The sequence below is a fragment of the Quercus suber genome, unplaced genomic scaffold (assembly GCF_002906115.3).
Source record: "Quercus suber isolate HL8 unplaced genomic scaffold, Cork oak 2.0 scaffold_15, whole genome shotgun sequence".
NCBI lineage: Eukaryota > Viridiplantae > Streptophyta > Magnoliopsida > Fagales > Fagaceae > Quercus > Quercus suber.
The window spans coordinates 1588361-1708592 of NW_027069480.1; the positions used below are offsets into that span (position 1 = coordinate 1588361).

General features: G+C 33.8%; 9 protein-coding genes, 1 long non-coding RNA gene and 1 pseudogene across 12 annotated transcripts; 6 read left to right on the forward strand and 5 right to left on the reverse strand.

The window, feature by feature from the left end:
- The first annotated feature begins 29617 nt into the window (after positions 1 to 29617).
- LOC111997835 (probable LRR receptor-like serine/threonine-protein kinase At4g29180) lies at positions 29618 to 37898 on the forward strand (annotated as a pseudogene).
- A 14826-nt stretch (positions 37899 to 52724) lies between these two features.
- LOC111997836 (cytochrome b561 and DOMON domain-containing protein At3g07570) lies at positions 52725 to 55920 on the reverse strand. Its single transcript, XM_065781996.1, has 4 exons — positions 55700 to 55920; positions 55183 to 55600; positions 54286 to 54569; positions 52725 to 53096 (listed from the first exon to the last, which is right to left on the reverse strand). The coding sequence occupies exons 1-4, from the start codon at positions 55883 to 55885 to the stop codon at positions 52866 to 52868; spliced, it is 1119 nt and encodes a 372-aa protein (XP_065638068.1). The 5' UTR covers positions 55886 to 55920; the 3' UTR covers positions 52725 to 52865.
- A 7959-nt stretch (positions 55921 to 63879) lies between these two features.
- Positions 63880 to 66609, forward strand: LOC111997837 (UDP-glycosyltransferase 74F2-like). Its single transcript, XM_065782281.1, has 2 exons — positions 63880 to 64279; positions 66350 to 66609. Exons 1-2 carry the CDS (start codon positions 63880 to 63882, stop codon positions 66607 to 66609), a joined length of 660 nt encoding a protein of 219 aa, XP_065638353.1.
- A 7815-nt stretch (positions 66610 to 74424) lies between these two features.
- Positions 74425 to 79851, forward strand: LOC112004441 (uncharacterized). The gene is made up of 4 exons (XM_024036690.2): positions 74425 to 74616; positions 75673 to 75797; positions 77010 to 79007; positions 79558 to 79851. Exons 1-3 carry the CDS (start codon positions 74425 to 74427, stop codon positions 78982 to 78984), a joined length of 2292 nt encoding a protein of 763 aa, XP_023892458.2. The 3' UTR covers positions 78985 to 79007; positions 79558 to 79851.
- A 10711-nt stretch (positions 79852 to 90562) lies between these two features.
- On the reverse strand, positions 90563 to 91057 carry LOC112004445 (uncharacterized). The gene has a single exon (XM_024036692.1). The coding sequence runs from the start codon at positions 91055 to 91057 to the stop codon at positions 90563 to 90565; it is 495 nt and encodes a 164-aa protein (XP_023892460.1).
- A 30-nt stretch (positions 91058 to 91087) lies between these two features.
- LOC112004444 (uncharacterized) lies at positions 91088 to 91906 on the reverse strand. Its single transcript, XM_024036691.2, has one exon. It carries the CDS (start codon positions 91904 to 91906, stop codon positions 91088 to 91090), a length of 819 nt encoding a protein of 272 aa, XP_023892459.2.
- A 740-nt stretch (positions 91907 to 92646) lies between these two features.
- On the reverse strand, positions 92647 to 93468 carry LOC136071239 (uncharacterized protein At4g02000-like). The gene is made up of 2 exons (XM_065782294.1): positions 93127 to 93468; positions 92647 to 92949 (listed from the first exon to the last, which is right to left on the reverse strand). Exons 1-2 carry the CDS (start codon positions 93466 to 93468, stop codon positions 92647 to 92649), a joined length of 645 nt encoding a protein of 214 aa, XP_065638366.1.
- Positions 93469 to 95728: 2260 nt separating this feature from the next.
- LOC112004443 (uncharacterized) lies at positions 95729 to 98723 on the reverse strand. Its single transcript, XR_010632296.1, has 5 exons — positions 98143 to 98723; positions 97985 to 98025; positions 97510 to 97615; positions 97257 to 97298; positions 95729 to 95925 (listed from the first exon to the last, which is right to left on the reverse strand). It is a non-coding gene; the product is annotated as an uncharacterized LOC112004443 (long non-coding RNA).
- A 2801-nt stretch (positions 98724 to 101524) lies between these two features.
- Positions 101525 to 108613, forward strand: LOC112024092 (MLO-like protein 13). Of its 2 annotated transcripts, none has more exons than XM_065781768.1 (14): positions 101525 to 101668; positions 102989 to 103046; positions 103369 to 103586; positions 105526 to 105642; positions 105817 to 105874; positions 105972 to 106078; positions 106556 to 106630; positions 106719 to 106807; positions 106897 to 106946; positions 107033 to 107073; positions 107187 to 107453; positions 107554 to 107621; positions 107727 to 107787; positions 107904 to 108613. In XM_065781768.1, exons 1-14 carry the CDS (start codon positions 101549 to 101551, stop codon positions 108081 to 108083), a joined length of 1509 nt encoding a protein of 502 aa, XP_065637840.1. In that variant the 5' UTR covers positions 101525 to 101548; the 3' UTR covers positions 108084 to 108613. The 2 variants fall into 2 exon arrangements, with proteins under 2 accessions (XP_065637840.1, XP_065637844.1); XM_065781772.1 differs by having other exon boundaries at positions 105981 to 106078.
- Positions 108614 to 109363: 750 nt separating this feature from the next.
- On the forward strand, positions 109364 to 115305 carry LOC112024084 (uncharacterized). Of its 2 annotated transcripts, XM_024056724.2 has the most exons (3): positions 109364 to 109504; positions 110366 to 113305; positions 113903 to 115305. In XM_024056724.2, exons 2-3 carry the CDS (start codon positions 112414 to 112416, stop codon positions 114322 to 114324), a joined length of 1314 nt encoding a protein of 437 aa, XP_023912492.1. In that variant the 5' UTR covers positions 109364 to 109504; positions 110366 to 112413; the 3' UTR covers positions 114325 to 115305. The 2 variants fall into 2 exon arrangements, 1 of the variants encoding a protein (XP_023912492.1); XR_010632309.1 differs by lacking the exons at positions 110366 to 113305; positions 113903 to 115305 and adding an exon at positions 109662 to 110214.
- On the forward strand, positions 114418 to 116040 carry LOC112024088 (uncharacterized). The gene is made up of 2 exons (XM_024056728.2): positions 114418 to 114975; positions 115324 to 116040. The coding sequence occupies exons 1-2, from the start codon at positions 114418 to 114420 to the stop codon at positions 116038 to 116040; spliced, it is 1275 nt and encodes a 424-aa protein (XP_023912496.2).
- The last annotated feature ends 4192 nt before the right edge of the window (positions 116041 to 120232 follow it).

Genomic DNA, 120232 nt, shown 5'->3' on the forward strand with positions numbered 1-120232 from the left:
CAAGAACATTTTTCTTCTCTTAGGGCTTCCCTTCTAATTTATACTAAATTATATACCCATTTTTAATTATATATATATATATATATAGAAACACATGACACAAAATTATATACCCATTTTAAAATCTAATTAGATTTTCTCTTAGTTTTGGTTTAAATATATCTATATATATATATATATATATATAACTAAAGCTATGAAAAAATCCAATTAAATTATATAGTTGAAGTCCAATTTTTCACCATATGTCTAAATTATTTCTTAATTTTGGTGCCAAACGTGGGATCATATCATAAATAGCTATTTAGGTAAGTATAGAGTGCGAAAACCAAAGAGTCCAAAATTAATAAACCGTAAAACAAAAAAAAAAAAAAAAAACAATCATGAACAATCTGCATTTTCTTCCAAATAATATTCTTACAAGGCTTTTTCAAGAGTTAGAAAAATATAAAAATATCTACCTAGCATGTATATAAAATAATGACCATAAATATTATTTAACTTATGTAAGATTTTTTTTTTCAAAAAAAAAAAAAAAACAAATTATTTAGGAATATTATGTGTTTAATTATATATTTTTAAGTGTATCTATGCATATGCATGAGTTACAAGCTAGTCTATATATATTAATAACCAAAGGCTAGAGAAAATCCAATTAGATTTTAGTTGAATTCTCAATTTTGCACCATGTGTTCTATTTAATTTTTAATTTTATGCCAAGTGAATTATTAAGTGTAAAAATTAAAGAGTCCAAATACAATTAGATTCTAACTTAGATTTCAATTAGTGTCCAATTTTCTGTCATGTGTCCATCCAGGTTTTAAAATTTTGTTGCAAGTGAATTATTGGGTGTGAAAATTGAAGAGTTTAAAACCAATTAAATTCTAAATCATATATATATATATATATATTGTAGGGACACAATTTGGATCCTAAGCCCAAGTAAGTGGATCTAGGCCCAATAAGTCAAATACAATGAATTTGTGGAGAGTGAGTTGGGAAACTGGACTTTAATGAGTCAGACAACGAGTAGAGTGGATCCAGATGACAAGAAAATGAAAATAAACTTATTTAATCTAAAAAAAATCATCCTCGACATAGTCCGAAGAGATCAATTCTTATATATAGATTCTCAAGTTTGATTACAAGTTTTCTCTTAATTGCTACAATGTTTTTCTTTTAATTTTCCAACATCTTTCTCTTAGGGCTTCCCTTCTAATTTATACTACATCTCTCCTTTCATCCCTTCCTTCCATGTGGATAACAGATTGCTTGTGTTGATCTTTATCCCATCAGCACCCTCTTGAAATCTTTGAGGGTAGCTGTAAGGTTGAAAAGCACTGTTCAGATATGACTTTCTCATTAATGCGGTTAGAGAGTTAGTTGTAGAGCATTCAATGCGGTGATAGCAGCTTTCTTTTAGATATTTCTAAGCTCTCATATCTCCTGTACATTCATAATGCATGCTCTTATCAATAGAACTTCCTGAAATGTCACCCTGAATGATAGGGTACATATTTTGACCTGTGCTTCGTTTAGCCAAGAAGATATTCCCCCTCTGCCTGCCTTCCCCAACCTTCTCATTTGTAAGTTACTTGTGGGGCTTAGAGTCTTACTTTCTCACTACTGTTTTTTTGTCCTCAGACTACCCAACATCCTCGGCCAAGGCTTAAGGCCCAATATATAATTCTGGGCCCCTTATCCCTACCATAGCTCCTCAAAACTCCGGTTTTCCCCTCTTATCTGAGGAGAAAAAATGGGGTTTTGACCTTGAAGGATTAAATCCATTTGTTTCTCTGATTTACACACATGAGAATATCACTTCGTGTTTCTCGTAACTGTTCCTGACGCTTTGAAGCCTGCAATGTCTCATTAAATGCTCCAGGCGACGCTTTGTTCCTTGTATCCTACAGTAAGATGTAGATCCTACGGTTGACATTTCTCCTTGAATTTTGAGTGGGATAACTCCCACTTAATTCCACTTCCTATATAAGGTGCCTAGAGGGTTTGATTCTCACTTCATAAATCTGCAAACTCTTAAGAATTTTCAAACTCAAACTCTTAAGATTTTTCAAACTCTCAAGCTTCCAAGAATTCCCCAATCTCCCAACTCACAAGAGGCTACTGAAGCATCACCTGTTCTTATTCTCGTAAATTTTCACACTCCTAGTTTCTTTTCTTCTCGGCCAGTCTCCTCGGCCTTCCAACTCTCACTTCCTTCCCAAGAACATTTCCCTCATTTCCTTTTAGCTTGTTTAGGTTGGTAGATTCAAACACCTAGTAGATTCTTCTGCCAGTATGCAGCCAAATATCACATTCCATAGGGAGTGCTCTGTGGTATTGTGCTCTAGATCAGGTGGTTAAGGATAGAAAAGAAAGGGAGGTTTTCATTCCTATGATCTCCTTCATAGAGGAAGGAATGACACTTCCCGTGGGTAGGGTAACCCAAGACTACCTAATTAACCATAGGTTGTGTCCTCACCAGTGCGCACCCAACCTATTTAGAGTTTTAGGTAGCGTCGATGCTCTCAATGAGCATATGGGTTTGGGACTCACCTGGCATGACATCGTCTATATGTACGAGTGTCACCTGCTCAGAGATGCATACCTTAAGTCTAGATCGTCCATTGTCAAGCTCGTCTCGTGTCTCCCTAAATCTAATAAGGGTATGAAGGACGATTTCTTGATAGCTTCAGAAGCATGGCACGATGGTCTTCACTACCCAGTCTGAGAGGGAGAGCCAGGTGAGGTACCTTAGGTTTAGGTCCCTTTTTTTTTTTTTCCTCTCTGAAACATGGGCATTAGCCCTGCAGCTTTACCATTCCTTTATTCTTTTTGTATTCTGTTCAATTCTGATGGTGATTTCACTATACTAACCATAGTTTTTCTCCTCGGACGTTTTTGCAAATAAAAAGCATGTTGCTCCCAGACTCAGCCTTGTTAACGTCGCGGGTCTCAACAAGGTACTAAGGTTCGAGATATTCGTGAGTGAAGACGAGCATCTGTGAGCCATCCATCTTATCTTGTACTTTGAGCCCCTGTCGGACAAATTTCAAGAAGTGGGCCACGCGATAAGAACAAGTGACCCTCGGCTAGCCCGAATTGACGCCTCAGTGCCTGATTTTCTAGCCCGAGAAGATCTCTCACTAGTTGAACTACCCCTCAACCATGCTCTCCCTGAAGCAGCAACCTCGAGGGAAGAGACTACTTCCTTATGTCTATCACTCAAGGAGGAAATAGACCAATTCTAACTCGAGGAAGAGAATGAGGAATAGTGAGCTCCTGTCATCCCCATATCAGACGCCGAGGACGAGTTTGATAGATTTTCAAGTGTTCGCACCCCAAGCCTCGTGGTAGTGTATGTAGTTGACAGCTCCGATAAGGAAGAAGAAGAAATGGCTCTAAACCCGAGGAAAGGTTTGAGGGACCTTATGGCTGGGAGGAACAAAGGGTCATCGTCCAAGGAAGTCCCTAAATCCCAAGCTCCTGCCAATCTCCTCCCTTCCCCTCCTCTTCCTACAATCACACTTGACCTGCTCCCCATCCCCAACCTGAAGAAGAAGAGGAAGAAGCAAGAAGTGGGGGAGGGTGAGATGGTCCCTCAGAAGAAGGCTAAACAGCAAAAGACTACTAAAAACAAACGGGCCTCCTCTATGGATAGTAAGGAGGACCCAAGTGGGGCCGAGGTGCACCAACAGCAATGCACTTGGGCTCCTCGGCTCGAGCTGGATGGCACTGCCATCCCATGAAACTTCTCCATCAGGGAGTTCCAGAGAGGGCACTCCACTTATGTTGCTGATGCCTTAGAGCAGCCCCTCCTCCTGCCCAAAGACATGAAGGCTCTAAGGCGTGTGAGATAGCCAGACCTTTTCATATCCTTGAAAATGGATCTTGCCATGGTAAGTTTGCCATCATATCTTTTAATTAAATGCTAAGGTTCCCTTTCCATTCTCTCTTCTTTTTTCTTTTTCTTTCTTTTTTACTTGGGATTCCTTTGTCATTTTTGTGCAGGTTATCCAGGAGCTTTTTGTAGCTAAGGAATGGGTCAAGGATGCTAGGAACGAGGCCAAGGTTGAGGCCAACCTCTACGCCGAGGCCAACAAGTCCTTAGGAGCCATGAAGTAAGAAAACTAGGAGCTGGCCACCAAGCTGACTGTTGAGGAAAGGGTGAGGAAGAGCACTGAGGCTGGGCTGAAGCATGTCCAGGACCAAGCTAAAGATCAGCGTAAAAAGCTCTATCTCACAGAGATAGAGCTAGCCATACAGAAGCAACTAGTCATGGACCTAGCCATACAGAAGCAACTAGTCCTGGACCTTAAAGCTGAGCTAGAGAAGGCCAAAGCCGCCGCTCGAATGGCTGAGGAAGTTGCGAAGGTCTCGAGGCAAGTGTCTTACAACCTTGGGGTAGAAGAAACCGAGACTTGATTGGCTGAGGAGCTGGCCAAGGTACGCAGAGATTACTGCAAAGAAACGTGGATAGAGGCCCTCAACCTTGCAAGGGTCCCTGCTGCCTTAGACTGGAGGTAGGCTGGGAGTGGGTACTATCCTCCTTAAATCCGCAAAGCCCCAGCTGCCCTCCCATCTCCATCTGCCTTCGCTTCAGAATCCTCTGAGCAGCCCGACTGCTCAGGCCCTTCTTCCGCCCCCTTTGAAAAAAAAATATATATATATATATATATATATTAAACAAACTTATTTTAACCACCCAAATAAAATTATTTAAAATCCTAACTTGAGAATCACAAGAATTTTAATTCAACAAAAATAAAAATAATACAAATTTTTTTTGTCAAAATGTTGTGGATGTAACATTATTTTTATTACAAGATCATGAGCCTTGTTGGAAAATTGCCTCAAATTTCAATTGTGACTTGGAAAGTCAATTAGGCTTTCTAGTTTATGAAGGAAAAATTAATTTGGGTTTCCTTATTATAGAAGGAAAGACCATTCCTTGGTGTGGAAGGAAATCTATTCCTTGTTAAAGAGGTAATGTATTCCTAGTTCAACAAAGAATAAACTCCTTGTTAAAGAGGTAATGTATTCCTAGTCCAAGAGGAAATAGCAAAAGAGTCTAATAAATAGACAATGCTACAAAGAATTTGATGGTTTTGGCCCAAGGGTTCTCCCTATGGGGAGAGGGAAAATAAAGCGTCAAATCAAAAGAGAGAAAATAGATTTTCACTTAGGAGGAACGCAAGAGGAAGGAGAGAGTAAGGTACTGCCGCCTTCGAGAAGACACAAAGAGAGTATGTGCAAGAACAAAGAAAGAGGAAACCACACAAGAATGAAAAAGAAAAGAGAGCAGCCAAGAGGGAGCCGCTTAGAGAGAGAGAAAAAAATAAATAAATAAATAAAGGAGAGAGCAAAGTTTTGCTGCCTTCAAAAGAGATAATTAGTGTGTGTGTGTGTGAGAGAGTAAAGAAAAAATAGGAAGGATTTTTCTTTAGCTGTGAGACATACCCAATCATTATTGTAATTGATTTCACAACAGGGAAATTATTCGGAATTTATCCTATGGTTTTTTCCCTTCAAGAGAAAGGGTTTTCTATGTCAATATTTGTGTTCTCGTGTGTGATTTTTATTTTGAATTGTTGATATTGTTAATAATATTATTTAGAACCCAACACTTGTGAGATCTCAAAGGATCCATGGCTCCATGAGAACACTCTTGTAAAAGAGTTTGAAGGATCACAAAGAGTAGTGGACAAGAGCCCAACAATGAAAGAAGAAAAGAAAAAGCCTTGAATAAGATGAGCATGACCCAAGAAAATGGTACAAATTTAAAGTTCCTCGAAAGGGATCCCAAAAACCCCCGGCCGAAAAAGGAAGCAAGCCCATGGAAAGGAAAGAAAGAGGAGACGCACAGATGGGTGTGAAGGCCCCTGCTGCTGGGCTGCTACCCTTTAAAGGAATAAAGTTGTGCATGTACCCTTACCATCAGCTATAGCTTTTTGTTTAGTGGATAAGCACTTAGTCCTAACAATTGCTATGGGTGAGACTGCCTACGGCCATTCGAGCTTCAGCACAAAAAATTTGTGTTCATTGAGTTAGGCTTAACTATAAATATTGAAAAAGGAACGTATCAAAAATAAATTTACCAATGGGAATTAAAATGGCAAATAAGATACTGTGTAACATCATCCCTACAGATAACCTCATCTCAATATACGGCACATTCAAAAGGGATAAATGTGTGATGTGGAAAGGTATCACATATTTATCAGTAAATAAGGTAAAAAAGATAAATACATAAATGAAGGTTGATGAACTTAGAGTATCCCTGAGTTAAAATCCAAAAATATGAACATCTAAAATTCAGTTTGCGAAGAAAAGCCAAAAAATCTGATGAGCTAACATAACTGACACCATGTTCCCACATGTATATAGGTAAGGATCAAAGAAAAAGAAAGAACTACTAATAATTAAGCTAATTAGCTATAGGTCAACTGGCACTACCGGAAATAAATTTTAATTTTTTTTTTTTGTCACCATCACAATTTAGTGCAGAGGGTTCATTGTTGAACAAACAAATAAAGCTTTTTAATACTTAAAAATATAAAATATAAAATCCACCGAATGCAAAGGTAGCAGATGAGACCAAAACAGTATTGGTCATGGTCTAATGCAAGGAAGTAGCATATGAATGCCTAAGTAAGAAATTGAAAACAGTATTGGTCATGGTCTAGTGTCTCAGAGAGAGATGGCCTAATGTCGGGAAGTACAGATTAGATATTGCATATTCGGAGTCAGTTCAGAGAGGATACTCTTCTCTTCATCATTGCTGATGGTAAGATGGAAATGTACTGTTCATCTTTCTTCCCCGCAGTTCTTGAAATTCTAGAATCAAACATACCAGTTCTCTGACACAATTAGAAATAGAAACTAAGAGTGAGTCTTATTATTGTGTCCCTTTGGTTTTCACACTTTGGTACTCCCTTTGGTTTTCATTCTTTGGTACAAAAACTAAGAATGAGTGTTATTATTGTGCATTTTTGGTTTTTTGGCACAAAAATTAAAAAGTTAAATGCGACACATGTCATAAAATTAGCCCATAATTGAAACCTAATTTGAAATCTAATTGGATTTTCTATTTGTTAGGTTCTAATGATTTTGAATTAAATGTTTAAAATTTGAACTTGTATGTGTTGGCAAACCGAGAACAAAAACTTGTCTAGAATAGGGTTAGACATTGCTCAAAGTTGTACAGGTCAAACTCAAGAATGCACAAGTTGTAGGAAAAAGAATTATTTTTCTGTGAAGCTCAACTGATCGAATGGTGAAGCTCGATCAATTGAAAATCCTAGAAAATTTTTTTTTTTGCAGAATTTTAAACAAGCCTAAACTTGTGAAAACGTTTAGGGTTTTAGTCCAACACTCCTATGTATAAAAGGAAAACCCTAGTTACGTTTTGAAAACTCTTGGAACACTTGTGAGTTACTCCTGTGAGATCTGAGAGGTTCTGTACCTTCTAACTCTACAAGCATCTGCCGAAACAAGATCTACAATCAAGTATTGGTGGAATCTAGTTGCTGCAAAGATCAACAAGCCATGATCTGAAACTTTTGAATGAGATCTCAAAGTCACAAGCGTGGGTACTTGTGTGGTGCAAATCCAAGAGAGAAGGAGCCCATGGATTTGGAGCTTGCCTGTGGTCATGTTAGTAAGTTACTATTAGAGTTAGTAATAGATTATGGGTTAAATCTAATTGTAAAAATATCAATTCTCTATAGTGGATTTGTTTTACCTTGAGGATAATTAGGTTAAATCCTCCCTAGGTTTTTACCTTGAAATTTTTGGCTTCATTGGTTTTTCTAGGTTATCATATCGTTGTGTTCTTTATTTTCCACTGCTATACATGATATGATCTTTCACTGCTTTAATCCAAATCTCATAATTAACCTAAGTAATCACTTGTCTAATATATTAGGCTAAACAATCTTTTTTAAGGGGTCTAAAAAAACAAACACTACTAAATTTGGCTTTAAATATGAATGTTCATATAGTGTGTAAAACACCCTTGAACGTTTAGACCCCCAATTCACAAATTACCAATTCAAGTTTAATATCACACAATGTACGTGCGGAAAATGAACTTAAGCTTATAACAGAATTGATAAACAATCTAAACCAAATAAAATCACATCCATAGCAAAAATTAAATTTCAAATATTAAGAGAAGAGAGATGCAAACACAAAGACAATACAACGATGTGTTATCGAAGAGGAAACCGAAACTCTCGGCATAAAACCTCTCCACCGCCCTCCAAGTGGTCAATAATCCACTAGAAAATGAAGTTGGGATACATGAACAGTAGAAAACCCTCCAAGCCTAATCTACCCAGTGTACCTAAACCCTCTAAGCTTCTTGCTCCCACGAGATTATGCCGAACCTTTGTCTTTTCTAGTTTACCGGATTCCGCTATAGCCCATAGCATCAACCAATAACTATTGGTTCCTTCCGAATTGCATCCCAAATGTGGGTATGGTGAGATAAGTATTTGGCTAATGAACATCTCAAGGATGTAATAATGGGTGAGAGTAGAGGAATTTGAAGAGTCACTATGTAAAGATTGTATATGAGTCAATCTTGTTTGTCTCTAGGGTTTCTCTCTCAAAATTCTCTATTGAAGCTCTCTATATTTCGTGGATATAAGGTTCTATATATACTGGTATGTGTTTGGAATGCGAAAAGTCATTTTTCCAAAACAAAGCTAGCTGGCAACTTGGCCACACAACTTGACTGAGTCACGAGTTCAAGCCATGAGCTAACTGAATGGCCAGTCTGGACTTTTTGTCCTGTTGTGCTACAGCTGGCATGACAGTTCAGTTCCCTGCATGCTTCACTCGTGTGCATCTTCTGACAACTTGCTAGTCGCGAGCCACCCGCGAGATCCAATCGCGAATCATTGCTTCACGACACAGTCTTGAACATCTCTTCACACTCTTTCACACACTACCCTTACAAGATTCCCACCTGAAAACGGAGTTTCTAAATGCTGAATTACAAGCAAATTTGGTTCGGAATAAAGCCAACAAGATGGTTGATTAAATTCAACCTTACAATCTCTCCCTTTGGCTATTCCATAACAAAACCCTACAACAAACTCTAGACTTAACATTTGATTTGGGAATAGTTGAAAAAAACTCACTCACAACTCACTCTAGAATCTGTGAAACTCTTGAACCATAAGAAGAAGTATCTCCTCAAACAAAACAACAACACAATCTGATCATTGTATGCAGAAATACTTGTAATGCATATGTAGCAAGCACAATGTGATCAAGTAAGACGAAATTAAGCAATAAAACATGGCTTGATCAAAAATAAACAATCACTATAAATAGTGACCACAATGCTCATTCACACAAGTAATGAACATCCAGATATACAAGCTAATAAGCTCAATTGCAAAGTATCATTTGCATGTCTAACACTCAACCAATGCAACAACTCAAGGTAATTGTACTAAGGATATAAAATCCAACAAAGGTGCAAGAGTGATGTACTTAAAGAAAATGCATAACATTTAACAGCAAGTATTAAAGCTACAAAGCATGGGTACAAAATGTACCATAAACAACTGAATAACATCTTATATAAACTTAAACCAATGAACCACAAGTTTCAAAAGTTTTAATAGAAATAACCATGAGTTTAAACTAAACTATTAACCAAAGTGTAGTAGACCCAAAATATAGACAACATTATCCAAAGCATCATACCAGCACCAACAACATAAACATAAAGTAAAAATTGAGGTAAAAATGCTAAATGTAAGTTTTATGCATGCTCCCCCTCAAACTGGTACTCCCCCTCAAGAGCTACCGTAAACATTTCCCCCGTTTTTGATTGGAATGACCAAAGGATCACTGCTGAGTGGAGAAGTTATCAAACTTTGCTGAAAGGATGTTCATTTGATCTTGAAGTGTAGCTAGCCTGTCAGATTGTTCATTCTGGACATCTCTGAGTTTATCAATCCTTTCTAGGATGATCTGGAATGCATCTGAAGGTACAGCTGATGAAGATGAAACTCTGCTCCTCTTGCCACGACCTCTTGAGCTTGAGGATTCTCTTGCAGCCTCTGTCTTAGTTTCCATTGGTTCACCTTCTTCTTCATCACCTGGGAGACGAACTGGTATCTTTGAGATGGTTTGTTTGTTGATGGTTGAGAGTGTATGCATGAGACTAATATCTTGAGGGATTTCAACACCTTTCAATCTAAAATGCCTCATAAGAAGGCTGGGAAAAATCAGTTTAGCCCTTGAAATTGTTCTAGTCTCATCCACAATTGTGTCAAAGATGTGAAAGCTGATGGCTATGAAGGTGTTCTCTTTGAGCTCCATGGGAAAGATAGCTCTAGCATTGTTGATTGTAGTTAGCTTCCTTACTGGGTACAAGTTGAACATTATGATGGTGGTTAGACACCTCATGACAGCTGGGGAAGGCATTAGTGTTAAGGCATCTCCCCTCTCTAACACCACCAATACGAGATTGGATAGTTTCTATGGATAGCATCCTATCCTTGTAATTGGTGAAGTCATGGTCATCTAAACCTTCAAGTCCTAGCACCTCATCTATATCACCTGCATCTATAGTGAATTCTTTTCCTCTTATCCAACAATTAATTTCATCCTTTTTTAGCATAGCATTTGCATAAAATTCCCTTATCAAAGGCTCACACACTCTAGGCAAGTCACTCAACAACTTATCCAACAAGGTTTCTCGGAACCATGTCTTGTCTAGCTCTCCGGATCCCGCAACAAGCTCCATGTTGCATCTGTCATCCTTGGCTTCTTCCAATACTTCCCAACAACACCAAAACCTCACTTGACACTCTGAAAGGGTGTGGTAAGTGTTTGGGCTATCAACCTCTCAATGGTATGGAAATGGAGAGGTAGGAGTTGAGGAAATTCTACAAGCAAATGTGTAGAGAATTATGGGTATAACAATCTCTAACTCTTAAGGTGTTTGGCTAGGGTTTTCTCTTAGAAGCACTCCTCAATATTTGTGGGTAATGTGGGTATATATAGTGTGGGTACAGAAAGTGTGTGTCAGAATGGATAGTCTGGCAGAACAGAATGTCTCGTGGGTGTCTCACGGGAAGGCCTTACCTGCGAGATACTCGCGAAACACAACTGTCTCCATCCTGGCCTGACTCTTCGCATTCCAACATGTGCAAATCATATGGGTCACTTCGCGGGATGCTTAGTCGCGAGCTACCTGCGAAAACTCTTCAATCTTCAATTGCTTGAGTCTTCACACACTCTCTCTCTCTATCACATAACCCTTACAATCAAATCCCACATTAAATACAGGGTTTAAAAGATTGAATAAAATTACAATCAAATTTGGTACGGAATATAAGCCAACAATCAAGACCAATTCCAAGCATTGGAACTCAGTTAAGTCCAATTCTATATAGAAATGTCATTCGAACATTCTGTCAAACACCTAACATGCAACAATGCAATCCAAGTATGAATAATGCATAAACACAGTGAAAACATGCCTCAATACATGCTAAAATTCCACAAGAGACTAACACAAATACAGAAATAACAAATGGGACACAATCCAATCAAAGATTTTGGAAAAAATTTCACAAAATAGAGAACCCTAACCCATTTTCAAAAAAATCCCCAATTTTTAAAACCCTAAGGTAAAATTTGCAAAATTTAAGGCAAAACGAAAGCAATGTTTAGAGAAACATACCTTGAAGTGTTTTCGCAGAGAAATAAGATTTCGGGTTGAGAAGGGTTCGAAGAGAGGCAGTGCGAGGGAAAGTTTAAGTGTTTGAAAAACTATTACATCTGCTACATAAAAACTGAAAACACGCGTTTTTCGCGGGTTAGGCTGTAGCGAGACAGTCGCGATGCAGTCGAGAGAATGTCCATTGAAGCTTAAAAGCTTTTGCGAGAAGCTTTAAGTCGCGAATTAGTCGCGAGATAGTCGCGATAGCTTCTGTCTGAATTTGAAGAAATTCCAGTTTTTGCTTAAAACTCATTTTGCGAGAAGTGTTTAGTGCCGAAATACTCACGAGACAGTAGCGAAAGTCTTTGTGTGAGATGACCAAAAATTTATTTCCCTTAAGCACTTTTCGCGGGAAGCTCTAAGTCGAGAGCTTCTCGCGAAACAACCTCTGAATCAATTTTTGAAGAAAAACACAAAAATGCATTTTGAACAAAAACTAAAGACACAAAAGTATAAAATCACTTTCAAAAACATATAAAACACTCAAAAATATTTTTGGATATGATCAGCAAGAGCTTGAGCATACACATCACATTTGAACATGTACAATCACACAAATGAGATAAGCATTAATTGAAGCAAAGTCTTGTGTGTTGTGGGTGAGTATCAAGTGTGAAATAGTCCTTAGACCAGAGTAAAGTTTCAATGATCAATTTAGTCAAGTCATACACAACTAGTACTAAGTCAAGTGGGCTATCTCAATTATAGAAATGAGCATATATGACCTTCCATAAATTGATTACAAAACTTAGAAGCTTTTCATTTTGGCTTCTATATAAATCATAACATTTGATCCAATTTGGATAATACATCTCTTTTTGAGATCGGTGCTTGATATTTTTGATATATCAACATTTAGAATTAGCCTTTGGCTTTTTGAGTACCATGCATTTCAAAACAAAAGTCGTTTTTCCTTTTTCCTAGTCAAGTACTAGTATGTGCAACAAGTTTTTGCAGCTCAATATCTCTTTTCATTTGGAAATTTACATTTAGTGAACTCTTTTGCAAAAACATAAAAATAAAGTGGGAAGAGATATAGACATAAGTCTATGCAAGTATCAAGATTATCAAGACTATTGTCTACTCATTCATGACAAACTTGAAGATCTATTTACAACAATCACACATAGTTTTCAAGATTTCTTTCGCACAAAAATAGGTGCATAGAGAACAAGTCAAGCTCGTAAATACATTATGCCATTAGTGCGAAGGTACTAGGCCAAACTCTCATGTGATAAACGCAACACAAGCGATCAAAATTTTTAAAGATTTTTTCAATTTTTAGGGTTTTTGAATTTTTGAGCACACCTAAAAACAAAACAAGTAAAAAAAAAATAAAAAAAAATAAAAAAATAAAAAGGTAAAGGAAACATGCTAAATACTGACATCAATGCATGATATGATGCATGAACAAATGTTCCTAAACATCGGAAGTATTAGTGCATGGACATGTTGTAATGCTTATGTATGAGTACCCCTTTTCATCCACACTGCACGTGCATTTGGGGTGATATCCTTATAGGATTGGGTATGAGAGTTAGGACTTTTAAACCTTCTAGAGAAACTTTCCAAACAAGTGGTGAATGCACCAATCATCTTCATTACGTCCATCATACCGGGATCACTATTTTGACCTCTTGGTGACTCAACAACCCAAGTCCTCTTGTCATTTTTGGTCCTTTTGACCTTTGATCAGTTACATTCTTCAATGCTCTAAGCTTATGAAAATTTGGTCTGGTGTGTCATTGAAGTCCACAGTGATGATAGAAATGTTGAATTCTTGGACCTCTTTGTGATTTTGGAAGTGATTTCCCTTTGGCTTTAGACCAAACCACTGATTGGTTATGAGGCTTATTCAACACCCGTTGGTCAACCACATTTTTCTTCTTTTCATCCTCTACTTTCTTAGGTGTAGAGGTAGCCACTACATGTTTTTTGGCTTGCATAAACTTCACTTCCTTGGTGATTTTGACAGCTGAACTACTTTCTCTGGTATATCCCAATCCGGTTTTGTCGAAGAAAGATTTTTCATGAGAGAGGACTTCATCAAGCTTTTTGGAGGAGACTCGCTCTACTTTAGCATTGGCTTGAACCACCTTAAGCTCAAGGAATTTTATCTTTGAGTAGGCTTCTGTCAGCTCTCCATTCAGTGTCTCTATTTCGCATTTAGCCTCCTTATATCACACTAGTAGAATTTTATAATCCTCCTCTACCTTCTTCATCTTTTTAACAGTTGCCTTAGCCACCCTTGTATATTCTCCTGACTTCTCAAGTAGGGAATTGTAGTTTTCTTGAAGTTCCACTGCACTTTCATCTTCATCAGCATCAGATTCTTCTACTACTCCTATTGATTCTTCATCACTATGCTCTCCAAGCTCTTTAACAAGCTTACTCAAATCATCCATTGATTCAACATGACCAATAGTCATAAAAGCGAATTAATTCCCTTCTCCATCATAGCTCTATTTTGAATCAGAATTGGAAGAATTTGAATCACTAAGTGTTGTGGCATATGCCTTGCCCTTCCCTCTTAGATAGTTAGGACACTCCTTCTTGAGATGTCCATGACCATTGCATTCATAACACACAATGCCTTGAGGGGATTGTGACTCCTTCCCATCTTTCATTTTAAACTTCTTCCTATCACCTTCGGAGGATGAAAACTTTCCTCTAATGAACGGTTACCCACTGTTCTTTATCTTCAGAAATTTTCAAAAGTTCTTTGCAAGAAATGCTACCTCTTTCTCCACTCCACCTTCTTCAGAAGAATCATCAATTTTTTCGGTGATGGTTTTAAGAGCGAGAGATTTGCTCGACTTATAAGAAGGCAGTCCCAGCTCATATGTTTGGAGAGATCCAATGAGCTCTTGGATTTTAATCTCATCCAAATCTTTGCTTTCCTCTATAGCTGTGACTTTTGCTCAAAAGCTTTCTGGCAAGGACCTCAAAATTTTTCTCACCACCTTAGTATCTTCAATTTCTCACCAAGATTGAGCTTAGAAATTACAATTTCGTTGAGCTTCCCATAGAATGAATCAGAGGGCTCAACATCTCCCATCTTAAGCTCTTCAAATTTAGTGGTAAGCATCTGAAGCTTTGTGTTCTTAACTTTCTTTGTTTTGTCATAGGTGGTCTCCAATATCTCCCAAGCTTCCTTGGCTACCGTTATGTGAGAAATCCTTTAAAACTCATCTGGAGAAACACTACAAAAAAATTGCACTCTAAGCTTTACTGTTAGCGTTAGCTGCTGCAGGAGCTGCTTTATCCCAAGTGGATTTAACAGCCTCTGGCCTAGTCCATCCCATTTCTACCGCATCCTAAACAATATCATCAATTGAACACAAGAATGCCTTCATTCGGACTTTCCAAAAGGCATAATTACTACAATCAAAATATGGTGGAATATTTAAAGATTGAGACCAGTCCATCTCAAACGGGGTCAAGGATCACACTTAGGTATTTAAACTATAGTGAGTGTACCTACTCTGATATCAATTGAAAGCTCAAAAATGTGCTAAAAAAACACAAGAGTTGTTCAAACCCCCAAATTAAAATTACGGCTCGATTGATTTTACACTAACTTAGTACTAAGTGCGGAATAGTGTAAATGCGAGCATATAAACAAACAAACTCCTCTAATCCATAATCAAAGCAACACAGTAGTATAATAGAATGAAAAGAGTAGGGAAAAAAGATGAAACCACAAGATAACACGCCGATATGTTATCGAAGAGGAAACTAAAGAACTTAGTGTAAAACCTCTCCGCCACCTTCTAAGCAAAAATTGATCCACTAGACAATCAGTTAGGATATATGGGTTAGCAAGAGACCCTCCAAGCCTAATCTACCCAATGTACCTAAACTCTCCAAGGTCCTACTCCAATAAGGCTTCTCGGAATAGTGTCTTGTCTAGCTTTCTAGATCCCACAATAGCTCCATGTTGCATCTGTCATCCTTGGCTTCTTCCAATACTTCCTAGTAGCACCAAAACTTCACTTGATGCTCTGAAAGGGTGTGGTAAGTGTTTGGGCTATCAACCTCTCAATGGTATGGAAATGAAGAGGTAGGAGTTGAGGAAATTGTACAAGCAAATGTGTAGAGAATTGTGGGTATAACAATATTTAACTCTCAAGGTGTTTGGCTAAGGTTTTTGTACAATTTTAGACCCTTTAAAAACAACCAGATTGCGTAGCCTAGATTAATTAGCCAAGTTGTTACTTAGTCAAATTAAACAATTCTAGGTTAAAACAATCAAACAAACATATCAAGATATAAAGCAGTGGAAAATAAAAGAACACAAGATATGATGACCCAGGAAACCACACGGTAAAAACCTGGGGAGGATTTGACCTAGCTATCCTCAAGGTAAACCTGAATCCACTATGCGAAAGAATTGAAGTTCATACAGAAGGACTACAAGCTCCCTGCTTGACTTCCTAATGCTACCCACCAGTAGAACTTACTGACACGACCACGTGCAAGTTCCGAATTCACGGACTCCTTCTTTCTTGGATTCTTCAATCAGCTACAAGCACCCCCGCTTGATTATCTTTAAGCTTCAATGGTAGCAACCAAGTTGATCATCAAGATGTAGATATTATCTTCAACTTGAAAACCCTAAGCTTTGTGTAAAGGAAAACTCCTCAAAGATCTCATAAGAGATTTACACAAAACAGCAATATATGAGCAACAATACAATTGGAGCAACCCTAAAAAACGTGGCTAGGGTTTTGTTTATATACCTAGGGTAAAAACATAAAACCCAAAACGTTTAATGAAGTAGGGCTGAGTTGGAAATTCTGCAGAAAATTCAACCTGTGCGATTTTCAATCGATCGAGTCTAATCTTCGATCGATCGAGCCAGGCCGAAAGTCCCAAGTACTTCTGCAACCACTCGATTCCAACTTTACAATAATAAACCAACTTTGAGCAAGCCTAAACAAGAGTAAACACTGTGTTTTGATCATGGTTTGCCAACATTACACATTAGAGTTCTAAATACATAAAATCCTAAGACCTTAGAACCTAACAGTTTTCTCTCAGAAGCACTCCTTAATATTTGTGAGTAATGTGGATATATATAGTGTGGGCAGAAAAAGTATGTATCAGAATGGACAGTCTGGTAAAATAGAATGTCTTGCGGGTGTCTCGTAGGAAGGTCTTACCCGTGAGATACTCGCAAAACACAGCTGTCTCCATCTTGGCCTGACTCTTCGCATTCCAGCATGTGCAAGTCACATGGGTCACTTCGCGGGATGCTTAGTCGCGAGCTACCTGCGAAAACTTTTCAGTTTTCAATTGCTTGAGTCTTCACACTCTCTCTCTCTATCACACAACCCTTACAATCAAATCCCACATTAAATACAAGATACAAAAGATTGAATAAAATTACAATCAATTTTGGTATGGAATATAAGCCAACAAAACACATAATTGTAAATAACAACTTTACAAATCTAATTCGATTTTTTCTAAGTTTTGGTTATTAATATATATAGACAAGTTTCTAACCCATGAATATGCATGGATACATTTAAAAATATACAATTAAATGCAAAGTATTCCTAAATAAGTTTTTTTTTTTTTTTTTTTTTGAGAAAAAATTCCTACATAAGTTAAATAATATTTATGGTAATTATTTTATATACATACTAGGTACATATTTTTATATTTTGCTAACTATTAAAAAAGCCTTGTAAGAATATTATTTGGAAGAAAATACAAATTGTTCATGATTATTTATTTATTTATTTATTTTTGTTTTACAGTTTATTAATTATGGACTCTTTGGTTTTCACACTCTATACTTACCCAAATAGATATTTATGATATGATTTTACATTTGACACCAAAATTAAGAGAAAACCTAATTAGATTTTGAAATGGATATGGAATTTCGTGTTATGTGTCTTATCTAAGTTCTTTAATTTTTCTGCCTAAATGAATTATGCATTAACACCTGAGACAGAAGTCGAAAAGAGGACTATAATGACACTCTAACCTCAATTGAAATCTAATTTTATGCCAAGTGTACAATTCAATTTCTTAATTTTAATAAAGTTGTTTAGAACACTAAAAGAGCAGAAAGGTGAAATTAAAAGGGCATTAAGTACTTTTCAATTATACTATAATTTTGTATTAGTTATATTTACATAGAAATTCAATCATCTAAACTCATATATATATATATATGAGATAGGTTCAAGTTACACTTGGTGTAACTCCATAAGAGTTACACATTTTTTATACTGTAGATTTATGAGAGATCTAACGGATAAAAACAAAACACAATTATCCATTATAACATTAAATACTTACCTAATTAATAGTCTCCCCATTATCTCTCTTCTTATTAAATATTTCTTATGTCACTTTTTATCTCTCCTTATTAAGTCTTTCTTTGCATTTTCTTTACAATTTGTCCTACGTTTCTACTTTCTTAGTTTTTTCCTCTAACTGAACTACAAGGCATTGATAAACCCTGTTAAACTCATTTTGACTGATTTCACAAATCTGTGTCCATGCCTTATGATATTTCTTATCCCCACATTGTAGAAAGTTAATTAAGCCACAAAAAATTAGTAAAAGAGAAACTCAACAGACATAATGTGAAGCCTAGATATTCAAAATATTAATAGTGACCTAAGATTTTGCATTATCCGAGAGATTAACCTCAGTCCATAAGTTACAAAAGTTAAAAAAACAAAACAAAACAAAATCACCTGGAGGCGAATCACTGCCTTCTGTGCTCTTTTGTTAAATCAGTAAAAAGCTGTACATTTATCAAATCTATATTTTTAAATAGTTGAAATCCCTATATATTTCTGATCCCCACACTGTAAAATACACTATTTAAAAATATAGAATTGGTAAATGTATAGCTTTTTATTGAATTAACAAAAGGGCACAAAAGGCAGTGGTTTGCCTCCAGGTGATTTTGTTTTGTTTTTTTGTTTTTTGTTTTTGTTTTTTGTTTTTTTGTTTTTTTGTTTTTTTATTTTGTTTCTAACTTTTGTAGCTTATGGACTAAGGTTAATCTCTCAGATAATGCAAAATCTTAGGTCACTATTAATATTTTGAATATCTAGGCTTCACATTATGTCTGTTGAGTTTCTCTTTTACTAATTTTCCGTGGCTTAATTAACTTTCTACAGTGTAGGGATCAGAAATATCGTAAGGCATGGACACAGATTTGTGAGATGAGTTTAACAGGGTTTATCAGTGCCTTGGAGTTTAGTAAGAGGAAAAAACTAAGAAAGTGGAAACGTAGGACAAATTGCAAAGAAAATGGAAAGAAAGACTTAATAAGGAGAGAGAAAAAGAGACATAAGAAATATTTAATAAGGAGAGAGATAATGGGGAGACTATTAATTAGGTAAGTACTTAATATTATAATGGATAATGGTGTTTTGCTTTTATCTGTTGGATTTCTCATAAATCTACGGTTTAAAAAATGTGTAACTTTTATCTCTCTCTCTCTCTCTCTCTCTCTCTCTCTCTCTCTCTCTCTCTATATATATATATATATATATAATCAGTAACCTCCACAATGCAGAAAAATGTTTAATAAAATACGATTTGATCTAAAATCTTTAAATTTTATTTTTAGATAAAATTTGGCTACAAAATTTTTTGTCGCCTAAGCCTTCAACTCTGTTGTAAAAAAAAAAAAAAAAAAATGCATAACTACCTATTTTGAAAAAGAAACTGTTGAATTGCATGTTTTTTATGTTCTTAAAATGTTTATCAAATTTCGTGTCAATAAAATATTATTAATTATTTGATCCATGAACTTATTTCTTATGGATAATTTTAGACTAGAAAAACTTAAATTTTAAACTTTGTATTGATGACTTAGCTATTGATGTTTGCTTTTCTGGAAATTTTGCAAGTATGAAGGATATAAAAAAGAAAATGTAATCTCATGGTAGATTTGTCAANGGCAGAATCTTTAATTTACAGAATAAAAGTTGTACGGATTCTCTGACTCCTCTCAAAAGCTAAATTTTCAAAACAACTTTTTCTTTTTCTTTTTTATGGTCAGGTCAATTATTAAAATATCAGAAAAAGCTATTAAAAAAAAAAAAATTGTCAGCTTGTGTAAATCACTATTTGTGCTCGCTACTTTTTTTTATGGTCAAGTCAATTTATTTTATATTTTTAATTTTTGATGGGATCAACTCAATTATTAAAATATCAGAAAAAGCTAACTTTGGAGTCACTTTTGTTTGATTATTCTTATAATGACCTCAAGTTTTGTCCTCACTATTAGCGACGGAAAGGGGATCCCACATATGATTCCCTCCCTGCTAATGACACAACTTAATGGGACTTATGATTTATATATGATTACATCTTTAACTACATAAGGTACAATATTTAGATAATTTGATGCAATAATAATAAATGATTAAGATTAAAAGTTATTCTTTTTTTTTTACTTTTAATTTTTATCATTAAATAAAAAATATTAAAAATAAATAAAAATTTAAAGTAAAAAAATTTAAAATGTAAAAAATTGATAATTATATGGTGTTTAACTTTCAATCTCAACCATTAAATAAAAAAATTAAAAAAAAAAAATTTAAAGTAAAAAAATTTAAAATATAAAAATTTTTTGAAGAAAATAAAGTAATTGCGTGGTGCAATTGTTCAGCATCTCTATCCCAACTACTTTTAGCCGAAAAAGACACTCAACAACTTTGAATTTTATTCCGCTGAAAAGATCTTGAAATACTTTGAATTTTCGAAGTAGATATCCGTACCATTAAGGATTTATACACGATCACACCCTCAAAGATTTTATTCCGCTGAAAAGACCTTCAAATACTTTGAATTTTCGAAGTAGATATATGTAATTCTACGTAAATAATAAAAGAACAAAAGATTAAAACATTATTTATAACTAGTGTCCAATTCGTGCAATGTATGGGATAGTTAAACAAAATTTATACACATTTACTTTTATTGGTACACTCATTTGAAAACAATTTTAACTACCCAAATGTAAAAAAGGCATTGAGTTATTATTTAAAGTAGCCTTTTGAAAAACATGATTGGCCATACAAATCTCATTGCTGTCATGCAAAGCATTTATAAACTATTAATCCCAAAAATATGGGCTTATGCTATCACTAGAATTTATACATATTGTGCAAATAAGCCTTAATTTCTCAGCAACAGTTAAAAATATAAACTGCAAATATATAAATAAGGACCATGACTTCAGGGGGACACTTTAAACTTCAAATTAGAGTAATAATATCACTTTCTCAATCTATGCTCAATTGTAAAAATAATATAGAGAAAATTCAAAACATGGAAAGAAAATAAAAATTACAACAATTAATTCCATTATCTTTCATGCTATACTTTGTAATTGTATGGAATTAAGTCAACTCAATTTAAGTAGTTGTAATAAAGTTGGCTTCTACCATTCTCTATTCTATAACAATATGAACATATATATTGGTTTTCTTAAACAATTACCGGTATTACAGTAAAATGATTTATTATTGAAAATAAGAAACAATTAAGCTCATCCCTTAAAAATTTATCTCTTGCACTTGTATGATATGTTATTTCCATTCAAACTTTAAAATAGATTATGTGTCTTACCTGAATGTTTTCCTTGGGGTGAGGACAAATAAAATGAGACAGGTGCTTTATGACCTTCAAAGCAAAAAATCTTTCTTCTAGTAAAAAACAAAACTCATCAAGAGGAGTAAGAGAGAAAGAAATTACTCAATGAAAAACCATAGTGAATGAAAGAAAAGATTTCTAAGCTTCCAAAGATCTACACAAATTTTTAGCCAGAGGTGCAAAATGCCAAGTTAAGAAATATAAATATTGATCTACAGGTGCAATTTTTTAATAGACAATAGCAATTTCATGAATAAAAGAAATTTTTTAATACTTATTGAGAAAAAAGATAATCTGAGATTTTTCCTATATATATATATATATTTTTTTTTTTTGATAGGTAATGTAATTTTTTTCCTTTCATCAAGAGGAGTAAGAGAGAAAGAAATTACTCAATGAAAAACCATGGTGAATGAAAGAAAAGATTTCTAAGCTTCCAAAGATCTACACAAATTTTTAGCCAGAGGTGCAAAATGCCAAGTTAAGAAATATAAATATCGATCTACAGGTGCAATTTTTTAATAGACAATAGCAATTTCATGGATAAAAGAAATTTTTTAATACTTATTGAGAAAAAAGATAATCTGAGATTTTTCCTATATATATATATATATATTTTGATAGGTAATGTAATTTTTTTCCTAGATTAATTGAATTAGATCATGAACAAAAACCCTAGAAACCAATATCATACTTTCTTTTTTGCTTAAAAAAAAAAAAAACAAATAAGCAAATAAACAAAACTAACCTTACAAAAAGTTAACTTTATAAGCTAAAATCTATTTCATTTTTTTTTCCTGAATTTGATTTAAAGTATGACATCTTAAAATTAATCTAGTAATACAATTTTTTTTTTTTTTCACAATTATTGAAGTGGTTTTTTTTAACAATTATTGACCTAACTTACATAACATGTCGCTTTCAAAATGAAGATTGCCCAACATGTGGCCATCCATCTCAGCGACTTGTCTCTACAACTCTGAGTTTGAGTGAGGAATGAACGGATTCATCTGCTCTTTCTGATGTGTCTTTTGTTTCCCCTTTTGCTACAGAAAAAGTGTGTGGCATCTCCATCTATTTATAATTTTTATGGGAATAGGCGGTCTATGACTCTTCGCAAGGACTAATGGATGCATAGCTAATATACGTGGGTGGTGGGTGGATGGACCATCCTCCAACCAACCACCCCTCCCCCTATTTTGAAATTTACGTCTAGAGGGAGAGAGATTGCAAAATCCGTGGCTTTATTTTTTTAACTTGAGAGAGGGGTAAGGTTGCTAGGGTTTTGAGGTGGGAAGAGAGGAGTTATAACATGAGTCTCTCTCTTCTTTTTTGAATCCTTACATGAGTCTTTTTTTGTGTTTTAATCTGAACGCAAGTCTCTCTAATATTTTAGTCTAATTAATTGAATCCAAACACAAGTTATATATATTGACTAGTCACAAACCCACATGATGTGCAGGAATAGATAATCATTTTGTAATTTTAATGTAATGTAAAATTTGTTCTCTCTAATTTGTTGAAGATAATTTTGTTCTCCCTAAAAGTTAAACAATTTCTAAAATTATTTTTCATCTTTCTATATCTACAACTACCAATATATCATTCTATTATTTGGTGTGTTTGATTGATATTATTCCCGTATAGGGTAGTTCATATTCTTCAAAGTTATGTTATAGTATGCTATGTTTTTTTATTTTATTTTATTTATTTATTTATTTTTTATAGCTAAACTTTTTAAATTTCAAATAAATTATTCAAATTCTTCATTCTCCTAAAGGAGATTATCATGATAATTAAAACTCATAACAAACTTATACTGAATATGTATAATTTATTCTCTAAATTTTATTGTAGATCATTTTTTCATCCTAAAAATTAAAAAATTTGAAAACGTAATTTCCATCACTTTATTTTTACTAATATATAATTTTTTATGTTTTCAATCTTGGAAGCAAATTGGACCAAGGTGAGCGAAGTAAACTGAATGGACCGAAATTGAGTGTGTAAATTGAAGCATACTGAACATGACTGATTTGATATGTTTCCTAATTTTTTTTTTCTTTACCACTAAATTTTTTAAGTTTCCAAATATATTATTCAAATTTCTCATTTTCTTAAAGAGAATTATCATGATAATTAAAACTCATCACAAAATTACACTCAACATTACTCAAATAATTGATAGGTATATTCAAATATATAGCCAAGATTGTATTTTGATATATATTCATATTCTCACTTCCAAAATGACTAATTATTAACCCAAACAAAAATTAAACCGAAGGTAGAAGAGGAAGAGAGAGGAGTTGTGATAAGGAACCCAAAAAAACACAACACCAAAAAGTATTAATCCAAAATAGAGTTATAAGAAATACAATGATTTGTCAGCCTAAAGTAGGGTTGCAAGAAAGAATGATAAACAAAAATAAATAAAAAATATTAATCAAGAACTTAAAAGGTGAAGCATAAAAATATCATTTCCTATATAAAATTTATTGACAGAATTTTGTACATAAGCTATGTTAGAAATTTGACAAATTTTCTCAAATCCAAACTTTCTCCCCCTAATATCAAAACATAGAAAATATATATATATATATAATTGTATAAGCCAAAGAAAAAATAAAACAACTACTTTAATTTTAATTTGATATGCATGTTAAAAATATAAATAACATAAAATTCAACAATTTGATTTTGAAAATTCAACACAAATAAATTATATTTCTATTATGTTTAAAAAATTATATTTATAAATTATAAGTTTATGACCAAAAACTCTGCAAGGCACATCAAATTAAATTTTTATACAGCTTCTAAAAGCATTCACATCAAAAGCTCATAAAATTGCTAAATTGCTATTTTAGCACCAAAAGCACTATAAAAAACTCACTGCATCAAAGTTGCTAAATCTAAAAACACATACCTTCTAGCTACAATAAATAGCTATCTATAACAGTTTAAAGTATTAGCATTGACAAAGCTAAAATTTTTAGTTTTCATATCAAAAATTCACTTTATCTATTTTAACACACTGTTTTATAATACACACAATATCAACTTCGATTAAAAAAAAAAAAATCCACCACAAAACTTTAGCAACCACCTCCTCCAGCCACAACCACCACTTTTGACAATCACAACCCACGAAGAAAAAAAAACTACAGACAAAATCAAACAGCAAACCACCACCACAACCAAAATCAAAAACTACCATTACCACCACAGCCATATCAAGAGGCGAGGGAAGAGAGAGAAGAGCTTGAGAGAGAGAGAGAGAGAGAGAGAGAGCCACAAGAGAGAGGCAAAAGAAAAAAAGACCATTTGTGTACAACAACTCTGTAGCTAGATCAAGTAAAATTAAAAAGAAGACAAGAAATCAAGCCCTACAACCCCACTGTGAGAGGATAAGAAATCACCGCTGCAAAATAAGAAAACAATCCTAGTTTTGATAAACCTCAGTATTCAAGGAAAACAACAAACTCATCTCTACCGTTACTCTATCACGAACTTCTTCACAATTCAGACAAACCACTAAAAACTCTTTGCAAGAAAATTAAAACCCCACAACATAATAATAATAATAATAATAATAATAACAATAATAAACAAAGAAATCAGAGAGAAGGAAATGGACAGAGTAGAACCACCGTTGATCTCATCGTCTTCATCTTCTTTTCTTCTCAAAGATATCTAAAATTTTTTCATTGCCTCCAGACAACCCTTGTCCTCCTTCGTCATTTCACCACCCCTGCCCATGGTACGTCAGCCGTGGCCCGTGGATTTGGTGGTGTGATGGCGGCCCTAGGTTGGTGATGATTTTAAGCAATTGAGTACTCTACAATTGAATTTCTTAGAAAAAGCTCAGGTTACATCTTTTTTTTGTAAGATCAACGTTTGCAATCGGATCATTAATTACTTGTACTTAATAAAATAAAACATGATTTGAGAATATAGCTGAAGTTTAGGAAGTGATTGTCAAAACTAATAATTAAATACCAATTTGTTATATTTTTCATCAGGTATTTTGTTCTTATTCTTTGGGAGTAATTGTGATTATTAATAGTGAAGAAATGCATTTAAGCTCAATAATCAATATCAATGCTAGGTATAAATTTTTATGACACATTTGAGAAGGAAATTGATTTATCTATAAGCACTTTACAAATTTCATCATCATTATACAAATTATTTTTAATAATTTCTAAACTTCACTATTTTAGCATTATCAGTGATGACTTGGACACTTTTTCATGTTTTTTTTTTTTTTACTAGAAGAAAGATTTTTTGCTTTGAAGGTCATAAAGCACCTGTCTCATTTTATTTGTCCTCACCACAAGGAAAACATTCAGGTAAGACACATAATCTATTTTAAAGTTTGAATGGAAATAACATATCATACAAGTGCAAGAGCTTAATTGTTTCTTATTTTCAATAATAAATCATTTTACTGTAATACCGGTAATTGTTTAAGAAAACCGATATATATGTTCATATTGTTATAGAATAGAGAATAGTAGAAGCCAACTTTATTACAACTACTTAAATTGAGTTGTCTTAATTCCATACAATTACAAAGTATAGCATGAAAGATAATGGAATTAATTGTTGTAATTTTTATTTTCTTTCCATGTTTTGAATTTTCTCTATATTATTTTTACATCTGAGCATAGATTGAGAAAGTGATATTATTACTCTAATTTGAAGTTTAAAGTGTCCCCCTGAAGTCATGGTCCTTATTTATATATTTGCAGTTTATATTTTTAACCGTTGCTGAGAAATTAAGGCTTATTTGCACAATATGTGTAAATTCTAGTGATAGCATAAGCCCATATTTTTGGGATTAATAGTTTATAAATGCTTTGCATGACAACAATGAGATTTGTATGGCCAATCATGTTTTTCAAAAGACTACTTTAAATAATAACTCAATGCGTTTTTTACATTTGGGTAGTTAAAATTGTTTTCAAATGAGTATACCAATAAAAGTAAATGTGTATAAATTTTGTTTAACTATCCCATACATTGCACAAATTGGACACTAGTTATTAATAATGTTTCAATCTTTTGTTCTTTTATTATTTACGTAGAATTACATATATCTACTTCGAAAATTCAAAGTATTTGAAGGTCTTTTCAGCGGAATAAAATCTTTGAGGGTGTGATCGTGTATAAATCCTTAATGGTACGGATATCTACTTCGAACATTCAAAGTATTTCAAGGTCTTTTCAGCGGAGTAAAATTCAAAGTTGTTGAGTGTCTTTTTCGGCTTAAAGTAGTTGGGATAGAGATGCTGAACAATTGCACCACGCAATTACTTTATTTTCTTCACAAATTTTTTATATTTTAAATTTTTTTACTTTAAATTTTTCTTTATTTTTAATTTTTTTATTTAATGATTGAGATTGAAAGTTAAGCACCATATAATTATCAATTTTTTACATTTTAAATTTTTTTACTTTAAATTTTTATTTATTTTTAATATTTTTTATTTAATGATAAAAATTGAAAGTAAAAAAAAAAGGTAACTTTTAATCTTAATTATTTATTATTATTGCATCAAATTATCTAAATATTGTACCTTATGTAGTTAAAGATGTAATCATATATAAATCATAAGTCCCATTAAGTTGTGTCATTAGCAGGGAGGGAATCATATGTGGGATCCTCTTTCCGTCGCTAATAGTGAGGACAAAACTTGAGGTCATTATAAGAATAATCAAACAAAAGTGACTCCAAAGTTAGCTTTTTCTGATATTTTAATAATTGAGTTGATCCCATCAAAAATTAGAAATATAAAATAAATTGACTTGACCATAAAAAAAAGTAGCGAGCACAAATAGTGATTTACACAAGCTGACAATTTTTTTTTTTTTAATAGCTTTTTCTGATATTTTAATAATTGACCTGACCATAAAAAAGAAAAAGAAAAAGTTGTTTTGAAAATTTAGCTTTTGAGAGGAGTCAGAGAATCCGTACAACTTTTATTCTGTAAATTAAAGATTCTGCCTACATAGGAAGTTTGTGCTTTAAAAAAAGTTGTTCTTAAAACTAAAATAAATTTAAATTTTGTAAATCAAAAAATTCAAAAGGAGAAAAGAAAAGAAAAGAAAAGAAATGAACAAAGGTACTTGTACAGCTAAAAAAAAAAATCGTTTTGAGAAATTTGAGACTCAAAACTTGAGAAGAGGTATTGCCGCATTAGTACTAGTAGAAAATACAGAAGTTACGAACAATGAGGAAGGCAAAACGTATATGTAAAAGTGTAAATGAAGATGTGATAAAATTTAAAAGTATGAAGTGTAAAAATCGAAGAAATAGAAGACGTGTGTGGTTAAGAATAAACAAGAAAAAATAATTAAAAATAAGAAATAAGTAATATATGTCTGGTGAGGAAAAATAATATTGTAATAAAAAATAATAAAAGGTTGAAAATTGTGTTGTATTGGGCAGTGTGCTTAGTTGAAGGAATCAAGCTATTGCCCAGCCTATAATAGTTTTATTATAATTTTTTTTCCAGATTTTAGTAAATTTTTTTTTTTTTTCAGTTTTTCTTTTTGCTTGAAAGATTCTAATATATTGTTAAGTTGCTCAAATTATGGACCAAAATTTAATTTTATTGGCATAAAAAAAATTCAGGGTGGTTCCAAAATTTTTTAAAAAAAGTAAATAAATATAAAATTTTAAATTAGGGGTGTGCAACCAACCCGCCAACCTGCCAAAACCGACCCGACCCAATCCAACCCATCGGGTTGGGTCGGTTTTTAGGGTTTGGTGAGTTGGGCTGGGTTACAAATTTTTTTTTTAATAATTGGTCGAGTTGGGTTTGGGTCATAAAATTCCAAACCCACCAAACTTGACCTGACTCACTCATATATTTAATATATATTATAATTAATAATTTTTTTTAAATAACCAGCTCTTCCTATCCTATATAAAAGGCAATTAGTTCACATAAACCGTACTAAATTACTATTGTTGTTTAGTTATTAGTGTTTGCCTTTAAGGAGTTATATTTATACTAATTTTTGGATTTTTTTAATATATTTATATTTATATTTTTTTTGCTCAATTGAATAATAATAGTAATAAAAAAATTGTCCAACTCATGGGTTTAACTTGACCCATGTGGGTTGGATTGGACTTATGTAATGGGTTGGGTTAAATTTTTTTTTTTTAACCCACCATGGTGGGTTAGGTTAAAAAATCCCCTTAACCCGACCTAATCCGATCCATGTATACCCTTATTTTAAATTAATATGTATAATTTTTTTTTTCAGGACCACCCTGGCCATAAGGTGGCGCTGGCATTGCGTACAAGCCTCCAAGTTACCAAAATTTAAGAAAGAACTTTATATTCTAAGTGAAGTAGTTGATAGTTAGTCAAGACATCTCTGGGTTAAGTTGCGCGAGACAACAAGAGTGAATTAAACAAATTCTCATTGTATTGTCTTCACATTTTACAGTAGCGAACTCATATTATCATAATAGATAGATTGATGGAGATATATATTTACTTCATCCTATTGATGTTGTGCGCAATCTTTGTTCATGTTTTTTTTTTTTTTTTGTTTTTTTATTATTTATAAATAAGTATGGTTATGTTTGTTAAATGCATTATATGTGTTTTTTTTTTTCCTTTTCTTTTCTCTTTTCTTTATATTTTATTTTATAAGTAGAATGATTATGTTAGACAAATTGCCACTTTCTTGCTAATTTTGATAGCCTAACTTTTTAAAATTTTCATTTATAATACTAATAAAATGGAAAAAAACGATAAAATTTTATATAAATTAACTTAACCACCCTCTAGGATTTTAAGATAAGAAAAAAAAACCAAAAAAAAAAAAAGAAAAGAAAAGAAAAGAAAAAAGAAATCAATTGATACAAAGAACCAAATAAAATACAAACATGGCCCATTCTTGGTCCTATAATCCTTCCAAATCCAACCACCAAAAATTTATAACAAATTCCCAATCTAACTCCATAAAAAAGGCTAGCAAAAAATAAAAATAAAAAACCAAATCAGCAATATAAGGGAAAATAATCTTTCTAAATTAAGATTTATTTTCTATGTAAATTAGAATTAAGCACTACAAATTATATATAAATATATAAACTCATCTTTTATGAATTATTTTGAACTACAAAAATTTGAATTTAAATAATTAATTGATTACATGACTAATGAATTTTAATCACCTTGAAATTTTGAAAACATGGAGAGTACATGGATATAATGTAATCCAACGGTTGATTAGTCAAAATGTACATCCAATAATAAATTATTAAATTGTGTAACATTAGTTAAAGAGTTACACTTGGTATAACTTGAACCTAACCCATATATGTATATATATATATATAGATGAGTTCAAGTTATACCTGATGTAACTTCACAAGAGTTACACATTTTTTGGACCATTGATTTGTATTAGATCTAAGGGTAAAAAAATACTCATAGTCGTGTATTTATTGTTCCCTAAAAATTAGTGACTAAGTCATTAATTCTTCTTATTAAAAATAGAAAAATAAAAAATAGCATTAACTCTCTCCTCTCCATCATTAACTTCATATTCTCTCCCTCTCTCACATGGTCTTTAAAAGGAGTAAAGTAGCTAACATTCGTATGACACAGTGATTGAAAAGGAGTAAAGTAATGTCACAGGGAGACGTTGCTTTGTGGAAAATTGTTTTTATACCCTGTGAAATTATTTTTCAATTGGACCAAAAAATACTCAAAAATACATAAACGATTTACAATTAATAAAAAATTATTACAAGATTAGACCCTACAAATAGCTCTGCCTTGTTTGAAAAATATCATTTTCTATAGGCGCCTTTTTTTTTTTTTTTTTTTAAAGTTTATACAAATGATTGAAAGAAATCCAAGGAAACAATGATTTGGATTTTTTTCTTTATTCGCCAGCTTTGTGTGCCTCAGCCTTACGGCCTGAACTATTTTTGTCCATACACCATAACACTATTATTATTATCAACTGCTAAAATAGGATTAAAGCATTTGGGCAGAAGCGTTCTTTAGGAAGAAAGGTAGCATGCTAATTAAGGTGGCCTGTGTAATAATAATAATAATGAATATTTGGGGTTAGCCTGACAACTTTGTGTTTCTTGTTCTAGAGGAATTTGCCTTAGATCTTAGTTGGGTATACAATTTAACAATTGTATAATTAAAGGTTGCTTGAAAGTACATAGAACACAAAGACTGTGTGAGAGAGGGAGAGAAGATGAAGATAATGATGGAGAGCAGAGATTTAATGCTGTTTTTTATTTTTCTATTTTTAATAAAAAGAATTAATGACTTAGTTACTAATTTTTAGGGAACAATAAATACATGATTATGAGTGTTTTTTTCACCCTTAGATATAATACAAATCAATGGTCCAAAAAAGGTGTAACTCTTGTGAAGTTACACCAGGTGTAACTTGAACTAATCTCATATATATATTAGTCTTATCACACGTGCTTCACGTGTGTCATTAGGCTTTTTTTGGATTTAGTGTCATAATTTTCTATTCATCTCAATTTGAGATGTTTCTCTCTTCTATCTAATTAAACCACACACATAGTGATTTTTATTATGGACATAGAAAATATATTCATTAAAATGAAAAAAAAAAAAAGGCAATACAAATGGATGTGAAGAGAAAACAATTCAAACACTAACATAAATAAATCATTAAAAGGAAAAAGGGAGTACATTAAAAATCACCTTTTTTTAATAATTCAAAAATAAAGAAGAAGAGATTTGAAAAAAAAAAAAAAACGTGAGATTCGAATTTAGAAGTAAGGAGAGAGAGAGAGAGAGAGAGAGAGAGAGAGACGTTTAAGTCTTGATAAAGGGGGAAAGAAGAAGATAAAAAAAAAAGTGAAAATGTTGGGGTTAGTGGTCTTATTTTATAGCAAAAAAAAAAACCTATGTCTTTATTTTTTATATATAATTTTTATTTTGAGAATTTAATTTATAAGTGAATAAAACAATTTGAAAATTAACAAGAGAATGACTCTATTTTTAGACAATATTTTAGTGAGAGTTAGAATTGTATTTTCACGTTAAATATGATTTCCCTTTCACCAAAAAAAAAAAAAATTGTATTTTTACTAGATTGTCTTTTAGTTTTATCTCTACTTTAACATAAGGGTGTAAAGGTATTAAAAAAAGAAAAGAAAAAAAAAAGATCTAAAATAAGAAAAAACCCTTAAATAGTATTAGTATAGATATAAGGAATATATATATATATATATATATATCTGATAAAAAAAATTCCATCCATAGTCTCCACGCTGCAACGCATCTACACGAGTGTTTGAATTGATAGATTAGTGGATTAGATTTTAATAAAATTGATATAGTTTTTTAACATATTGTTGTTTATTTCATTTTGTTTAGGCTTCGTAAGCATTGATTGTGGCAATTCCAGGAATTTCACATATCTAGACGATGTTACTGGCATTTCCTATGCTCCTGATGAAGCTTATATAGAGAATGGGATTAACAAGAACATCTCTTCTGAGTATGCATATCCAAACAATCTCAACCTGTACTCTTTACCACTTTCTGATCTTAGAAGTTTTCCTCTTGGAAACAAAAATTGTTACACCTTAAAGTCCACCGCTGGAAAAGGCAATTTATACTTGATTAGAGGTTCATTCTTGTATGGAAACTATGATGGACTAAACAAGTTACCAGAATTTGACATCTATTTTGATGTCAATTTTTGGTCCTCACTAAAATTTAGTGAATCTTCTAAGCCTGTTATAACTGAGATTATTGGTATTGCACAATCAGACAACATTCACGTTTGTCTCGTGAACAAAGGCTTGGGAACTCCTTTTATTTCAGCCTTGGAGCTTAGACCTCTAAATAAATCAATTTATGACACTGAGTTTGGGACATCTGCTTCATTAGTACTCTTCCAAATATTGGATGTTGGATCAACCAATGGAAGTGGAAGGTATAAAGATGACATTTATGATCGCCTTTGGTCCCCCTACATGCCCCTTACTTGGGATTCAATCAGCACTTCAATAACGATAATGATAATGGCTATCAAGCACCACAGGAAGTAATTCGGACAGCTGCTAGGCCAGCTGATGATAGTGAACCCTTGAGATATTATTGGAAAAGTGATGATCCTAACTCTCAGTTTTATGTTTACTTGTACGTTGCTGAAGTGGAGAAGCTTGAGAAGAACCAGTCGAGGAAGTTCAATATATCTTGGAATGATCCACCGTTGTCTACACCTTTTAGTCCTCGTTACTTATATGCAACCACAATATCTAGTCCAAGAGCCTTGGTGGGAAAAGGGCAACTATGAGGAATATTGGATTTCATAAAGAGTCTAATATACAATTTGATTGAATATTAATACTAAATACAGTTGATGCTGTCATGAATGTTAAAACAATTTATAAGATAAGCAAACACTGGGTGGGTGATCCCTGCGGTCCGAAGAATTACTCTTGGGAAGGTCTAACATGCCAATACAATCGTTCAGTTCCTCCACGGATAATCTCAATGTTAGTCATTCTCGTCTGAACAATATTGATACTACTTCTCTGATTAAAAATATCATTATTTAGGAGTTGCTTTTCTACCTTGAATAGGAACCTAACCTCATATGGTTTGACTGGGACGATTGCAGCTTCCTTAGCAAACCTCTCATTACTGGAATCCTTGTAAGTACACATTCAAAATGTTTTGTTGCGTGACTGTTGTGCTAGCCCTAACTTGATGAAAATAAGGATTAACCCTTTCAAGATTTAGCGTTTTGTTCAACAACTTGCAACATCTAATAAGGAAAATACTTTTGTCTCAGGGATTTATCATACAATAGCTTAACTGGACCAGTGCCTGAATTTTTGGTAGAACTAAAATATTTGAAGTTCCTGTAAGATCTGAAGCATTGGAATTGTAATTTTAATACAATTAAGAACACACCTCTCTAACAGAAATCATATTACTGACTTGTAGGAATTTGAAAAACAACCAATTATCAGGTTCTGTTCCTACAGCTCTTATTGAAAGATCAGAGGCTGGATTACTTACATTGAGGTTTGCCTCCCTCTTAGATTCTCAGATGCTAATATGGCAGAAAGGGCCAATAGTTTTATCGCTTTTCTTGTTTTGCATATTCTTGTTTTTGAGTAGATAATAGAAGTGGTTCATATTCTACATTTTCATGAAATTACAGTTATGCACTAAAATTTTTATATGGGACATGTAAAATATGTTTTAATTGTTTATTTCCCTGCTTCCAGTGTGTATGATCAAGTGGATGACCGAAATGTTTGTAGCTCAAGTTCATGCAAAACAAGAAAAAAAAATTATGTTCCAATACTAGCACCAACAATGTCAGCATTGGTCCTCTTTATTGCTTTGCTTGTCATTTGGAAAATGAGAAGAAGAAGGAAATCGGGTAATTTCTCTAGTTTGATCATTATGATTATGTGTGTTGGATGCTTCCAAGTCCCAACATACAAGAATTAGTACAAGATACTTCGACAGGAAATCATGCTCATCTAGAGGTGTAAAAAAGTGAAAAAGGATGTAAAATGACATGTAGAAGAAATAAGAAAAGAGAGAGAGAGAGAGAGAGAAGAGAGAGAGAGAGAGAGACGGAGAGAGAGAAAAAGAAAGAAAAGAAAAAAAAGATAACAAATGTAAATTGATAGTGTCTTGCAAAAAATATTTTAGGGTCCACAGGACCATTACTACAGGATAACATTAAGAAAAATAATATTTGAAACAAATTATTCAAAGGGATATATTGGTCAGAAGGTGATATATTTTAGAATGTAGTATATGCAGCAATCTTCTGCTCTACAACATAAAGATTCAAAGGTTCTGTCTAAAGTATGTTTTTGTGTAAACTACAGCTAAAGAGTTGGTTGTCTGTAGCAAAAAAAATATCATAGTATCAAAGAAGAGAAAATTTACTTTTGCTGAGGTTTTAAAGATTACAAACAACTTCCATACTATCATTGGGAAGGGAGGATTTGGGATTGTGTACCACGGCCAAACGGCAGATGGCACCCATGTTGCAGTTAAGATGCTCTCTGCATCATCATCTCAAGGGCCTAAGGAATTCCAAACTGAGGTTTGTACCATTGATTCAATAAAATTTCTTTATACGTTATAAAGTTTAAAATAAAGATGTGATGGCATGGATGAACAACTTTTACACTCTATTTTGTCACTAGTGAATATATTCATGCTAGGTAACTTCTTTAACCATTGATTATTGACTTAAGTGGTTGCTGGTGGATTTGCAGGCTTAGCTCTTAATGACAGTTTACCATAGGAACTTGGTATCTTTTGTTGGATACTGTGATGATGGTGACAACATGGCACTAATTTCTGAATATATGGCTAACGGCAACCTAAAAGATTATCTTTCAGGTACTTCCATGTTTAGTATCACTATCTGAATGAAGAATGACTTTGATAACCGATTACAATGCTTATACTATGCATTGTCCCAGTCTTTATTAAACAATCAATTCCGCTGTTTTTAGATACCCTATCTTCCTGTACATAATTTTTTTTTTTCTCTTTTATGTTGTTTGTACATATTCTTTCTGGCTACTTCATTTTTCTAATGACGTAGTCTTCTTTTAATACAAGTTTTCTTCCCTATCAAATAATAATAATAATAATAATAATAATAATAATATGCTCAGATCCTTGAGATTATGAGAAATTTTTGTTCATTATTTATGGTTGCAGATACAAGTTCACATACCTTGAGTTGGGAGATGAGACTCCACATTGCAATTGATGCTGCACAAGGTCAGCATCTACATTCTTCTTAGCAAATGTAATATATGAAGTACAGCCGACCTCAAAATTTTTGGAACTAAGGCTTGATTGTTGTAATCCTTGGATTACATTATATCCAACTTTTGAATAGCATTTCATTTAGTGCACCAGACCCAGTTGTCTCACACATTATTTACCATGCTTCTTGAGAAGCCCCCAATCCATCTCCCTCTAGAATCTCTGATAAGCCCCCCGGCCGGGGTTTCCTTGAGCCGAACCATTCGTATTTAGCTTAAAGAGGCGTAGAGGAGGTAGTTTCCAACAAATGAGGGTGTTGGTATGTCTTGTTCTCTTCATTTGATAGGAGAGGGAGAAGAAAAATTCAGTGGTAAGGGATTTAATCTTTTTGTGGACTAAAGGTGGTTTGAAAGCTTGACTTTCCATGGTGGTCTTATTTCGAGCTATTCAAATGGACCTAGTGATTATGGGGAAGCTGACATTCGAAGGTATGTCCGGGTGGGGTGGCAAGAGCTTTTGTGTGAGGAGGAAGACATACACATAGTCCACTCCTCATTGGGATGACTGTGGAAGCCGCGGGGTGTGGTGTGGATGGGTAAGGCCGTAAGGGTTAGGTCTAACCAAATGGGGACAATCCTTTGGATATGTAACGATGTTTCTGGGGCGGTATGACATAGTGGTCATGTATCATCTGAGAGGATTTTTCTATTTTTCAGGAGGTCTTTTTTGTGGGGAGACGATCATGACAAGAAAGCCAAAGGAAGATGTTGATTTCACGAATGGTGGGGATTTTCCAAAACCATTTCCAGTTAGGATATGTAAAATTCTAGAACCCTCTCTCTAAATAGAACTTCTGATCTTATTGATTGAAGAAAAGAATACAAATGAGTGAAAGAATTACATCACTACTTCTATATATACAATCTAAGCAAATAAAGAAAGTAACTAACTCCGCAATTGGAGGGAAATTCTGTTACAAAAAAAAAAAAAAATCCTGTCTATTAGATCACGTGTACATTGACCAAAACTATGTAACTGCTTCTTCTATCCACGTGGCAGTGCTTCTTCATACGTGTGAATGAACTGTTCATGGTAAGGAACTGCTTCAATCAATTCTAGCATCTCTGCACTAACCCAGTCACTCTGTGTTTTAGTTGCTTGATCACTGCACTGTTCTCCAACTCTGGCTTTAGGCTTGCTCTTGTCTTGAGTGCATTCCTTCTTGCTTTCAACAGGATTCATGGTGGATGATGGGAAAATGCCCACTAGGGGATGGGTGCTAAAAGAGACATTCCATTTGTGTGGAGTGGAAGGGTTTGGGGGTTGCTTTTATGGTTTCAAGATGGCGATTTGGGGGGATGAAGGAGATGTTGTCAAGAAGCCAATTTCCATTGGGATCCCTCGTGTCCCAAACTTTAAGGGAGTGCTCAATTCTATTATGAGGGCCTTCACCAGTCCAATTATCATACCAAAAGCTAATGGAAGCCCCATTTTTAATAAGCCAACCAGCTCCTTTGTTGCAAATGTCACTAGTTTTACCAAGTCGAAGAAATCCTTTTAGAGGTGCACTGATCATGAAGAGATATTTTTTCTAAACTTCAATGCACATGTAAACATTTTCTGCATTATACTTCAGTTTTGTCTCAATTTTGCTTCGAAGTCATACTTAAACCTATATAATTTCTTAAAATTGAATTATTGCTTATAGATCTAGTGCCTCATATATAACATTGTGTTAATCGGGCCATAATTTGATTTTATGTCATCTGTGCCTGACTTGTATTGATACTGCAGGACTAGAGTACTTGCATCATGGATGCAACTTGCAAGCCACCTATAATACACAGAGATGTAAAGTCAGCCAACATCCTTTTAAGTGAGAGCTTGGATGCTAAGATAGCAGATTTTGGTCTCTCCAAGGTTTTTCCCAAGTGATAACCAAAGTCATGTAGTAACTACAGTCATGGGCACAACTGGATATCTTGACCCGAGTATGTTTTCATCATGTAATTCGTTTAGTTTTTTGCATCATTAAAAGGGAGTTGCACTTGGTTCAAATGATTGCAAAAAATAATAATAATAACAATAGATTGGTAATTAGAAATGATGAGCAATTCATTTCATTAATATGCAACAAGTACCTTCTTTTTTTTTTTAAACTACACACACCTAAGGCTAGAGATTAGTCTGGTGCTATAAAAGCCACACTCATGTTAGTGAAGGGAGAAAGGAAAAAAAAAAAAAAATCTTTGTTAACATTTGACATGACATAATTATTTTTTGTGTTTTTTAGGTACTACAATTCTCGAAAGTTGAACGAGAAAAGTGACGTCTTCAGTTTTGGGATTGTTCTGTTAGAGCTAATTACCGGCCAACTTGCAATTGTAAAAAATGGTGAACCAATCCACCTGGTACATTGGGTGAGTCCTAAGCTTGAAATGGGGGATATAGAAAGTGTTGTTGATAAAAGGTTGCAGGGAGATTTTGATGTGACTTCTGTCTGGAAAGCTTTAGAATTAGCATTGACATGCACTACACCCGCCTCTCGTCAAAGAGCTACCATGAGTCTTGTGTTACCAGACCTAAAAGAATGTTTAGCAATGGAATTGTCTCGTAGTCAGGAGAAAAATAAGGGTTTAAGGGAGGAGATTAGTAGTTTATCAAACAATTCATCTGAAATGATTGGTCCATTTGCAAGGTAGATTTAGATTGTCTAGTTAAGGTAATAAAGCCAACTTGAGGACTTTCAAGTGTGTGACTTGTTTTTGCTTATTCATTTTTGTCAAATAGTTATTTGTAATTGCCAGTTTGGGTGGTCCATTTGCAAGGTAGATTTAGATTGTCTAGTTAGGGTAATAAAGCCAACTTGAGGACTTTCAAGTGTGTGACTTGTTTTTGCTTATTCATTTTTGTCGAATAGTTCTTTGTAATTGCTAGTTTGGGTTATTACTATTATTTTTAATATTGCTGGGGAAAGAAGTTTCCTGATGACTCATCATATATATTAGATATTAAATTTGAAGCACGATAAGAATATATATATATATATATATATTTAAAGGAAAACACTTGCTAATTGGGGCCATAGAAAAATTGGGCTATGTGGAACCCAAACGGTCAAAATCCAAATGAAATCTAATTTAGTTTCTAATTATTGTCTAATTTCATCCCACATGTCTAATTTATTTTTCTTAATTTTGGTGCCAAGGAACCTATTTATAATACCTAGTAAAAAATACAATATGACTACCTCACTCTAGGATGTACTGTGCAACTGTGCATAAACATTTAAAAATTGTGATGATAAGATAATAATGTGATTTGGAGCTTGCCAAAGACAAAAATATTCACATAAAGACAAAATTTAATATAGTTTGGCCAACTTTGAATTTATCTTCATTACAAGCATTGCCAACTAAAACAATAAAAAGAAGTAACACAGACACAAAATTAAACATACCCAATAATTTCTCACACAACAATTCTAATCTTTGTCTTTTAACTATGTCACACACATTCTTATATATATATATATATATAAAACTACGTCACAGACATCAAAAATTACATTACCACTCTATTTATAAGGAAAATACACTTCCCTGCATCTTTTAAGCCCTTCTCTGTTAATCAATCTAAGACTCTCTAAATAGGAATTAGTATACCTCTTAGTATTCTTTTAATATAAGTGGAATTCCAAAACTAACTAAAACAGAAGTCCTCTAAAACTACAAGTGTCGTGTTATGGACTGAATTTAGCATTACTGATTTAGTTGAATATTTATTCCAGGAGTTCAGTTCTTTTTGCCTAATATTGTCTGCATTCACTCATTGCCATATAATTAGCATTCTTTTACCATAAAGATTTGGGGCAGTGATGACATTCGAAATCACAATGCAATACCAAAGGGTGCTAGTAGAACTCCCCATGGCGACAGTGTTGGAATTGCATAAAATATGGATGGCTGAAGAGAAATAGTTTTTTGATTAAAACTTGTGACTATACCACAAGGTGCACCTTAATTTTAGCAAATTCCTCCGTTAAGGCTTTGGAAATTGTAATTTTGGGACGTTTAGAGTCAAAATAAAGTCCGGTATGTTTTGGGACGTTTCTTAGAGATAGTAGTTCAATTTTCACAACTATATCAAATTTTCCATTTTTGTTAAATTTTTTTTTTCATTTTTGATAAAAAAAAAAAAAACTATTTTGCCACATAATTATATATATATTTTTTTTAGAAACAAAAAATGGGGGTCTTTATGGTCATATTGCACCCCCGGGTAGGGAGCCAATGGCCTCGGCCGAGGTAGCCCGATCTCGGGGGCCCGACTGTACCACTGTGTGAGAGTCACCTCATCTCTCAGTACACCTCACCACTAAGTTTTCCCACCAACGGAAACCTGCTGGCAGCGGGACTCGAACCTAGGTGGGTTAGACGAAGCATTCGAACCTTACCAGCTGAGCCAAGCCCCCGTTGGCTTTGCCATATAATTATATGATTAGCAGAAATTAGTGTTTTCTAATAATTTTCTTAGCTGCCCAAGGTTTTCTTTTACTAGTTAAACGTATTATAGCCTTTAAAGAAATTCAGTTATTAGATTAATAAAAATTCAGACATTTGTCTATTGTTTATTTTTGGTGGGATTTTCTAGGAAATCACCTCATGGATTCAAAGGATCCCTCGTAAAAACAAGGTTTCCTCTTGTGGATTTAAGGTTTTCAATTAAAAGTTAACGTGTTTAATTTCTTTTCATTCAAAAAATAACATGTTTGTTTTATTGTAACTTCTGCAATATCAGTCACATTTTAATTGGGGGAGAAGAGCATTGATATATGACAAGCAAGGGTGTTTTTAGTTGACTTCAATTCATATGGTTGATGTGGAGGTAGTGAAGGGGTTCAATCATAGTGTTGAGGTTCAATTAGAGTGTTGACTATTGAGAACTGAACCTGTTCCAATAGTTTGTTTGGTAAATGAGAGCTCTTCAAAGGATTTTTTTTTTTTTTTTTCTCGCTTCGGTGTCCTGTAGTTTACCAAATGTGAAACAATGACGGTCAGAAATTGTCCATCTTAACAGTATTCATTAGTGGTCACTCTCTTATGCTTATATTATTAGATAGCAAAAATTTCCACTTTACGTGACTTTTTATAACCAAAAATAAAATAAAATTGTTCAGAACATATTCTGAGTATTTTTTCTCCCCCCCAAAAAAAAAAAAAAAAAAGAACTCTGACTATCAATTAATGTAGGTTTTTTTTTAATTTTTATTTATTTATAATTTTAATTACAATGACTAATTTTGGGCTGGTGCCGTTTTGGCATCTTGGGATTTTTGGGTCTAAGAAATTTGAAAACAAGTAACAAGATTTTATTTATTAAATGAGTAGTGAATAATTTTGGGTAGTCCAATCTTTAGATTTTCTTGCACTAGAAATTGAATAAGATTAGTAGCATAATCTATTGCAGTATAAATATGATAATATTTGTGATGTTTATGTGATAATTTGGTGAGGAAATAACCAAGTTAGTGGAATTAATATGACTTTGAAGATACTTGAAAAAAAAAAAAAAAAAAAAAAAAAAAAAAAGGAAAAACCGAAAGATTCTTTCAGTTTGCTATCCATGCATTTGTGTTTACCATGTGGTCGAGTTTACATTATTGTTGCTGATGATTAACCCTTATTCAAGTGGCTTTAAAAAAAAAATAAAGGTGGGATTTAACTCCTAAAACAATGCCAGCACTAGCAGTACTTGCTTTGTACATGAGGCAAGTATGCCTCTGCTGATTAAGTTAAGATTAACAGGCAATAAATCATGTAAGATTTTCCACACATAGGTGATAATCTTCACATAATCACATGTATTTTTCTTTCCAAATTAATTAGAGACCAAACATCCGTAGGAATATCTACATTCCTTCTGATGTTGTTGTTCTCCACCCTTTGTTCCATATAGAGCAGCCTGTACCTGTAGACCTTCTAAATTTGGTACATACCAGTACTTGAGTGTCTCCAAAACAGCTTGTCCTCCTTTCCTTTTATTTTTGGTAAGGGAATTTGAAAGATTTCTAACAATGCTGGGATTCCAGTTATTAGTGGATGGTTCAACAAAGTGAGCCACAGTTTTGAGCCAATCAACTCCCTGTTATTATGAGAAGTGCTAGGGAACCAAGCTGGGTGGTCTAAGGTAATGTTCAAACCTGTCCCTATCATCCACCTCTTACCTTGATGTATTAATAGACTGTTGTTAATGATATTCTCCCAAGTCCAAGATTGGTGAGGTTTGGGTTTGCAGTCATGGAGAGGATTTTCAGGGAAGTATTTAGCTAACAAAGAGTTGGGATGGTAAACCCTTCTCCAAAATTGTTTTCCTAACATGATAACTTGATATTTATCTCTGCACAATTTAGACCACCTGAACGTGCGCCAAGCTCCACAATTCCTCGTTCTCTTCCTGTGCTTTGCCTCTGTCTTTATCTCTATCATTTTTTTTTTCTTTTACGTACGACAGAATTAGACACTAGAAAAGGTGGGGACAAATAAAACCATGTCATAAAATGGTGTGTATTTTCTAAAACGAAAAGTAATTCAAGATGGAGGCAACAACATACGAGTAGCGCAGTTTTAGTTTTTTCCAGTGCTATCATGTATTTAATGTAATTGAGTCTGAGTGATGGGAAAAAAAGAAAAGAAAAAAAAAGGTAATAGATTTATGTAAAATCTATAAGCAGCCAGTTACAATTTATCATATAGAATAATTATGAAAATAAGTGTAGAAGAAAAATACTAGGATCACAAAAATGTTTACAACTTTTGCCAAAAAATTTTCACGTTGTGAGTGATAGAGGTGTGGACCCATATAGACCAATCACTTTTTTTTTATCACTCACAATTTGGCACATAGTGAGTTGTAAATGATGTTTTGCAAGGTTGATCCACGTCTTGTGCTCTATTTAGGCCTTATGAAAATTGTCTTGTCAAACAATCTAAATACAAAGATCAACACCCCATTTATGATTCAAGCCCATCATATTTTGGAAATTTTCTTCTCTCATGAAATCCTTATTTAAACTTGTATTTAAAATGGGCCATGACATTTAAAAGTCCACATCCTTCTTTTTTTCTTTTTTCTTTTTTTTTTCTTTTTTTTTGTAAAAAAAGTGACCAAGTTTTATCTCAACCCATCAAAGTCTTTTATTTGTCCCATTGCAAAGCCCATCTTGAATGTTCACTCTCTTCCCTCGATCGTAAGGGTCTTGCTCTTAGTTTCAAAAGTTTGATCCATTTTGATTTACATTCTCATATAGGCCTTGACCCCAGTTCAAAGGGCTTGGTCAATTAGTTCAAAAAGATTTCATCTTTTAATCCTCATTGGACTCTTAGGGGCCTACCCATGTCTTAAGGGTCTAGGGTTTCAAAATGTTTCCAAAGCATGGATAGGTTCACAACTTTTCAATAAATTCTATAACATACTCATGATCTTGGGCGTCCAACCCCACCTAACTCATAGATCGTCTTCTACTAATTGTATTCCAAATCCTAATTCCATTAAAAAGTTTTGTAATAGGTTGTTCTATATGCGTGTGCGCGCACGCACACACACACACAACCTATCCTAACATTCATCTAACACTCAACATGGCATATCATTCATGGTATAAAAGGAAATGAATTCAAATAAAACAAGTCAAATCAATTAAAGCAAATCAAATATAAACAATCTAATTAATCAGCAATCAAAACAAATAGAATCAAATCATGCATTTATTAGGAAACAAAACATGTCAAATATATCATGGAAAAGTCAAGGAGAAAATCATGGCAAAGCAATTAATTAACAATTATCACCCTAACCTAAGATGCTAATAGCCAAATAGAAGAAACAAAACATGGAAAATATCAAAGCAAATCAATCATGTAATTAAAACAAAGATTTATCAATTTTCTGGGTCGATATGCATACGTATGGAGAAGGCTGCGTATGCACTTTCGACCATGCACTTGCATATTGATATAGAAGCACAAATCTAGATTTGTTTCTCATGCTAAAACAGATTCACATTTTTATTGATATCAATTCAGCACATTAAACAATACTAAAGACAAATCAAATCAAAGATAAACAAATAAAAACACATCATGCATAGAATCTCATATTATTCAATAACAACACAAGAATACAAAGCATGTTCATATTCATATATCTAACGTTCAACTCTTAACTTAGAATAAAACACAAAACATCAAATCAACATAAACAAATCAAATCATATATATTCCTAACAAAGGATATTATTGAAGAACATAATCAAGAAAATAGAACAAAAAATTCATTCATATTCATGCAATAAAAATAGAACCATGGATGAGAGACTCACCTTGCCTGAAAATTAGAGATTTGAATCTTTATAACGGGCCCCTCAGTGCCTATACAACAATACTCAATGAAATCCAAAGGGAAATAGAAGATTTTAATAGTTCTTAGTTATTACGACTCAAAATAAAAATCATTCTAGAAAAGGTTTTGATTCAATGATTGTAAAACTTAGCTTTTGCTTTTGTGTGTGTGTGTGTGTTTTCTCAAAAAAAAAAAAAAAAAATGCCCAATCCTTAAATTTTATGAAAAATGAGGGACACTTTACAAAAAAACCCCCAATACTTAAATTTTATGAAATAGAGAGGTTGTCTCACTGCGTCTATTGGGACATGCATCGCATTTAGGAATTAGGACCATTCTTTCTCATTTTTTACACCTAGGACAATTTCATTCATTTATACAAATTCACTCAATTCCATTATTAGTTTTGTGACCATGGTTGGTCCATAGCAAATAAAATTATGTTAACTAGATTATAATTTTTACCATTAATTTAACGTGTAACAAAAAATAGAAAGAGGAATTTTTACAAAATATAAATACAAGAGCCAATGGATTAAACAAATATAAGAGCTAACAAAATTATTCTACACCATGCAACCATTGCCAACTTTCAATGCATACATATTACAATAAGCGCAAAACATATTAATTAAACACTTGAATTATGAAGGGTCATAAGAGATGGTAATGGATTTTTCGGCAATGTAGGAAGGATGAGCATTAAGTAAAAGATACTCAAGCTCTCTCATATCTCCATAGGAACCGAAGCTTATGTGGCGATAGCCAAGAGGATTACCAAGGCTAGCTTGTTGTTTTGTAAATATTGGTTTACCAAAGAAACTAAAACCTTCTTCTTTAACTTTTTCAATAATTTCGTTTGGGATACCATGGTTAATAACCTTGAAGAATCCAAATTCATTGCATGCCTTAACAATGCCCTTTGATACATTTGCCCCACGGTCCAAGAGGTTGATGATAGGAATGTTTTCAGAGCCAAGTGGGGTTTAAGAGGACATTGCCATATTAAATTTTCAATGAAGTACAAGAAAAAAAATGAGAAAGAAAAGTAAAATAGTAATGAAGTTATGTTGGTAATGATGCATTTAGAAAGTGAATAAGAGAAAACATGTTAACAAAGAGGGAGGGAAAAATAAGAAATTTAATGGTGCAAGTTTATGAGAAGTGGGAGTGTCACATTTATGGTGGAGGAAGACCAAGGGTAAATAGAGAATCTATCGTAAGGTGATCTCACTATTCTTAACTCATTCTTGTTGTTGTGATAGATTATGAAATAGTTGATACCGAGTTATTGCAATAATATATTTATTGCAATTTCATGTTTGCGATTATAATAGATTGCAAAATAATTAATATTGAATTATTGCAATGATAACTTCATTGCAATAAACAATTAGTTTAAAATTTTCGTTGCAATAGATTGCAAAAATAATTGGTATCAATTTATTGCAACGATTTTTTATTTTAAGTTATTACAACAATTTTTTCTATTATATCTTGTGTGTGTGTGTGTGTGTGTTTTCTCAAAAAAAAAAAAAAAAAAAAGCCCAATCCTTAAATTTTATGAAAAATGAGGGACACTTTACAAAAAACCCCAATACTTAAATTTTATGAAATAGAGAGGTTGTCTCACCGCGTCTATTGGGACATGCATCACATTTAGGAATTAGGACCATTCTTTCTCATTTTTTACACCTAGGACAATTTCATTCATTTATACAAATTCACTCACTTCCATTATTAGTTTTGTGACCATGGTTGGTCCATAGCAAATAAAATTATGTTAACTAGATTATAATTTTTACCATTAATTTAACGTGTAACAAAAATTAGAAAGAGGAATTTTTACAAAATATAAATACAAGAGCCAATGGATTAAACAAATATAAGAGCTAACAAAATTATTCTACACCATGCAACCATTGCCAACTTTCAATGCATACATATTACAATAAGCGCAAAACATATTAATTAAACACTTGAATTATGAAGGGTCATAAGAGATGGTAATGGATTTTTCGGCAATGTAGGAAGGATGAGCATTAAGTAAAAGATACTCAAGCTCTCTCATATCTCCATAGGAACCGAAGCTTATGTGGCGATAGTCAAGAGGATTACCAAGGCTAGCTTGTTGTTTTGTAAATATTGGTTTACCAAAGAAACTAAAACCTTCTTCTTTAACTTTTTCAATAATTTCGTTTAGGATACCATGGTTAATAACCTTGAAGAATCCAAATTCATCGCATGCCTTAACAATGCCCTTTGATACATTTGCCCCACGGTCCAAGAGGTTGATGATAGGAATGTTTTCAGAGCCAAGTGGGGTTTAAAAGGACATTGCCATATTAAATTTTCAATGAAGTACAAGAAAAAAAAGGGGAAAGAAAAGTAAAATAGTAATGAAGTTATGTTGGTAATGATGCATTTAGAAAGTGAATAAGAGAAAACATGTTAACAAAGAGGGAGGGAAAAATAAGAAATTCAATGGTGCAAGTTTATGAGAAGTGGGAGTGTCACATTTATGGTGGAGGAAGACCAAGGGTAAATAGAGAATCTACCATAAGGTGATCTCACTATTCTTAACTCATTCTTGTCATTGCAATAGATTATGAAATAGTTGATACCGGGTTATTGCAATAATATATTTATTGGAATTTCATGTTTACAATTACAATAGCTTGCAAAATAATTAATATTGAATTATTGCAATGATAACTTCATTGCAATAAACAATTAGTTTAAAATTATCGTTGCAATAAATTGCAAAAATAATTGGTATCAATTTATTGTAACGATTTTTTATTTTAAGTTATTACAACAATTTTTTCTATTATATTAAAACTTTTATTGAAATTTTATGAGACATGAGAGTGTCATATTTATGGTGGAGGAAGACTAAGGGTAAATAGAGAATCTACCATAAGGTGATCTCACTATTCTTAACTCATTCTTGTCGTTGCGATAGATTATGAAATAGTTGATACCGGATTATTGCAATAATATATTTATTGCAATTTCATGTTTACAATTACAATAGATTGCAAAATAATTAATATTGAATTATTGCAATGATAACTTCATTGCAATAAACAATTAGTTTAAAATTATCGTTGCAATAGATTGCAAAAATAATTGGTATCAATTTATTGCAACGATTTTTTATTTTAAGTTATTACAACAATTTTTTCTATTATATTAAAACTTTTATTGAAATTTTATGAGACATGAGAGTGTCATATTTATGGTGGAGGAAGACTAAGGGTAAATAGAGAATCTACCATAAGGTGATCTCACTATTCTTAACTCATTCTTATTGAGGTAGTATGTAACCAATTTTGAAATATAACTTTCTACCTGTCACTTTTACAAAGACTACTTTGGGTCCGGCTCCCCTCTCATTTAAGCCCCTCCATTTTTCTCCTGTTTTTATTTTGATGAATGACACTTGGCAAGCAAATGATACAGCGGTTAAAAATAAAAGCAACTCAATCTCATCTTCTTTGTCTCCAACAGTATGAGAGGAACCCAATAGTTTAAAAAAGCCAAGTCCTCTTCTCACAACATTATCACTAGAGCATGAGAAAAGTCTATCCCATCACAAAGTCTATACCATCACATACCCAAAAAATAATCACGAATAGATTGAATCAATTGTGCAATTTAACGTCACCAATGCCATAAACGTGAATTTCCAAATCTCATTGCACACACTGAGAGAGAGAGAGAGAGAGAGAGAGAGAGAGAGAGAGAGAGAGAGAGAGAGAGAGAGAGAGAGAGAGAGAGAGAACTACTGTAGTTCACCACTCATAACCAACCACACATAATAGAGTAGTTAGTAAAGTGTGGAATAAATTTTTGCCATAAAATTGTTAAATGACTTGTGAACGAAGAAAATTGGTCAAAATTGTAATTGGAAAGTTGGTTAAAGTGAAACTTTTCAACGTATCTACAAGGCCATGTAATTGCAACTTAGGGTGCATGGGTGCTCACTTGATATGAAGTTATGAACTCATGAAATAAAAGAATATAAAAATTGGAACATGCATGTGAGATTGTGAGGTACTCAAACGTGAGAGTGGGATAAAATAATTTTTGGTATATTAATGAATAATTTAAAGGAATAATAACTTTGTTCAAAAAGTAACGCTAGGAATACAAATTTTGTCACAATTTTGTTACAACTTGCCTGCGTAGCAAGTTGTAAGTGGTGAAGTAAAATGGTGGATCCACAACTTCACCAATCATAACTTGCCACACAGAAAAGTTGTAACANGTGAACGAAGGAAAATTGGTCAAAATTGTAATTGGAAAGTTGGTTAAAAGTGAAACTTTTCAACGTATCTACAAGGCCATGTAATTGCAACTTAGGGTGCATGGGTGCTCACTTGATATGAAGTTATGAACTCATGAAATAAAAGAATATAAAAATTGGAACATGCATGTGAGATTGTGAGGTACTCAAACGTGAGAGTGGGATAAAATAATTTTTTGGTATATTAATGAATAATTTAAAGGAATAATAACTTTGTTCAAAAAGTAACGCTAGGAATACAAATTTTGTCACAATTTTGTTACAACTTGCCTGCGTAGCAAGTTGTAAGTGGTGAAATAAAAATGGTGGATCCACAATTTCACCAATCATAACTTGCCACATAAAAAAGTTGTAACAAAAATTGTCATTCAACTACTAGAGACTAGAACTTGTACTGCTCATTCATTCCTTACAAACTACAGTAATGCATGTGTTGTGATAATAATTACCATTTTCATTATCTTCTAGGTATATCCTATTAATTCATGAATCTTTTTGCAATAGATTGCAAATAATTGACCAAAATAAGTTGGATTAAATTATTGCAATGATATCTTCATTGTAATAGATAATTACTTCATTTTGTCATTGTAATAATATATTTGTTGCAGTTTCATGTTTGCGATTGCAATAGATTGCAAAAGAATTAATATCAAATTATTGCAATGATAGCTTCGTTGCAATAAACTATTAGTTTAAAATTTTTATTGCAGTAGATTGCAAAAATAATTGGTATCAATTTATTGTAACAATTTTTTCTATTATATTAAAGCTTCTATTGCAACTGAAAATCATAAGTTATTGCAATTTATTATTGTTGATGCAATAATTTAAAAGTTACTATTGCAACAATTTTAATTAACACTCGATGTAACAGATTTTTTTTTTTTTTTTTTGGTATAATGTGAGTAGGACATTATTACTTAACTAGGTGTCTTCTCCTTGGTCTTTAGGGCCTTCTATCCATGCATTCCCAAAAAGGGTTAGACCATGAGACTTGGTCATGTAAACTCATGCTCATCTTCCCTTAGATAGAGTGCTTAGTAGTAGTGTCCATTTATGGTAAAGAAGTTTTTTGGCTTTGTTTGAATGACAATAAGCATAAGGGAGGGATATGCAGACCACAGTTTGGTTAAAGAAAGTTGGTAAAACTAAAAAGAATGCAAAACCATAAATTTGATACCAAAACTTAATAAATAAACAAACCCTATTAAAAGCTAAACCTTAAACAATCCTAAAAAAAAAATAGTAACCCTAAGAGAATCCTAGACACCAAAAATAATATCCCTAAAAGAACCATAAATCTAAACCCTAAATCCTAGTGTCAAAAAAAATAGAAACCCTAAGATGTTGTACACCCTAAAAACTGTAAGTAAAAAATAAACACTCCCACCGTTCCAATTTGTTGGTCTTCTATTTCATTTTGAGATGTCCCTAAATGAAGTCCTCTAACTAAAATTAATAAAATATATTTCTATCCGACCCTTTACTTTTTCTAGAGTTTAAATTAATGAGGGTAATTGTGGAAACTTATACCTTTTTATACGACAGACAAAATAATAAATAATGTTTCCTTAAAAAGTTTAATTTTTGAAAAGGACAAACAAATTGGGATAGAGTGAGTAAATAAATAAACCCTAAATTCTAAATGTTAGTGCCTAAGAAATATTAAATTTTACAATACCTTAAACCCTTTTTAAAAAGTAACCATTAAAGAACTATGAATAAAAAAAATAAAAATAAAAATAAAAACCTTTAAAGAACTGTAAATTTGTGGGAAACCTTTTGTTAGGAGTTCATTGGGTTTGGGCGTTGAAGATTGTTTTGTGGGAACCCTCCAAGAACCCACTAGCCCAAAGCAAACGACCACTAAATTTTTGTTGAATTATCAAAAACCTTAATTCAAAAAGTCTCTTACAAGTTCTACTAACATCCAATTATGTTCTTCAATTTTTTCTAGAGGATAATGAGAACTTTGAGAAAGATGAGAATAATATAAATTTAACACATCTATATATTTTATTGCTAAATCTAAAAAAAGATAAGTAGCATTCCACCTATGTGACACATCAGTATTTATATATATGTTTTTGTTTTTTTGTTTTTCTCAATTCCATACAACATTTTATATACAATTCATATCTTGCTTGAGAACTATTAATATTACAAACAATATCTTTTATTTTTTCAACAGACAAAAATAAATTTAATAAACCATCTTAAATAATTATATTTAAAATATGTGCACAACAACATATTCAAAATAATATACCACGTAAAGGTAAGCTTAATTTTTTCTTAAAAACATCTCTATCTTATCATTATTTGTTGCACTGTCAAGTGTTATTGAAAATATTTTATCAGTAATTCCCCAATATTAATGTTCCTCACTAATAAGATTTGCAATGTTATATCCCGTGTGTGGGGATTCCAAAAGTTTAATTGATATTATTCTTTTATATAAATTCCAATTAGAATCAATATAATGAATAGTTAAAGAGAGAAAACGTAATTTATTTCTTGATGTCCAGAGATCAGACATTAAACAAAATCTACATTATGTGCATGCAAAATTCTTTTTAATTTTTCTTTATAAAATTTAAAGATCTTCATAATATCTCTTTTTACGGTGGATGCAGAAAATCCTTTATACTATGGAGTAAGACCACGTTGCACAATTCTTGTAAAATCATGTTTCAACAAATGAAAATGGGCATTCAGGTCTAACAAGATATTCTACAACTCCATTACGTGCATTTACATCGATGTGAATAAATGAAGTTAAATTTCCCTCCTTATCTTTTCCTAATTGTTGAAAATCTCTAATATTTGTTTGATTTTTTAGCTTACAACTATTATTATTATTAGTTGGTATATTAGGGGGTATTTGGTTTACTATAATATGCCCTTGATGCGATATACATTACTATGATGTGACATTAAGATTTTTAGTTTATTTTACTTTTTCTATCATTACCATAATCTAAAATCATAAAATATATCACACCACCCCAATCTCATCACCTCCTAAATAATGCAATGTTGTATTCTTGTATTGAGATTACATTAATATAATATTACGGTGTAATATAACATCACGACAAACCAAAAGCCCCCTAGATATAGAAGAAACTGGAGATGTGGAGGAACCAATTGACTCAAATGATTGTCCTTGCTCATCTAGATCATCTAGTATAATGTGATCATTTCTATGTGTCATTTTGAAAATTTGAAAACTAACAAAAATAATGCATACAAAGCAAGTATATAATATAAGTTATGAAAAGATATTACTCAATCAATCGAAATTTGAGACAAATAGCTTCCACTCCAATTAGAAAAAGTTGATTTCCAAATGCAATTGAATGCTCAAGCCTCTAAGTTCAAAGCCTCCAACTTGAAGAATTTGATACTTATATTTGTATAAATATAACTGTTAAAACTATAATACTATTATTCTATAAGAGTAAATGTATAACTATCAGAGGGAAAAAATAATAAGAGATGTGAAATTGAGAATAGTCAAGGGAGAGTTTGAATTTGAGAGATTTTTTGTGAGTAAAATGAGAGAAATGTGATGGGTATCTACCATCCTAAACTATATCCAATGTTACACTTTACACCCTAAACTTTTTAAATGCATGTTTTGCACCATAAATTATGACTTTTGTTATACTTTGCACCCCCGATATTAAGTTTTATGTTAACTTGGATGGAAAAGTATGACACTATGTGAAAGACCTAATTACCCATCTTCTCAATCCATTAAAAACAAATGAAAAATTACATTTTATCACCCTAAACTATATTATTTATTATACTTTGCATCCTAAATTTTGAATTTCCATCCAAGTTAACACCAAACTTAACGTTGGGGTGCAAAGTGTAACAAGGGTCATAGTCTAAGGTGCAAAACGTGTACTCAAAAAGTTTAGAGTGGAAAGTATAATAAGTGATATAATTTAGAGTGGTAAAGTGTAAGTTCCTTATTTTTTTTTAAGAGTACTATAAATTTGAACAATATTTGATGGTATCTCAAATTTATCCGCCAATATTTGGAAAATATACAAAATATATTAAAGCAATAAATATTGTTGCCACAAAATATATTTGCTAGTGTTTCAAGAATTATCATATTGGGGTATCTAAAAAAAAATCATATTGGTGAGGGTGTGTGGTGTGGCACACGTTGTGATGATAAAAATATACATGACGTTGTGTATGCTTAATTTCGTTTAAAGGAAAACATAAAACATATAAAACTTATTGCGATTAATTAATTGAGATTGATGTTATAAGTACTAGTTCCTAATAACTAAGTTCAATATTTAATAACCCCATTGCTATTCCCATTTTCTTTATCTTGCGTGTACGTGTGCTTGTTTCTTAAAAAAAAAAAAATCAATATTTAATTACCCAAGAAAAAAAGTTCAATATCTAATTAGTTTAGGATTTCCCAACTATTCCTTTCAACATTTAGTATAGTATGTCTTGTTGTAATGGAGAGGCAGTATACCATCTTTTGGTTCATTCATTGCACGGTTGCTTGTAAAAGGGCATTTATTAGATATTTGGAACATGGTTCCTTTTTGTTTAATGTGAATTATTTGGAGGGTGCATAACATTGCACTTTTGAGGATGTGGAGTCTGTGGATAATCCATTGCTAGCAACTTTCTCTAGTTCTTTATTCAAGTGATTGGGAATCTAGTAAACCTTATGGACAACTGACCCCACTTGCAAAAACCAATTGCCAAGTAATTTAGGGAGAAATCGAAATTGAATCTGAACATAATGCAATTAATTTTTTTAAAAAAATATTTTATGTGAGCAATTGAGTTAATTGGACACCTACGGCTACTACATCAAGGCTCATGTCGCCTACTAGCGCAACTAGCATAAAAGTTGGGATACTAAAGTGTAATTTAATTTCCCTTATGCTATTTAACAATGGATTTTTTATCTCCTAATCCAAAATCTAATCTCAAGAACAGTAGTAATAATGAACAAGATACCAAGAAGGACTCCATAACCAGCAGCCCAACCATGTCCCGTTCCAGTTAAATTAATTCCATAGAAGACGTTTACAATTGCGAGGATAATTAAAATTCTCCCAACATTTTGATGGTACCAATTCCAATACTTTCTGAATTTGGACTCCTTGTTCGGCCGAGCTAAAAGTGCCATTACCTGTAAAATGAAACCAATACTAAATAATATGAATACGTGTCTTACAAGGGAATTATATATTGTAATTATATAGATAAAAGATAGCAAGTTGCTAGATGGTTTTTAAATATGAATTCTTTAATTATAATTATTAATTCATTTTTATGAAAGTCAACTTATGACATTTGGAAACAGAATTGGACTTACTAATAAGTAATTAATAAATTAAATGTATGCAATTGCACAAAATTATCCCCCCGCGGGGGGGGTGGGGGGGGGGGGGGGGGTGGTTGTGGGGGACCGCACAGGTTCAGGGGATTAGGATTTCTAACTTAAAAAGTAAACTAGTAGTATGTTCTTTAAATTAATTACTATACCGCATGCAATACCTTTTCCGCCTTTTCAATTTATTGTGCACATTGCATAATACTAGTATGTTTGGCATCAGCTATTGCTTTTAGCTCTTTTGCTTAAGTACAACTTTTTAAAATATATACTTTAATTTACTTTCAACAAAAGTTAAATAAGTGTTTAAAAATGTGAAATTACCAATATTCATATCCATATTCAAGACAATAACCTATACAGTTGTCAAGTGGTAATAAATTATTTATATAATGCAATTGCTCACTTAATTTTATATCAAAGCTAACATTGACAAAAAAAACGTGCAATATCTTACGCTTTGTTGTAATAAGGTTACCTCCTTCTCTATCATGGGTAACAAATATTAAGTCAATAATAAAAAAATGTATTACCTAGAGAGTTTTATAAATTATAACTCAACCATCACCTCTTATTATTTTTTTTCAAAATCTCATATTACAAAGATAGAATTGTATTATTGGATTAAATTACTTTTGTTTGTGCAAAAACTCATATTATAGATAGAATTTCTAGATACAATATTTTTATTCGTAGAATCATGTCTTATAAAAAGGAGATCATCTTCCCTCTTTCTGTGAGTGTATGTGTGTTAAAAATACTTAGTATTCTAAAAAAAAAAAAAAAAAAATCATTAGTTCAAATCTTTTCCTTTTTCTGTCTTTGAAAGCAAAACTCACTTAAAAAAAAAAAAAAAAAATGGAAAAAAAATATGATAATTGTGGAGTGCATTAGATATGTCCATTGATTGAAGAGGAATATCTAAAGCCCTAAGGGTGTAGTATAAAACTTTAAATTTTGGAAGTATTACAAAAAAGAGACAAACCTGGATGCAGCCAAGAAGAAGAATGAAGATCCCAATACTCTTGTGGCTACCAACATTAGCATTGAGATGATTATTTAAGATAAATCCACATATTACACCTATAACTCCAAGTATAAATCCAACTGATTGAAGGGAAATGTGAAGATAAAACCAAATTGGGTCCTTGTGCTTGAAGTAACGAGCAACTATTGTTCCAATTATCATTAGAATACCCCATCCTAGCATAGCCAATATTCCATGGCCCCTTCGCAGTGCTGAATAAGGGCTCTCCGATGCACTTTGACCTGTTGCATGCATCAGAAATTACATGCATGTTAGTACCTTTTTGCTTTTGTTTTTGTTTATTTTGTTTTTCCTGAATATTTACTACTTAATTGCACAAGTGCTGTTCATTTTCCAAATATTATACAGAAATCACCCGTAAGTGTCTTTGAAGGTGTTACTCAGAATTAGTCATAACATAACATTAAACATGCAAGTCCATCTATCATTAATTTAGATTAGGCCTACCCATCTTTAATTTATTATTTAATTTGTTTTGTAGTGATGGCATATAGTTGTTGACTTTTATTTGCTTTTCGGTATTTTCCGGGTCCATTACACCAAACTCACAAAATTATTGTTCAAAAAAAAAAACTCACAAGTCACAATCACAAAAGTTCTCTCTCTCTCTCTCTCTCTCTCTCTCTCTGCTGAATAATCACAAAAGTAGTTTTGTTTTAATATATTGTATTTATGGAATTTTCTCTAGCAAATACTATTCAAACTTTAAATGGTTGATTAATTACTTTGGTTCCTATGTAACCAATCCATCTCGAGCATTAAAATCAAAAATGAAGAAATTGACTTGAAAAGAAGAAAACATTTCAGGGTTATATACTATTTGATTATCGTTACCTGCTGCATAGTTTATGGAAGTGGAGACCATTGTTCGGTGCTTAGATAATTGGTAGTCGGGTGCTGAGGGAAAAACACCAGTTGGTCCAACTGCGTATAGTAGCTGAGACTCTGGCTGATTGATTTGCAATTGGAAAGCCATGTATAAAATTGAGTTTTGGGATATGATTGTGGCTGAGTTGCTGACAAGTTGTAAGCTTCCTTGATCAGGCTTCACAAGGTTTGGTGAGTTTCCACTCAAATAATACTGCTTAGCCATTCCAACATTACCATTTGATGATGATGAGACCCAACCCACCATTGCACTCGACCCCACCATCGCACCATTGGTTGAGAACCCAATGGCTATGTAAGAATTTGTATCTGCTGGGGCTGAAACAACGAAGCTCCATATGCTTGCATTGTTGGTTTGCAAATACTGTACCATTTAGCCATGCATACATTATTGTTGTTAATACTAGAAATTACTATCCAAAGAAAAAAAATGGTGATATTGATGCATGAAAGGCGCACTTACTCTTAGTATGAAACCTTGAGAATCCCAAACGGCTAGACAATGTAGGGAAGTTGTATCAAAAGGCACAGAATTACTGAGGCTTAGGTTAGAGCTGCAGGAATCTGCTTGTGCATTCACAAGGGATGACGATAATCCATAGATATCTATGGTGATGATGAAGATCATGAATAGCAAAGATGACTTCATTCTCTCCCTCTCCCTCTCTCTCTCTCTCTGTATACATATTTGTGTGTGTGTGTGTGTATATATATTTATATACAATTAAATAGTGGCAAAGTACGTAGTGGGTGATCACATCTATATAATCTAGCTGGAGAAGTTGACAATACTCATTTTCTTAACTTATAATGATGAATCACTGATTGGGATAGTATGCAAATTTATGAATAGGAAAATGAGTAGGTAAGTGCCCAACTAATCATGTTAATAAAATAGAATAAAAAATCAATTGTTTATGCAGTTTACCTCAGGGAGGTGGATCTAAAAATAATGGTGACATTTCTTCAATGAAGTTATTATGATTCGAGGGATCGAGTTTAACTCAAGTTAGATCATTAAAAGTTTTATAATTCAACTGATTGATACTTTTTGTATCTTTGTCGTAGTCTCGTAGACATTCATAATTAGAATCATCTCTCTTTCGCTATATATATATATATATTCTCAAGCAAGATTGATGATTTATTCCTGATTAGGCATTCAGGATTCAAGGATTTGGCATTTTTCTAAACAAAAAGAACTTTAACCAAAGCATGATAAAGATTTTATGCACAGTTAAATGTGATAGGGCATGATTAGATTATTAACTGAAACTAAATGGTAGATTAACTCTGCCCAAAAAAAAATTGATAAAAGCAATTCGAGTAGGAAACTAAAGTTCTGGAATCAAACTTGGATTGGCTTTTAGCGATTTCTTGGTCACATGCAAATCCCTAGTCTTCAAAATTTTAAACAAACTAATTCTTGATCCGTGTTTTGTACGGTTCTACTCTTTATTTTTTAAATCTTATAAGAAGTATTATTTTGCATTAGATATTTGGTTTAATAAACCTATCTTACATTCATAACTTGTCCAAGGACGCAATCCTTAAACATTCAACCTAAATATATATTATTAAGAAATACAAATTTTAAAACTTAAATAGATTTTAATAGTTCATCATTTGAAAATATTTCATGGTAAATTTTTGCATTGTCAATTGCATTATCAAGAAATTTAATATACCTTTAAAATTTTTTAGATTATTAAATTAAAATGTTTAGAGATTAGCATATCCTGTCAATGGACCATGACCCCGCAAATAGATGTAACCAAAAAAAAAAAAAAAAAAATAGTACGTTTAGTTCAATTTCACCACTTTTGAAGAAAAAGTTTTGTACATGGCTTATTGTACATTCATTTAGTGATTAACAAACTATAAATTATTTGATCTTTTTAGAACTCAAAAGATCAAATAATTTATAGTTTGTTAATCACTAAATGAATGTACAATAAGCCATGTACAAAACTTTTTCTACTTTTGAGTTCTAAAAAGATCAAACAATTTATAGTTTGTTAATCACTAAATGAATGTTAAAAGTATCAAGTCAATCAATTGTTACAAAAATATATTCCAAAAGATACATTGATATACATTTTTTCATTCCAAACAACTATACAAATATTTTAATTTTTCTTGGGCTTAAGAACCACATATCATATGACTTGGAGACTTGCTTTTTTTACTATTAACTCTGACTTGGATTAATGATCACCACCAACACCAATACCACTATTCTCATCTCTCTTCCACCTAACCATACTCCTTGCATTAGGATTCCTGAAGAGGAAAAAAAAAATACAATTCAGCAATTTAATTAAACAATTACTAGTATACATCTAAAAATACAATTCAACAAAGACTACTTATTCTTTTGGCATAAAACCTAAATTTATGGTGTTCAAAAAAGATGGTTTTAGTGCAGTTTGAATAGTATTCAACAAAGTCAACTAGAGGCTTTTGAAGAAGGAAACTCAAAAAGAAGAAAATAATGAAGAATGAGAAAGGGACTAGTCACCAATGTTGTTGACACAATATTGGTTTTGGTACCCAGAAGAGCAAATGGAGGGAATCAATGGTATCCCAAAAACCCTAGGATGACATTATAAAATGGATTAGTAGCCAACAGTGAAAGACATTCAGCCACAGTCCATTAAAGTAAAAATACTTGAGAAAACTCTGCCAAAAATTCAAAAAGAGAGAAAAGAGAGGGAAAACAGCGTCCGGGATCCTCAGACAGCCACTAGAGAACATACTTGGATTCAAGGGGATTCAAATTTCACAAGTCTTAGAGGCCTGAAGAGCCATCTAAGTCTGTGATTTTTGAATTTATTTGAACCTTATAACATGTCCTAGTGACCGTGATGTATCATAAAAATTAAAAGAATACAATGAAGTATTTCACGTTCTTTTAAGGACCCCTGACGTCTTTTACATTATTTTCTTTTCTTTTTCTTCTTTACTTCGCTCTTTATTGTTCCTTGTTGTTCAATACATATGTGCTTGTTGTATGTTAGTGTGTATGTGTTGTAGGATCCACGCTTTGTACACCACTTGGTTCAAAATCAGCCCACTTTAGCTGCGGTGAACCAAGCCTAGTCCCTTAAAGTTTAAAACATTAGGCCCAAGATCCTTGTTCCTCAACTTGGGCCTGTGTGCTGTTTTACAAAAAAAGAACCCACACAGACTTAAAAACCATAATTGAGCCAAGTAATTTTACCAAATTGCAGAATTTTTTATTTTTATTTTTTATTTTTTATTTTTTGTGGATAAAACATGAACTTAATTGTTGTTATCAACTTTTCCTCTTACCCTTTAGCAGCTTTTAGGATAGACACAAAAACTTAATTAAAGATAAATAGATGATCCATTCACATATTTATCTTTAATTAAAGTCTTATTTTTTTAAGCCAACTCTCATATTGTTTGTGTTGTGAAAAATCCATTCATCTTATGATGCCTTTTATCTTTTAATATTGGATAAATATGGATTTGTTGTTGATAGACTAGGAAATTGGAAGTGAGGCCAATATGTTGCAAACTTGGATCTGCCACTCCACTTTTGTTAGCTATATACACACACACACCATTGTTATTCTTGACAAATCCTCCTAGTGTTGTGTGATACCGTTATACCATTACCTCACGGGCACATCATATGGTATAGTATAAAAATTTCTTTGACGCGATATTTTATTTGTAGCAATATTATGTACTATTTATCTTTTCTTTCTTTTTATTTTTTTATTTCATTAATGTTCATTTAATGTAGATTCAGGAGCGGCCTACTATTTATCTTTTCTTTCTTTTTTTTTTCTTTTTTTTTTTCTTGGATTTCTTTTTCGCACACCCGTAGGTCGGGTAACTCTCTTGCTCATAATTTAGCTCAGTACGCAAGACATATTGACTCTCACAATGTGAATGGAGGATGTTCCACCACAACTTCATCATGCCCTTGTAACCGACTTTGGATGATTTAATAAAGTTTCTTCGAGGTCTTGATTCTCAAAAAAAAAAAAAAAAAAAATGCACTTATTAATGGCATTGTTCAAAGGGGTTGGATGCTTTGTTGGTAACTAAGTCAATTTATATATTTTCTTAATATATGATTGTAGGGACATTGGGCCTCGAAGCCCATTATTTATGCATATAATGGACCTAAGGCCCAAGCCGAGGACTGGAAGCATCCGAGGGGGAGTAAACGCTGTCAAAAGAACCCATGTTAGCAAACGGAGAAGTCAATTAGATCATAACGGCCTAGGGGGTTGTGCCGAGGATAAGAGACTCCTCGGCTAACCGAAGTTGAGGTCTGTAGATGTGGCCTGCCATCCAAGGGAACGTTATAGAAACACTCAGTTAATACGGATAAGCACTATGGGAGCTCAGGACAGGGAAGTGTCCTAAAATATCTAAGAAGAAAGCTACTACCTCTGCATTAAATGCACTGCAACTAACTCCCTAACCGCATTAATGTGGAGGTGATACCTGAATAGTAGATTTCAACCTTATAGCTACTACATGAAGACTTATGGGAGGTGCTGATGAGAGGTGCTGATGGGACAAGTACCAACACCAACTATCTAGCATGCACGTGGAAAATAAGGATGAAAAGGAAATACAGTATAAAAGAAGGTGGAGGCAACAAGAAAAGGGGATCAGAAAATAAAGGAAGAAACACTGTAGCAATCTAGAACCAAACTTGTAACCACATTTAAGAGCATTATATAAGAACCAGTCTTCTTGGACATTGTCGAGGACATTTTTTCTTCAGTTTAAACTTGTCTATCTTCACTCTTTTGTCACCAATCTACTTAACTTGTTGTTCGATTAACTAAAGCCTAGTTTTTTAACTCATTTCTCTACAAATTCATTGTTTTGGGCTTTTTGGGCCTAAGTCCATTCACATTTTGGACTAGGAATTCAAATCTGGTCCTTACAACGATTATATATGATTTCTTTTGATCTTATTCTCCAATTATTTCTAAACTTTAAAAAACAAAAAAATAAAAAATAAAAAAACAAAAAAACTAATTTGATTACAATTTGAATTATTCATCTAATAAAATTTCTTTTTATCATCAATTTAAAACTCAAGTCTGGAAGTCTTTCAATAATTTATAATTACATTGTGCAACCATTTTTGATAGTTGTTTGACACCACACAAAGATTGCTGAGGCTTAAAAAATCTTCACAATTTAAACCACTAGATAATAGTTGTAATACTATGGTTTGGGGGAGGGGGGGGGGGGATTTTTATCATTTAGTGATTTTTTTTTTTTTGTTCATTTTAATTAGTCCTAAAGTATTTTGGTAATTTTTGAGGTCTTGGGGTATGTTGGACATTCTGAGAATATTTTGGTCATTTTTTAGTTCTAGGGGCGTTTGTGTCATTTTGAGTATTTAGGGATATTTTGGTCATTAGGGTGTTAGTTTTCTACATTGGAGTATATAAAATAAAAACAAAAAGGACTAAACTTTGTGGTTTTGTATTTAGAAAACACCTACAGAAGCAAAAAAGAAGAAGAAGTATATTGTAGCAATTGGAAAACCACTCCAAAAAAAATAAAAATTGTAGCGGTTGTAAAAAAGCCGCTACTACAAAGAGACTTATAGTTGCATTTGAAAATTTGCTACAATAAACCCTCTCTAGTAGCATTTTTTTGTAAGCGCTACAAAAAAGACCATTGTTATAACTCATCTTTTTTGTAGTGACCCCACCTCAATTTGAAAATATACTAAAAATAAAAGTAGACATGCTTTAATCACTTTTTTTTTTTTTTTGATGTGAAGACTGCAATTTTATTCAAATAACAGAATCAAATACAGAATTTTGGATGAGAGCTTGTTTAATGAGACAAGAATTCTCTTCAATCCATACATAAGAATCATCAATGCTAAGAGCATGTTTTGCTAAAAGATGGGTAAGTTTATTTCCTTGCCTCCTTACATGCGAAATAGTAACCAGGCGGAACTCAGTACATAAAATCTGTATTCCAAGGATCAGTGAAGCCACTGTTGAAGGTGGATGGGATAGACCACAGATAGCTTAAACCCCTTCAAGAACAAATTCTTGGAAACCTGTGTCCCTAGCAAATTGGAAACCAGCTTCAAAAGTTTTTGCCTCCGCTTCTAACGAGCCCAAAGGTGCATGAATTCTCTTGCTCAAAGCTGCTACAACTCTGCCTTTGTCAGCCTAGATAACTACACCCATGCCCACTAAACTATGGTGTTTGCATATTGCTCCATCCACGTTGATCTTAAACACAGGAGACGGTGGTGGAGTCCAATTAGAGTTAAGTACCTCGGGAATAACTGGTGTGGAGCACGTTGTAATTGAGTAGTCGCCCAGGTATTGTGTTGCCCATTGGACTAAAGCTTCCGGGCTTTTCCTTATAACTCCATGTTGAACCCCATTCTGATTACACCACATAGACCAAGCGATAGTGACCACCAAAGTAGCCTTAACATCAGGAAAGGTTTAACCAATTTCCCAAATTGCCCACTGCTGATTTTAACCCCTTTGTTTAAAAGACAGATTACACGGTGCAGCCCCAAAAACAGATCAAATCTACGGAGCTCCCTTTGCAGTTGCTAAAGTTTTCTTCTTTCTTTTTGGGATTCTCGCATTTTTATTCTTATGTTCTCTTTCTTCTTCTTCTTCTTCTTGTAGAAGAGATATGTTGGTGGGTAAAGATATATTTGCTGGGGAATTGGGAAGAAATGGGTGGATGAGAAAAAAGAGTAAAAAGTAAAATAAAAAGTGGGTTAAGTGGTATATGTCATATGTGTCACATCATGTAAGGAGATATATAAAAATAAAAATTACAATTGTGTCAGTACACAACAAATTATCACAATATTTTTTACAACCATTGATGTGTCAAATATTTCATATGTAAAAAAATAATAATAATAATAAATTAATTAATTAATAAAATATTATACTAGGATTGACCACAACTAAAAATAAAAAGCATTGTGAAAATATTGGGCATTCTATTGTCTCCCTAATTTTTTTTTTTTTTTTTTTTTTTAAGTTAGTGCTATTCCTCTTTAGAAAAAAAATAGTGATACTCACACAATATATATTTTCTTAACAATTTCATAAAAAAGTTTTCAAAGTAAGTTGTTATTAGTTCTCATCTAGACTTACTATTGATATTATTATCATTTTATCTACCATTAAAAATTTGTCATATAAATTTTAATGTGAAGTTTTTGTGAAAATGTTGTGTGCATAACTTTCATGAAGGGAAAAAATAATTTTAAAAAAGTCGTTACTATACAATAATAATGAGTATAATAATTACAAAAAGAAAAATATAAGTCTCAATAAATACTTATTGCAAAGATTTATACAACCAAAATTATTAAGTTTAAAAATAACGATGGTGCATTCCACTCTAATAAGACATTAGTTAAAATTTTTATTTTTATAATTTTAAATTATTAATTATTTACTTATGATGTTATCGGTTCGACTATCAGTTTACCTTGATCTGACAAAAAAAACCAAAAATCACTCCATTTTTTTAGTTCTGCAACTGATCCGGTTTTTAAAACCATGAAATTGTGCCCTTCATGTTCATATATATTTTTATCACTCTCTCAACACAACTTATAACACAACTCAAAGTTGTAACCTGTGTTAGCTAGCAGAAATGGAGAAGGAAACGAATATTGCCTACAACGCTCATTGTTTGGTGTTATCCTATCCAACCCAAGGCCACCTTAATCCTATGCACGAGTTCTCAAAGTGTTTGAAGCACAAAGGAGTCAAAGTTACTTATGATGTTATCGTTCGACTATCAGTTTACCTTGATCTGACAAAAAAAAAACCAAAAATCACTCCATTTTTTTAGTTCTGGCAACTGATCCGGTTTTTAAAACCATGAAATTGTGCCCTTCATGTTCATATATATTTTTATCACTCTCTCAACACAACTTATAACACAACTCAAAGTTGTAACCTGTGTTAGCTAGCAGAAATGGAGAAGGAAACGAATATTGCCTACAACGCTCATTGTTTGGTGTTATCCTATCCAACCCAAGGCCACCTTAATCCTATGCACGAGTTCTCAAAGTGTTTGAAGCACAAAGGAGTCAAAGTTACTTATGATGTTATCGGTTCGACTATCAGTTTACCTTGATCTGACAAAAAAAACCAAAAATCACTCCATTTTTTTAGTTCTGCAACTGATCCGGTTTTTAAAACCATGAAATTGTGCCCTTCATGTTCATATATATTTTTATCACTCTCTCAACACAACTTATAACACAACTCAAAGTTGTAACCTGTGTTAGCTAGCAGAAATGGAGAAGGAAACGAATATTGCCTACAACGCTCATTGTTTGGTGTTATCCTATCCAACCCAAGGCCACCTTAATCCTATGCACGAGATCTCAAAGTGTTTGAAGCACAAAGGAGTCAAAGTTACTTATGATGTTATCGGTTCAACTATCAATTTACCCTGATCTGACAAAAAAAAACCGAAAATCACTCAATTTTTTCAGTTTTGCAACTAATCCGGTTTTTAAAACCATGAAATTGTGACTTTCATGTTCATATATATTTTTATCACTCTCTCAACACAACTTATAACACAGCTCAAAGTTGTAACCTGTGTTAGCTAGCAGAAATGGAGAAGGAAACGAATATTGCCTACAACGCTCATTGTTTGGTGTTATCCTATCCAACCCAAGGCCACCTTAATCCTATGCACGAGTTCTCGAAGTGTTTGAAGCACAAAGGAGTCAAAGTTACTCTAGTTATCACACGCCCCATGTCCAAAACCATTCACAAAGAAGCTAGCTCCATTGCCTTAGAGACCATCTCTGATGGCTTTGATGAAGGTGGGATTGCTCATGCAGAGAGCATCCAGGCCTATTTGGAGCGATTTTGGCAAGTGGGGTCACAAACTCTGGCTGAGCTCCTTGAGAAGCTTTCTAGTTCTAGTTCAGGCAACCCTGTTGATTGTATTGTTTATGATGCTTTCTTGCCATGGGCTCTCGACGTAGCCAAAAAGTTTGGCTTAGTTGGTGCATTTTTTTTTCACTCAATCTTGTGATGTTGATAATATATACTACCATGTCCATAAGGGGTTGTTCAAACTCCCTCTTTCAAAGCCAGAAATTTTGCTTCCAGGGTTGCCACCACTTCAACCTCAGGACATGCCATCTTTAATTTATGTTAGAAACTGAAAGAATATGGACAAACAACCAACATGAGCATGTCCCTCTATTTGCCTCAGATTGTAATATCTAGGAGTTATGGAGTAATGGTGTTAGATCATTACACTACCCCACTAAGTCCACTATCCCACTTAATATTAATGGAGTGGTGTGTATATAAACATCAAGAATGGTACCTATTGAGGCATGAACGAATTCTACATTTTCTCATAGTGTTTACAAAGTGTTGTGAGGCTCTTAGGTTGTGGGTTATGTTTGCATCACTCTAGTAATGTGAAACACCGCCGGAAAAACGTTTTGGTTTATGGATTATACAAACTGGAACTTAGAACGTGTTTGAACAGCTGGTCTAAGTGGAGGCTGGCTCTAGACAGCATAGAACAATCTCAAGTGATCATCAGTTTAGACCAAGAGAGGTATGCCGAAAAAACCGATTAGTTATATTCCGCTGCTAGTTTCTATTTCTTACATTGGTATCAGAGCGTTTATAGGTTGTTCTCAATTTCATAGGCATATATGATTAGTTCTTAATGCGTTTTATGCTTCTATGGTATGCTATGAATTTCTATGCACCTCACATTGCCTTCAATGACAAGTTTTGATTCTGAGCATTTCATGCCTTGAAATTAATATATGTTGTTTATATTACATGTATTAATACCTACCTTAAGTTTCGTAGCAAATCTCTAAGTGTGTCATGAGATATAATTTAACAAAACTTAGAACACCGAAACTTTAAGGACAAAACCGCTTTTATATGATTTCTATTTGCAAAACATGATTTCGTATTATGAATCTATGTGTTATAAGCTTTAAATTGGTATATGATACGTTAAAAATGGACTTGAAATGAAGAAGATATGAAACTTTCAAATTTATATCCGAAACTTGTATTTTACCGAAAGATAACTAATGCGGGAGGTTGAAGACAACCATGTGGGCTTGTGGCAGTTCCACTTGCATTAAGGCCTAAAGTGACAGCCAATCAAAAATCACAAGAGGGTCCCATAGATGTTTGTTTTATTTAAAAAGAAAAAAGAAAAAATTATTATACACGTGCACCACACTTTTGAAAGTAGTGTAAATGTATAGTGCCTGTGCCATTTTTTTAGGGATCCTTGTCTCTTGTGAATTGTTTTTTTTTTTTTTTTTTCCTTTAAATAAGCCTACTGCATCGAACGTGCCAGGTTATCGAAAAAAAATATATATATATATATAATATGTATGTATAACATTTAAAAGCATGACAACGTGAATATGTTTCTAAATAATGTTTCTAGTTTAAATAACATGAAGATGAAAGATTCATTATTCTTAGATTTAAAGAGTTGCTACATTTTACAAATGATGATACAATTTCTAGTTGTAGATATCTTAAAATATTTGTATGAATATCAATTGATATTGGGAAATTCTTAAATGCTATGGAATTGATATATTTCTAAATTGTTTAATTCTATGATTATTTCTTAGTGAATATCATTTAAAGATATTTACACAACGTTAAATATTATATTTAACGCGACAAGAATATTATTTTTTAGTGAAATAATGAGATGTCTATATGAATTGTTCTCATGAGTTTAAATTGTGATAACATGTTTGGCTTAATAGTTATTGATAATATTGGTGAATTATTTTCAATATATATATTTTGTAATTATATGTTTAGAATTGAAATATGGAATAGTGGGAGTATGATTGAGTTGTGTTATCTCACATACATAATTATGCACGAATAGATTAAAATTAAGCTTAGTAATAAACACTAGTGGCGCAAGAGATGATTAAGAAGCTTAACGATTTTCAATCTTGTGAGTGTGTTGATTATCTAAGTTTATTTTAGATCGAACGTCAAATTTTTGAAATGTGTGTGTAAGTCCCATTTGTGAATTTTGTAGTGAAATGGCTTCAAAGGTATAGTTGCTGATCTCAATAATGGAGAGAAACTGGATGGTGAAAATTATAATATTTGGCACCGCAAAATCCAGTATGTGTTGAATGAACAAGAAGTCCTAGAGACTCTAACTCATTTGTTGAGTAAACCCGATGAGGGGGGCACTGAGCAACACCAATGTGATCTTGCTGCCTATGAAAGTTGGCATAAGAAGGATTTGTGTGTGCACTTTACAATGTTGAGCAGCATGCACAATGACTTGATTGGTGAATTTGAGTAGTATACAACTGCACAAGACATGTGGAAAGCTCTAAAGCTAAGATATAGAGGGACATCAGCCACTAGACTGCATGGCTTAACAATGAAATTTGATTCATATAAGATGCGCTTTGAACATATGATGAAGCAGCATCTTAGGGCGATGTCCTCCATGATTCAAGAGATCAAATCAATTGGAAACAATCTTATTGATGAACAACAAGTCCAGGTAGCGATTCGTTCACTACCAAGTTCATGGGAGACGACGTGTCAAAACTTGACACATAATGAGAACATTAAAACATTTGATGATGTGGCTCGTCACTTGGAACTTGAAGCTGAGCACCTTGAAGCAGCCAAGCCGATTAGTTCTATGCACATGGCTGAGACTAGCTTGCGTAAGGCATCTAGGCCTAAACACAAACAACCTGATTATGCTCCTGGACAAGAGAGACCTAATGGGCCACCGCCTAAGAAGGCTAAGTTTGTCAAGCGCAAAACTAGAGGAAAGCACACAAAGAAGGAAAAGTCTAAGTTGACTTGTTATAATTGCGGAAAGAAATGACATTTTGCTCATGAATGCACTGAGCCAAAAAAGGTAACACCTAATTCTACATCTCACCATGTTTTTGTAATTAGTCATGTCCTTGTTGCTAATTCTGCTCCTATGTGGACTGTAGACTTAACGGCAACAGAACATGTAGTGAGAGATAGAGTGGGATTTATGGAGTACCGCTAGATCCCTGTTGGGTGTAGCTACATCAAGGTGGGAAACGGAGCTAGTGTGGAGGTACTTAGAGTTGGTACTTACAAGCTAAAATTGCAAGGTGGTCACACTCTGTATGCTCCAGAGAACTTACTTTCCGTAGTTACTTTGTTAAAACTTGGTTTCCGGTTTATTTTTGAGAATAATTANTTTCAGTTTAAGCAAAATAAGCGGATTCTAAACAAAACACTGGTTGTTCAATTCATTTTAGGAGGGCTAAAAGCTTTTTAAGCTAATTGGTTGGCACTTCTTGATGTTTTTAATGAAAATATCTAGAATTCAAGTTCCTTCACGTACAACTACTTATTGAATAATTAAAAAAATAAGTATATTTTTTAGGATGAGAGTAACTCTAATTTCTGGTGAACAAATTTTATTTTTAGGTCTAATATTTCAAGGAAAAGTTATTAAAATATATATGCATTATGGAAAATTTAAATTATTTTTTTGGGAGAGGGGGGGAAGGTAGATCTGCCCAGTTTCTGAAAAATTATCTACATATATGACTCGGCCTCTTAAAATTTTTGCGAGTCAAGTTAATCCATGTATTCTCAAAACATTTTATTTTGGTTTTGGTTTTTCTCTCTCTTGTATCATTTGTTGATATCCTATTAAGTATTAAAATGATAATCAAAATGGTAATAACATTTTTTTTTGCCATGCCATATGTTTGAGTTTGAAAATCTATCTTTCCTTCTCATGCTATCTACCTATGGAGGGGAAAAAAACACAATTTCAAAACTAAAAAATAACTAGTAATACATTTCTGAAGTATCTTGGATCTGTTATTCTTGTTTGATAATCAAAAGGAGAAAACTGCTTTTGGAAGCGAAAAGTGACAAAAGACAACGTTACAAAGATGCTTTGTATTTTAGAACTGGTTAGCATCAAAAGAGCTAATAGAGGTTTATTTTATAATTTATAAATACTTTTTTCTCATACTAGAATATACAAGAAATAAAATTAATGATCAATGTTTATTTATTTAACTATTAATATGGAAATTATCCCAAAATATATATATATATATATGGAGAAGAATGGATGTCATTACCAACTAAAATTTGTTATAATTAGATTATAAAAAATAATTTTGATATAATTATTATTTAGTTTTTCAATATTTTTGGAGTCTTATAGTATCTTCTTTTATTGGCAAAATGCAAATAACAACTTTTAAGTCTGATCAATTATCATTTTAGTCACGTAAGTTTCATTTTTATCATTTTAGTCCATTAACTTTGCTTTAGTTGTCAATGTTAGTCTTTTTGTCATAAACTACCCTTAACCATTAAAAAGTAAAATTTTTAATATGAAAATTTTATTAATTTTTATCCAAAAAAATCATAAACATCAACAATAGTAATTTTAGGCAAGATTATGGAACACCCAGCAATTTGATCACACAGCAGATTCACCCAACAAATTGAAAAAACTCAAAATACTCCGTATACCATTTTTGCAATCTTGAAGAGAATTACATCTACCCAAAATTAAAAAGTCAAGATAACTCAAATAGGAATTAGGAAATAATAAAACCTGAGAGAAACGGATCAGTTGATAAATAGAGAAAAAAAAAAAAAAAAAAAAGAGAATATGGGGAAAAAAATGGAAGCTACTTTTGGATCTTTGGACACCAAACAAGTTGGTTAAGCAAGGCGAATACATTCCAAGCTCATTTTTTGCAGAAGCTTCACCGTGAATAGGTAAACCTCCTATATAAGCCTATGATCAAATTACAAAATTTAACCAACAAAATAGGTAGAACTTGCAATGCTACATAAAAAAGAAAAGACAAGCAAAATAATTCCAAGGAAACAAACAGAGCATAAGCTAAGAAAGAAAAAGAACATAGAGAGTTTACTTTGAGAGAATTAATGTAACGATCCAAGGAAAAGTGCTAGCCACATCTGTGCTATACCTCAAAAGGCAAAGTCAAAATTGAGGCTCATTGTAGCTGTTAATAAAGCTCAAATCTACCCAGTAGATACCCGATGTGGGACTCATCACACACGCACACACATTACACAATCAATCAAATTGGGACATTACAATCTCCCCCCACTTAAATCCCTAACGTCTTTATTAGGGCCCATTTTGTCGAGTAGTGTATTCGAGTTGGGCCGGCTCTAATACCATATGTAACAACTCAAGGAAAAGTGCTAGCCACATCTGTATTATACCTCAAAAAGACTAGTCACAATTGAGGCTCTTTGTAGTTGTTAATAAAGCCCAAATCTACCCAGTAAATACCCGATGTGGGACTCATCACACACCCACACACATCACACAATCAATCAAATTGGGGCATCACAATTAAAGCCCTTCTTGAGATTGATTTCAAGCTCCATCATGGTGGTGGCCTCACTGGCTATAATCACAGCGACCATGACGTGTGTGGTAGCAATGACAATTGAGTTAGGTTTCTTCTACAGAAAATTCATCGAGTTGGTGGCCCATAAAGGCCTGAGTTTGGGCAAGCTAGTCATTCGACAAGAAGAGACTTTACAAGTTAAGATAACTGGAACCCACAACAATTGATCAAACTTAAATGATATAATTTGTATTTTTACCTATTTTATTTTGTTGGAGAGAGAATATCTTGGGGAGCCTCTAACTGAGTGGTTATATAAAATATAAGATACCACTTAACTCGAAAACTTAAATTTATGAGTTTGATCTAATTATATTATATTAACAACTCACTCTAACTCCTCATTCTCATCAATAATTAAAAAAAAAAAAAAAACTCACTATTTTCATTATTATTCAATGTTAGACATCCATGATAATTGTTGCCTTCCATTATTATTGTTAAATTAGCATGTAACTCATGCAAACATATGGATGCATTTAAAATTAAATATAATTTTTATTATAAAAGTATAAATAATTATTCAAATTATTAAAAAATAATAGCATATAACACATGCATATGTATAGATACATTTAAAATTAAATACAATTTTTATCATAAAAATATAGATGATATGGTAGTTAAAAGCAAGGAAGCTTAGAAACATCTAGAGGATTTGTATGAAGTGTTCGAAGTTTTAAGAAAACATCGTTTGAGGTTAAATGCCTCGAAGTGTGCATTTGGCATTGGTTCGGGAAAGTTCCTCAACTATATGATCACTCATTGAGGGATAGAAGTGAAACTCAACCAATTCACAGCTATACAATGTCTTCAACCTTTGAGGAATCCCAAAGAGGTACAATGCCTTACGGGAATGGTCGTGGCCATGAACCGATTCATCTCTAGATCAGCTGAACGCTGTAAGCCATTCTTCCAACTCCTGAAGAAATGGAGAGACTATATATGGACACCGAAATGTGAGAGGGAATTCCAAGGACTGAAAGAATACTTGACAAAGGCCCCAATACTCTCACGACCCAAGAGTGGAGAAAACTTGTACATGTATCTATTAGTATTAGACCAAGCTGCCAGCATAGTCCTTATCAGAATAGAGGAAGGGTTTCAAAACCAATGTATTATGTAAAAAAAAATATTACTCGAAGCTAAAGTGAGATACCTTCCCTTGGAAAAGATCACCCTGGTTCTAATGCATGCAACCAGATGGTTGCTGCATTATTTCCAGGCCCACACAATTATCGTCCTAACTAAATCCCCACTACAAGCACTTTTAAGAAGAGATGAATTCTCCGAGAGGATTGCTTAATGGGGAACTGCTTTGTGAGCCTATGATATCAAGTATTAGAACCACACATCAATTAAAGGATTTTATGGCAGAATTTACCCTGGAGAGCATAGGAAAGAATCTCGGCTTGAACCAAGTGTATGGTGTGATCTTGGATTCAAATCCATTGTAGGAAATTTACGTTGACAGAGCGTCCAACTCTCAAGGGTCTAGACTAGGAGTGGTCTTTATCTCCCTCGAGGGAATTTCTCTTGAATGATTGATAAGATTGGAGTTCTCAGCATCTAATAATGAGGCAGAATATGAGGCACTACTGTCTGGATTGAGAATGGCCAAACAAGATAAAACTTTTCTATGACTCTCAATTAGTTACCAATTAGGTTAATGGAGAGTTTAAAGCTTGGGATGAAAGGATGGTAAAATATTGGACCAAAGTGAAGGCATTACAAAAACAGTTCGAGCAAGTTTTTGTTATTTGAATACCTTGAGAAAACAACAATCATGTAGATTCTTTAGCAACTTTGGTCTTCTCGGTCAAAAGTTTATCACTTCGGGTAATCACTGTGGAGTCCTTAACTAAACCTAGCATGGACCACTAAGCTTTACAAATGCTCGTATACCGGTCCATACCTGCTATGTGTTCATCTAGAAGCAATAGGATTACTTTAGGAACTGCATGATGGAATTTGTGGTAGTCATACTGAAGGGCGGACCCTAGCTCACCGAGCAATCACACAAGGATATTGGTGGCCAAACATTCAAAGGAGCTCCCAAAAATACACCAAGAAATGTGATCAATGCCAAAGATATGCTCCCAACATACACCAGCCAGGTGGGTTTTTGAATCCATTAACAAGTCTGTGGCCTTTTGCCCAATGGAGGCTAGATATAGTGAGACCTTTCCCTAGGGCCACGAGAAACCGAAGATGGTTGTTGGTAGTTATTGATTACTTCACTAGATGAGTTGAGCTGAGCTGCGGCCCAATGTCAAAGACTCTAATGTAAAATGCTATATGTGGAAGAATAGAGTGGCTAGATTTAGCGTCCCTCAAACCTTGATATCAGACAATGGATTGCAGTTTGACAACAAAATATTTCATAGATATTGCAGTGAATTGGGAATCACCAACTAATACTCAACCCCAACCTACCCACAGGGCAATGGACAAGCTGAAGTTACCAACAAAACAATTATTAATGGTCTAAAGAAGAGATTGGATGAATCTAAAAGGAGGTGGATCGAGGAACTTTCGAGTGTGCTATAGGCTTTTACAACAACCCCGAGGAGATCCACTAGAAAAACCCCCTTTTTCTATGACTTATGGATTGGAAGTTGTAATACCTATAGAGGTTAGAATGCCAATCTCTAGAACAAATGATTTTGAATCAAAAAGCAACCACTTAACACTATCCAAGAAGCTAGACATGGTAGAAGAAAATAGAGAGGTTGCAATGATCAAGTTAGCTAAATACCAACAAATGATCAGCTGTGGTTATAACAAGAATGTGAAGGCTCGAAAGTTTGTCCTTGGAGACTTGGTACTTAGGAAAGTTATAAGGAACACCAGATATCTGAGCTTGGGAAAGTTAGGTCCAACTTAGGAAGGTCCATATAGGGTCACATCAATTGCTAGAAAATGAGCTTATATACTAGAATACTTAGATGAAAACCCGGTCCTTCAACTGTGGAATGTATATAACGTAAGGAAGTACTTTTACTAATAAATTTTTCTTTCTTTTGTACAAGTGATTTTTCTTTCCGTGCATGCCCCAAAATTACAGAAAGATGTGGAAAACAATAGCTCGAATCGTGAAAACCCTAGGATACAAGACCATGTCTTTACCTCGGGTGTATCCTAAATAGAACTCTCTACTCAATTTTATCCCAAGGTAATTTGGAGAAGAGGGAAATAAGGATGTGGCCAAAAGGATGGACACTCAAGCCCACTGAGGCCATAAATCATAAGCATTCATACTTGCATCAAACGGTAATAAAAAATAAGATAACACTTGCAAAAATTGAATCTTGTAAAAATTATGTAACCATGAAAAAGATACTACATTCATTAAAGTAAAGATAGTTTCGAAGGGATACAAGATAACAAACATAAAACCCTTACAACAAATATACGTTAAAAACCCTTAAAAAATTTTACAAATTTATAAAATTAAAAGAACTATCATGAAGTAGGCTAACCCCCCCTCCCCGGCGCCCCCATCTTGAACTTTTGGATCCTCATCTCAAGTTTCTGGAGCTTCCTCTTCAGCCACCGAACCCCCCCTGTCACCTTTGGTGACAGCTAGCACAATAGGAAGATAATTGTTTGGAATGGGTATCTCCTCCTCATTCCGAAGAACTAAATCAGCAACTACCTCTTGTTTGTCCAAAGCACTGGTCCATCCTTCCACAAACGCTTGAAAGAAAGATTTGCAGACCAATGGCCGGAGATACTCCTTGGTGAACTCTTCACCATCCAATAGGCCTTCTAAAGTTCATCACCATGAGCAATGATCCTCCCCTCCAGCTCGGCATTTTTCTCTAATGACTTCTTAACTGCATCCCAGGCCTCCACCATGCCTTGATAAGTCTGTAAATAACAATCAGCATTAGAAGTGTACAAAAATAATGACAGTAATAATAATGGTATGAGAAACATTAGCAAATAGGACAACAAATGAAAAATAAGATAAAACGAAATTAGCCTAATTAATACCAACCAGTACCACATTCCTCTTCAAGGCTAAAAGCATCCCCTCCGCTTCCATTGTCTTCCAGTTCTCCATATCTGTAGGAAGAAAAAGGGCATTTCACATAATCAGCCTCTTTGCCGACGTGCCTGTCTGCCCAAGGCCTAACACCCTTGGTAGATGGAAGAGGAGCTCCCTCCATGAAAAAATCACATGTGTAAAGGGGAGGATCAGGCTCGGATGACCCTCTACCATCCAGGGAATCTTCAACACTCATTATTTGCAAAGGATTAGTAAGAGGCCAAACTAGTGCCATTGACATGGCCATCGGGACATTAGTATGAAGAGTTTTGCCATTCTTTGATAGGACCTCACCTTGGGAACCCCCAAGAGGCCTTTTAGCTTTAGGATCAACCTTAGGAATAGTCATAGAGGCAGCCCTTGAAACTTCGGTTCTCGAAGCTCCAAGGAGGTCAAAAATATCTGAAATCACCATTTGATAAGAAATCTCCAAACCCAGACTTTCACGGGGAATCACCTCATAAAAGATGAAAGTGAATCCTGGAGGGGCTTTTGGAATAACTGGAACTAAGAATGGTACGGCCATGGACACTTAGAGATCCATGTTTGTGAAAGGAGGAGGGGAATCACTATGCCATGAACATTTCTCCAGCTCTTCAATCTCCACTAGTGATGGATAGAAGTTCTTCAAACATACGTCGATATGGGGCAGTTGATAATCACCCTTTCTGATTATGTCTTGTCCTTTTTGAAAACAAGGGTACATGGGCTTGTATCCGAGAATCAAATGAGTAGCTCGGAGTTGGCCATCCATATGAATGTAGATCTCGGACCAAAGCAAATTGTTAAGTTGGTTAACTTCAACAAGATTAATGTTCCTCTCGTGGGAATGCAGGTCTGCAAATAAGGAAACATATTTGCAAATTTAATAATAATAGTAATAGATAGATAAAAACAAAAAAGGAAAAAAATGATGATGAGTGAATGAAAATCCTACAGACCTGGATGTTTGTAGGGTAAGAGAGATGATCAGATTGCCAATTCCTTGAGATAACGAGGTAGCCCCCATCCGTAAGTTTGTTAGAGTCAAGTAGGCAAGAGATCATCTTAATTGGCCTGTGGCAGGCCTTGAGATTCCACCTCGATCTAGAGGCCTCAAATTTACGACTACTTTGTAAGTTATAACATAATTGATGTCATGGAGAGTAAGATTCAAGCCTAACTGTTTGTTCAATGTTTCTACAACATTGACTACCCGAAAAACGTTGGGTACACATTGGTCAGGACAATTTAAAATATCTAAGAAAGTTTACTAAAAGATCATTCATCGGTATCTGAACCCTTCCTTTATGAAAGCAATCAATGGGATAACTACCCTTCCAAAGCCTCTATTTGTGGCCTAATTTCTTCATCTTCAGGGCAAGCTTACTCATAGTATTGACTAAGAAGACGAAGAAAGGAAACGAAAGCCAAAAAAAAAAAAAAAGGGAAACAAAAAGAATAAGAACTAAGGGACTTACAAGAAAACAGAGTATCAAATCCTAACTAGAGTGTGAAGAGGCAAAATTTCTTCAAATAAAGAAAGGAAGGAAGCAGAGTGAAAGTGACAAAAAATGGGTAAAAGGGGTCTTAAATAGTAGAAGGGCGGGAAAAATTTTGCTCCACCTCTTGGTTTTCCCTCCATTACACGCTCCATCTTTTGACACCACTGCACGGATGCTGACAAGTGGCGTGGCAGTTCAAAAACTGAAAGAACATTCTAAATCCCATTTAATGCAGAAACAGCTGCATTCCCATCAATGTCAAACAAAGATCTCAAGGTAACCCCCAAGATAAGACCATGATCTCATCACATGAAGTTAATGGGCATGAGATCATGGGGGGCTATTGTAGTGAGACAAATAGTGGACCTTAATGTAATGAGATAAATACTGGGTCCATTTCAACATAGGTTCAAATAGTGAAAACAAATCCAACACTGACTGGCCCATACTGGAAATATACGTGGGTCCTTAGATTGTTGATCAGGCTTAGTGACCTTATAGACCTTGTCCGAACCGTATCCATACTACTGAGGTAAATCCCAGAGAATGTACTTTTTTTCGAGATAGCTTTTTGATGTTTCTTGACAATTCCACAATTGTCTTCACATTAATGAAGATCACTTGCCTAGCACCACTGCATTTTTTGTAGAAGGACAAGTCTGAACAATAAAAAAAGCCCTTGAAGTCTCCATTCATGATGAAAAACCAAGAAAGAAGAGTCCGATAAGACCAGAAGTTATCCAGGTTGACCCTTAAACAATAAGGAAGATTCAAAAGTCTCCATTCATGATGAAAACCTAAGAAAGAAGAGCTCGATAAGGCTAGAAGTTATCTAGTTGGACTAAGACAAAATATGAAGAAGAAAGGGATGACTAATATAAAAGAGAAAGAAGAAAGAGAAGAGAAACAACACACAGAATATAGGAAGAGAGAAAACAATAAGAAAAACACTCAAGAGAGATCCATGTAACACATCATACTTGAATTAATGAAGTGATTTTGAGAATTTACGTTGTTCTTGTCCAAATTTCCCATTGTTGATCAATATAAACCCATAACATAAATTAATTGTATCACGTGTGTTGCTTAGTATCCTAATCCATAGAATTAGGGAATACGTTCCTATAAACATGAGTAGATTTTTATATTTCATAATATTCTCAAGTTATATATATATATATATATATAAACACACACTCAATTCCATCTTTGTATATTTAATTTTGTCCCTCATGGAGTCAAATTCTAGGTCGCGGTCCATTATGAGTTTTTAGAATCCTCTCGCACCCCAATATTTGTTATAAAAAATAATGAATTTATATAAAAAATTTAGATAATGCCCCCTAATTTTTATTTTTTTAATTGTATTATATTTATGTAAATCAGTACTGCATTATTTTTTCCTCTTATTACTCTAAAAATATGCATAGCCCATGAAACAAAAATGTATTCCAGGAATATGTGATTTATTTTTGAGGAACAATATATGAATTTATTTAAATGAGTAATGTGCCATTTTCTCTTCTTATTACTCTTATTACATTTATATTATACATAGCTCGTTAAGATAGAGATTATCAATATATATATGCTCCTAAAAATAGGTAAGTAAATCTATTTAATTGAAGCATTCTTTATTTTCCGAAAAGCTAGAAAAACTCTTTTTTTTTTTTTCTTTTTTTTAAATTGCATTAAGAGAATTAAAGATACTGACTTTATGCTTTTATTGTTCTATTGTTGACAGGGATGATGAACCTGAGTTTATCCAAAAAATTGTTAAGGATATTTCTGGAAAGAAATTGAACAGTACAAATGTAAGTATTGCTAAACATCCGGTTGGGATAGATTCTCACTTGCAAAACATCAACCGTCTTTTGGATATTGATCATTCAGAGGAGGTTCGCAAGGTTGGGATTTATGGATGTAAAGGAATCGGAAAGACAACAATCGCGAAAGCTATATATAACTGGCATGCTAGTCAATTTGATTGTTGTTGCTTTCTAATGGATGTTAGAGATAGGTCTAAAGATCAGTATCAAATTGTCAAACTACAGAAATTGCTTCTTCATGAGGTCTTAGGAGAGGATTTGGAATTGGGCAATATGGATAGAGGAAGCACTGTGATTAAGGAAAGGCTTTGCCATATAAAGGTACTCATTGTGATTGATGGTGTGGAGGATACAGATCCAAACCCTTTAGACAAATTGGCAGAAAAACTTGATTGGTTTGGTCCTGGAAGTAGAATAATTATAACGACGACAGATAAACATTTATTGGATACTCAGGATGTTCAATTAACCTATGAGATGAGTACAATGGATCGAATTGAAGCTATTCAACTTTTTAGTTGGCATGCTTTTAAAAGAAACAAGCCTATCCCGGATTACATGAAACTTGTAAATGTTGTAGTACGTTTCACTAAGGGCATTCCATCAGCTCTAGTAAAAATGGGTTCTGATTTGTGTTCTAGAAGCATGGATTACTGGGAAAGAAAATTACTTGGAAACAATGAAATTGAGCCAAAAGGTGAAAAAAGCACCATAATTTGGATTGTACTAAGTAAGTATGTCGAGACACATTATAATGATGAAACAAGAGAAATGCACCCTAATTTGCAAGAACTTTTCAAAGAAGCTTTGGAATTCCCTTCTGATGTGCACCCTAAGTTTGACATGAATATACTAAAGCAATGCGATGATGTAGATTGGAAAGATGACGATTTTGATTTACAAAAAATCAAATCTGAGCAATTTGATGATGAAGCCTCACATCCAGATTCTGATAGAACTCGAGATGATGAAATTGGCAAGCAAGGGGTGAAAGCTCGGCAAGGTCAAAGTGAAAACATATATGCTGGCAAAACTCGAGATTTTGGAAAGGGATGTCAATCGATGAATGCTTTCCAAGCTGGAACCGAAAACCCATATCATGGTGAACTTAGTGATGCTGCTGCTGCTAAGCAAGGTGGATTTGATAGCACAAATTATGGTGAACCTGGAGATGATGACACTGCTTGGAAAGGAGGAAACGGTAACACATACGATAGTAAACCTGAAGATAATGATGTTGTGTTGCAAGGTGGAACTGATGACTCATATGATGATCAACCTGTAGATGATGACGGTGCAGGTGGAAGGGACAACCTATATTATGGTGAACCCGGAGATGTTGACTCTGTTGGCCAATGTGGAACCGATGACCCATATTGTGGTGAACTTGAAGATGATGATGTTGTTGGGAAAGGTGGCAATGATAGCCCATATTATGGCGAACCTGGTGATGATGGCGTTGCTGAGTATGGTGGAAGTCATGGCCCATATGATAGTGAACCTGAAGATGATGATGCTGCTAGGCAAGGTGAATACGATGGCCCATACTATGGTGAATCCGGAGATAATGACGCTGCGGGGCAAGATGGAACCGATGACACATTTTATGGTGAACCTGAAAATGATGATGCTGCTGTGCAAGGTGGAAACGATGACCAATATTATGGTGAAGTTGAAGGTGATGACGTTGCTGGCCAAGTTGAAAACGATAGCCCCTATTATGGTGGTGAAACTGGAGCTGATGAAGTTGCTGGCCAAGGTGATAATGAAACCCCATATTATGGTGAAGCTGGGGATGATGATGTTGTTGGGCAAGCGGAAAATGATAGCCCATATTATGATGAAGCTAGAGATGATGAAGATTCTGGAGAAGGTGAAGACAATAATTGATATGCAGAAAGATATGAGTATCGGTAAGGTTTAAATGAAAACCCCATATCTCGTAGAGGTTTAAATTATAAAAGGTATTTATATAATAAAGTTAAGATTTTTTTATAAAATAATAAATTAAAAATTAATATATATATATATATATAACACAAATAGATATATATTTATATATATATAATTTTAATTATTATATGAATTATAATAACCAAATAAAACTTCTTTGATTCAGCAAAAAAAGAAAAAGAAAAAAACTTCTTTGAAATTTTTGATAATTAAGTTTTAGTCAAAAGTTTAATTAACTAAGACAAAATTACGTTAATAATCTAATAAATTTATATTTTTTATATAAAAAAAAGGATTGATTAAGGACAGGGAGATTGAACAAGATGTGTGTAATCTAATATTCATTTATTACATAGTAATTATTTGATATACCTTTGATGTTAATAATGATTTAATATCCAAATCACATATGGTTTCAATATTCTTTCAAAACTCATTTCCTGAGCATTTTCTATATACTTTATATAGTGACTTCCCCCTTGTGCTCACCTCCCTTCTGTTGGATTGCAGATTGTTACACGGCGAGAGGCCCATTTTTGTGCAGATCAGTTGACCAAAAAAAAAATGTTTGCCCAAAGGCTTGTCTACAGCCCTGTTTTGTAATTTTCCTTAACCTGCAGATGATGTCCAGCTTTGGTGTTAGGGTCGTGTGTGTAGTGTGTTAGTGTCTTGTTTCATAGCTTAGTGTCTTGTGTGTAGTATAGATGAAGTTCAGTCTTGCGTTTGTTTACGTTGTTTATTTCGTCATTTTGGTTTTGTTTGTAAACTTGTTTGACGTTCTCTGCCTTTCGTTTATATACATAAATAAACATCCCTTTCATGCAAAAAAATAAATAAATAAATAAATAAAGAAAAACAGAAGAGATTAACTGGAAGCATAATGAAATAAGATTAGGAGTTTTCTTCGCCAGTTGATTATGCTTCAAGATCCAGTTGTAAATATTGTAATATTATCTTCTTCTTTTTTAAGAAGAATATTGTGATATTATCTTAATTATAGAATAAATAAACCTCTTGCACTATCATTTGTTATTGAGGCATGTGTGGTATATGTTTGTTTTGTTGTGAGCATGATGCATCTATGCTCATGTTATTTGGTACATGTGGGGCCAGAATATCGAATATCCAAGGCCCGCTTCAACCCAGGCCCAGATGGCCCACGCTGAGGACGCGCGATGTGTCCGAGGATGACCCTATCCTCGGTCATCCGAGAACTCGATGCGGGGGAGGGCAAGCTCTGGGCAAACCGTCACCTCAGCATTGAATACGTTCACTTAACCCCTCTGGCCGCATTAATGGGGATGTAACCCCTTGCCAGGGCGACATCGATCAGGGTGAACCACTTGAGCACGGATATGACCTTTGATGGGATAGGCCGTCAGGAGGGAGGCCAATAGATGATCAACAGGAGGAAGAAGATTGGGATATATAAGAACTGAGAGCAAAATATAAAGGTGGAGATGAAAAGAAGGACAGAAAAAGGAAGAGAGGGAAAAAAGGAGAAAGTCTCTTCAGCCATGGGCTGAGGAGCATCCCCTAGTTATAAACTGTTCTAAGTATTTTTTCAATAAAAGAGAAAGGTATTCACGCTTGGTAAACGCCGGTCAGCACCTAAACCTTCAACCCACTCTCTACAAATTCATTGTTCTGGATTCGTTGGGCCTTTAACCCATCTCTTTTGGGCTTAGGCGACAAAAACTGACCCTACAGTACACATTTATATTTTGATGGTTATTGGAATATTTGAGGCTTATGTTATGCTTTGAAATCATGAACTCTAGAAGGGTTTGATATATTAGTAATTGCTTATACTATTGGGAGTATGAACTCTGGTGCAATTTAATATTATAAATATTTCTTGTCGGTGATGCTTTATTTGATTTAATTTTTTTTAAACTTAAATGTGTTACCTTTGAAAATTGATATTATATTCTCTAACTATAAATTTTGAGACTGAACATTTTGGATATTATTGCTTTAATTGAACTTTTTATATTGATAATCTTATTGAGTATTTTTATATACAAAATGAAAGTATCATACGATTGTATGTATTATCCTAATGCACTAAGTTGAACTGGATGTGAAATAACAGTCATGCCCTCATACTCCACGTTTTTTATTCGGGGAGAATTATCATTTCCACTCGTTATAGTTTTATGGATTTATTATTTTATTCTAAAATATGAATTTATGTGAGATAAAAAAGTCCCATTAATAGTTTATGTAACAACTTTCAGTAAGGTTTTATAAGCTTATAAAACCTTACTGAAAGTTCCCTCCTACGTAAAATTTATAAAAAATAATAATAATAAATAAAAAAGAAAGAAGAAAGAAAAGAAAGGAAAAGAAAGTGAGCATATGCTTGGACTTAAAAGTTAGAGAGTACATATATTAACTAGTAATCAATCTCCAATTTCTACATGGGGGTAGGGATGTAGATTCAACTATAGCTTGACAAGTGTTCAATTCTGAACTCAGTTAGAATGAAGTGAAAATCTGCCCAACTGCTTTTAGTTACGCACGTGGGCCTCATTTACTGATTATTTCTGCTGGGTTTTTATATGTGGGCTAGAGCATTTCAGGTGGGCCTTGTCTTTGATTATTCTTTTACTTGGGCTTGCACCCTTGATCTAGCTCTTTGGGTCCTATAAGATAAACAATATTGTCATGGGTAGGGCTGTACATGGTGCGCACCCCAGTTTTGGAGGGGCTTTTTTTGCACTACACCTACGGCGGCAGTTTCCCTTATACCTAACTGCACCTCACCTGTGGAGGAGTGATAACTGGTCTATACAAGGTGCAGTGCAGGATATATCAATTCGATGCAATTAGTTCGGCTAATTTTCCATTCTCTCAAGAACCAAACACAATGCACTTAACAATCCCAAATTACATCATGATCATTTAAAAAACCAAATATTCCAAAAACAAAAAAAGAACGAAAGAAAACAAACAATTAAACACAAACAGATTCACAATCTTTCTCTTAAACTTACCCCATTTAAAATCACAAAAAACCCAATTATAAAAATAAAAAATAAAACAAAAACAAACCCATAAAAGATCAAACAAAACCATTTAAAATAAAATACATAAACAAACCTAATAGGAACATCCAAAGTCAGTACCATTACTAGAAACTCCTAAGACTATTGTGACAAAAAGGAGAGTAGAGATGGTGAAACTCCAAGAAACGTAGCATCGAGCTGTAGATTGTGGTGGTAGCAAGCAGTAGAGGATGAGGAGAGAGATAGAGAGAAGAGGCGACTGGGAGAGGGAGACTAGAGAAGGAGAGAAAGGGTAACGTAAATAAACCTAGGGTTTAAAATTAAGCCAACTAAAATGACATCATTTTATTTGTAAATCTGATAGTGATGTTGTTTTGGAGTTGATATTAAATTTATATCAAGTACTAAAACGACGTCGTTTTAGTACTAGATTATATTTATTAAAAAAAAAAAAAAAAACCCTAGCATTTTTCTTAACCCACCACATAGCACCGTTTTCTTTTTCTTCTTCTACCTAGCGTCTTTTGCTTTAATGCCTTGTCTGAGTTTTCTTCTCTCTGCTGAAACATAAAACTATATACACTAATATATGTTAAATTATACTATATACACTAATATATGTTAAATTATAGTGTGTGTGTGTATACCAGTGCGGTGAGGTTTCTCGTTGGAGTGCAAAATACCCCCCGCTCGCCACATCGGCAGTCTTTGGTTTGCCCAGATCGCCGCCGACTACCTCATCAAACACCTACGGTAGGTCTTTGAAGTGGTTGGGTCGGTTCGGTGTCAACCGTTTTCATTGGCTTCATTTGGATCTTGAGCATGCCTAGTCATGGGTTTATAATTTATGGGCTTCCACAAATTATTGTCTTGGTTTTTTGAATATCAGTGAGATAAATAATAATTGTCATAGTTTATATACACATGGTTAAGTTTGCACTTAAGCCATGTGGGATACTTGGATTGTAACATATAATGTTACATATATTAATTTGTTAGAAAAAAGATTAATGATTATTTATTTTATGTTTGTAGGGAATTACCATGTTTAGGTATCAGTTAAGATAGGGATTAGTGGTATTTGAATTTTATTTAGATTGTATTGTTAGTGTTGGCGGTGTCCTAATTTTAGGAAGATGGCTATTTTGGCCATAAGCTTAGGAGAAGTGCTCAATTATTTTAGTTTTTTAATGTTACATTGTTGTATTTAAATAGATTGAGTTATTTTCAATTAAACATATTAAAGAAGTTTAATCAAGTTGGATCCAAATTGATTACTAGAGGTCAGAATTTCGTTGGGAAAATCCAAACTTACCCTTTGTTTTCTTTTGTTCTTATTACATATCAAGTGGTTCATTAGAACCAACCAAATTTCTATTTATTTATTCTCTAAATATTTATTTTCTCCCTCCCTAAAAATTGTGTACATATCATATAGTATGAGATAAATAATAATAGTCGCCAAGTATCATCAGTTTTGGGCTTCTTGGGCTTTGTAAATTTGTAAAAATTTGCCAAGCAGTATTAGTCTTGGGCTTTAAATAAAATGTTTGCCAAATAGTAATCGGTTTGGACTTTGAATATATTGTCAAGTAGTGATCTTCTTGGGCTTTTGATATATTGATAAGCAATAATCATTTTGGGCTATTGATGTATTAATAAGCAGTAATTGTCTTGGGCTTTGAATATTTTTCCAAGTTGTAATAGTCTTGGGCTTTGGGATAGTGCACGGGTTCTAGGCTGCTCATGGGGTTAGTTTTGGGCTTTGCTAGATAGTGATATGAAACTGGATAAAAGATGAGATTTTGAGCATTTTAGTGATAATTTATATTGTAGCCCCTTTGAAAGGCTTTTATTTAAGGATAAAGTTGGAAAGAGGAGAAAAGAGGGAGGAGAGATATAGAGAAATTTCAAGAGAGGTTATAGTAATTTTGTGCATGTAGAAAGATGGGGGCGGGGGAGGGTTTATTTATACTAAGAAGAGTGGCAAGTGAGCTCAGCCCCACTATGCTCCTATTGCTAGTAGGAGCATGAGAGGGGGAGGGGGGGGGGGGGTGTGGGGCCGGGGCCTAGGCCTACTTAGCATTTCTCTAGAAGCTCATAAGCTTTTCCATTTTCAATTTTGTCTGCCTAGGCCTACTTACCATTTCTCTAGAAGCTCATAAGCTTTTCCATTTTCAATTTTGTCTTTTGTTGCCTTGTTTTTGTGTAGCTGTTTGGAGGTCTTCCAAGACATGGATTTCTCCATATTAGATATCTTTGAAAAGGACTGGATGTCTAGTTTCTACAAGTTCTGGCCTTTTTCAATTTGGAGCAACGTTCATGAAGATATTTTACCCGGAAGGGAGGTGATGCAATGTAGGAAATTGTGAAGCAATTATTTTGGGAATGCAATATCTCCCAATCCAGAGGCGATATTACCGAGCCGTTTTTTATTGGAATAGATAACTCATCATTATTCAAGAAATTTTCAGCATTTGGCACCAATTGTGGATGAATTTGTACAATTTATTAAGTGAAGTCTCCCTAAAAAATAATTTTTGACTGGAAATATAATGTATTGTGCATTTCATTCCAATTTTTGAGACTTTCTTTATGGACTTACTGGCCTCTATTTTTGGTTAAATAAGATGTCGTTGGAAATGTTATGATGTTTATTTTCTAAATATTCTTGCTTTTTTGTCCAAATCCCATGTTGAAGGCCTTGAAAATATAATGGAAAAACCACATTTTAGTATAAAATTCCCACTTTAAATTTAATGTTTTTGTAAATCATTTTTTATTTAAGTGGGGGTTTTTGGCCATCCAAGCTTGTAAAATCTAAGCTCATCATGTAAATTTTCCAACCACTTCTCACTTGAAACGATTGGTGGTCGTTTGATTATTTTTTAATCAAAATTAAATTATAATCACACGTTGCAAAAACAGTTATGGCTTTTAATGTTTATGCAATTCTCATTTGTTTCAACTATGATCTGGGCCCTTGAATTTTCATTTTAAAGAGAAATTCATAATCTTTAAGATGTGCACAAATTTATCACAATCGGATAGTCAGATATTTTGTGAAACACTAACCAACCTGGTTTAGGGTTTATCAAAGTCAATCAAACCTAGCCAAAAATGGCAATTTTAGGATTTTAAACTCTTGGACCATCAAAATAATTTTTTCAATATCCAGTTTTTCATGTAATTTCCTTTCTTCTTCTTTTTTTTTTTTTTTTTTTTTTTTTTTTTTTTTTTTCACGTTTAAAATGCAATTTTTGGCTTTTTTGGGCTTAAATTGGTATTTTTGGCATGCAAATCGAAGCCAGACAAAATACAGTATCAATAATGCTATGACAAGAAGCAAAATCAATTTTCTAGTTGATTTTGTTTCCTTTGATTTGCCCCCTAATTGTATTTTGAACCAGATTAAGCTTGATACCTTAGATACTAGTCATTGTAGGCACTGCCATAGTAGTTCCATAACTCTTTAGTTTCTTCTAATTTTTTCCAATTAACCAAAAATAAATGGTCAAATGAAAAAAATGGATTGATGATTGATGAGACCATAAAAATCATTAAGGTCGTCCATCTTAATGGACGACCATTGCATCATTAGTGGACTATCAAGTAAAGATGAGCAACCACTCAACACATTCAATAACAACCATCAAAGGTCTTAAACTCTCATCAAGACAAAGAATGTTACAATTAGGGTAATAATCACCCTCGTTTATGTCCAACGACTACCTAAGTCACCTATAAAAGTGACAATTTGCCTCACTTGCTGAGGTACGTCAAAAACTACTACAAAACTACTGTTTATATACAAAAGATATGGGTTGATACTAACTCAAGCATCGAAGGCTCTCCCACCGGGTACAACCCGGTGGTCTTTTAGATAAACTCTCTTTATCTTGCAGATCTTACAAGATCGTTAAAAGCTCTAAATTGGACGAGTGACCCAACTGACAATTTTTGGCTTCATCAGTTTGACGCCGTTTGTGGAAAAAAGACAAGTCATTGTTCTCTTCCCGTGACAAAGGGTCACTTAGTTCATTCAAAAGATATGAACATTATGATACCATAGTCAGTCTTAGTCAGATAGATATGAACACCATGATACCAATAATCTTCACCCTACGAATTTTTTCATTCTCATAAAATCAATGTTATTAGAGTTGTATGTGTCGTGTGTCATTGGAAAGCTTACACAACAAGCTTTAGTTTAAAGTAGGGATGGAAATTTATGTTCACAATTTAGGTTCATGTTGTGTCGAGCCATGAGTATTTAGCTATATGGGTTGACTTGAACCCAATTTGTTTAGTAAATATGTCAAGAATTCTCAATCATAACATGACATGTTTATTAAATAAGCCGATCTAGCACGACACGTTTAACCCGTTTAATTAACAAGTCATGCAAATGTCAATAATAGTACATACTTGACCTCAATAATTTGTTATCAATTTTCATATATCTAAAATTAAAATACAATTACAACCATAAATATAGTAATAAACATATAATTACAACCATAAATTAAGCAATAATAACAACAAAAAGCTAATATATCTATAAGTTAAACGAGTTAAATAGGTTTGCATGTTGAACATGAATACAACAAATTTATTAAACGGATTAACTATGTCGACCTGAATATGACCCGAACCCGTTTAGCCTTAACCCATGGTCTGTTTATAAACATGTTACTAGTGTCGAGTTCATAAGTCGTGTCAGATTTTTCCACCCCTAGTTTAAAAGATTCTCTGGTATTAAAAAATCAGAAAAATGAATCCAAACTCACAAATTTTAGAAAACCTTGAAATGGGTGCATTGCCACATTCTCATGCTCACTGCTCATAACCAAGGTTGTTAAATTTGAACCGGATCAGACAGTCTGACCCGGTTACCCGTGACCCAACCCGATTCTTTAGAGAGTGAAAACGGGTCCTAAAATAAATAGTGAAAAACGCATGCATTAGGTATAGAACCAACAACCTCCATCCCATTTAAGAGCTCTATCCAATGCACTGACCATTGAACTAGTTGGCTTCCTTGTGTCATATTTGAAATTTATATCTTATTTACTTTAATTGTACAAGATTAATAGCTTTGTATTTAATTTTATCACTATTTACTTAATAGTATTTTCTAAATATATTTTTGTTCAAGAATTATGCTTTTATATCAATAAATATGAATATAAAATTTGTAAATTTATGTTAAAAATGATTTTATTTCAAATTAGAATGCTTTTTATTTGAAAGATTAATAAACACAACTTTTAAAGCTTGTTTATATTTATTATTTTCTATTCACTTTATAAAAATAACAAAAATTCGTTTGAAAGTTTTTTAATTGCTTTAAAAAAAATTTTAAGGGTAAATTTTCATATTTTTACACATTTAATATATTTATTTGTATTTTAAATAATATTAAATTAATTTTGGCGTCACAACGGTTCGACCTTGGTTGAACCTCGATCCGACCTTAAAAACCTTATTAAACCTTTCTTTTTCTTTTTTCTTTTTTTTTTTCTTTTTTTTTCAGTTCTTTGAACAGTCTGAGTCTGAAAACCATGCTCATAACTCCCTAAAATAGAGAAAATTTGAGCAAAACCAGAGCCAAAATAGAGAATTGGCATCACAAGCTTTCAACCACGTCTCATTTGCAAATATTTGAGGTTGAGAATACCTTAAAATAAGTTCGATAACTTAAATTTTTTTTTTTTCCATACCATTCAAGGGAGAAAAACATATATACACAGTACGGGTTACATCATACCAGCAACAACTGGAGAAACCCAACAAAAATGAATTGGCTCACGGGTTGCCACTTTAGCTACAGTCCAAGACTCTTTAACAACCACATGGGGAACACAAAGCATATCACAATGAAAACTAGTATTAGACAAAAAAACTCAGATCAGCTAGCCTAGTACTATCAAGCCAATCCAGTGCTACTTTCCTCTTGAAAGTCTGCAAAAGTTTCCTGCTGTCCATGAGATACAAAACATGGTGAAAACCTTGATCCTTTGCTGCCATACCAGCTTCAACAACAGCTCCCAACAGTGCCCCCATTGATGTTCTAGCAGTGCTACTATTCACTCCAAAAAATACCCTTTCTCCCTGAGTTGTTAGAGCTTCATAAGCAGTACCATATCTATATGGTCTCTTACTTCTAGCTCCTGCAATCTTGATAATTAGCTGCCAGTCCCCTGCTGCAGATTGCCCCTCTGATCTGGTGCATCTGCCTTCTATGTCTATTGAGGTGCTGCATCTTGAGAGAGAATCCCTGTACCTGCAAGAGAATTTTTGAGCTGTTAAAATAACTTCCACTAGATTTGGGATCAGTCCTTGATGAACCACCCTGTTCCTGTAGGTCCAAAGTGTCCAAAGAGTAACAAAAACATCCTGCAAAACATTCATAGTATCTGAACCAATCTGAATATCTCTTGAAAGTAAAAGCTTCAACCATTGCTGCACAAATAAATTGATGAATTCAGTTGTGTGTAAATTCAAAGTAGACCCGTGCCAACAAGCTCTTGCAAAAGGGCAATGAAGAAAAAGGTGAGTATGACTCTCTTCCTCCTTATTGCACAGTGGACATAATTTTGTAGAAGATATACCTCTGGCATGAAGATGAAGAAAAGTAGGAAGACAGTTGTGGAGTAGTTTCCAGATGAAAGTACTAATTTTCAGAGGCACTTTGATCTTCCACAAGGTTCTCCACCATCCCATATTAGCTTGAAAGTATCGAGGGTGGCTTGCATCAGTTCTAGTTAAAAGCTCATAAGCTTTCCTTACTTGGTATTCCCCATTCTTAGAGAACCTCCAGAGAAGCTTATCCTGCACAGAATTAGTCTTAGAAATTGGAATTTGATTTTCAAGGCTTGGGAAAACGGATACAGTCTTCTAACCAAGTCCACTTTCCAACTTCTAGTATTGTGGTCAATCAAATCCCCCCCTAGTACCTGTAGGTAGATGATGCTGTGATAGATTCAGAGTTGAATGAGGAAACTAGTACCTATGATTGAGAGGAATATTGTACCCATCTCCAACTCTCCACTTTCCTTCTCTTAGAACTTGGTTTTCCTGTTTCATGATATTTCTCTAAACCCAAGAGTGATGAGGCTTAGACCTATAGTCATGAATAGAATGGGTAGGAAAATACCTGGCCTTAAAGGTTCTAGCTAGTAGGGATTGGGGATTATGAGAAATTCTCCAGTATTGTTTATTCAGCATAGTTTGATTCATGTACTTGAATTTCTTAATACCCAACCCACCTCTCCCCTTAGGTTGACTGATCCTATCCCAATTAAGTGAATGAAGCTTCTTTTCCCCATGTTCATGACCCCACCAGAATGCATGGACAATAGAATCCATTTTGTTGCAAACATGGTCAGGAACTTTAAGCATGAAAACGAATATAAAGGAAGGGATTGCAGGACAGAGGCTATTAATGTTGTTCTACCAGCTGGAGAAAGGAGTTTCATCTTCCATCCTTGAAGTTTTGCTTTAAGTTTATCAATGAGAAACTGAAAATCAACAATTCTATTACCTCTCAGCTTGAATTGAACACCCAGGTACTTGCTGGGATGTTGAACCAGATTGACTTGAAGAGTTCTGCCAAGGCATATTTGCTCCTCCATAGGCATGTTTGGTGAGCAAAACACATCTGATTTGTCCAAGTTGATGGATTGACCCGAAATGGAACAATACCATTTCAAAATGCGCTGAAGATTTTGAATAGAATTGTTATCCTTTCTAAAAAACAACAAAGAATCATCAGCAAATAGTAAATGGGAGAATGAGAGACCACTCCTACCAACTTTGATTCCTTTGATTTTCCTAAGAGCCTTAGCTTGAGTTAAAGAAATGGAAAGAATATTGGCACATAAAAGGAAAAGATAAGGAGATAAAAGGTCTCCTTGTCTTAAACCTTGGGATGGCTTAAAGGACCTTGACATACATCCGTTTAACAATAAGGTATACTCTACTGAAGATACACACTCCATAATCCAATTAATCCATTTGGAATCAAAGTTCATAATGGTGAGGACCGCCTTCAAAAAATTCCAATTGACTCTATCATAAGCTTTGGACATGTCAATTTTCAAAACTCCAAACCTATCTCTCCTCCCCCTCTTCTTCCTAACCACATCAATAATTTCATGTGCCAAAAGGATATTATCAGAAATATTCCTACCTTTAATGAAAGCATTTTGGTAAGGAGTGATAATGCTATCCATGATAGGCTTCAGTCTATTAACAAGGACCCTTGAAATAATTTTATAGAACACATTGCACAAACTGATTGGCCTAAAATGAGAAACCTCTTCCGGGTTAGGAATTTTGGGAATGAGAGTTATGAAGGTTTGATTAAGGATCTTAAGGAAGGAGCCAGAGTGAAAAAAAGCTTGGACAACATTGCACACATCAGTCTTGACAATCCCCCAAAAATTTTGGAAAAAGAAGACAAGGATGCCATCAGGTCCAGGTGCTTTGTAAGGACTCATCTAGAAAACTGCCTCTTCGTTCTCAAGGTTTGATATGCCTATATTTAGAAGCTGAAGCTGATTTTTAGTAAGAATAGGGATAGGAAGTCCATGGAGCTCTTGAATGATATTTTCCACAGATAGAGAGTTGTTTCCCCTAAAGCTTCTTTCGAAGGATGCAAGGAAAATATTTTCAATCTCCTCAGCATTGTTAGTTAAATTCCCCTCATCATCCTTAATTTGAATTATTCTATTCTTTGATCTTCTTTGCCTAGCCACCGTCTGAAAATATCTTGTGTTCCTATCCCCATCTAGAAACCAGTTTGTTCTAGCTTTCTGAGCCCACATCAACTCCTCTCTATCTAGAAGTTCCTCAAGCTCCTCACGACAGACTCTCTCCCTCCTAACATCATCATTAGTCACAATTGAATCTTGAAGATGTTGTAACTGATTTTGTTTCCTCCTTATTTCGACCTCCACCCTTCCAAAAACATTCCTATTCCATTCTAAGGCCATTTTCTTAACATTGACAAGTTTGTTCCTCAATTAATTAGCTCTAGACCCTGTGGAATGCAACTCCCAATCACGGTGCACCATCTCCTTGCAACCAGCATGAGTCAACCACATGAGCTCAAAGCTAAAGGGTCGTTTCCTAAAAGGTGTTTGAAACTCAAGGTCCAATATAATTAGACCATGATCAGATTTAACAATTGGAAGGTTTTTTAGTGAGTAAAGTGGATATTTGTTAACCCATTCCACACTACCAAAAGCTCTATCCAATCTTTCCATGACAAAATCCTCATCCTCTCTCTTATTCATCCATGTAAATCTCTGTCTTGAGGCACTTAAATCACACAACAGCAAATCACTAAGTACCTGCTGAAAATCATTTGCTCCAACAATATTCCCATTCTTAAAAGATAATTTCTCTTCTCTTGAAAGGATTTGGTTGAAGTCCTCAATACAGAGCCAACAAGGATGAGCATGTTGCTTCAATTGTCTTAATTGTTGCCACACTTCTCTTCTCTTTGCATGTTCAGGATGTCCATAAACAAAAGTGATCGAAAGAGGGAATCCTCTATTATCCAGCAAATTTATATGAATAAAATTCTGTGAGTCATAGATAATTTGAAGACTTTGTCTAGGCAACCAGGCAAGAATAAGGCCACCACTAAAACCCACTTTAAGAACCTCCCACCCCTCAGAAAATCCACACTTATGCCACACGCCCTGACCTTTACCACTAGCTAACAGGGTCTCCATGAGAAATAAAATATCAGGTTTTAACTCAAGGGCTTTTTTCTTGCATTGAAGAACTGCAGAGGATTTGCCCAAACCTCTACAGTTCCAACTCATGATCCTCATTGTTGTTGGGGAAGCTGTTTTGGGTTAGCTTCCCAACAACCCTTTGGATTACACAGGGATACTTCAACATGCATATAATGACAAGAAAAGGAACAATTCTGATTAATAAAATAAGGATGAGTGATACCTTCTTTGTGGAAACATACACAAATCAATCTCTGACGGATGTTCCTCCCAAGCCTTCCAAGCTCAGACCCAAATCTCTTCCTCGAAGGGCCACACATATAACCCCTCCCCTGATCACACGATGAGCAGCTTAAAAACCCAGGTTCAGACCTAGCTGAAGTAGGAGAGGCTAAACTCTGTTCCGATTCAGCAATCTCTGATGTCCTTAGGGCCTCTAAACCCGTATCAAGACTGACAACTTGGGCTTGTGTAGTTTCAACCTGTAGGCTAAGAAAGGATTGGTTTGGGTTTTGGCCTTAGGCCAAGACATTGGACTCACTCAAATTAGACCCATTACTAGGAATTTCAACTTCATCCCTCAGTCTGTCCCTATCCACCCTGCTAACCAAATTGTCAATAAGTCCCTCAGGAGAGTCTGGGATTTGATCACACTCCCATGCAGCCCCACGTAACTAGTCAGGCTGATCCTCATTTAGTCTATCTAGATTAAACATGATAACAGTCTCAAAGTCACTTTTTGTTGCTGAAGAAGACTCTGATATCTCTCTTAGCTCCCCATTTGTCATAAAAGGTCTTGCTTCATTGACCCATGTCCAGTGTAAAGTGCTATTAGTTTAACCCCCTTGGTTGGTTGGCATGGAAGTGGGAGGGTTATACACTGGATTAGTATCATTGGGAGGTAGTGATTGTGTATTAGGAGAAGGGTTTGGAGAATCAGGTCTAGGAGAAGCTGGTGTGGGCGGCCCAGAACCTCCATTCAGAGACAGAGAGTGGATAGCTGAATTAAGAGTTGCATGTACAAAGTCTTGGTGGGAAGGAGCAGATTGTTGTGCATGAGACACAGAGGTACTCTGGTTGGGTGTAGAAACAGGGGGGATATTTGGTGCATGGTTAACAGAGGCAGCGATAGGATGATCCTAAGATGGATGCTCAGTTTCCACATTTTCAAACCTTGCTCTATTAGTCCAACTCCTCCTTTTGTTAAAATAGGCCCTCAACTCGTTGTGGAAATAGGGTTCAAAGGAGTCATAAGCAAAAGGAACCTGAAATAAATGTTAAATTCTATGTCTCTGACGAATAAGTATACGCTTCACCTCATCCATACTTTCACTACACTGACTTCTAGTATGTCCAATGAGACCACACCTTGTATAGAGTTTGTGTACTCGCTCATATCGACACTGAATCCATGTCCGAGTTCCATCATCCAAACGAAGCATGAATCCCGAAACTACTGGCATCCATGGATTAAGCCCTACCTTCAAACGCATAAACCTGATGTTCCTAGGTAGTTTATCCTCCCAATCAATTTTCTCAACTGGCCCAATCATTTGGCCCATTCTTTCAGCTAACTCTGGGTGTTGATATTCCAAAGGCAAACCATGAAGTTGAACCCAAATTGACACAAAATTCAGATGTAATTTACTCATTACCATTTTAGGCCGCCATTTCTCAAGCACTAGAAATGCACCATCAATGGACTAGGGACCCTCCAAACACATGTGCTCCAGATCTTCCAAGCAATCAAAATGGATCAAATAAAAGAAGGAGTCCCTCCCTACCACAGTAATTTCACCTCGTAGCCTCCATGCAGATCGAATCAAGTGTTGAAGATAAGCAACTGAAAACTTTCTGTAGTCTAAAACAAACCCCATTGCACAATGACTCCAAAAAAGTCGTTGCATGTGTACAGAATCAGGATCAACCTCAAGCAACGGTCCGTGTCTTGCAAACGGGGCATCCAGATCATCACTATTCTGAGAGGACCCGTCTGAATCATCAGTGAATGGCTCAGCACTAGCATTTGACCCACTGCTCTCAGTCCACGTAAAATCTCTTATGACAGAAGGGTCCTCCATAGCAAGAACAGACAAAGTAAAAGATCCTCTGAAGGGGACAGAGGCAAAAGAGACACCAAGAAGGATAGACGAAGAAAAAAAAGGAAAAAGAGAAGTCAGAATAGTTAAGAAGAAAGAAGACAAGGAAAAGGTGAAAACTTGTCTGGCCTTGTGGATGATTTCAACAGGGTATAGGGGAAAGACATAAAAAACAAGAAACAACAAGACAGGTGGTAGGAAAAACAAAGACAAGAGCACTGAAAGATAAGGAAAAAAGGGGAAAGATAAGAAGGTTTATGGGTTAGAGTGTAGGGTGATAAAGCAAAAGGAAGGCAAAAGAAAACAAAGAGTAGAGGAAAGACTCTCAACTAGAGAGAGAAGCTCTCGTGAGAGAGAGATCTTTTTAAACTAGCCGACAACTTGGAAATATTAAAAGTTTTTAGAATGGACCAACCAAGTTGGTCGCTTGGGACGTAACGCTAGCTCATGAACGATTGCTTCTCAAGTGGCCAAGGAAGTTTCCGCCGATACCCCCTGCTGCACCAATTACAAAACTCTCTTCGATTTCCAATGCAAAAATATATAAGATGAAATGCTGCCAAATTTTTACCCCGAAAATGATATATACGTTTTATGAAAGTTGCCGTACGTATTGGTGAGTATAAACATAAGGGACACATGAGAAAATGTGTATTTACCACATTTTTTACCGACTAAGGTTGTGTTTGAATTGGGAGTAAATCATTTCCGAAAATGGTTTTCCACATTTTCGCGTGTTTGGCTGTTCCGGAAAATTTTATTTTCCGGAAAATCACTTCCAAATTTTCCGTTACCCAACGGAAATCATTTTCAGTACCTATTTTCACTTCAAAGTGTTTCTGGAGAGAGAGAGAGAGAGAGGAAGAAACAGAGAGAGAGGAAGGAAGAAACGGAGCGACCCACGAACCCAGAGCCAGAGCCGGCGACCCACCGCCACGACCCATCGCTCGACCCAGACGACCCATCGCTCGACCCATCGCCAGACCTAGACGACCCATCGCTCGACCCAAACCCAGAACCAGAGCCGGCGACCCATCGCTCGACCCAAACCCAGAACCAAAGCCGGCGACCCATCGCTCTCTCTTCCTCGATCTCGTCGACGACTCGGTTTGCGTTGTTGCTGGAATTTGCGTTGTTGTTGCCGGAATCTGCGTTGTGTTGTTGTTGTTGTGCTGTTGTTGCCGGATGATGTTGTTGTTGTTGTTGTTGTTGTGTTGTTGTTGTTGCCGGAATCAATTTTTTGTTGTTGTTGTTATTGTTGTGTTGTTGTTGTTGCCGGAATCAATTTGCACTACAACAAAATGTATTTTTAGTGACGAAACAATTCGTCACTAAAAGTCCAATTTTTTGTCACTAAGGACCTTTAGTGACGAAATTGGACTTTTAGTGACGAAACTCATTTCGTCACTGTAGCCCCGTCACTAAAAGTCTTGGTGACGAAAAATTTCGTCACTAAAAGTCCGATTTGATTTTTTTTTTTTTTAACTTTTAGTGACGAAAAAGTTTCGTCACTAAATGTTTTCCTCACTAAAAACACTATTCAGTGACGAAAATATTTCGTCACTAAAACTATGTTCGGGTACATATAGTGACGAAAAAATTCGTCACTAAAACTATTTTTAGGAAAATCTAGGCACATATAGTGATGAAAATTTTCGTTACTAAAACAATTTTTTATTACTATATTTTTGACAAAAAAATTCGTCACTAAAACTTATTTTTTGTTTTTATTTTTTTCATGACTTTGATATTAACCTGTAACCTGTCATTACATTATTAAAGCCTCACATTTGAATAACACATTTATTTCAACACCACATTTATAAAAAAAAGATCCATACATTCCACAAGTAAAAAATAAAACAAGTATCCAATTCAAACTCCTTCCATACAATAATTGTTTGCAATACATACAATAACTCTACCTAAATCCTATTTTAGAACTAACGGAAGATGTTCTCATATGTCTTCAAGTAATGCCAAAAGTAAATCCCCTAAAAGCCACCAATAAGAAATCTGCACAAATATAAAAACAATACTTTGTTAAAATCGTAAAATAAAAACATTAACTATGTTATAAGAAACATTTCTAACAATGCATTAAGAGTAACCTCACCAATAAATTAAAATCACAACTCCTAATGTATAAATTGTAGAAAACAAATAAAGTACTAACTAAAAGGTGTTTTAACTTGAAGTTGAACCACCCCTATAAGTAAGAGCATCATCATAACCCTTGCTCCTCATAAATGTTGTTGGAAATTGCTAAAAGAAAAGCAAAAGGAAAAGCAACTGAAAAAGAAAATTTGGATCATATATACTCCCTTATATGTAAAAAAAAAAATTATATATCTGTCTCTTCAATATATATTATTGTGCCAATGCATGTATAACATGGTTGATTTCCAGTCAACAAAACTCAAATAAATATGCTTTCGTTCACATAATGACATCCAAATATCCATTACAAATTACCTTCATTGCATTCTTAAATATAGATACAGTACTCAATGCTAATGTATAAGTACATTTGGTAATCAAATTTTCATGTTGTGATATATATATTTAGCTAGTGCTAAATGATTCTAGGAATTTTTTTAATATATATTCCCTTTTGAGTGTTGGGGCTAAAAAGGTAAATGTTTGCAAGGGGAGCCCAAATGTTGGCTTTTATGAATGCACAAGTCTACTTAGATAAAGTTCCATCTCATTCATGAATGCATAAGTCTATATTAATACTTAAACAAATATACATTACACACAAATATACACTCCCAATATAAATTTAAACAACCTTATAGCATCATGCAAGCCACCCGCTTACTTCAACACAACAACTCACCACAAAACCAATCACAAACATCACAAGTATAAAGTATTTACAAGTATTGAAATCAATTAAAGTACTATTCGTCACATCTAATCAACAAAGTCCATTCAAATTTGCAAAAAACTAAAAACACTCCCAATATGAATTTAAACTACCTTATAACACTATGCAAGCCACTCGCTTACTTCAACACAACAACTCACCACAAAACCAATCACAAACATCACAACTATAATGCTTACAAGTATTGACATCAAATAAAATACTATTTATCACGTCTAAACAAGCATAGTTATTCACATTTGCAAGAAATGTAATACACTCCAAATATTAGTTTAAACTACCTTATAACATCATGCAAGCCACCCGCTTGCTCCAATACAACATACCATCACAAATCCAATTTCCAACATCACAAGTATAAAGTTTTATAAATTTTTAACTAGAATTTACTTATTTTGCTCAAGCTAAGTTTACAACTTTCAGAAAAAATTCAAAGTTAACTTGTGTTCTTCACCTTGTTCCTCACAATTTCTTCAGCCACAAAAGAGAAAGAGAGCTGGAGATAAAAGAAAGATAACTTTTAGTTAGCTTTAGCCCATATACAAAAGGCAAAAAAAAAAAACTTTTAGTTTACTAAGAAATGGATAACCCACCAAAAAAAAAATCCCAACCAAAATTAACTCAGTACTTAAGCTTAAGCACAAACCCATCATCTAGTTACAACAACAACAAATTTTAATCAAATGCTAAAAGTTCAATCATCAGACCTTCACTGACTGTAGTTGGAATCCCACCAACAAAAATTTTCTTTGTTTTGATATCATTTGCTTGTGTAGAAGCAAAACCTTTAGGAATGGTTCTTTTGATCTCAACCTGGTCCAAAATTCAAATTCATTACACACATCACAATCAAACACCTCAACAATTATCCACCCAAAAAAAAAAAAATTAATAATTATCACTGCAATAAAGAAACTACAATGCAAACAAGAATTCAGTCAAATACCAACAAGGTTTCTAAACTCAGTCAAATACCAACAAGAACTACATCATATATATAATATATCAAACGTTCAAACAATACCCATCAACAGAAACAAACATGCAAAAACAGTAACTTTTCACACACAACAACAATAGCAAACCCCCCCCCCCCCACATTACAGATTCAAAAAAACCCATCAAGAGAAACAGAGAACCCATCAAGAGAATCATAGAAAAGAATAGAATGCTCTCTCTTACCGTAGGTGGTGTCCTTGGCTAAGCCTCCAATGAAGATTTTACTGCACCAAAAAACAAACATAAAAGAGAAAGAAAAAAAAAAATCAAAACCCTGAAAAACCCATTAACCATAGGCCTAGCTCATAGACATTTATAGCACAAAGAGAGAGAGAACGAACCGTCGCCGGCGCGAAGGGGAGGCGAAGCGTTGCCGGCGCGAAGGGGAGGCGAAGCGTCGCCGGCGCGAAGGGAAGGCAAAGTGTCACCGATGCAGAGGAAGGCGAAGTGTCAGTTGTGAATCGTTGCGAATGGTTCGCTGGGTTTGTGCTCAGATCGATTGAAGGATGAAGCGTCGCCAAAGGTGAGTGAATCGTCGCCAACGATCGGCGACCAAAATCGTCACAACGGACCTGAATCGTCGTAACGGTGAGCTGAATCGTCGCCGTTAAGCTTAATCAGCGACGGTCTGAGCTCATCGGCGACGGTCTGAGCTCATTGGCGACGGTCTGAGCTCATCGGCGACGGTCTGAGCTCATCGACGACCATGACAGCTCATCGGCGACGGTCTGAGCTCATTGGCGACGGTCTGAGCTCATCGGCGACGGTCTGAGCTCATCGGCGACGATGAGAGCTCATCGGCGATGGTTTGAGCTCATTAGCGACGGTGAGAGCTCATCGGCGACAGTTTGCGTTTTTTTGGTTTTGACCGAAATGGCTCTTGGTTTTTTTTTTTTTTGGACTGAAATGGCTCAGAGTTGAATTGTTTTGGGTATTGAAATGTTTGTGGTCTTTTAGGCTTTTAAGTCTTTAGTGATGAATTTCAGTTTCGTCACTAAAGACCGGGCTTTGTTAAGATTTTTAGTGACGAAATTCATATTTCGTCGCTAAATCATACTTTTAGTGACGAATTATGATTTCGTCACTAAAAACATATAAGTGCAAAACTATTATTATTTTTAGTGACGAATATTTTTCGTCGCTAATTCTTCCTTATAGTGAGGAAAGGATTTTCGTCACTAATATTATCCACAGTAATACCTACAGTGACGAAATATTTCGTCACTAAAAATTTACTAAAAACATATAAGTGCAAAACTATTATTATTTTTAGTGACGAATATTTTTCGTCGCTAGTTCTTCTTTATAGTGACGAAAGGATTTTCGTCACTAATACTATCCACAGTAATACCTACAGTGACGAAATATTTCGTCACTAAAAATTTAAACGTTTAGCGACGAAATATTTCGTCACTATAGATTAATTAAACTCGCGCCAAAGTTTCCCTCTACTAGCACCCATTTTTCATATCACAATAGCGACGAAATTTATTTTTCGTCACTAAATGTTATAATTTTTTTCATTATTAGTGACGAAATTCATATTTCGTCACTAAAGCTGTATTTTTAGTGACGAAAAATATTTCCTCACTAATTTTCGTCACTAAAAATACATTTTGTTGTAGTGTTGTTGTTGTTGTCGCCGGAATCAATTTTTTTGTTGTTGTTGTTGTTGTCTCCGGAATCAATTTTTTGTTGTTGTTGTTGTTGTGTGGTTGTTGCCGGAAAATAGCATTTTCCTAATAGAACCAAACACACGAAAATATTTTCCACAACAATTTTCATAATACAACCAAACACTTGAAAATATTTTCCTTTTCTGGAAAATATTCCCCTTTTAAGAGTCAAAAGTGAAAACAATTTAAAAAGTGCTCAAAATTATCCTGAACCTGATACTAGAAAATGTCATTTCTCCATTCTTTTGTTCATGTCTCATAAAATATATAGAGGGAGTTTTAGTTTAGACTATAATTAATTTTATTTTAAACTAGACATCCAAGGCTTTAATATGAGTAGAAAATTAATCAAAGTGCGGATAGGAAATGATTAATATGATTTTTGCAATATGGTCCACAGTATAGCCGGAGAAGTTATATAATAACTTCTATACGCAATGCTGACATGAATAGAAAATGAACAATTCGAATACCATCTACTAACATTACCGAAAACGTTGTTAAAATACTATTAAGAGAAGGTTTTATTGAAAATGTGAGAAAACATCAGGAAAACAACAAATATTTTTTGGTTTTAACCCTACGGCATAGAAGGAATAGGAAAGGTCCATGTAAAACTATTTTAAATTTAAAACGGATTACGAGATTTAAATATTTAACCCTAAAATTGGCTCAAAGCCATTTCTAATGAATTTGGCCAACCCAAAGCTTATAGAATGCTTTGGAGGATGATGTCAGACATCCAGAATATATATATATATATATATAATAAGAATATCGTAACTTTATTAAGAAGATAAAAATGAGACATTATGAGCCAAAGCAGACTCAATTATGAATGAATTTTCTTCTATTTAAGTTACATGAGAATTAATATTTTTTGGCATATTGAGCCAAAACATGAACCATTCATAATTAGTTATAACATTTTTTTTTTGAGTAAATTAAAGTTATAACAGAATTCGTTTCAAGATTTTTATTTATATTTTATCATGCAACGGTCTGCTACAGTAATTATTTGCCTCATATCTCTCTCTCTCTCTCTCTCTCTCTCTCTCTCTCTCTCTCTCTCTCTCTCTCTCTCTCTCTCTATATATATATATATATATATATATCACTCTCTCTTTTCAGTTTTTATATTTTGATACAAACATATTTTCTCACACATTAGACTTGAATGAATTGGATGGGTAATATAAATTTACTCCATTAGATATATAAGCAAAGAAAGTAACAGAAGTGGACAAGAGGACTAATAGTGATATGTGTATATATATATATATATAAAATAAAAATTCTACTCAAACTTAATTTAAGTATATATTTATGAAGTTTTCTCTAGAGAATTGAACCCTTTCCCTTACCCTCCTTTCATCTTACAAGAATTTTGTACTTATGAATTGTCTTCACACAAAAAGTGCGCGTTAGTGCCTTTTATTTTTTGTGTGCGTTATAGGTATTTTTAGATTCTGGGTTTGTGTTATGCGGCCCAAGGATTGGGCTCTTTCATTATAAGTTTCGTATTTGGGTTTTCACATTGCGTACAAGTTTTGGGGTGTGGGGTTTGGGTCTTAAAGTTTGAGATTTTACATTACAAGTTTTCGTGTTCCGGGATTGGATTTTGTGGTTTTCGATTTTGCATTACAAAGTTTTCGTGTTTGGGCTTTGGTTTGAAGGTTTGGGTATGGACTCTTTCATCACAAGGTTTTGTATTTATGATTAGGGATTAGAGCTTGTGTTTTTGTGTTTTTCAATAGAATAGATTGTTTGGTCTTTGTTTATAAAAATATAATTCTAAACTTAAAACTAAAGCAAAAGTGGTGGTCCCATAGATTGTTTTGTTGTTTGGCAAATGGTTTGGCAAACAGTTTTCCTTTCCGACATGGTAGATTCTGTGCGTTACGTAGAGTGGTCACCAATATATTAACTTCCACTAGTTGAATATATATATTCTGCTCCATTTTAGCTTTTGCATATTCTATTCTTTGCTTCCCAACATCAACATGAGCAACCATCTTTCTTATGCTTTAAGTTCAACACTATCATATGTTGTCCACTGTGTTAGCAAGACATGGCATTGGAACACACAGAGTCCCTAGTATATACGCCCACCTGGGTAGTTGCCACCGTCTGCTTCATTATCGTTCTCATATCTTTATGCGTGGAGCGCACTCTGCATCGACTTGGAAAGGTATGAATAAAAATCTCTTGAATCACCCTCTAGAATCTTCATTCTTACAGTGCTCATGGTTATGGAGTAACTATGTATCTAGTCATTAATTTTCTGGCCTTTGACTGGGAAATACATTTAGCCAAATTTTCTTTCATGGACCTACGTACACCTTGCTTTATTCATGATCAATTTTGATAATCCAATTGAATTTCGAACCAAAATTTTATTTGGTTGTTATGCATTTGTCAAATCTATGAATGGGTTTATTAATTTCTCAAATGAGAGTTTAGTCAAGAACTGGAATATATCATTGAGTGCTGAAGCACCAACTAAACAAAATCTTTTTTTCATTATTTTTAAAAATAGCTATCTAGTAAAATTTTTCTTTTCATGTTTCAAGAAAAACAAAATCACTAAAACAAAAAAGTAGCTACCTAGTAAATTTGTTCTAGATCTTAAACTATTGAGGGGGTTATACTTATCAATGCTCAATTTAATTAAAATGTTTTTCATCCCTATATTATTGTAAAAAGTCAATTTGTCATCCATAAATTATTGAAAAAAATCTCTTTAAAGTGTGTATTTGGCTATAAATTAAAAAATCAGTTTATTTTACTATTTAGTTTATTTTACTATTTAGTTTATTTTTGCTACTATTCATGGGCCCTATTACACTTTTTGATTATATTCATGAGTCTTACTGTACTATTTCAGCTAACTTTTACTTTTATTTACAGTACTTTTAACAAAAAATTTTCAATTTCAGCAAAATAAGTGGATCTCAAACAAACCTTAAATAGTTAAGAAAAAAAAAATTATTAAAATTTAGAAACAAAGTGTGAAATTCATGAAAACTCTAAGGCTAAAAACAATATTTTGAATCCCCAACCCTGCGAAAACCTCTCTACACAGTACACACAATCCGTTGTTTTTGAGAATCCTTAACTACTAATATAAAACATAGACCTTTATTCTGATATCCTTTTCAAATTGTATAATACAAAACTCGTAGCTTTTCGTGAATGCTAAAGAAGAGGAACAATTTCAAATTCTAAAAGAATAATAATCCTAAATGAATATTGAGGGAAAAAAAAAAAAATTGAACGGAGAGGGCACATCATAACCATGCATACAGGTGTAGAAGACCATAGCATAGACTGGTCAAAATTCTAGGGGGAAAAAAAAGAGAAATATATAGTGAGATTTTGTGTGTTTGATTAGCAAACAACGAAAGTTAATTACTAAGTATGTTTGATGAGCATCTTTCCTCTGATTACGGAAAACAAAATTAATTTCTTCTTTTTCTGTTTGATGTACATGTGTTGCTTTTCATTTCAGTTCTTGAAACGTAAAAAACAAGATGAACTATATGCAGCATTACAAAAATTAAAGGAAGGTGCTCTCTCTCTCTCTCTCTCTCATAGACTTAACATTTTACCATGTATATTCAACAGAACATGACTAGTTTTTTTTTAGCTAATCCTGATCGAATACAAATCTTGTTTTAATTTTTGTGTTTTACTTTATATTTCATCAATAACAACTTGTCATATATATATATATATATTTTTTTTTTTCTAATTTAAACTTTGAGTATTTTATAAGGAAAAAAAGAAGAAGTGAAAAGTTGTGATTAATGGGGCATTAAGTAGAACACAAAAATAAGACACAAGATTATGTTCAACCCTAATCAATGTACTTCTGACGTTTGTTTACAGAACTGATGCTTTTAGGGTTCATTTCCCTTCTACTAACAGTCTTTCAAAGCTTGATAAGTCGCATATGCATACCAACTCATCTTTCAAATTTCATGCTTCCATGTAAGAAGAGGTACATTGTTCACCCCAATGGTACCGAGCATTACTCTAATCCAGCTACAAACAATCCACAACGACTTTTGTTTGAAGATACTAATTCAGGGCATTGCCTACATGAGGTATATGATAGTCCGATTTCAAGTATTTTTTTATACATAATTTTTCATCACTTCTTAACTGCCTGTAATTAAATTCCAGGAGATATAAGGGGTAATGAAGTAGAGGTCACTAGAAATTATATATATATATATATATATATAATTCCTTAGTTGGGAAGGGAACAAATTTAAAACATAAATATCTTTGTTAAAAATACCAAGAAGTTTCAATTGAACTATAAGGTCCTTGGCATACTATATACTTGTACATATGTAATTGAATCATTTCTTAATTGAATCATGTAAATTTAACAGTTCTATCATGGTGTGAATAATTATTCTATATCAGCAGTAACATAGGAGTTTCCTCTCTATGTAGGTAGCAATAACTAGGGTATTGCCAAAGTACAAGTAAAAATTGGTACGTGTAATACAACAACTGTGGTTGAAGTAACAATTTGCTATCAATAAAATTGAAGTAATAAAAACATTGAAGTTTCCTTTATTTTTGGTGGATTCAAGAGCAGGGGCGGAGCCACCTTATGCATTGGGGGGCCATGCCCCCTCCAAATTTTTTTAAAACCTCTCTAATTATAGATAAAATTAGGCTAGAATCATTTTGAGTTAAGAGTTGGCCCCCACAAGATTAAAATATTGGCCCCCATCCAACACTTCACTCATAAAATTCTTCCCACCCCAAATCCCAACTATGCAATCATAAAAATTAACTCCTTTTGTCTTTTACTTTCTTCTCTAAAGCATGATAGTCACATCCATATTTTTTAGTTTTTAGTTATTCAATTTTTGTGAAAGGAAAAACTAAGGTGTAGTATAGCAGATTACCTGATTAAAATCATATGTATTGAATTTAATTGTCCTTAAAAATAATAACATTATTTGTATTTTATTGGTCATGATAAACATATACTTGAATTTAATTGAAGAACCTAATGTATTATACTTAAGATATTGTACTTAAGTTTTGCACTTTCTCAAAACTATTACAATATCTCTTTCCACTTAAAAACCACTAAAAAGACTCTTCTCATCACTTGGTGCTCTCTCTTTAGTTACTCTTCATTAACTGTTCCATGGGATGCTCTCACATAATCACATTTTCATTAGTTTCTCCATCTTCCTTAACAAAGAGTTTTCTTATTTAAAGCTAAGCAAATATTGAGAAATACCAACTTCTTCTTAATTTGTCTTCTTCTTTTGTAGTTTTGTTGTATACTTATATTTGATTTCTATGAATATTATGGACTTATGGTTTTTCAAAAGAATAGGAGAAACTCAAGAAAAAAAATACTTAAGATGCTCAATTGGTCGATTAACTTGTTAGTATTTTGATATCTTAGTGCTATAGAATTACACCGACAAAAAAATTCTATCAATAATCTTGTGTTATAAATATATGGTACTTTGAGTTTTTCGTTGAATTGCAAATCAAAATGATAGTTTTACCTTGGCCTCCCAAGCAAAAATTCATGACTATACCCCTGTTCAAGAGTTTTTCATTCTAAATTCAAAAAATGCTTTTATGGATTTAAGAGTTTGCATCTAACTGGAACAAACGCTACTACGTTTTTCCATATATGGCGGTGGCGCAAGCAGATATTGAAGCAGTAGGCCTGGACTTAATATATTTGTAACACACTAATTATTCATGCATGCATGAATGAGAAAGAACATTAAGAATATGCAACCCATACACTACGTAGCCATACAATGGAGATATGGAAAGTCTTGGACTAGTCCATGTAATCATTAGAAAATACAGAAACAATTTATGGATGGGTTGCTTAATAACAATAGGAATGAAAGAATGATGTTTATAGATAGAAAAAGGACTGGATTCTTCCACTAAAGAAACATTTGTACAAATATGCTATCTAATAGACCAGCTTATATTCAATTGATTTATAGTTATATCACTGGTGGTTCTCTCTCTCTTGACCAGGGAAAAGCTCCATTGTTACCATTGGAAGCATTACACCAACTACACATTTTCATCTTTGTATTGGCAGTTGTTCATGTAATCTTCTGTGTCACTATAATGACTCTTGGAGCAGCCAGGGTAATGCATTGATGATCCTAACCTCCAATTTCATTGCATTATATGTTTTAATTTCGTGGCTTTTGTTCATGATGTAACTAGTTTGAAGTCTGCATTGTTTGTGGAAATCGGACAAATACCTAACTATATCTCTAGTCTTTCATAATTTCCGAAGTTTTTCTTCTAAATATGTAGATACGCCAATGGAAGTCCTGGGAGGATTCTATTAGGAAAGAAATTGAATCAAAGAAGGGTAATGTAAATCGGAATTTTCAAAAAAATTATAAATGATCTTTGTAAATATTTTGGTTTGTTTTGGAACGTATGCATGAATTTAATAATTTGTGCAGCTCTAACAGGTGGCAACGACGCTTATGTTCATGATACTGATCACCAAGATTTCTTGAATAAACGTGGAGCTGGATATTGGAGAAAGGCAGCAGTTGTTAGTTGGATGGTAAGATTGAAACCTATTCATGGAATAATGAAATTTACAAATTATCAATCTTGAGTAATCTGTGTTTGTCTTTTCCTTTCATTAATTGGATGAACTCAAAGAAAGCTAGTCTCGTACTAAGAAGCATAGATATGTACTCTAAAATTCTTGATGTCCATGCCATCAGATACTAGTGAGAAACTCTTGCATGCGTGACCATAATGAGTTTAGAAGATAATCTGTTTTATTTTAAAAAATTTCTCCGAACTTTATAAATGTTCTAAAGCATTTTAATAGTTGTCATTTATTTTTACACCTAAAAATAAACATAAATTTTTCCTTTTAAATATAATACATCTAAAGATGTATATGAATTAATTAATTCTCATATCTTTACCGTGCATGTGGTGTCCAGTTATTTTACACCTGAAATAGAAGGGTAAACTTAACCTTAATTATCTCAAATGTGGTGACATTCAGTTATATGTTTATTGGTAGATATCATTATTCAAACAATTTTATGGCTCTGTCACCAAGTCAGACTACAAAGCAATGCGACAAGGATTCATCAAGGTTAAGTTTTCATCATTTCTACATACCAAATTTTGTGTGTCTATATTGTTTGTTTCATCCGCTAATTACTTTTGTTTTCTCCCTGCAGAAACACTACCCTGATGACCCTGAATATAATTTTCACCATCATATGATGCAGACACTTGCAGTTGATTTCAAAAAAGTTATCGGTGTAAGGTAACACTTAAAGATACAGCTTAAATCTAATTATTGAACAGTCTTCCAGGATGGAAAGTGAATTTTTACATAAACACTGTCAACTGCAGCTGGTACCTGTGGCTGTTTGTTGTGGTTTTTTTGCTGCTGAATGTGGCAGGTAATTTCCTTATATCATAATTGATACACCTCATTTCCAATTGCAATTTCACGTTTTACTTGTGTCTAAGTTAAACATGAAAGCAGGATGGAACACGTATTTTTGGTTGTCCTTTTTGCCATTGATTGTAAGTGGTTTAGGTTGATTTCCGTTGGAAATTTATTAAATTTTTATTGATACTAAATTATATTATGGACTGACATATAATTAGACTCATGTTTTACTTGTTTGGGGTGATAGCTGCTACTTCTTGTGGGTGCTAAGTTACAGCACATCATCACCCGTTTGGCTCAGGAGGTAGTAGTAGAGAGGAACATACATGATCATGAAGCACAACTACAGGTGACAGAAACGAAGAGAGACAATCATGAAGTGCATGAAGCAGCACCACCAGTGAAGCCTTCAGATGATTACTTTTGGTTTAGTAGCCCTGCTCTTGTTCTCACCTTAATTCACTTCATTTTGTTTCAGAATTCATTTGAGATTGGGTTCTTCTTCTGGATCTTGGTGAGTAAACATATATCGGCCAGTTACCTAATAGTATACTTGCACATGAAATTCCGAAGGCATATGATCTAATACAATCGTAAAATTTACTCACCTGCAGTTCACATATGGATTCAATTCATGCATCATGGACAAATTGGGCTTCATCATCCCAAGACTTATTGTTGGGTAAAACTCTGGAGATAAGGGAGAATGAGGAACATATTTTCTTTTGCTAGCCCATGTTTTTGTGTCCCATCGTTAACATGCTAAGGTAATAGTTTCGTTATGCAGGTTGACTGTTCAAGTGCTATGCAGCTATAGTACTTTGCCTTTGTATGCTATTGTGACCCAGGTTAGATATACACACACATGCTTTATTTTTGTAACAATATAGAAGCTTCACCTGACATATGAAATCCTCATTCTTTTCTATTTACTTGTTTTAAAATATTTTCTCACCGCATGAAGATGGGTAGCACGATCAAAAAGATCAAATTTGAAGATGTGGAATCAGCAATAAAAAGTTGGTTTAAAGGACTATCTAAGAGAAGAGAAGAAAGAACAAGAGGCCCGATTGAAGCAAGTCAAATTCAAATGCAAAGTATGGCTAAAGAATCACCCCAAAATGCTCAAAATTCAGAATTTTAGACTAGTGTGATTGAAGAACCTAGACATCAATAACCGAGCTTCCTTCTGTAGCTAGCCTAACCTCCTTTTCCATTATCTTAAGTTTCTTCATAGATATACTATCTACAATTTGATTTTGGACATAATATTGTATATATAGTCACTCTCATGTTGTACTAGGGAAAGGATAAAATAATACAAAGATTGTGAAATGGGCTTACAAGCCATGAAATAGCTTGCCCATATATACTTAAAAAAAATGTACATCACGTCTCTTTTTCTTAAGGATGTATTTACAACAAATATTCAAATTCAAATTATACAATAAGTGTGGCTACACAATTGACTCCTTATATTAACCCCCACATAATGATCGTTGACTAGGATCTACATGATTCTTGATGTTTGCATTAGTTCCATGATCCTTGTTATGACCCTATAATTACTACTTATCACTCTGCAAGCTCATGGTTCGTGAGTTTGGTCATGACTCATGAACCATGTGCTCGGATTTGAAAAGCTTAAATTGTGTGCCTGTGTAGCTCTTGGTGAACACACAGGCAATTTGGTCCACACTGTTAAGATAGCAAGTCATTCTTTATTCAAGGACAACTTTCTTACAAACAACGTGATAGTCAACCTCTAATTGCTTCATGTGTTCATGCAAAATGGGGCTTGAACAAAGACGATTTGAGCTAAATTTATCATACCAGATAAGTGGGGGTTGAAGAAGGAAAATGTGTAGTTCTTCAAAAAGAAGTTGAAACCAAGATAACTCAATCGTTGTGAGGGGAAGTTGTCTGTACTTGTCTATTCGGCACCATCCTAAGTATTTTTAAACCTTGTCGGGCATTCTTCCATTTCTTCTTGTACATCTTTATTTTTCAAACTATCAAGTAACTCCTTATCCATATCGGCCCCTTGAAGGGGAGGGATAGGTCGTAAAGGGAACTCTAATGACAGAGAATACTCGCCTAGTGAGGGAGGGAGAGCTCCGATGAGAGGAGAAGGATTCTCCAAGTTTTACAAGTAATTTCTATTACCTATATTAAAAAGAGCGAATGCACCTGTGAATAGTGCTTTTGTCGAGCACCTTGTCTGCTATTTGTTTATTGTTTCAGCACCCTTTTTTTTTTTTTTTTTTTTTTTTCTCTGTCCAGCACCTTTTTAACTTTTTTACCCTTAATATACAAGCAGGCTGAAAGGGTTTGTTTTGTCGTTTGTTCCTAATTTATTTGATCTTATCTCTTTGTTGGCCTTACTGGTCAACCATCTACTCTATTGATGGACACAGACACAATAGTTAGACTTCTCTCTATGGATGAACACAAACATAGGATCCAGGTTAGAGATAAGAAAAGAAAAGAAAAAAAATATTCAGCCATGACCAAATTGATAGAGAAAGAAAAGAAAGAATGAAAAGAAGAAGCCAGAGAGAAAAGGTAAGTGATTGTTTGTTACCCATGTAAATGCATTTCATAAACTCTTCCATCTTTTCTTTTCTTTTTTTCCCAAAACAAAATTTTTCTCTCTTTCTTAACAATTCGTTGGATCCATTAATCTTTCATTTGATTGTATCTGATTTGTTGCCCCCTACAGATATATGTGAGCTGAGAAAAAAACATTGAAACTTGAATCACTTTTTGGTCTTTCCTTCTATAACCTTCTGCTGACACACCTGGTGGAAATTACTTTTTTGCCGGTAACTTTATGTGTTACCTAGAGAAAAAGTGGGGGCTTTTTAGTCTTTTTATTCCCAACTCTGTGGGTAGGCTAAAATTGTATGGGGGTATTTCTGTCTTTTGCAAGACTTTCTTCTGACCAGGAGTTCATTATTCATCTCAAATCTGCAAGCTATGATGTTCGTGGAGAAACGCACAATAGATTTAATATTATTTTCATCTTTGATGTGCCAAATGAAAGTGAATGAATACAAGTTACTGTGACAAGTAAATTAATATGTATATGTGTTTGAAAACTTCCCTAGAGATCAGAGAAAAAGAAAAATTTGAAGATTATGAAAGGCAGATAAAGACATAATTATTACTCAATTATGTATCAATTTGTCTTCCCTTTTGTAGATCAAAGGTGTAGATATGGATACATTTGTTTTTTTTAGACCTCTATTTGTACACAATATATACTCATTTTTATAAACTATGCTTGTGATATTGAAGCCCTTTTTTGTATAAAGTCTAATATGATCTACGTTATAGTTTTATTAAGCACAAATAACAACTAAGTCTATCGACGGTTCTAAGAAGTATTGTAAAAACTACAATCGTTTTTTCTCTCCCCTGTAGGAGCCTTTCTCTCTCGATAGGTACGAGCGTCTCTCTCCCTTAGTCTTCCTGTAAGGGTTCTTTTCTTGGCCTACTCATCTGTGTAGCTGGGTAGTAGTCATCACGGAGATTGTTATGGAGCAAGAAGTTGTCAATAGTCTTCAAAAACTACAACTTACAAAAGAGGAAGAAGAAGATATTGTGTTGATGAATACCAAATCAGAGATCCTGGAAGAATGCTCATTAAGTCTCTTTGGACGGCTTCTCACTGACCGTCAGCAGAATCAAAGAGCTCTCAAAATTACTCTGAAGTCAGCATGGAAAATGGGGTCTGATCTGAGGATTGTGGAGGTAGGAAACAACGTATTACAATTTAAATTTGATTCCCAATGTCAGCTGGAATGGGTTGAAAAAGGGGGTCCACGGAATTTTGAAAATAATCTTCTCTTGCTTTGCCGGTGGAAGAAGGGATTAACTGCAACAAATATCTCTTTTACCCATGCTCCTTTTTGGGTCCAAGTGTGGGGTTTGCCATTTGAATACATGTCTGAAGAAGCAGGGAAGGATATAGGTAGCAAAATTGGCAAAGTAATTGAGGTGGACAAAAAATCCCTTCAGGCTGAACAAGCAAAATTTTTAAGAGTAAGAGTTGAAATCCCCATTGACAAACCACTTCGCTGAGGGGGGAACATCACAACCACTGATGGTGCTCGAAGTTGGCTCACATTCAGGTATGAACGACTCCCTACTTTCTGTTATATATGTGGTTTAATTAGGCATGATGAAAAACATTGTTGTAAGAGTCAGCAAGAAGGAGTGAAGGAAAGGCAGTATGGGGAATGGCTAAGGGCTGGTAGTGTAGTCAAAAGTGCAAATGAAAAAGGAAGATCTAAGGTACATGGGGGATCAGATTCAAGGAGAAATGATATGGCAGGAGCTGAGTCACACGGTGCAGCAGGGGCTGAATCACATGGTGTAGCAAGTGATGTTGGTGTATCAGTGCAAATGGAAGTAGGAAAAAGTGATGGCCGGAATAGTAACTAGATGTTGGCAGTGATGACAGCTTCGGGTTCAGAAGCAAAGTCCAAATTTTCACTTTCCTCTGAACAGAACAGCCCTGACAGATGGGATGTGCCTGCTGTAACATCACGTGATGGTGAAGAAAGTATGGAAACTCAGTTCAGAAGAAACGAAACTGAAGTTGGTTTGGTTAAGGAGTTGTTCAGCGAGAAAGAAATTGCCACGTCAGCAGTAAATATCAGCACAAGTGGGCTGGGTAAAGAAGAGGTTGTGGTTAGTGCCCCAATAAATTTTAAAATGCAAGTGGATAGCATCGGTCAGACTATGGGCCTGAGCCCAAACACAAACAAGAAAGCCACGGGCAGAGGAAGAATAAAAAGAATGGCAAGGGAGAAAAATATGGCCCAAAAGGAGAATGTAATGAGTCCACGAAGTGGAAAAAAAAGACTGGGAAACTTTGAAGAACTTATAGAAGGTGAAGGAAGGGGTCAGAAACGTATACGTGGGGAGCTTGAAAATAACAGTCCAATTTTTTCTGATGAAACGGCGGTGGCTGCATGGCAGCACCACCGAGAGAAATGAGGACTTTAGGGTGGAACTGCCGAGGGCTTGGGAACCCTCGGACAGTTCGAGAGTTGTGCGAACTAGTGCAACAATGGGATCCCGATTTTATGTTTTTATCAGAAACGAAATTAAAGAAGAGTAGTATGGAGAAAAGGAAAATGAATGTTGGTTTTATCAATGGCTTAATCGTTCCAAGTAAGGGAAGAAGTGGGGATCTAGCCCTCTTTTGGAAGAAAGATATTACTATAGATATTCAGAGTTATTCTGATAGGCATATTGATGCCATTGTCACTGGGGGTTCAGGATTTAAATAGCGGATTACCGGATTTTATGGAAACTCCGAATCTCACCGACGAAAAGAATCATGGGATTTATTGAAGGCTCTTAGTAAGAAGTTTGATATCCCCTGATTATGTTTCGGTGATTTTAATGAAATCACGTCATCGAGAGAAAAACTGGGGGGAGTCCGGAGACCACAAAGGCAAATGGAAGAATTCAGGGAAGCAATAAATTGTTGCAGCTTTAAGGATCTTGGGTTTTGTGGTCCAGAGTATACGTGGTGCAATATGCAGGAGGGTGTGCACAGGAGATGTCTTCGTTTAGACAGGGCGTTGGCCACGCAAGATTGGATTAATCATTATAAAGATATACGAGTTCACCACCTGGTTGCATCAACCAGCGACCATGTTGCACTATTAATATCTGATTCCTTTGCCCTGAATAAACCCCAGAGGAGATTCCAATTTGAAGCTATGTGGACTAGAAGAGATGAATGTAGAGATATTATTAAGGAAGCTTGGACTGGAAGTGTGAGAGCTGATAATCCATGTGATATAGTGGCTAGTCTCAAAAGGTGCGTGGATGATCTTTCAAAATGGAATAAAGCAGTTTTTGGCAATGTTCCAAGGCAGATTCAAAAGAAGAGAAATGTTTTGAATGATTTGGTCCTAAAGGATCAGAATGGAAGAAATGGCAGGGAGATAAACAAAATCAGAAAAGAGATTAATGAGCTGCTGGATTGTAAGGAAGTAATGTGGCAGCAAAGATCAAAAGTTCAATGGATGGGTCTTGGAGATTGTAATACAAAATACTTCCATTCAAAGGCTTCAGGGAGGAAAAAGAAAAATACTATATCCAGACTCTTGGATGATTCGGGGGTCTGGAGAGAATCTACTTTGGGCGTGGTTGAAGTTGCTGTGTCTTATTTTGAGAAGCTGTATACAACATCTCATCCGAATAGAATTCTGGAAGTTATTGACACTATGGAACCTAAGGTGTCTGTTGAAATGAATCAAAATCTCATTGAGCAATTCACTAAGGAACAAGTTGAAGCAGCCTTAAAGCATATGCACCCAACCAAATCCCCTGGCCCAGATGGTATGTCTGCTGTATTTTATCAAAAATTCTGGGATATTGTGGGTAGTGATGTTGTGAATATGGTTCTTAATGTTTTAAATTCTGATATGTCCATGGCTGATATTAATAAAACTTATATTACTCTTGTTCCTAAAATTAACAATCCCTCTAGAATGACGGACTTTAGGCCTATTAGCCTTAGCAATGTTATTTATAAACTTATTGCTAAGGTTTTGGCTAACCGTTTCAAGTTGATCCTTCCCCAAATAATAACTGAAAATCAGAGTGCTTTTATTGCTGGGAGGCTTATAACAGATAATGTTCTTGTTGCTTTTGAAATGATGCATTATTTAGAACACAAGAAAGAGGGTAAGGATAGCTATATGGCAATAAAATTGGACATGAGTAAGGCTTATGATAGGGTGGAATAGGGCTTCATTGAGCAAGTTATGAGAAAATTAGGTTTCCATGAAATGTGGATTGGTTTAATAATGAGATGTATAACAACTGTCTCATATTCTGTACTTATAAATGGGGTTGCTCATGGTAATATTATGCCTTCAAGAGGTCTCCGTCAAGGAGATCCTCTTTCATCTTATCTGTTTCTTTTATGTGCAGATGGCTTCTCTTCGCTCATTAACAAGGCTATTAGAAGTCAAGCTATGAATGGGCTTTCAATCTGCAGGGGCAGCCCCATGATATCACATCTCTTTTTCACGAATGACAGCTTGCTTTTCTGTAAGGTCAGCAGCCAGGAATGCCAACATCTAATTGATATTCTCCGGCTGTATGAGGCTGCTTCGGGAAAAAAAATCAACACAGACAAATCTTCAGTTTTCTTTAGTGCTAATACTCCCAAGGAGCTGAAAATTGAGACATTGGATATTCTTGGGCCGATGCAAGATTCTCGGCATAGTAAGTATCTTGGTCTTCCCTCCGTCATCGGGAAATCAAAGATGGACATATTTGCAGAGATCAAAGATAGAGTTGCAAGGAAGCTGTCTAGGTGGAAGGAAAAAAATTCTTTCCATTGGTGGTAGGGAGATCCTAATCAAGGCGGTGGCCCAAGTCATTCCTACGTACACAATGAGCTGTTTTCAGCTTCCTAAAGGCTGTGTGATGAGATTGAAGGCATGATGAGGAAGTTTTGGTGGGGCCAGCAGGGTCAAGAGTCTAAGATTGCTTGGGTGAGCTGGAGGAAGTTATGTTTTTCTAAGCTTAAAGGTGGGATGGGCTTTAGAAATCTCCAAGCGTTCAATCTTGCCATGCTTGCAAAGCAAGGCTGGAGGCTCTTTGAGAATCCAAACTCATTAGTAGCTCGAATATATAGAGCTAAATACTATCCCCATGGTGATGTTTTTAATGCTGGTTTGGGGTCTAGCCCATCTTTTACTTGGAGAAGCATAAGGCAGGGGCTTGAAGTTGTGAAGAGAGGAACGCGTTGGAAAGTTGGTAACGGAAGATTGATTCATATTTGGGAAGACAAATGGCTACCCACTCCTACGACGTATAAGGTTGTTTCTCCTCCTCCCCAAAATTTTGATAATTTTCCCATGGTCTCAACTCTTATTGATTATGATTCTAGAAGATGGAAAGTAGATCTTGTGAAGTCTCTTTTCCTGCCTTTTGAAGCAAGTTTGATTCTTAATATCCCTATTAGCTATAATCTTCCGGAGGATAAAATTATTTGGGTTGGAAACAATAGGGGTGTTTTCACAGTCAAAAGTGCATACTATATTGCACTTAATTTTGTTGAATCATCCGAGGAAGGAGAATGTTCTTATAAGGATCCAAGGGAGTTGTTATGAAGGAAGTTATGGCACTTACAAATTCCATCAAAGATCAAAATCTTTGCTTGGAGGGCTTGCATTGATGCCCTTCCAACAATGATGAATTTGCAGAAAAGAGGCATTAAGACTTGTGATTTATGCCCTTGCTGTGGAGTTAAGTCAGAGATTATTTTTCATTCTATTATTGATTGTGAAGTGGCTAGAAGAGTTTGGGATATGTGAGAAGCAAGTTCTGTGCAATGCTGGCAGGGGCTTCTTGACATCTCTGATGTAGCTCTAGATGTATTGAGGAATGGTACCAATTATGATTTGGAGACTTTCTTTGGGGTTGCTTGGGCTGTTTGGTATAATAGGAATCAAGTAGCCTTTGAAGCTAAGTGCCAAATGCCGGACCAAATTTGGGGGTTCGCTAGAAATTATCTACAAGATTATAAAGGTACTTTAGCGATTTTGAACATAAACCCAGCAAAGAAGAATAATAGGTGGACTCCTCCACCGCCGGGAGTTTTTAAAATCAACGTTGATGGGGCGACATCTGTGGATAGTCGAAACTCTAGTGTTGGTGCTATCATTCGTGATTCGTGTGGTGTAGTTATTGCGGCTTGTGGCAAATACTTGCAAGGTCAGTTTTCAGTTTCAGAGGTGGAAGCTCTTGCTGTGGAATCTGGAATTTTGCTTGCCCAAAGTATGAAGCTATCCCAGATTAGTGTGGAATCGAATGCTTTATTTGTTGTTAGTAGTATTAATGGGAAGTTCATTGACGGCAGTATTGGCCATCTGTTTCAAGGCATCCTTACTTTGCTAAACTCTTTTACGAGCTGGAAGGTCAATCATGTGAATCGGGATTGCAATAGAAGTGCTCATGAGTTAGCTCAATTGGCAAGAAGAAATGAAGTCTTGCAGGTATGGATAGGAGTTCTTCCTATGGTTGTGCAGGAAATTGTCCAATCTGAATGTATTAGATAGTGCCTCAGTTTCCTGTCTTCTCTGCTTCTTTTCTGTTCTTCATCTTTTCTCTGCCTGTTTTCATGTTCAGGCTTTGTATAAAAAAAAATATATATATATATATATGATCTACGTTATTATTATAGTTAATTTATATTAAAAAAATTCCTATATTTAGATTTTGACATTAAATATAGCATAAAAAATTATATTATCTGCTTAATATAACAAATACTACATTTTTTTTTCCTGTATGTGATCTTTGACAGTAAAATATAAAAAATAACATTTATGAGAAAAGTGACGGGAACAAAGCTATAGTATTGATATCTAAATATTTTGAAATATTTAATAGTATAATTTCTAGGCAATCCAATCATTAAATAACTATAAATAAATTATATTTCTATCCATAATTGTAATTTTTTTACTGGCTAACACGTAATTCAAAGCACGTGCTTCAAAACTAGTAATCTTTAAAAGCATGAAGAATTTATGTTAATTGACATTTTTTTTTTTGGGTTATAATGACAAGGCATGATGTTTTGATAAATTATTAAAAAAAAACTAGATGATGTCACATGCGATACACAGGCTATTTTACAATTTCTTTTAAAATCATATAAATAAATATATATATATATATATATTAAGACCTACATAAACTAAAAACATTAAATTTTGACAAATTGATGTGTTTTTAGCCATTTCTCTTCATTTAATTATGTTCTCTTTATGTTGATACTTAAAAATGATTTTCTTAATTTCGTTGAGATAATAAATTGAGTGTTTGCGATTGAGGTTTCCATATTTTGTTGTGAGAATAGAGTGGTTGATGTTGAAGTTGGATGTTGTGGGTTTTGTGAAGGTTATGATTCGCTTTGAGTCTTTGGGTGTTTGAGATTTTGGTTTGGGAAAGTTATAAATGTATTTTGTTTTAGAACTAAAGAAAAGAGGGGGAAAAAAAAACCATTCTAATTGATTATCTATGTTATAACTCATAATTTGTAGGTTTCTTTGTAGGTTTTTTTAAATTTATTTTTTTACTTTGTTTTGTGCGGTATGAGACATAGTAATAAAAATAAAAATAAAAATTGATAATGATTTTAAAGTATTTTCCATTTTTTTTTAAAGGATACGGAAGCCAACCAGAAACAATTAAATTTTGATAAATTAGATGTGTTTTTTGCCAATTTCTCTTTGTTTAATTACGTTCTCTTTATGTAGATACTTAAAAATAATTTCCTTAATTTAATTGTGATAATGAATTGGGTGTTTGCGATTGAGGTTTCCATATTTTGTTGTGAGAATAGAGTGGTTGAGGAAGTGCTTGGTAGGTTGCTTAAATTTATGTAATTTTAGAATATATATATATATATATATATATATATATTTATGCTTTAAATTCATATTTATAGATTTCAAAATCATTTAATTTGTTAAAAAAAAATAAAATCTACTTAATTTTGACGGTAAATACTATTATAATATGTCATACTCTTATAGTGTTATTCAAAATTTTTAATAAAATATGAATTAAGAAAATTAAGTTTTAAAGTATTCAATAATATTGTGAGCAAATATAAATATTATAGAAAAAAATAAGAACTATATGTAGGTCTTAATATATATATATATATATATTTATTTATATGATTTTAAAAGAAATTGTAAAATAGCCTGTGTATCGCATGTGACATCATCTAGTTTTTTTTTAATAATTTATCAAAACATCATGCCTTGTCATTATAACCCAAAAAAAAAAATGTCAATTAACATAAATTCTTCATGCTTTTAAAGATTACTAGTTTTGAAGCACGTGCTTTGAATTACGTGTTAGCCAGTAAAAAAATTACAATTATGGATAGAAATATAATTTATTTATAGTTATTTAATGATTGGATTGCCTAGAAATTATACTATTAAATATTTCAAAATATTTAGATATCAATACTATAGCTTTGTTCCCGTCACTTTTCTCATAAATGTTATTTTTTATATTTTACTGTCAAAGATCACATACAGGAAAAAAAAANAAAAAAAATGGAAAATACTTTAAAATCATTATCAATTTTTATTTTTATTTTTATTACTATGTCTCATACCGCACAAAACAACAGTAAAATAAAAAATAAATTTAAAAAAACCTACAAAGAAACCTACAAATTATGAGTTATAACATAGATAATCAATTAGAATGGTTTTTTTCCCCCCTCTTTTCTTTAGTTCTAAAACAAAATACATTTATAACTTTCCCAAACCAAAATCTCAAACACCCAAAGACTCAAAGCGAATCATAACCTTCACAAAACCCACAACATCCAACTTCAACATCAACCACTCTATTCTCACAACAAAATATGGAAACCTCAATCGCAAACACTCAATTTATTATCTCAACGAAATTAAGAAAATCATTTTTAAGTATCAACATAAAGAGAACATAATTAAATGAAGAGAAATTGGCTAAAAACACATCAATTTGTCAAAATTTAATTGTTTTTAGTTGGGCTCCCGTATCCTTTAAAAAAAGCGGAAAATACTTTGAAATCATCATCAATTTTTATTTTTATTACTATGGCTCGTACCACACAAAACAAAAGTAAAAAAATAAAAAATAAAAAAGCCTACAAATTATGAGTTATAACACAAAATAAAAAATAGTTAACTTCATAAATAATCAATTAGAATGTTTTTTATTCCTTTTTCTTTAGTTCTAAAACAAAATGCATTTATGACTTTCTCAAACCAAAATCTCAAACACCCAAAGACTCAAAGCGAATCACAACCTTCACAAAATCCATAACATCCAATTTCAACATCAAAACTGTAAGTTACCATCATTGAATAAAAAATGCAATCCCCCTTCCTTGGTCATAGCCTACTCACACGAGTTAGAATCAAATGGTACCACAATGTTGAAGTTATGTACGTGTCTTTGAAAGGCTGAAGGTAAATGATATCATTTTTTTCTTAGTGTATTTGAGATGAGATGGCATGAAGGGTTGTTGTGGGCATATGTACATAAAGGAGTAGAAATGAAAAGGGTGAATAGAAATGCAAAGAGTTTTTTTATGTGTGAGAGAGAGGAAAAATCTTGAAACATTGAACCAAATAAAAGAAATAGTAATCTTAAAACATTGAATAAAAAATGTAACAAAAAGTAGTCTTGAAACATTGAACCAAAGGAAATAAAAGTTCTTATTTTTAAATTTGTTTTTATTTCTAATATGGTTTAGGAGTATTTCAATTCTTTTCATAGATTGTGCCATATGGCAAAATCTCATGCTTTCTCACATGAGGTCTCTGCTTATATATATATATATATATTACTCTTGCTTTGGATGATTCTAATGTTGCTAAGACTTTGGCCTTGAATACTACTTCGTTTGGTTATCATATGAAAGAAAATGATACTAAAATTGTTTCTGATTTTCCTCTTACTGAAAATAATGTTAACCAATTTAGAGTTTTGACTGTTTTAAATGAAGATTTTGAAATTGATATGGTTTCTTTGTTCAATGAGTTCATGCTTTCAAAAAATAGACCTAAAAGGAAATATTTCCAAAATAATTTTGCTCAGTCTGAAAAAGACCGTGTAAAGAAAATGGAAAGAAAAAATGCTTCAATTGAAAAAGCATATTTTGTTTTTTTAATTTTCTTGAAAATTATTATGTTTCAAAAGATGAAGCTTCAAAAATCATTTGGATGTAATAAAGTAAGTCAAATTTTGTTAAAAGTGACAAGACCATTGTTAGGACCAGCCATCCTCCTCTTGAAACTATTTTGATAAATACTGGTAAAATCGATGTTAAACCTTCTCCTTTCAAAATTGCTGATGATCAAATTCCTATTATTAGTCTTATTGAACAAAAAATTTTACTAATGAATCTTTGCATGTTATCAGTCAACAGCCTGACCGTACTGAAGAAAAAATTGTTGAAAAAACTGTTGAAAAGTTTGCTTCTGTTGAAAAACCTATTTCTATTAAAACTGAGAAGCCTTTGATTAATTTTCCCACTTTTGATAACAAATTCAAGTTTAAATTCTCAATCCAAAACTCTGGACACTGTTGAAAAAATGCTTGCTGATTTAAAAGTTAAAACTGAAGGTACTTCTACAAGTACTCATGCTACTTGCGCTATTTTCAGAAATGAAAAGAAATTGTTTCTGATGAAAATACAGATTCTGATATGTTTTTTATCTCTGCTAA

Excerpts from the sequence above, each read along its gene's own strand:
- LOC111997836 (XM_065781996.1), bottom strand. The coding sequence starts at position 55,885 with ATGAAGTCATCTTTGCTATTCATGATCTTCATCATCACCATAGATATC. Across the intron at positions 54,570-55,182 it reads TTCCATAAACTATGCAGCAG|GTCAAAGTGCATCGGAGAGC; the intron begins GTAACGATAATC and ends TGCATGCAACAG. Across the intron at positions 53,097-54,285 it reads TTCTTCTTGGCTGCATCCAG|GTAATGGCACTTTTAGCTCG; the intron begins GTTTGTCTCTTT and ends TTCATTTTACAG.
- LOC111997837 (XM_065782281.1), top strand. The coding sequence starts at position 63,880 with ATGGAGAAGGAAACGAATATTGCCTACAACGCTCATTGTTTGGTGTTA. Across the intron at positions 64,280-66,349 it reads CAAAAAGTTTGGCTTAGTTG|GTATAGTTGCTGATCTCAAT; the intron begins GTGCATTTTTTT and ends ATGGCTTCAAAG.
- LOC112004441 (XM_024036690.2), top strand. The coding sequence starts at position 74,425 with ATGGGGCAGTTGATAATCACCCTTTCTGATTATGTCTTGTCCTTTTTG. Across the intron at positions 74,617-75,672 it reads TTCCTCTCGTGGGAATGCAG|GTTCAAATAGTGAAAACAAA; the intron begins GTCTGCAAATAA and ends ATTTCAACATAG. Across the intron at positions 75,798-77,009 it reads ACCGTATCCATACTACTGAG|GGATGATGAACCTGAGTTTA; the intron begins GTAAATCCCAGA and ends TATTGTTGACAG.
- LOC112004445 (XM_024036692.1), bottom strand. The coding sequence starts at position 91,057 with ATGGCCTTAGAATGGAATAGGAATGTTTTTGGAAGGGTGGAGGTCGAA.
- LOC112004444 (XM_024036691.2), bottom strand. The coding sequence starts at position 91,906 with ATGAGGATCATGAGTTGGAACTGTAGAGGTTTGGGCAAATCCTCTGCA.
- LOC136071239 (XM_065782294.1), bottom strand. The coding sequence starts at position 93,468 with ATGGTAATGAGTAAATTACATCTGAATTTTGTGTCAATTTGGGTTCAA. Across the intron at positions 92,950-93,126 it reads GTAGTGAAAGTATGGATGAG|GATCATCCTATCGCTGCCTC; the intron begins GTGAAGCGTATA and ends CATCCATCTTAG.
- LOC112024092 (XM_065781768.1), top strand. The coding sequence starts at position 101,549 with ATGGCATTGGAACACACAGAGTCCCTAGTATATACGCCCACCTGGGTA. Across the intron at positions 101,669-102,988 it reads CTCTGCATCGACTTGGAAAG|TTCTTGAAACGTAAAAAACA; the intron begins GTATGAATAAAA and ends TTTTCATTTCAG. Across the intron at positions 106,631-106,718 it reads TGCGACAAGGATTCATCAAG|AAACACTACCCTGATGACCC; the intron begins GTTAAGTTTTCA and ends TTCTCCCTGCAG.
- LOC112024084 (XM_024056724.2), top strand. The coding sequence starts at position 112,414 with ATGGAAGAATTCAGGGAAGCAATAAATTGTTGCAGCTTTAAGGATCTT. Across the intron at positions 113,306-113,902 it reads CAAATCCCCTGGCCCAGATG|ATGGCTTCTCTTCGCTCATT; the intron begins GTATGTCTGCTG and ends TTTTATGTGCAG.
- LOC112024088 (XM_024056728.2), top strand. The coding sequence starts at position 114,418 with ATGATGAGGAAGTTTTGGTGGGGCCAGCAGGGTCAAGAGTCTAAGATT. Across the intron at positions 114,976-115,323 it reads CGGAGGATAAAATTATTTGG|GGGCTTCTTGACATCTCTGA; the intron begins GTTGGAAACAAT and ends CAATGCTGGCAG.